Raw genomic sequence first — 118,013 nt, forward strand, 5'->3', positions numbered from 1 at the left:
TCCAGGTGACAGTGTGTCCCGCCTCTGAGCCCCGGCGCGTCCGCCGCTTCAGCACCATGGACAGCCGTCGGGTCGCCGGACTCCCGCAGCGACCTGCCAAGGGGGACACGCGGCTACTCACAGCGACGGAGGTGGGAGCGCAGAGCAGCTGCAAACACCGCGGCAGGTGGCGCAGTCATTCGAGGCTGGAAAACACGTGGGGGGAAAATCCACCCGTGCTGATGTTGCTTTGATGAAGGTATTTACCGCGAAGCGGTGCGGTACCGAAACCGTGCTGTATACAGGGGTAAACGGTTATGAAGCCAATTGTCTACCACTGGAGGTGGTCTTTGGTAAAAGAGTCCGCCAAATAAGGGTTAATAATGATATAGCTGGTAAAGATCGAGGGGACATTAGACTCGTGGACACTTCTCTTGTTATGTCTCATCAGTTCGGGTAAGTAGAGGTATAAAAGGGCTTCACGGACGTACACCTGGCTGGTGCGAGAGGACGTGGGTTCGATCCGGCTCGGTCTGTGTGGAGCTTGCATGTTATCCCCTTGTGGTGCTCTGGTTTCCTCCCATACGCCAAAGACATGCTGTTCAGGTTCACACAGAGAGAATGTGTTCCGCTGACGTATGGATGAGTGACCCAGTGTAAGTAGTGTATCTAGCAGTGTAAGTCACCACGGTGAATAAGGTGTGTGGGCTCATAACACTACGTAGGGCTCATTGGAAGTCGCTTTGGAGAAAAGCGCCAGCTAAATAAATAAATGTAAATGTAAACGCGATGAACGCAGCAGGGCTGAAGCGTGGAAACAGTTAAGGGTGTTACATAACCCAGCCAGGAGCGCCTTAGTCATATTCCCCGTCATACGGAGCGGAGTCACTGCGATGCTGATGCTGCTGATGCTGCTGATGATGCTGATGCTGCTGATGCTGTTCTGGTGACTCCGCCGCTGTCTCTGCTGTCGGCTGCGCGGGGATTCGGACCCTTCCCTCCTCACAGCTTTCCTTTCCATGCTTGTTTGGCTCCAGAAGTGAACAGCACATCGAAGGGCATCTTCCACTGAGGGGAACCCATAGCGAGGACTTCCAAACGGTTCACCTTAAGGCAAGTGTTTTTCTAACCATTTATTTCTTCATAATTGGACAGGTTGCGCGCGGGGATACAGAGCGTAACATAGCAACGGAGACGGACTACAGCTCTAACACTTCCACGCAACCGAGTGGAAACGGATCAGGGATCACGGTCCCCGGGAACACCCTGCTCTGTCTTTCCTCCTCGAGGAAAACAAACATATTTATATGCATTTTTTGGTAATTCCTCTATGACGCCTATTTGATATTTTCGGAAAGTGGCGCAAGCGTATCAATACGACTATTACTAGTAATGCAATATGCATTTGATTTTACACAATTAATATTATTTACTTGCAATATATGCACTGGACACTGTAAACTCGCTCGAGAAGAACAATATTTACAAATTACAGGTTTCAAATGAGAGCTTTAAGGGACCAGGACTGAGCTGTGGAATCAGAAATTAAATATTTTGCTGTACAAAAACGGTATGAAATGAACTGGTCGTAAATGTTTAATATCGCGGTTCGTTGCAAGGAGGTGTGCTAAAATTTAAAATCACTATGAAACGACATATTCCTCAGTTTGGGCTGTGCTTTGTTGTTATTCTTTGGTAGGAAAACACACCCGACTTTCAGCGTTGATCATAAAAGCATTTTATGATGAAGAACATACGGTACAGAATTTACTACATCTGGCTGAGGGTGTGAGGGAATGTAATGAAACTAGTGGATTGCCACGCCTGACAGCTGATGATAAAATAAAGCATAATCTTCCAGCTCGCTTAACATAAAAGAAATGTCACTCTTCTGTCATCATTTTCAAATGAGCAATTCAGGGAGATGCTGCAATTTGGCTGGGTTTCCTTCAAGAGCCATCGCTTGATAAATCAACAAGTGTTTGGGGAGAGGAGAAGGATTTCGGTGGGATTCCTCTAAGGACCGAGAGCAGGTGCTCTGTGCATTGTGCCACATCTGACTGCCGCCACGTCCTGGGCACAGACCAAGGCGCACAAACACAGGCAGGGCAGCCTGCTTGTCCAGGAAGGGTCAGCGCTCTCTGCCATCACGTGATCGCACGTGTCCGGAGGGTGGGGTCGCCGCCCGCTGAGACATGCAAGCTGAAGGCTGGCTGCCCTGAAGCTGAGCTTCCTGCTGCCGTGCCTGGGCTTACATGTCACTGGGGAGATGAACTCCTGCACAGCTCAAACAAATGCCCCAGAGGCACATTTCCTTCGCAGTGTCATCACTGCTGCTCTGGCTGCTACAGCGCAATACACACCTCTTGAAATATCGACTTGGACAAACCAAATAATACCTCTGTGGACACCAATGTCAACAGAAGTAACCGTTGCTGGGAAACGCACAAGCTAACAGCGCAGGCAACTACAGAGTAGCTCGCAGAGTCGTTTTTTTCCTTCGGCTGCATCTGCTGTGATCGAGTGAATTTCACTGTGCTCGTATGATTTTGTGGCTGCGCTTCCCGAAGCACCGTCGCCGTTACTGTACGTGGCGGCAGATACGAGGTGCACCCAGACCATCTCTGTGCACGGTGCAGCGCCCCATTATGAGCCTGGCACGGCGTGTTCCATTGGGTGGCACCGACAAGCCGAGAAGGGGAGTGCCCTTTATTTCCATAACGTGCAGAGAATCGGAGGGAGGCCTCCACGTGCAATTGGCTCAGCCTCTAAGTGCTGGACATGCAGCACTTGTCTCTGTTGCTAGGTCTGTTGCCAAGCACGGTTTGGCAGCTCTCAGAGCTCTGGATGAAAGCTCTCCAAATCAGGTAGCAACAACAAAATCCCTCATGTTGAAATAAAAGTATTCTGGGTGAGGTCGTTTTGTTTTATGTGCTATATATAGACCCTTTCAAGCTGTTTGACGCTGTATTTAAATCTTTGTAATACTAAAAAAAAAAAAAAAAAGGAAAAATGAAAAGGGCATGGTGCCGCTGTTGAAAACGCGAGACGAGGAGAGCTCTGCAGAAATTGCTATTAAAATTCAACATCAAAAAATGGACGTGAGAGGGTGCAGTTGCATTTAGTGCGTCAGGTTTGACAGCTCAAGAAGGCATTTGAAAGAACCCAGTGTAGTGAGATCCAGCTCAGTTCTGTCAAGATTCAAGAGAAATCATGCATTTTATTTCTGCTCATTTTTACTGCGTAAAAAATAATACATATACAATAAACCTGACTCGCTATGAGTTTTAAAGGTGCTGAAATTTCTGATATATTTTATTATGCATTGAGAAGAAAGACTCATTGGTTTGAAATCTAAATCTAAAATAAAACATGCCTGTGTTTAAAGAAGTGGCAAGTGGACTTGATGCTGAGCACAACCCAGACACACTTCTGCCAAAAAGGAAGGTAAGTCTAATTATAGTGGCAGAGAAAAAAACTGATTTTGAAAGGATGAAAATTTGGGGAACTGCCTACACTCCGTTAATTCTTGGGCACTTTGTTGTTCCTCGTGGAAATATGCAAAAATATTTACAATCTTTACAATTTGTACAATTTGTAGTTTGCGTGACACCAAAATACTGGGGTAGAATATTAAAATCAAGCCAACGTTACAGTTACATAATGACTGTTCTTCACACCTATACACTTGCACAGACAGCAGACCAGACATCGGTTGTTTCACACTGATAGTGATACCACCCAAACACTGATCTCCTTCACATATCATAATGGAAATTCAAACTGAAAATTCTGTGCCTTCCTGTCTCTATTCTGGATTTGGCAAAAATCAAGTTCAGATTTACAGAAAGACTGCAGTGAGAGCAGCAACTTTAAGTTCCCCTTGCTCTCCTGAACCTCACATGAACGTGCTTATTATCAGCCAGCTGTGTGTGTGTGAAAGGTGGAAGCTCCAGAGACACAAAGCTTCTTCTAGTTCTTGGCCTCACACACAGTCACAAAGAAGCAAGATTTCCGTCGAGAAGAAACTCTGCTTTTACATCTCATCTGTATTTAAAAAGAAAAGAAAAAAACTGTCGACGTCAGTGGAAATATGTACGAGGCAGCAAGTGCTGAAACATAAAATCCTACCTATTAAAAAATGAAAATAAGCAAGGATAACAAATCGTGCCTTAGCCTCACTTCTACTAGATATTCCAGAATCTGCTATTGGCTATTTTTATGTTCATTATTTAGTTTGTCTTTTCAAGCTTTAGCACAGTATGATGGATGATAATTGCGCAAAACCTATCATCATGTTCTATGAAATATGATGCGACTCGATATATGATTTGATATGGTGCGGTGTGATATGCTGTAACCGGATACACTACGATATACTGCGATATCATGTGTGCGATGTGATTTCGATGCTGTGTGATGTGACACGTGATACCTTGTACGTACAGTATTAGTATAGTGATGTGACACGACGCGACACATGATGGTACGATGACATACAGACATTCGATATGTCGAGACAGATGTTTGATTTGAGAGTAATTATGTTGTGATGGGATCTGATGATACGGGATGTGATTCGATATAACGAGATGCGAGACGCTTTGACGCGTGATGTGACATGATGCGACACGCTCAGCTGTGACACGCGGCTGTGTCACCCGGGCGAGCCGCGCTCGCGCGCCCTGCCACGTGTCCGCGGAGCACAGCGCCGCAGCAGCAGCAGCTCGAGCTCGTGTCTCTGTCCTGGCAGGTTGACAGCGCGAGGCGCCACTCCAGCGGAATGGGGCCGGTCGGAGGGCACGAGGAGCCCGTCACTGCTTCCTCTCCTCGGGACACGGTTTGTCGCCCCTCTCCCCCCCCCCCGGTCTTCACAGCCTGCCTCTCCCAAAGCACTTTTCCCCTATTTTTTGCACTGCCCTCCTTTGATTACATTCTGTATTTTCGTTGTGACGGCGGCGCTGGCAGAAGATTTGAACCCTGAAAGTTAGAAAACGTTCCATTCCGTTTTTTTTTTTTTTTTTTTTCCCCGTTTATTTAGACGTAATGGCGCTGATGTCTGCGGCGTGAGTCGCGCCCATCTGTTACAAGAGAGTGATCATACGTAGGCTAGCCGCGCTTGGCCGTGAGCTGTGCACGCCGCGCGCCGCAGCCTGCTTTTAGGGAGACGTAAAGAAAAGAGGGCTCGAGCTCCAGCACACACACACACACACACACACACACACACACACAGCGCGTGCATTTTCCACCGCGAGCCGTGCGCGCGCCGCCAGCGCCGCCAGCGCCGCCGATGGCCGCGTAACCGTTCTTCTTCCCGTGGTTGTGGGCCGCTTCTCAGGAGGAGGGACGGGCCCGACGCAAGGAGCGCAAGGAGCTCAAGGAGGGCAAGGAGGGCTCCCGCAGCCGCATCCCGCGCCTGGTGCCCCGGCCTCAGAGCCCCGGGCAGCCGGACTCGCAGAGCCCTTCCTCCGAGGAAGAGGAGGCGAGGGATCGCGCGCTCAGCTCGGAGTCGGAGCGCTCCAGGAGAGCCGTGAGCAGCGCCAGCGTGTGTTCAGGTACCGCGTCGTACGTGCGCTCGAACGCTTCCGCACGAGACACATTTAATTATTGTACGGACTACTCTGCGCTGCTGAGCGTATCTGATAAAAGTTGCTTTTTGGCTACATGTGTATCTTTGGGTGTGCTTTCATGTGGGGCACAGGTTGTGCTGCGGCAGCCCCCCCATCCCATGCCATCATCATGCCCATGGCATCAGCTGTACCCCCTTCCACCTAATTCCTCACCCCGTTTGCCAGACTCTTGTTACTTTTTACACCTACAGGCTGGAAAATCGTAGCCAGAGTCATAACTGCAGAAGCACCTTCATGACGGCTGAAGTACATACCACAGTATAAACAGTATTTACATGTCAATACTGTGAGATAGAGTTTGGCTTCTGAGCTCTGATGCTATTTTAATTGTAACTGTACTTACATCTTTCCTCATATCACTTCCAGGCTTTGTATATTTCAGTTTTAGACAACTGGTCCTTTTACTGGAATATTCTCTGCAGTTCTGGAAGCAGTGGGTTGTGTGTCAGCACTGCTATCTTACAAGGTCCCCTTTTTACAGTTTCCAAACCTTTTCCACGGGTTAAATCCCACTCCTGCTGTTGTACCCCGATAAAGGTACTTACCCTGAATTGATACCACAAGAACACCCTACTGTATGAACAGGGAAATCATTGTAAAGTACTCTAACATTCTCTGTTGGCTTGGATGAATTGTTAGATTAGTAATGTTTAATATTAATACTTCATAATGCATTAGCAGTGGTTTTCTGGACACAGGATTTTAAACACCTTTTTCACAAACGTATGGTAAACTTATTCCTTATAATGTTGTATTAGTGCGATCCTCTATAGATTCTGCTAATATCCTCTCACGGCTTTCTTCTGTCCAGATGACACTGGTTGCCCCAGCAGTCAGACGACCTCCCCTTCCAAGACCCCTTCGGGCTCAGAGGGCAGTTCTCTGGGGTCCCCCTCACCCAACAAGCGTAAGGGGAAGGCGAAAAGGGTCCGGGTTAACACGATGGCGGAGCGGAACGCACCCTCAGGAAGGCTGCAGAAAGAGCCGAGGTCCTTTTCAGATCCGAGAGGTTGGGCTCAGTCTTATTCTTGTTTAACTGGAGAACTGGGCATGTGAAGCAGCTACACGCAGCAGTCATTTCTTAACACATGCATGTCCATTTCAAAGTTTCGTAAACAGATTTGTTTTATTCAATACTTATTTCCCTTAGTTGCCTAGAAATCATAGAAGTTAAGGGCTTGTGCCTTAACTGTTTCACATCCAAGTCCCAGGAAGGATTCTGCTGTTGTTCTGGATTTTTACCTGAATTTCTTAAATTTCAGCTGTATAGCATTTGGATGAAATCTCCTGGTAATTAAAATAAATATAATGGTTAAGGGGATAATTATGGAAACAGCCCTAATCAATGAAAAACTGAGAAGTGCAATCACCATTGAAATGTTTTTTAATGAAGCAGCACTTCACTTGTCAATGTAGATGGCATGCCTCTTGTGCGATTAAGTACAGCGTCATCTTTGTTTCACCATGATGAATATCATCTGTTGACAATTCAAGATTGGCACTGGCAGAAATTTTTATTATTTTGCACACTGAACTGCTAAAAGGGCTTTGTAGTTTATCATTAATCTAGAAGACTGGTTTTGAGCTAACTGAAGTCTTGCAGGAAAAAAAGGTGTTAATGAGATGGGGGGGTCCAATTCATGCAATTGTCACAATTTATTTGCTGCACCGGGGGTGTGGTGGTGTGGTGGCATGGTGGCACGGTGGCACGGTGGGTTGGACCTGGTCCTGTTCTCCAGTGGGTCTAGGGTTCAAGTCCCCCTGGGGGTGCCTTGCGAGGGACTGGTATCCTGTCCTGGGTGTGTCCCCTCCCCCTCCGGCCTTACGCCTTGTGTTCCCAGGTTAGGCTCTGGTTCCGTGTGACCCCCATATGAGAGAAGCAGGTCAGAAAGTGTGTGTGTATTTGCTGCATATGGGTGGGTTGTTTTAGTTGTCACATTTTCCAGAGTTGAGAAGTCACTATTTTCACTGTTTACTTTGTGATTCAGCACATGTTCTGAAAGAGCACACTAATATGTTTATTTCCAATGGAAAATGTCACTCTTGTAAGTTTTGCATTAAGTTGTTTACAACTTGTAATTTGAGGAATTTAATTTTGCAATGGCTTGTTAAGGCATTGCTTGGTAAAGAAAAATACACACACACACACACACTTTCAGAACCGCTTGTCCCATACGGGGTCACGGGAACCGGAGCCTACCCGGCAACACAGGGCGTAAGGCCAGAGGGGGAGGGGACACACCCAGGACGGGACGCCAGTCCGTCGCAAGGCCCCCCAAGCGGGACTGGAACCCCAGACCCACCGGAGAGCAGGACTGCGGTCCAACCCACTGCGCCACCGCACCCCTCCTAAAGAAAAATAAAATTATTAAAAAAAAATTATGTGCTGTGTTTTTAATTTTTTTAGCTCTTTGCAATTTTAATTTGACAGCTGGGCTTGTTGCATAACTAAAGAAACACAACTTTATTACAACATAATGAAATTAATTGTTTTCAAAAGGAAACTTAGGCTCCTTGTTTACATCAATGTAAAAAATATCCGCATTATTAGGTTAATATTATGCCAAATTCTTTGGATTATTTATTTTAGGTTGTGTTGGATTTCCATAGCTGTTCTTAAAGACACTAATATTGGATTGAACAGTAGTGTATAGATAGATGATGGCTGATAGAGGTCAAATGGCTTGTATGGTTACCTGAATATATCAGTAATTTTCAGATGACACACTTTCCTAAAAGGGGTCTAACCTGCAGCATTTCTTTCCTTTAAATATCTCCAAGTGAGGAGAGTGACTATAATTTTGTAGGTGTGTCATAGTACTCTAGTTGCCATACGGGAAGATGACCAATTCAAGCTAGAACAGGTGGGGAAAGTTGCCAGGTGACAGGGAAGAGATTTTGTGGGATGTGCAGACTCCTCAGTTTCCGACTCCCCTCTTTTTTCACCCTGCTGCAGGCAGCGAAGCAGCAGACCTCAGTTCCTCCAGTAGTCCTGGCAGCCTCCGAGGATCCTTGACCACCAGCTCCAATGGGAGAAAAGTCTCCTACTCACGCAGGTGCTGTGGGTTCAGGGCTCAGTGATGTAGGGGAAGGGTTTTACTCCATCTCATTGAAACTTTTAGAATACTCTCACCATAATTCTTTGTCTCTGAGGTCATGATGACAATCTGATGTGTTCTTCAGAAAATACTAAGGAAGGCTTTCTAGAAAAGAGGTTCTGCCGCTTGTGAAATGGGTGGGGGGCGATGCCTTGACAGTCCCTTCTGTCAACAGCCGGGGTTCCCACAACCAAGGCAAGGGTGGTCTCTTGGTGCACAAGACTCCATTGGGCGCCAGTTTGGCAAGAGACACAGAGCGAGTCTCCCCTCAGTTCAGGACCTCCCCTCATGGCCGCTCCTCAAATAGTAGCAGCAGCAACAGTAGCCCAACCACCAGGTATGGCATGAATAGTGGGTGTGGCCTTGTAGACTGTGTACAATTATGGCTCCCTGGCCAATATTCTTAGGGTGATCTGTTTTTTTTAAAATGAGCTCTGGATTTGACAGAGGCCATGTTAGTTTCTTCCCAGAAACCCTTGTTTTGTTTAGATCTATTTTTGTGCCTGCTGGTCCATTTAAGATTGCAGTTGATGTATTTCATTGGCCATGTCTACATTAGTGTGTTTGGCTGTCTTTCAGGAGGTCAAACATGGCCCGGTTCTCCTGCAGTGACAACTATGGAGTGAAGGCACCGAACCCGGAGCAGTATCTAACCCCCTTGCAGCAGAAGGAGGTTACCATCAGACACTTGAAAACAAAGCTGAAGGACTCTGAGAGCAGAGTTCAAGAAAGGTGGTTTCTGTTCTGAGACATTCATGGAAATCCTAGAAGCTGGTGTGATTCCGATAGTATGTGCGAGTACTTGTCGGTTGCCAGGCTGTGGTATAACGCAAGCAGTGCACCTGGACCTAGAGTCTTTCTCTTTCTTTCAGGGAGCTGGAGATCGAGGAGCTGAAGGCACAGCTGGAGCGAATGCGGGAGGACTGGATCGAGGAAGAATGCCACCGGGTCGAGGCCCAGCTGGCCCTGAAGGAGGCACGCAAAGAGATCAAGCAACTGCGCGAGGTAGTGGAGACCATGAAGAATAGCCTGACGGAGAAGGATAAGGGTATCCAGAAGTACTTCACGGACATCAACATCCAAAACAGGAAGTTGGAGTCTCTACTGCACAGCATGGAGCTGGCCCAGAGTGACTGCCTTCAGGATGAGTCCACCTTGGATTTCGTGTGCAACTCCCCCACCAGATCCCTGGCCAAGCTGGAGGGTGGACTGGCACTGGAAGATCAGGCAGCTGAGGAAATGGCAGATAGCGGCCTGCTGATTAATGATGAGATGGCCAACCAGACGGACATTTTTGAGAAAGTCCTAATGTCCACTGCCATCATTTCTGCCAAGAACTTGAGGCCAGGGTCAGAAAAGCCCATCCCGTTTCAGGATGAACGCAAGAAAACTCTGCAGCCTTGCGTTGGTGCGCCCCTGGGTCCGCGTCAGGGTAACATGGGTGAGAAGGCTGTCCAGACAGATTCCACCAGCACCTACGATGTGGAAGATCTCTTCTGCCACCTCCTGAAAATGCATGCTGAAGGATTGCTCCCAGATTCTGTCTTTAAGGGAATGAACACCACCCAGCTGCTACACCTGACTGCCAGCGATCCCGTTACTGCTGTCCCGCCGACTCCCGAGAAATCGATGGATTCTGGTTTGTGCTCGGAGCCAGCCGATGCCCCGTGCTCCGAGGGGGAGCCGGACAGCACGGTCACGCCTGAGATTGGCTCACGAGACGAGCGCAACCCCGACTTGATCTGCAGCATCCCGGTGGGGCTTTTGGCCAAGCAGGAGTCCGGCCTGGTGTTGGAAGAGCAAACACCGGGTTTGATGGCAGGGGAGCAAGGCAAGCCGCAGCCTCTACGTCTGGTGAATAAGCACTACTGGAGCAGAAGCTTCCTGGTGGATCTGGTTGCTTTGGCTGCCCCAGCCCTACCCACAGTGGCCTGGCTGTACGCCACGCACCAGAGAAAGGGGGCACCCGTGTACAACATCGGCACTCTGATCCGAGGCTGCTGCATCGTGGGCCTGCACACCCTTCGCCACATCTCCTTGGGGCCGAACACGTAATGGCTCCGCGCGCTTGCACAAACGCAAAGTGATGAGCTCTTCATCAGCGATGTTTTGGTGTTTTTATTCCCCGCCGTCCATTCTCTCCATACCATCCTACCGCTACATAATTTGCACTGCGCACAGTTAGGCGAGATGAAACCCAAACTATTCCTTGTGACTTGCACTCTGGTAGGAAAGATCATAAGGTCTGGATTTATTTTAGTGCGGTTTGTGTGTTAACGAAGAAATCGATAAATATTGTGTTGTTGGCTATTTCCACATTTATAAGCCAAAGCTTGATGTGACTAGTTTTTATTTTTGCTTGTCGGGGCTTGTTCGTATGTTTCTATGGAAGAGTTAACGTACGCGTGACGCCTATCGTATCTGACGTATGTGCAGTACTGTTTAAATGTCTTCACCCATTAAAGCATGATTCTCAGCACTTGTGTTAAACAGATGTATCAGTCTAAGTAGGGTCCACTGCCAATCTCAGCTGCTGCAGCCCACCTGTTGTAGGATCCCACCCATTTACAGGACTGTCAACTCAGTCATGCAGGCTTGACTTCAACCTTCCATTTATTACAATATTAAAAATGGTCCTAAACTATCAGAATAATCCGTTTTTTTAAATAAACTAATCAAACTGTGGGAATGGTTTTTGAAATGTGCTGAGGTGACATGAATATTCATGTGGCCTAATACTGGGCCAAATAAACCTGGCAATAAAAGTAAATGGGTCAGGGTAAAAAAGCAGGACACACACCAGCTCTGTGCAGGGAGGGTGTCGCTCAGACAACTGCACCTCAGTGCTCTTGTGACACTGGAATTTGTTCAGCTGAGAGCCTTTGTCGCAGATGTGAGGAGGCTACGTTGTTCAAAGAGTAAAATGAACACCGCAGTGGCACTTAAAGCACCGCTTCTTAACGTGGGGTCTCCGAGGTATCCGTAAAGTGCAGCTTTGCTTTGAAAACACCAGCTGAACGAAAGTTAAAAATTTTACACTGCTTTTACTATGTAATAAATGTTTGCGAAGGTGATCAAATTTGAGTGCAGTATTTTCTGTGAATTTATTAACATTTTTCCAGGAAGGATCCTTAGCTTTCATCTGATTCCTACAAGGGTTTGTGTGCTAGAAAAGGTTAAGAGCCTCTGACTTATAGGGAAAGACCCAAGTATTTAAATTAAAAGTATATATACATTTTATGAGTTTCATTACTTATTCCACACTGAGTTCCACCGCCATGTTCTCGGTGTACAAACATGGAAAAACTGCATCTTATTGGCAGCAAGGAAGAAACTGCACCCTTTCAGAAGAAACAGCACTCGCATCTGAAATGATTTAATAGTGGATGTAGAAGTCACACTCCATTCTCATTTCATTATATTTGAAATTTCCTTAAACCTAAAATACTAAAGGAAAGCAAACATTTTCCCCACTCTACATCCTAAATAATGATGTTTTGCACATCAAAATGTGACTTAAAATTCCTGCATGCTAATACTGTATATCACTGTCACTAACCCTTCTTTCTAGTTACGTGGCAACATTTCTTACTGGTGGAAAATAAGTTATAACTTTTTATTTTGGCTCCATTAATGGATACGTGACACCAATAAATAACTCCAGATTTATTGCCTTGGCTTCCAACTGCCAGGATGAATGAGGAATGTGCAAAAAAAAAAAAAAAAAAAAATCTTTTAGGACACAAGCATCCAAAACGTGCATTAACTCATACTATGTTAAAGGTAATAAACTTTGCTATTTTACCTTTTACAGCAAAAAAAAAAAAAAAAAAAAAAACAAAGTAAAGAAACAAAAGAAGAAGGCATGACCAAAATAATGCAATTCAAAGCTTCTCCTGTGCCTTCAGATGACTTAAAAGCGCACCACCTATCCAGCATACCCCCCTTTCAAAGTCAACATCCAAACAAGTGAGGTCACAGAAGCAAAACACAGTGCCTTGCAGCTAAAAACTCTTTCAGAGAAATTTACCATTATTAAAGAACGTGGCTGCCGGCCAAGAGCCTTTTTCAACTCCACGGTAATATGGTAATTTCTTAAAAATTAACTTCACTGATGCAGGCGTGCCTTCAATTCCTAGCAGCACGTCTCACAGCTTCCATTTGACTCACGTTTCCATGGCAACATGCACACACTCCTAATGTGCTCAAGTCCACAGGCCTGACCACTTCCTGCTTTGTTTTTCCATAAAAACCCATCTTGACGTTCCACAGTGACTGTAACGGGGGGGGGGGGGGTGAATACTGTGCAGCCCATGTGATCCCTGCACTATTCGAAAAGTATAAATACTTGAGCTGAAATATTTATGGCTTTAACTGCATTTTAAAAGTCCTGCAGAAAACCTCACATAGAAAATACAGTGTTTGGTAGTCGGCGACCTGGTTTAAATATGATCTTAAGCATAAAGCTTTCCCGAAACCCAGATCGCTCCAGCAGGGTTTTAACACAGTCATCTCCTTGGCCAGGACGCAGCCAGGATGTCCGTTTTTACTGATCCTCTACGGGACTCCTGAGAAGTGAAATGTGCACACACAACCATTACCATCATGAGACAAATGAAGAGGAACAAAACAATGTGTAAAAGCACCAAAAATAGAGGAATTAACACAAAAAACGTCTGAAGTGAACGTCAGGGTGGACGCAAGGCAATTCCCTGTGCTCTTTAAGTCCATAAATATGCAGTTTTTATGGGTCCATTTGGGAAAACACTTAGGCTGATTCCTGAAAACGGCAGCAGGAGAAAAACAAGTCCCCTGACACCCTGCTGACGCAGACACCGGCTTCCCACAGGCCTCAGAGACAACACGGTAACCAAGCAATGGCTTTTTAAAAAAAAAAAAAAAAAAAAGTGGCTTTGATGGAGGATGTTGCTCTGCAGAAGATAAGACCTGATGTGGTGGAACCCACTGCGCCCCAATGGGGGTGCTCTGTCTGTCTGTCTGTCTGTGTTAGGAAAGCTTCACTGCGATTTTCTGCTCCTTTTTCACCAGTCTTTGGGCCTCCTTCTCCATCTTCCTCCTCTGTTGTTCCAGGGCCCTCCTTTCCCTCTCCGCCAGCTTCTGCTGCCTGCCCAACAGAAGAACACATGCTGTTCAGACCCTGACGCCGGCCCTAGTCAGCGAAGTGTTTCTTCCGGTGGAACACACACATCGCATTCGCAAGTGCCACTATAGCTATTCTACACACGGATATGGTGACCAGGGTGGTGCGTGTAACAATGAACACAGCACTGATGAGCCCACACACAGTGTAACATGCCCAGTCAGCTGTGCAATCCAGGGATTAAAAAAAAAAAAAATCCACCTATGTAGCACGTGGCCACCCCCCTCTCCCCGATGCCCAGCCTAACCTAAAAGAAAGTCATGAAGACCCTGGCATCAATGCCCTCTTGTCCCAGCGAACCAGTACAGCTGTCCCACCCTTAACCCTCATAGGTCCAAATTAATACTGGCAGCTAGAAAAATAATTACCAAGCGATGCTAATTTCCAACGTCGGCCTGGAAAAGGGTTAAAGTGACACACCAAGTAAAAAAGACCTTTGAAAAACAAAACTGGGCAGACTTTAGTTTTCAGTTCAAATACTTCCAAGTGAATGAGTACACTTGCTGGAAACTAGTTTAGCTTGTTTTTAAACCGGTAATAGGGTTGTAACCCAATACTTCTGCAGCAGGTCCCAGTGATATAGGATACTTGTGGGTTGCTTTGCTTTCAATCTTCTGCCCAGCACATCCCACACAAATATTAGCCAGGATCCCAACGTGCTGTCTGACTTTTTACTTGTACTCTATGTAAAACTGACTAATTGAATGAGCTGGATTCCCACAAGTGTCAGACAGGGAGGTTCACAGTTCACCCTTAGAAAAGGTACCGCTCAGTAGCAAAACCTCTCCACGTCTGTGTGTTTGCGCTGGATGACAGAGGAGAGACAGGTGATGGGTTTGAAGGACAATGGAGACCACACCTGAGCACTTCCTCTGCTTCCCAGGCGGCATCTGACTCGTCCTCCCAGGCGCTCGTCTCCTCCTGCCAAGTGTCCATGTCACCCAGCTCAGCCTGCAGGAGATGGGGACAAGGCACCATATCAATGGTGAAAATACAGGTGGTCCCCGATTTCTGATGGTTTGACTTACGATTTATTCGAGTTTACGGCGATGAGCTGGCGATAGACATTCAGTAGAAATCGTACTTCGAATTTTGATTTTTTCCCAGGCAACTGATATGCGGAGCGATACTCTCTCGAGCGGGGGGCGCAGCGGCGCCGTGGGTTGGACCGGGTCCTACTCTCCGGTGGGTCCGGGGTTGGAGTCCCACTTGGGGTGCCTTGTGACGGACTGGCGTCCCGTCCTGGGTGTGTTCCCTCCCCCTCCAGCCTTTCGCCCTGTGTTGCCGAGTTAGGCTCCGGCTCCCTGCGACCCCGTATGGGACAAGCAGTTCAGACGATATGTGTGTGTGTGTGTGTGTGTGTGTGTACTCTCTCGCGATGCTGGGGAGCAGCGATCCGCATCTCCCAGTCTGTCATGCTGAGGTGTGTATTAGGTGTATTAAATGCATTTTCGACTTACGATATTTTCGACATCTGATGGGTTTTGCGGAACGTAACCCCACCGTAAATTGGGGACCACCTGTACATCTTTATGCACCCATCACTGCATTTATTTTTATACAGCATTTGATTTACTGAAGCTTTAAACCAGTAATACAATGGAGCCTCAAAGCTTCCACGGCCGTTGATACGGCAACAATATTACTATTATTATTATTACTATTATTATTATTTAGCCGACCTTTCGTCCAAGGTGACTTGCAGCGTTAGACAATCAACTTAAAAATTATTTACACCTTTACACAGTAGGGTTTCCTTACTGTATCAAGTACCTTGAGCCGGGATACTACAGCAGGAGCAGAATTTCAACTTGGAACATCAGATGACAAGCCGACGGCCCTAAGCACTTCACCACCCACTGTCCCACAACCAGAAAGAGGTCGACTTCAGTAACGCAGACACATGTACGAGGAGTGCGGCGCACCGATGGCTGGATGAAGGGCATGTCCTGTGTGACTGCCAGCCGGCTCGAGAACCCAGTCTTCCCATCCGTCACAGAGAAACTCAGCGGCTCCCTCTTCTTCAGGACAATCTGCAGGAGGAAGTCATGGCTGGAGTTACGGGCACCGAGGAAGGGCAAACGTGCCTCAGCCCAGGGTTCAAATGTACCTTCTGCGTTTTGAGGATGGTGGGGGCCATATCTTTGAAGTAGTCGGGCTCCTCCTCCGGCACCTCATTAGCCTGGGGGGTCAGAGTGCCGTTGCCACCCTCAATCTTGATGCTGGTTGGGGTGTCATCATCCCAGGAGCTCCACTGCTCAATCTCTGGCTGGGAACAGAGAGACAAACATACAACCTGACTGACTAGTGAATGACCAGTTAAACCACAGAACACTGATGAGACCAGTAGGAGTGTAACCCTTCCTAATCGGTAAAGTATTTGCAATATCATAAACAAGGTTATGATGTATCTGAATCATGTATGTCATGAAAACAGAAAGGCCAAAAAAAAAAAAAAAAACACTCATATATGGGAATGTCGGCAGCGTGCGATCAGAGAGCTAGGCTTAAAAAATACCTGCTGTAGCTGGCCGTAGGACCTGCGACTTGCTAAAAAAGAACAATAGCAGGGAAGAATGCTCTTCGCTCAGCTCAGTATCTCTCATCATTGATTCCACGCAGACACAAACTCCATTCCCAGTGTAATGTCAGATCACCACATGGCACACACTGTGTGTATGTGAATAAATTAACGTGTAGGGTAAACACTGAACAGATGCGCAAGGTGTCGATGCAGGACGAGAGGAGAAGAGGAACAACCAGTTTGTTTTACACTGCATTTATTCATTTAGCGGATGCTTTTCTCCAAAGCGACTTGCAATGTTAAGATATATATTTTTCTTTTTAACAATTATTCACCCATTTATGACGCTGGGTAATTTTACTGGAGCAACTTTAACATAAGTACCTTGCTCAAGGGTACGAGAGCCAGAGGTGAGCTTTGAACCTGCGGCCTTTGGGTCCAAAGGCAGCAGCTGTAAGCACTATGCCACCAGCTGTCTCATATTTAATTCCAACAGAGAGACAAGGCAACACGAATGTAATCTCCGTGAATGAATTTGCGCGTCGAAATAAATACACGTGCAGCGAAATGTGCGAGGATTGACACGCTGCCTTTCCACACCGATCAAGGCAGAGGACCAAAGCAGCTGTCAATCATTCACATTCAATGCCCGTTGTTCATGGCTCCACCGACCTGTTTGGGCACCGAGGAGAAATCCACGGTCGTAGGCAGAGTGATCTGATCGCCGCTGAGCTTCCGTAACCTTCCAGACCTGGTGAAAGAAAACCAGGAATCGAGACAAATAAAGCGAGGCAGATAGTGAAACGCTGCACTTACCGCAAGATGAACGCTGCCATTGCATAATTTAAGACAAAAACACATGAATCCAATAAAGGTTAATCTTAAATAAGAGATGGTCTCATAAAGCTGAAAAACCACAAACGGTGCGGATAACGTAAAGAATTTAAAATAAACAATGGGTGGATTCATTTCCCATAGTACGGCCGATGCGTCTAAAATGACATATTTGTCCATTTCTAACCGGACCTCCCAGGAGGAGCTCCTACCTGCATATTAAGCGTCTGAAGAAGGACAGCAGGGAGGCCAGACATGTACAGATCTTGAAAAGGCGAAACTGGGAGATGGCCATGGTGGGTCATACACCTGTGCAGGGGGAAGTACTGCTGAAGGACCACTTTTGCAATTAAAGTGTCATTTCTTTCTTTAGTTGACACTTTTCTCCAAAATGACACGTTAGAGCATTTTTACAGCAGGGCCATTTTTACCGTATCGGTTCAGGGTAAATACCTTGACCAAAGGCACTACAGCAGGAGTGGGTTTCGAACCTGGGTGTTTTGATCGCAAGCGCAGACGGCTCTAACCACTACTAACCCTGGAGAACAAACCTAAATGTTAATGTTATAATGTGACACCTGTGTCCAAGGGTGACGCTTTCAGTGACATTCGCACTTATATAGCTGGGTGACTTAAACAGTGTCAATTCAAGAAGTACCGCAATCAGAGCACGACGGCAGAAGTGGGATTCGAACGAGCGACCTAGAGGTTACAAGGCGACAACCCTAAACCCTACTGTACCTACAAACATGACAAGTGTCTGATGCGAGACTGCAGTGTAGTCATAGTCTGACAGTGGCAAAGCATGGCCAGTTGGTGGCGTAGTGCTTGAGGACGCAGCAGCCAGTTGTTGTACAACCGAACCGGTACTGTCTGCAGCTCCTACGTCTCCTGTCCTGATCAGCGTTTGCCCTCAATATTTAGCGCTAATGAGAAACGTGCAGTGCAGTGCAGTGACACCTACACTCACTGACCGGAGCGGACAACACAAGACAAGTCGGGCAGGCGGGTGGCGGTGGGTCTCCTTCTCCACGACGAGGCTCGAACTACTAGCAGCGCACGAGCAGCGATGCTCGGGACTGGGGCTCCGCAGCGGGCAACGCACGCCGGCGCAGCGCGCGCACACCGCCACCGAGGCTGTGTTCGGCTACCATCCCCCCCCCAGCGCGTCGCTACGTCTCAGATCACGGGCCGGATCCGCAGCAATACGCGGCTTCCATCTTTCTTCCGACAGCGGCTTCCCCTCCCCCCTTTTCGTTCGTGCCGAAACCGCGGCGGCGTCGCGCGCTGCCGCCACCTGCCGCACGGGAGGGTCACGCGACCGCCGTCGTGGCCGCTCAACGTATGTGACGTCATGCGCTCCGCTTCACGGGTATCGCTTCAATTTACTTAACAAAAAAATTCGCCAACAAATTACGAATTAAACGATTCAGATTTAATCGACAAGCTCTTCTCGCTTGGAAGATATGTCACTGCCATAATTTTTCCAACCATAAAGCTATGAAATAACTCTTATATGCAGGGGAGAATAAATAAGTCAGAGGATCATGGTACTACTATCAGAATGCAAATGGTACCGTTTCTCTAAGAGCCACAAAGATTATTATCACCTATGAACAGCTAATGCCATGGACTTGGACAGTTTCCTTGTCCTGTTTCAGGAATATTATGGCCTTTTAATTCTGTTGTACTTGTGCTGATTCAACTAGAGTCGTTGGATGCAGGATGAAATCAACATCGTTCAAACAGCTGCTGGCTTTGATGGAACTGATCTAAGAGGTAACAGGCAAAGTGTGGAAAAGGTAAGGAAATAAATTGATACTAACAAAACATGACATTTAAGAAGAATCCCATAAATATTGTTGAACACTTTTTGAAATTTCTGTTTAGCTGACAAAAAAATTAGAAGGCATTATTTTGAAACCCAGTTTATTCATCTTTCAGAATTTTTTTTAAATAACATGCATTTTTGATTGACAGGGAATAATAAAGCATACAATCACAATAAAGCAATTAAGTTTATTTTCTAAAGTTATATCTGAAAAAAAAAGCCAGCCCAATTAATAATCATTAGCTCTCCAATAAACTGTACAGACATTAAAATCTGTAAGAATATATTGAAAAAAAATTAAAATAAGTCTTCTGTTCTTATTGTTTTTTAAGAAAAATCTGTTATCTCTTCAACGATTAATCAATGGTAGTTGCACACAGTTATGAGAATTCTTACACTGCATTGTAAGTAAAGAAGTTTAAAAAATATGGAAGTGTAAATAAGAAGAGAGTGCTCGGTGTCACCGCTGTGCTGGAGCTTGTGGTGCTTAGTGATTGGTTCCCTGTGGTGGTGATGTTGGACAGCTGGCTGAGAGCAGTCACTGCTGTAGTCATACTGCTGGAAGTAGTATTGCTAGTATTGGTGCCATTAGCTGTGGGGCTTATTGAGACACTGGCTGCATTCACGGTGAAAGATCTAGACTGAACATTCACTGCATTCAGATTAAAGGCCATTCTCATATTGGTGCCTAAAACAGGAAAAGACAGAAACATTCGGATAGCTGGTTAGCCTTGGTCAAACTGCAGACGCTGCAATAAACTGAAAATAAAACTGTCCACACTCAAAACTGCCATATATGTTATTACCCCCATCCAAATTATAGTAATAATAATAAGATTTATTCATTCATTTAACTGATGATTTTCTTCAGCGCAATTTACAATGTTAGGTTTGTATACTAAGATACAATTATTTAAAGCAGGGTGATTTTTTTTATGCTTGAGCAGTGCAGGCTCAGTAGCATGTTTAGGGGTCCCGTAAATCTAAATCCAAATCTAAATGTAATTCCCTAATCTAAATCCCCGATGCAGTCTGAAATGCTTTTAGGAAATTTAGGAAAAGTATACTGTCAGTCTAAATGTGATGAAATAACCTTAAAAAAGACTGAAGGAAAGTTTTAGGAGAGAGACGACTGAAGCACGTACCAGTGGCATTTATATAAAGGTCAGTGTAGTTAGCCCAACAGCTGTCGAAGGGTATAGTTGTGTTCCCAACAAGTCCTGACATGCTGTTATTGTTGGTGTCTTTCAGTATTGCTGTAAGTGTGAGAGATGTGACTCCGACAGACACACAGCTTCCCTTCAGAGGAGAACAGATGGTAATTAAGACATTGTGGGGCATTACAAGACACAGGTTAACACAGAACATGTTTTTCGTCAGCCTCTGAGTATTTAGTGTTACCACTGTTGTACAAAATTCCTGTACATAGTTTCGTCGGAGGGCAAACTCATGTGATAGTTACTACGTGGAAAGACGCATGGATACAGGAGAGAATGGGACACAAACAACCAACGGAGATGGCTGTTCTCACCTGACCATCAACAGCCATGATACTGGGCTGCTGGACAAGGGGTCCTCCAAACTCGGTTGCCATGGGCTCCACCACAACCACCAACGTGGACACGGTGGACACAATGCTTACACTAGGATCCTGTCTGGTCACTGGTGCATTGACCACCTGACACAATGGGAATTGTCAGCATCCAGCCCAAGTCTTAACATCTTAACATTTCTCCAAACAAAAAGAACAACCATGTAGAACAACAACCAGAGTACTATAGGAGCAAGGATATGGGAGAAATCTAAAATACGCATTACATTTACTAGATGTCTAGCATGTACCAAAGGAAAGCCTTATGCAAAATTCAAAGAAGAGGTGTGCTCATAATCTTACTTCACTCCATTTGGGGTTAGAGGGTGGGGGGGTCGGGAGTGTGATCCCAACTGAGGACACAGTGAACCCAATAGACTGGCTCAGATTGCCAGACACAGCAGATTGGCCCAGATTGTCAGCAATGGCTGACAATGTGCTGAAGTTACTTTCCTCTGTAAAGTCAAAGAGAGATTATTGGTGTGCACTCTGAAGTGGTCAACCAGAATGAACAGCACTGATGAACAACAGGATGTTTAGAATCAGTGTAGCACATCTGGAATGTGCTGAGATACATTTTTGAGGCAAAGGGAACCACTGCCTTCAGAGATTTTTCAGCTGCAACCACTATGCTGTCTGTTTTGCTGGAATGTTGTGAGTAAGTGTGAGTGTTTGAGTGTCTGAGTAGTTGGACAGTGTAGAGACATTGATCTCTTTACCATATGTGCCATTGGTAGCTTGCTGCACAGGGGGATGGGCAATCTGCACCTCCACAGACAGGCCAATTGCCCGCCTCCGCCGTTGTCCTTCTCGTATCACCTTAGTGACCCGGATCATGTTAGCAGGGATCTTCAAGAACAGAGCCAGATTCCTCACTAAGTTGTCTGCAAAGAATTGTTCTGCAGTCATGGCTGGCAGCTGGAAGGCAATGAAGAGCAATGGGGAGGTACGGATTTCCACTGGGGTTGGGCCCCGTACCAGGACATTAAGCATTTTGTAGGTGCTATCAAAGTAGTTGGCTCCATCAGCAGCAGAGTCCAGGTGTGGGAGGAATTGTCCTGGGAAAAGATGAGGAACACGTGATTGGCTGCCTGATTTGTCATCCTCTTTCCTTACAAATGTAATAATGTTAACTCAAAACATTACTGCACATTTGGAAACCGCCTATATACAAACTGCAGAAGTGGTCTTTACCTTCAAAAGAGGGCTCCTGAAGAGTGTAGTCTGTTTTGTCACTGTTCCAAATTGCATTGGTTGGAGCAACCAAACTGTTGTTGACATAAACATCTAAACGTTGAGGGTTGGAATAAAATACAGCAACTCTGACAGCCTGTGGAAAACCAAGTACACTTTGCATATTAAAGCTGAAAAATTATGAAAACTATCTTTGAGTGTTTATGTAAAAATGCGAGTTTTCTTCCACCTTCATAATTTATTTTCACACACTTATGATCTATGGGTGTTAAATAAGACTATGTTAAACTTAAGGTGCTTATAGTTGAGGTAGACATATTGCCCTGACCATAAAACTTCCCATGTGATAGAATAAATGTAACTCTTGACATGGCAGCTGGGGCTGACCTTGGAGTTGTCTGCGTTAAGCAGCATCAGACGTAGCTTTTGAGGGCTGGTGCTGGTGAAGAAGATGTCAAAGGACTTGTTTGTGGCAATGATACTGTGGAATAGCGAGACCCTCCTCTGGCATGTGTACCCTGCACACCAGCCATGGTCCTGGGGACCTTTACCAAGATACAGCATAGGCAGGCAAACTTTAACATAGCTCCACTTCCTGATTAATACAGGTTTCACACAAGATGCCATTTCTGTAAACTAACTAGACGGCAACACATAACCTTTCTACAAGCTATAGAGAACAAGCTTTGTGTTTTTCAACATTTTTATTTTTTTACATATTAAATCTATGTTATTTAAGGTAGTATTTAATAGAACCTCATGATTATGGTTATGATTATAGAAATCTAATGGCTTAACAAATATCCTACACTTTTAACTATCCCAAATCTTTCTGTTTTTCTGCACTGCTCAACATGTGCACACTGCTCAACGTGTGTTGTACATTTTCCTTAACATCTCAAGCATTATGCTGCTCTGCACAGTTCAAGATGACAAAGTAGAATTCTAGTTTCAGTGCAATCGAGCCCCACCATTCAGCAAGTCCACATATCCGTCTCCCAGCAAAGCCACGGGCGACAGGCGTCTGGTCTCTGTGTCCGAGTCTAAGCTCTCAATTACAAGCATCTCATAGTTGAGGTGAAAGCACTTGTAGCTCTGCCAGGCAGCCATGTATGTGCAACTGGAGTCACGGATCACTCCTACAAAGATGGACCAACATGTCAATATAATGTGACTGGTGACCACAAAAAAGACATTCAACTTCAATCCTGGAGCACTGACCTAGTACCTTCTAGCTCTCCCTAAGAACTCAGAAAGGTACTTTTGGAGTTACCGAACGAAAGCCGAGTCAAGTAGTTCACTGCATGGCTGGAACAAAAATTTCCTAACTTTCCTGCATTCCTGTAAATTAATTACCATCGCTCAAAGGCACAAAGCTTCTAGAACAATGATTAAAGGAAAACATACCTTTGTTAGGTGCTATCTGGTTAACGGGGATGCGGCTTCCATTGAGGTACGTCAGCATGACTTTGGGAATCCGGTAGTCACCCAGTCCCCTGCGTTTATCCCCATTCCACTCAAACTCAGACTGTGGCACCACAGCTCCTACGCTGCCCAGGAATGATCCATCCAGATCTTTGAGAAGAGCTTTCTTCTTAGCATCACAGTCCATGTCCACACAGTCTGAAGGATTGACCAGCCTAAGACAGAAATACACCATAATTCAAATATTCTCCCACAGTCAGAAAATGCAGATTATGTTCCTCACAAATGGAACACTGTGGCTCATTCCTTACCTCACATCTGGTCTGTGGATGAACACCTTGGCATCCTCTGTACTGTTTGCTATTGTTATCCTCTCAACATGGACTGGGTGCTGCAGATCCTCATTGTTGGGATCAGTCATGAACATCACACTTATCTGTTTGGGGCAAATGTATCCAAATCCCACAAAGACTGTGTCTAGAAAAAACACACAGAAATTTCACCACCAGAACTTAATAGAGAAACCAGAGGATAACTTTCAGATTGCAGCAGACTCATAGAGAAAAAAACTCTTCAAAAAAGCAGTTAAAAAATAATTATTGTACTGGAGTGGTGGCTCAGCACCTTATAGCATAGAGAACAGAGTGAAAGAGGTAAGGACTCACCAGTCACTGTGAGAAGCCCACTGATTCCATTATAGCTCATTATCCCATTATGAGGCTTCTCAGGTGCATGATTGTGGTCCGATTCAAATGTTGGCCAGCAGATCCCACTCCTTCCACCTGTAAGGTAAACAAGCCACAATACCTCTGCTTTATCAAGACCTTTTAATTAAGAGAGGAAAGAAATATTCCATTATTCATACAGCCGAAAATGAAAATGATCTAAATTATTTTCATTCATTTAGCTGATACTTTTCTGTAAAGCAATTTACAATGTCAAGCCACCAACAGTTATTTACCACATTTATATACCTGGGCATTTTTTTACTGGAGAAATTCAGAGTAAGCACTTTGCTCAAGGATATTACAGCAGGTGGTGGGATTCAAACCTGTGACCTCCAAGTCGAAAAGAGATAGTGCTCACTACTATATTACCTGCTGTCCCTGACTATGATTTTGGTATAGAGAACAGGGTACCGTCAAGAGTTCTGGGGGCTCTGTGTTCGGAACTGAGGCGGATATTAGTATCACTGGATGAGAGCACTTCAGAGCAGTTCAGATTAGGGCTGGTTCCCACAATCAGTGCATCCTATGGACAGAAAGCAAGGATCAGCCTGGGTAATACATACACTATATACCCTTAGCCATTGGTCACACACCCTACAATGACTATGACGGTCTGTTCAAGAGACAGTAGCAGGAATGGTGCTTCTTACCTGAATGTGAACATGTTTGTTTGAGTATAGATGGTACACAGAAGGAGGAGAGTAAATGTAGGAGCTGATTCCCATCCCATTATCTACCAGAGTGATATTAGAGACCTCAACATTCATTGAAACCTGACAAAGGAAAAGACAATTACATTTAACCTTCCTATAAAATGTACCATAAAAATGTACAATTTCTTGTGTAAATACAAATATTCTTTTATAAACAGCTTATTATTCTGTATAATGGTAGTTTTGCATATCACGTGTTAATATTAAGATTCAACAGGCAATACATTTACATTTATTTATTTAGCAGACACTTTTCTCCTAAGTGACTTCCAGTGAACTCTATGTAGTGTTATCAGCCAATTCACTAAGTTGACTTACACTGCTAGATACACTACTTACAATGGGTCACTCATCCATACATCAATACAAGCACATATGCATTCAGTCAACCCTGAACAGCTGATTCCTGACAACACAATTTGTCGTTCACAGCAGTCATTCAACACAACAAAGTAAACACAGAAAAAAAACACTAATGGGAACATTTGATACTATTTTTATTATTCAATATTTTTTTTATGAATAATTAATTTATTGATGCTTTTCTTCAAAACCACTCCCTATGTTTTTCAGTTTTTAGAGCTAGGCAATTTTTACCAGAGACAGTTGATAGTTTCATGCTGAAGGGTAGTAAAGCATGATGTGTGATTTGAACCTATATCCTTCAAATACAAGGCAGCATTTATGCCTCTCATGGCATAATTTCTGTGAGTTATGTTAGATGAGAAAGACTGTTTCTGATTAGCAATTTTGTGGTAAAATTAAGATACAAAAAGGGTTCACATATTTTCAAGTAGCACTGTAACTGATTAACCTCATTATATGATGAATGTGTATTAAAAATTATGTTTTTCATCTGACACCTTTGACAACTTAAACAGAGTTGCCTAGTTTCCTTCCTAATGTTCAAGCCTGAGACATACTGCACCTGGAAATAAACGCCATAGTCAAAACTTCTCCAGATGTAAAATCCTTGAATGAGGGAACAGGTAGCAAGCCCATCCTTGTTCATATACACCCCATACAGTCCTCCATGGGCTTCGTTCGTGTGCCAATGTTCCGCTATATTTAACGTGCCTAAAAATACAACCTGCATGAGTGATTCTCATTGGAATGGCAATCAGATACGCATTTGATTTCTAGAGTTGTGCTTTTGTTTTTTATTTTACTTTATTACAAACATAATTTCAACTAGTAACATGTCTTTCTTCAACAAACTGCTTGATATGAATTAAGTTATCACCTGGACAAGGTTCTCCATTGATGCGGTACCCCACCCTCTCATAACCAGCCACAGTGTTGTCCTGCAGTATCACATTTCTCCCCTCATTCACCTGAACAGAAGGAATTGACAAAAAGACTGAAGTATAAGCATTATTTTAGTGCATGGTGGAGTACAGATAAAAACCACTGACTTAAGTTGTTCTGAACTGACCTCAATGGCAGCATTCCACTGGAAGTTGAATGCTTCCTCTCGGTCCTGATAGGCTCCGGGCCACACAGACAAAGTTACCAGGTTCCTCCGCACTTTGTTATTGTTACCCCACACTCGTATTCCTAACACCAGTGAAAAATACACATTCAGTAGAATCAAGGGTTCATACTTTTTGCTGTTACCATGCTTTTAAAACTCTATAAAGAGCCACTGGTATCTAATTGATCTGCTATTCAGTTATTGTGAAAAAAAGTCACTGTCTTCAGCTTTACCTTCTCCAACAGTAAAATAGATAACATTGTCGTCAATGTTCAGGCCATCCGTCCCAAAAACACCAATAGCAGGAGAGAAGCCTTGATGGAAAGAACATCCTTGGATGCAGGATTCGTTTACAGAGACCTTGGAGAAACAGAACAAAAGGAACGTATTGCTGCATGTTGTCAAGGAAACAGCAATGTGTTCTTTGTTTTCTTTGTAGGGAGTAAGATGATGGTGAGCTGTGGATTCACCTCCCCCAGGTTAAGGAAAGCCAGAGAGTAACGAGGATCACTGGGGTCTGGATAGCCATATTGTCCAGTGTGGTAAAACTCCACATTCCTGATCTGGGCTCTTCCTGAAGACAACCACAAGAAGAAATTGTCTTTCAAGTGGTGGGTTTCCATCAACAGGTTGAGAAATACATCCATGTGAATAGTTTCTCTGTTTTGAAGCCTTAAGTGATCAATTTTGTAATTGTATATGGCAATTTTTGGCTGTGTATGCAGTACACAATACCAGAATAACTGCTTTCATTACTACATCATTGAATTACAAGATCAGCTAAATAAACCGAGGATGATTATTCTGATTATAAACCAGCAAGACTTACCTCTGTAAATGGAGGAGCCAACCAGTACTCGTGCTCCAAAAGACTCCTTGTACCAGTCAGGATAGTCCTCTCCAATGATCTTAATGTTCCTGCTCAGCAGTCCAACATCTCCAGCTAGAGTGTAGCTCTTCTTAGTCCCAGAGACATTAAAGCTTTCCCCTGTTGGTCAGGAAAATGAATATTCAGGAGCCAATGCCACACATTTTAGAATTCCTGAATGAAACAATGGCTTAATAGAGCTATACTCAGTCTGTGGCAGACTGACCACTGTGGGTGTAAGAGAGGGACTGATTCAGTGTCAGGGTCAGGCCAGACGTGGAAACAGCTGTGATCATCCGGGTCTCTGTCTGCCATGGGTCATAGCCAGTGGTTGAGATGACAATTTCATCACCAACCTACAGCAAAAATAGCAGTGACTGGATTTAACAGGATCTTGACCCGGTGCTCTTTTAACTATGTCAGTATGCCTAAAGTTAAAATGCAGTGATCCTCTGAAAAGCAGGCAGTTGTACAATAGTATGTTCTTTAATGGACTGTTTTGCTGAAACAGAAAAGAACTGTGATGAAGGAGATATGAAGGCACTGACCTGCCAGTCAACAGCATCCTGCAAGAATAGGGTATTGGAACCCACTGGGGCAGTGCTGGCCAGCTTAGTGTGGTACACACTGTGGGGCATTCCATAAAGATCCAGAGTCCCAAGCACACCTCAAACACAGAACATGGAGCCATTCTTACAGCCAAATGACATGTTAACTGTCAGTGTGGATGGTGTGGATCAGGCACTTTCCTAAAGTCCATACCTAGCACCTTTGCACCCAGGTTAGGGCCAAAGGTCAGTGGCCACTCTGGAGTGTGGTGATTTCCCCTGAGGATGATGCGCAGTTCTCCTTTAAAGGGGTTGTCTGGCCATCCTGCAATAAGCGTTCCGCCCTACAAGGGATAATGTAGGTGGATAATAGCAGACTCTTACTGATCAAATCAACCCTGGACAATATGGAAATCGTATTACCACAGACCTGAATTAAGATGTAGGTTGCATTCACGACCACACTCCTGTATAGTGCAGCACTGCTCTTTGCAGTAGTGGATGTATCATTCATGGTGTCAGGAATCTCCAGGACCCCCAATACAGTGAGACTGCTCAACGATGGAATGTCAATGTCCATCACCATCCATATGTCTGTGCACACCGACATGCAAGTATGGGTTTATTTAGAGAAAATAATTCTAAACAATTTAATAACACATATTACTGACACATTCACATTTTTATTTATATACATTCATATTTATGTCATTGCCACATTTACATTTATTTATATAACAAGAGACATTTTTTAATCTATGTTGAAATACATTACCTAAAGGAATGATTACATTTGCTCCTTCTATTGGCATTTTGAAGTTATTTTCTGAAGATGAGTTCCAAAAAGACTCGTTGGACCACAGACTGCAATTATACAGCATGAAAATTTCAGTTTTAAATTTTTCAATAAAACAAAAGCATTTCATTGCAATGAAAAACAATCTCTTGCTCTCTTTCAACTGAGTCATGTCCTTTTTGGACCCTGTGATTGTTGGCTGAATTGTCGGAATGAAAAAGTTATCCAGCATCCCGGATAGAGTATACCCGGATAGAGAACTCACACATAATTTACAGGCTTTCGGCTGGGCACTGGTGGCAGGGTAGAGGTAGCTGGAGGGCTTGAAGGGGGAATACAGCCCTTATAGAAGCAGTGATACATCTGGAAGTTGACTGCTATGTCTTTCACCTGCAGATCCACGCTAGAGCTTCTCCAGTTGGGTGCTCCCTTGCCGGACACTGTTGGCAGCACAGAAGTATCAGAGACCTGAGATACCTTAGTATATTGAAGTAGCCTAGAGGTCATTCTCCTGACCAAGAAAGGTGAGGAATTTTTCCCCATGCAGCAAGCAGCTGTGCACTAACTATGGAGGATCATAATACAGCAAGACTCACCCATATAGTAGACTGTCTTTGTGGTCTCATTTAAGTACCAGTCACCATTCTGATTTTTGCTGAAGTTCAGAGGAAGGGTTGAGGCATTTCTGTTATCAACTACTAAGAACCTGTCTGGGATCTGGGTCATGTTGTGATTTATAATGACATAGTCTTCTTCCTGAATGGAAAAGAGCAGAGAAAATTCCATTAAAGATGGAACCATTTGCATTTATTTGTTTTAAAAAAACAAAATGTGATTTTCCTTTATATAGGACAACAGAGTAATTTACCTTAAATCCATAGAATATGGCACTATATGATAGATCAGATATAAACTCCATCCCATTAAAGTACCAGTTGTAACTGTCTGAAGAGGGAAGCAGTGCCATCCAGCCCATAGTGTGAGTTATTAACTTTTTCAGATATGGAACAACGCTGGTGCCTAAACACATAAAGGTTGGTATTATAAAACATTGGGTCATAGAACATTACTTGTGTCTGATTCTGAAAAAAAATTCAAAAATACCAAAATTACCTGACCTATTATTGTTATTATTCTTCACTGATGCCTTTGTCTAAGTGCGGTGTTAGATAACGTCACAATAATTTGTGTATTTAAACATGAGAGTATTTTCACCCAAGCGATTCCGGGCAAATGCATGAATCAAGGGCACGACAGCAGGAGTTTAATATAAACGGAGGACCTTCAGCTTGAAAGAAGACAGTCCAAACCAGTACACTACCCAATGCCTTATCTAAGAAGTATTGAAGTAACAGATTATAATAGCTATTACTCACAAGAAGATATAAGAAAACATAAAGTGCAAAAACATGTCAATTTCTAAAAATCTTAGTCTCTCAAACTGGGCAGCTGCAAAGGTATGGAAAAACAGAATGTTGCTAGGCCAAGTGAAAAATGTGGACACGACAGAAATCAGGACTCTAGAAATGATAATATGGTCCTTGTGTGAATCTAACTGGCAGTCTTACCATGTGAGTTAGTGAGCAGGATGGCCTTAGCGTTCAGCGAGGAAGGCGAAGGGTTGTTACACACAAGACGGTGGAACTTGACAGTGGAGTCACATTCGGACCCTGGGAAGCCCACACTCCATTCGGCCTGCTGTGAGCAGTGTGAGGGGTCCAGGAGAGGGCTCTGTGGCACAACCTTGTGACCTACTTTGCCTGCCAAAAAAATCATCTGCTCAATGAACACCACAAGTATGACTAATTTCCAAATCTATGTGCATAGCCACTAGAGTGTAAAACTGAATATCAGTTGAGTGGTGCTGTGTTCCAAAATATGACTGTATTTCAAATATTTTATTGACATCAGCGCATTCTGAAATCATAAACTTTTAATAGAGTAATAAAAACTACGATGAAAGACAAAGAAATAGAGGTGATTACCTGTAAGAGAGCCATCAATGTCATCCAGTACAACCTCATGCTCCCACCTGAAGGCAGCCTTATTTATACTGCTGTGAAACTGGATGCCAGAGAACCTGGCACTCCAGCCCCCACAGCGGTCTGTACAGGTCCCATCAATGGATGTTACACCAATGGCAGCACAAGTTGGCCGATCAAAGTTCATGAAGGTGGTGGACAGAATGCTCATGCCATCATCCAGTGGTAGGATGACCCCCCTGGATGTGCAGTAGGAAGAACCCAAGCCTAGCTCATCCATGTGGCCCACAATGGTGCTATTCTGGACCAGTGCCCCACCAGTTTCTCCCCAGCCTCTGACAGTCCAGGAGATGATGCGCTTTGACTCAATACCTGCCTTCTCATTGTTGACCATCAGGAAGTTGCTGAAATGAACAGCTCCTACATTCACCCACTCTGCTCCCTTTTCACAGTTCCAAGTCGTTAAGGAGCGGAAGATGGCTGGCTGGGGGATCCAGGAGTAACAATGGCCATCAATCATGGGGAAATACTCCTGGAAGATCCAGAGTCCAAACCAGCCCTGGGAGTGAACTGTATTGTTGAAGAATTCCCCAAGAGGAACCCTTTTCTGGCAGATATTGGGGTCATAAGATGGGCCATCGGGCTGATCATGCATTCGGTACCAGAACCCGAAATGGGTGCCTCCAGCAGCTGCATTGTGGCGGATTATGTTGTTGGGATTGGTGACCCAGTAAGCAGCTGGGGTTACATCATCATTGAGCAAGCTAGTGCTTTGCTTTACAAACACGGCAAGGTTGTACTGCAAGATGTTGCCAGTCTCAATTCCATCTTCAATAAAGAAGGCCCCCCCCATGATGTCATAGATCACATTGTGCTCCACCAGCAGGTTGTGGGTATTGTGGATGGTGACGGCCCGGTTGTAGGTCTGGTGGATGGCACATCCTCGGACATAGGACTTGTACTGTATATTTCCCATCAGGTGCCAGTGGATGGGGTATCTCCCCAGCCTAAACGCCTGGCCAGCATGGAAGACCTCAGGGGTGAAGAAAAAAATTAAAAAGATGATTTATCAATACTGACGTTAAAAATAAATGCAGTATTCTTTAAATTATCCTCTACCAAATTTACCTCAACATATTCAAGTCTGCCAATGGCCAGATTTTCATTTGGTCTTGGTGCATGGAACATAATGCAGCCGCCAAATTGATCACTTCCAATCTCTTCCCCAAATCTGCCCTGGAAACAGGTCTGAGTCGCAAATTCTCCTAGTAAAGGAATGAAACTTTCACTCTAATGAACTTTTCATAACAAATAAAATCACACACAAACACATGTACGCATACATAAATTACCAATATATGAAGTTTTCCATATTACCTGTGTTGAAACCGGCTGGACAGGCCTGTATGGTGTCAGCCCACTCAATGTTGTTGGAGCCTCGGACAACAATGTTCCTGGTGAGCAGGCCCACTTCGGCTCTGCCTTCAAAGATTGTTCCATCTGACAGAGTGACGGTGACACCCAAATGTGTGTATGCCAGGGGCTCTGTGAGGTTCAGGGTCCTCCCATCAGCTGACATTGAGGCTATTGTTTTCACTTCGTTTTCATTCTGGCTGTGCCTAACACGTCAGTGATAAAGTCATTCAGTAATGTGTACAGTAAAATGAAATGCAGATCATTCACTTTTATTGAGAGATAAATGGTAATTTATTATTTCATTTCATATTCAATCCACATTTGAAGTGTTACAATATCACCCATTTATAGAGTGGGACATTTACAGAAGCAATTTGTGTTAACTTCCCATCTCAATAGTACAACAGCAGTGCCTCCTCAGGTATATGAAGCAACAACTTTCAGGTTTTAAACCTATGACATGAATCACCATTCTACCTGTATGTGGCTGATACAGGTACAGATACCTGTGGCCAGTGGAGGCAATGACAATCTGGTCGCCAGGTCTCCACGTCACTGCTTGTCTCAAGGACAGTGTAACAGAGCCAGCTGAGGCTGTTTCATTCAGGTGTGTCCAGGGAACAGGAACAGGAATACCTGGAAAGACAGGTTTGCCTATCAGGTATAGTTGAGGGTGTAATGGTCCTGTAGGACTGACTTGTTCTCTCTTAGTACTTAAGTTTAAAGCAAAATAAATGTCTCTAGGGAAAAAATTTCCACAGTTGCCACGTAGGCCAAGGCACTGTGTATGTAAGGCAAGGTGTCTATAACATTAAGAACACAATGACTCCAGAATGCAAATACTGCATACTGTATCTGTGGTTGCCCTGCAATGGAGGGTTGTCCCATCCAGGGTGTACCCTGCCAAGCCCAACACCCTGTGGTTCTGGGATACCATCTGGACTACCTCAACCGTCCATTAAACCAAACACACACACACATTTTCAGAACCGCTTGTCCCATAGTACTTCTACATGCTGCTCCCAGAACCAGTTATCGATAATGAGAGAGTGGGTGTCACACATCTTTATGATTTTGGAATTAAACGATATTTTTGAAAAAAGTAAACCTCCAGTATTCTTTGACAGTAAAATAATTTTTGTTCACAAAGATATTTCTAAGCAATGTTTGGAACTGAGCAGCCACTTTCTGTCAGCAGTGCACCAGGTAGCCTTCCTGGACATACCGTGCAAGTCCAGCACTCCTTCTCTGATAGCCAGTGTCTTTGTGCCATAGATGGGCAGCTCCTGGGAACGCAGGTGCCCATGCAGCGTAATAATAGCCTTGTGTTGGAATGGTGCCGTTTCTGTCCCCACCTGCAGTTAGGAAAGTCAAATTTTAGAAGGTTGATGAATTCATGGTGAAAACTGCAGGATAGAGGTGTTGTTACATACCTGTAAATGTCCTCCATCTGTTATTAAGATGTTTTCTGCTTGCAACTCGATGTCTGCCTCATCAAACACTAGTGTCCCTCCTGAACACAAAGAAAATTTTGTGGATTAAAAATGATAAATGACAAATTTTAATTACAAAATACAACACTGTACTTCTTGAATATCATGAAAAACTTGTTGATGATGAGATGGATGAGGGCCAGTGAAGCTTAACCAAAGAAGACAAGTGAATATGTACAGAATGACCATACCCTGAATGAGAAGCATCTTAAGCACTGGGGTGCTTGTATCCAGTAGGATTGTCTGACCCTTGGTAATGACCACAAACATGCCTGCTTCTGGTGGAGACAGACCACCCCATGTATACTTGGAGGACCAGACGTCAATGTAGAAGAAATCAGCATTGTCCTGAAAGAGAAGATGAGAAATAGGAGACAGATGGAAAGCTATGGAATTTCAGATAATGGGAGTTACTGGAGATATGCAAGTTGGCATGGGTGTGGCTAGCACTGACCATCTTGGCGATGCCTCTGTTTCCAATGCTGACTTGGACCTTAGTCTGTTGGGGCTGTGTCTGAGTATTGGTGATGCAGATAATGTGGGTGCTGTTCACAAAATTGATGTCACAGATGGACCCCGCAATGGTCACATTCACCTCACTACTGTTTGTGCTGCAGGGAGGAAACATGCAGCTGATCAGTTCCAGCACAGCCTTTATGTGAAAACATTCACTGCCACCTTCCACCCCATTTGTTTTCAGAACACCAGGCACTGCGACCACACATTATTTTCTCATCTTTGTCCATCAGAGGGCGCTCAAATAACAGATTACAAAGAAGGGACTGCAACCTAAAAATCAGACACATAGTAACACCCATAATGGGCCTTTAGAAAGGTGTAATGAAAGCCAGAAAAGACCAGTGGTTAGGGTAATTATAGCTAACACACTAATCTTTGAATTCTGCCTGTTGCTTTGGGTGACACAGGTGACACAGGTGAGACAGACATGGAAAAGAACCTGAATCCAGAGCCGGTGATGGTGAGCTTAGTGCCTCCGGCGGTCCCCCCCCTCCGCGGGGTGACTCCTGTAATCACAGGCGTGAGGGAGGCCATGTAGGTGAAGCCATTAGACACATTCACCTGAGCGTTCCTGTTCAAAACCTCCACGGTGCAGGGCTGCTGTGCCATGCTACCTGTATTGAGGGGATGGATATAAGAGTGTGCTGAGGGATATACCTTTACAATTATTTATTTAGCGGACACTACTCCAAAACAACTTATAGTGTTAAACTACCTCCAGTTATTAACCCATTTAAAAATAGTTTCCAGCAAGTATTCTCAAACTTATGAGTGGTGCTGTACATTACATCTGACAAACCATCTGTGAATTGAGTCCTGTTTTACAGGACCCTCAGGGAATTTTCATGTACATTTTGAAACTTGAATATTCAAAAAATAAACACCAGTCAATAAATAAATCGATAACTCATTGAAAATCTCCATTAAACAGAATGTGAATATGAAAACATGCTAAATTAATTTTGTGTACCAGATGGTGTGGTATATTTACTGAGAAAATGTAACTGAAAACTTATGCCTAAAACAAGGACATTTTACTAATACACCAAAGAGGTCTGGTCACACTAGCTTCAAACTTACTGTTGCTTTGCGGAACTTCACAGTACAGATGTGTGGAGGTTGAACATTGTTTCTTCACCTCACAGTTGTTCCCACAAACCCGCACATGGGAGATGTCAGGGTCAAAGCCAGATCCTTGGACCTCTAAGATGGTACCACCACCAAAGCCTCCTAAACAGCAGCAAAGTAAAAACCAGTGGCTCAGAGTTGAAGATTAACAAGCATGTCTCAGTGAATTTACAACTTGATCACTTAAAAATTGTTAGTGTTACCTTTTTCTGGCACAACGCCTTTTAGCAGGAGCTCATATGTGAAGTGGGCCTGAGATGAGGCATAACCTTTGACCGAGTGGTAGAGCATGATGGGAAATGTTCCTCCTGCATGTTCCCCTGCAGTGCACTGGATCTCTGTGTCAGTGACTGTGGTTACAGGGCATGGTGTGTGATCTATTGTCACAGAAATTTTCTGGGGATCTGTGCCAAATCCTGAACCAGTGATGGTGACCACTGTTCCACCGGGACCTGTTGTCATGAAAAAAACTCATCTCCTGTCTTATACTGCAAATGTTCTACTAAAACTGCTACACAAATTGTTGGTTTATAACCTAGCATGGCCAGTTTGCTACTCCAAAATGTTTACTTCCAAAATAGAATGCCAGATTCGTGCTCAGAACTGCTGGTTTTCTGCAAATATTGTTGGTTCATTTCACCACATAGACAATATATTAATTCAAACTGCTAGATTCCCATTACATGTTTTTTTCTGCTATTTCTTTAGATGAGTCTATCTCCTGCACCTACCTGTTGTGGGGCTGACTGCTATGATTGCTGGAGTGTCTGCCAGGGAGTAGTTGAAGGTTAAGGCTGGATATGCCACAGAGAGGACCTGTATTTGTACAGCCACGCTGCCCTCCCTATGTGCAGATGTTAGGCAATAGACCTTGTCAGGCTCCATCCACTGGATCAAGCAGGCTGCACCACCCACGGTCACGAAGGTACTTCCCCGCATAAAACCATTGCCTGTGATAAGGAGAGGAGTCCCACCCATAGTGCTGCCAGAGGTGGGTGTGAGTACAGCTATGGGGAGGCTTCTCAGGGTGGCATTTCCGGATGCTAGGCCCTTACTCATGATCACTACCATTAGCGCATGGTTGCCAGCAGGCAATGGACCCACTGCTAGGGTGATGTTAGAGTTGGTGACCTCCATGACTTCCAAAACTGTGCCATCTGCAAAGACAGCTACGTCATCAGGTTGACTCCCAAACCCGATGCCAGCGACAATGACTGTGGTGAGGTTTCCACTAATGCTACTTGGGGACACATTATCAATGTGGGGGACCAGCAGGGAGGAAAACTGGTAGTTGCAGTTATCCAGGCAGGAGCTGGAAACACTTCCCGTCAGGACAACAACACTCCCGCGGTGCTCCCAGGACGGAGAGGTGTTGCAGGTGATGGTGGTGTAGTTGATGGACAGGACTGAGCAGGGCACACCCGCCACGTTCACCATCGTGTCTTGGATTGCTGAGAAACCCGACCCTTGGATGACAAGCCGGGTGTGGCCTGTGGTGGCCCCAATGCCTGGCATGACAGAGTCTACCACGGGTAGAACAACGAAGCGTCGGCCAAACTCATTAGCCACAGATGTGATGGCTTTGCCAAAGTTGTTGACTCTCACAGAAATGAGATGGGGGAGACCAATCTCCAAGCCACTGTCAGGAGCCAGTTGGCAATTAATCTCTGTTGTCGTGCTATTGATCACATGGCAGGCCTGTCCACCAATGCTAACCTGTCAGAAACCAAAGATGAGTCACAACATACTAAAATGTTTTCCCTACACCACACAATTAGTTCATAAGACCCTGTCTCAGAAAATTTAATCTATTTTTTAATTACAGGATGGAACCTGTAGATAAATTAATGAAAGAATAGGTAAACAGACAAGTGCTTTAGAATTTTTCAAGAGATTTACAATTATAAAAGGAATTTATTCTTCACCTCATTGGCACAGCTGATGTTACTGAAGCCCACACCTTCTAGGTAGATGATAGTGTGGAAAGTTCCTCTATCTGGTGAAATACGGTAGACAGTAGGAGACAGGCAGTTCAAGAAGCTGAAGGAAAACACATCAGAGGGCTGGGAAGACTCCAAATTCTGGAAGCAGTCAGGAGGTGTTGAGAGACATTCTGACTCTTCTCTGCTGGAGTGCTGTTCACCTGTGATTGCACATAACCCACTTAGAAAAACAGTACAGGAAATTTGAACTAGCTCTAAACACCCAGTGGTACCTGAAGTTCAATACACAATGTCGTGCAACATTTACCTGGCTTGTGATTTGCTTCTATTCCTCCCACAGTAAAATTCAATGGGCTGCTTCTGTCTTGTACTGGTCTAACTTCTACCATTCCCTGTAAAAATCTCTGGAGTCCCACATCAACAAAGCCACTGCTGTAATAGTAGATGCCAGGAACTGTGAAACGATAGCTGAAGAACCCTGTTCAAAAAAAGAAAAATACATTGCATCTGACTACTGTTTAACAAAAGGCTCCTGTGAAATGCATAGGTCATAATTACAAATATTAATTTGTTCATTCCCATTTGGTTTGATCCTAGGTATTTTTCAAAATAAAACAATTTTTTGTGAAGTACATGCCAGCGTATCATACCAGACTGTGTTTTGGTGTCACCGCTGCTGAAGGCCACTCCATCATGGGTGGTGCTGCTGGGACTGGGAACGCTGTAGACCCTATACCCCAACCCTGGGACGAAAGCGGGGGCCTCCCAGCTCCAGGCTACTGTGTCTCCCACCTGGACCATTAGAGAGGAGGGGCTCCACATGTAGCCAACTCCATAATCTCAAAAGAACAAAGCAACACATGCAGGCAGCAAGTCAGCCAGCACATTCCAGTGACTGCAGAATGCACTGTATGGGACAGTAATCAGTAAACCTCAAAGGGACCGCAAAAGATTGCTTGCTACTATTTTTAGAATGCTAGTAATTTCAAGACCTTATGGAAACAGTTTGTGGATTATCATAACATCAGTTCACCATAATTACAAAAATGTTGTCTTTGCCCTTCATGTTTTAGACTAATTGGCACATGCTGAATGACAAGGAAGTGCATACAGTTTCAAGTAAAGCATACCTGGATGAATGCCCAAATTTGTTACAGTGAAAGTCTTCTCGTTTGGCTGAATGACACACTGTACTTGGTTTTCATTGGCAGTAGTGACTTTGCAGTTGGCATCTCCTGTGAATTGTACCAAGGTGACAGTACAAGGTAAATATCCAATTGGAGTTTGTTTTTTTCTCATTTAAATGTTTGCGTCCTGTTGCCCTTACCCACTGTGATCAAGTTGTCTGTGATGCTGGAGCTGAACCCTGATCCAGTGACTGTCACTTTAGTGCCCCCATACAGAGAGCCCTGACTTGGATAGATTCCTGTCACCTGTAGCACATACTCCACAGTGGTGTTCACATTGTTACTGATCAGACAAGTGAAAAAAAAAATTAATTAATATTCTTGATAAAATTAAAAGATTATAAATGACAAAATAATTCTTATAATAATAATTTTTTTTATAACTGTATCATTGAGGATTAGCAATACAGAGATCTTACAAAGATCTTATGGAGATCTTAAATCTTACAAAACTGGTCAGTGACGGAAGTCAGTGTTGGGTCTACCTGTTCTGGGCATAGCCCCATTTCCCCAGCTGGACATGCACAGAGTACAGAGCAGGGGGCAACCGAGGCAGGAGGCAGGTGATGTTGTTGGACGACCAATGTAGTACCCTGCACTCCACCTCCCCAATATGGACCATGTTGTCATTGGCATGGTCTTGAAAGTTGCTGCCCAGAATGGTGAGGGTTTGGTTACCTGTAGTACAGGAGGGAAATAAAACAGTCAGCAATTACTTCATCTGATACCTTTCACTGATCTGATGGTCATTCGGATTTAGTGTGCAGGAGGTAAATAGAAAAAAAAGGATTAAACTTAAAATCTGGGCAAGAACTCTCAAAATAGTTCTGAATGTATTGTCCTCAGTGAGTCAAGAGAAGCTACTCTCGACAATTTGCAAACACATGACAATCAGGAGTCAATTTTAAAGGCGCTTGATCAGAAGTAGCAGGATTCACAAAGAAGAGTTAGGTTTCAGACAGTTGTATATTACATCTCTACCTCTTAATCCAAGCACAGTAAGCTTATCATGAAACAATGAACAACGAAGTAACTACAGGTGGAAAGAATGCAGATCGATAGATGCTGATAAGCATATCACCAAGATATCTATTTTTCTGCACAAGGTGATGTCAGGGCTGAATCAGATAAATGACACACATATTTATGCTTTCTGTTTACATTTGGAAAACTGAGAACCTGTTCAGTGGAAAGTAAACTGAGATCCTCATACCCCAAAAACAAGACACTGACTTGTCAGCTTCCAACCACATCAGTATGATAAGAAATTGTAAGGAATTTAAAAATTTTGTTGCTTGTTTCTGTGCGTACCTATCACATTGGTGATTTTTGGATTCCAGTCAGCGATCAGGGGAATAAGTGTGTCATTGTAGGTGAACGTCAGGTTTAGGGGTACAGTCATCCCATCCATTTGTAATGAAATGGCAAAGGTCCCCAATGTCCCCTGAAATAAGACAAAAAAGGGTTCTTTGAACACCGTTCCAGGACCACCAATGGCCTTGCCCAAAGCTTACCTTGGAACATCTTTTTGAAGACCATACATGCTTACCGGTGGTGTTCTGCACTTTAGCTGGTCTAAACTTGCCACAACGATGGTACACCTCCCAGTGCCAATCAGAACCACAGTGTCATTTCTGAAACCGTATCCAAATACGGTCAGGAGTGTTCCCCCTTTGAAACAAAGGGGAGAAAAGGCCATCAGAACAAGCCAGAGGTAAATCGCAAGGCCATGAGCAATATCACTCCACTTTTCTCTCCTTTTGCCAAGATTTACCTGTTACGCTTCCAACAGCCTGTGAAATGGCAGAAGCTCCCATCTGATTGGTGAAACTAAACACTGTCCCCCCGGCATGCTGAGCAAGGCCCAATGAGGAGAAGCTCAGGGAAATGGGGTAGGTACCTGCACTTGCCTGGCCGATGCTACAGGTCAGTGAGACTCCTAAAATAGTAAACCAAAAATGCTCCTAAACATGTGTGACAGAACATAAATCCTTACTGACACAGCTTGCTGCTCACATTCACTTGTACTTGGCTTCCATGCATTAGTCTATCATGCTGGGGGGTTAACTTACCACTTATCTGGAGGACCATGCATTCTATGTTTCCTACTAGAACTGTGGCATTTTCACTGGCAAAGCCTGTTCCAGTGATGGTGAGGTTGGTGCCAAGTGCATATGAGCCTGAGATAATAAAGTATTATTTTAAAATCTGGCAACTTCTGGTATTGATGCTCTCAGCACTGGAATGTTGAGATAAAATGGAGAGCGTCTGTGTCATTTAACTGTGTTTACCTTGACTAGGGCTGATCCCAGTGATGGTTGGAGTACTGGATGCCTTCCACTCAAATCCGCAGTCCCCGGAACACTTAGATGGGATCCCATTGATAATCACCTGCACCTGAAAGTGAGTCACAGACCTGAGTAAAACTTACATTTGAAGTATACACTTCCCATACATCCCTTCTACTTTATCAGGAGTCTGCTCTGTTACTTTTTGAATCATCAGATCTGGCAATTTATTCTTATCCACCACTGTAATGAACCACTAAATCACATATGCATCCATAAACTATCAATGGCCAATTTATCCTGAACATTTAAACTCTACACAGACTGAGCATGGATCAAACCCACATCCTCTTGCCACCAAGGTGCTGTGAGGCAGCAGCACTACTTCCTGAGCCATTTCTTTAAAAACATATGACAGACAGCTTTACATACTCTAACACACACATAAATATTTATTATTATTGTTTATTGTTTACTCTGCAAGTGATTTTGTGCAAGATAGGTAAACATTTCTAGACAGCATAACCATATACAAAAAATTCTTTAATACTACATCAATTAATGTGGAAAATTACATTTTTGGTCTGCAAGTCTTAAACTACATTGTAAGCTTGTGCTTTATACCTGTGGTTTAGATTCTGGTACCCGCAGAAAGTCTCCAAGGATGTTTGATTTAAAAAGCCCTCCTTTCCTCTGGGAATATGCTACTACTCAAGGATTGACTCCAATGACAGATGAGCTGTTGACCTGAATTAAGAGCACCAACACAGTGACTTTCAGAGGAATTAATTTTATTCTGATTTACTCATCATACCTTCTAAGTGTTATCATCCCCAAACCTATCAATTACTTTAGGAGAAAAAGATGACGCCATACCTGTATAAGTGGCTGACTCCCAGGGTTGGAACGCCACTCTATTGTCCAGGTGTAGCCTTGGCAGCTTCCATATCTGGAGATGGACAGTTGGCCTGCTGCAAGGACTCCTTGCAGGGCATACTGTAGGTCCTCTGCTGTGATGTCCACGGGCAGACCTGGAATAGTCACACAAAGAATGGTGGGTCAGATGATGCACTGTCAACCATACATTAAACCCTGTGTTATGCATCTTCTGAAAACTTTCCATGAGCCAATTGAAAATGTCTTAAATGTGTTCACACATTTTCATTGCTTCAGTTCACTCAATGGTCAAACAAAAGCAACTAGCAGTATGCTAAAAAAGATTATACTGCAGTCTGTACAGTCAGTAATCCAAGCCTCTTTGCTTTGTGCGTTGATATTCCCTCAGTGCAAAATGTTTACCTTTGATGGATGTGCTGTAGATCTCCACGTCAAAGGTGCCGGACAAGGGAGGGCTGGCTTTCTGAAGTCTGGTAATAGTGACGCCTGCTCCTCCGTACCCAAACATGGCAACATCTCCGCTGCTGTTGAAAACCTTCACGCAGGGGCAGAGTAAAATTCAGTGAAAGCTACGCCATTTGCATTCCCCAAGATAGAGCCACCCCTGAAGCAACCAGATAGGCAGTTGGCTGTATAGTGAATTAGACCATGGGCTTGCAATTCAATGGGTATCTGACGATGTTCCAGAAGAGGCGCCTGCTCTTGTACCCTCTGCATAGGTTCTCCTGATGATATCCACAATTTTGACCGTAAACACTTTCTTCTCACCTGGAGGAACTCCATGGCTAACAAGGGAAAATCATGCCCACAGTTGAGGGGGGTGGCGATGATCTCATAACTGACAGTCAAAGCTTCTGCACCCTGATGTTTTAGCACTGAGATACTCTGGAGGAAAAGACCTTGGCCAGCCAGAGCAGGAGGCCTCCTCCTCTGCAAAACCTCTGCAGGGAAACACCACAGAGACAAAGCTATACTGAGCACTGTTATTTTAGACATAAAACACAAACCACTGTGTGCAACAGGTTATGTCAGCTTCTATTCTATATGGCACAACAACAGATAGCTCTGTAGGGTAACAAAAAACCATTGCAATTAAAAATTAATTTAATCTCCATTTGGCCACTGCCTATGTGACAGCATGTGTTTCAGAAACAATCCCCTAAGATCCTAAAAAGTAATGAAACAACTTGAAGCGTTTCTTTACCATTGATATCCAGTGCTATGGCTGCTCTTCCAATGTAAACAACATCCACAAAGAAATCCTGACTGACTGTCTCTCTGTACATGTAGAGATTCAGGAGACTGTGGTCACTTCCTGGATAGGCTGTCTCCAGTGAGCTTAACAAGTCCACGCAGATGTAATTCCAACTGCAACAAAAGAAAACCTTATTTATGAAAAAAATGTTATAACCAGTATTTCTATCATACTTATCAAAAGTGTAGTAAATGACTGTGATATCATGTTTTTATTGAATAAAACAATATATTAAAGTCAAAAGGTAAAAACTTCAGCTTTTTCAGTTTTTTTAATTAAAACCAAATATGGTGCCAAACATAACTACTGGCAAAACTTGCCAGATTTATGTAAGATAACAATGTTACTTACACAATTCCTCCTTTGATGGGAATTGTAAGCATGTATGTTGCACTGTTTGTGTAGCCACTGGTGTCTTTATAAGAAAAATTAAGTCCAATTTCACCTTTCAGCCATCCTTTGTATGCAAAGCAGAGCTGCAGAGAATCAAGATTTAAATATTGTTTTCAAGGATTCAACAATACTATCAATATTAAATAAGCAGCTACTTTTTTTTAAAATGGATACTCGAAACAGCACCATTTATTATTTTCAGTCCAACTCATTCTGTTAGGTTAATCAAATTAATTAATAAAAAGCACTCGTATCTATTTAGGAAAATCATTTGAAATACAGTATTTACTCAATTAAGGGTTTTTGAATTTAGATGTAGTTTATCATTGAAATAATATGAAATAATCCAAGAACAAAAAATGGGTTAGAGCTACAACTTGCTGAAACATGGGGTACTCCATGAACAATTTGAAATCCCCTTTGCATTACTGTTGTTACTGTGACAACACACACATCGTCAGAACCGCCTGTCCCATACGGGGTCGCGGGGAGCCGGAGCCCAGCCCAGCAACACAGGGCGCAAGGCTGGAGGGGAGGGAGACACACCCAGGACGGGACGCCAATCCATCGCAAGGCACCCCAAGCGGGACTTGAACCCCAGACCCACCGGAGAGCAGGATGAGGTCCAACCCACTGCGCCCCCGCACCCCCGTGTTACTGTGACAATGAAGCCTATATTCCAGTAATATTGCTGACATCAAAATTGGTCCTGTGATGATGGATATGTAACATATTGCTGAGGTCAGAGTCAAAATCCTGGGAATCTTATCCTCTGCACATTCCACTGAGCAGTAGCATGGACCCGGAGTCAAACTTACTTTACCTTGCCATATGTCTGAAGCGGAATTGGCCCATAGTCTCCCCCAGAACTCCTCCAGTCAGTGTACTGGAACAAGATGTCAGGACTCTTGAGGGAGTAGCGGCCACAGAAGGCCTCTGAGTCCAACACACGTGTCCCTCTCCCATTGTACCAGTCCTGAAGGAAAGATAACCAGTGTGCTGGCATTCGTCATCCTCAAACAAGTGACAGTCAACGACAGTAGCCTAGTGCCTGAGAACACAGTGCAGTGACACTGGCCCAGTGCTGTGGTGACTTTTGCAAAAAGGGAAATATGAAAAGAGGCCTCTCCCTTAGGTCTAACTACAACTCCAAAGGAAATCATTTGAAAAAAGTTTTGTCTGGCACATCTTAGAATCCAATAATGCTCAAAAGGGGAAATTTATCTCCCCAAATATTATCTGTAACATACCAATAAGGCATTTAACAACATATTTATGCAAAAAAAAAATCTGTTAACAGTTTAAGAAAGCACTGTCATTAAGCTCTGCAAACCAGCTGCCACCCAACTCTTGCTTACCATAGGATTTTGTACTTCATAGTCCCTAAAGTAGATCACTTGGTTGTTCTCCTGGACCTGGAGTTCCCTGGGGCATTCTGCTGCCAACATGCTCTCCAATGCTGCCCGTATCTGTGAAAGGAGATGTTCTTCAAGGTTTTCTAAAGATGAATGAACCAGTTTATATAACTTGGGGGTGGGGGGATGAGAGACAGACCTCTGATTCTGGTGCACCATAGCCAATGGGCTTAGACAGCACACCGCCCCATTGAAGTGTGAAAGTCTCCAAATTGGGCTTTCCTTTGGTGAGCTCAATGACTGTGATGTTGACATCCAGATCAGGAGTCTCATAGCTCAAGGTCTGGAAATCACCTGTGTCCAACAGCAAAGTGTAGTGTTCAGTTCTCTACTTGGTGTAAATATGCTTCAAAAGCTAAAGCATCAGGATATCATTTTATGCACAATTAATGTGTAGTTATTCATTATTATATATGTCTTTTTGCACCAAACAAGTAAACATTTTTCTTGTGTCTGTTTTCTATCCTGCATCAACATTGACTGATTAGGAGGAATCATTTCTAGGAATGTTTGATTACCTCTTTTTGAGTTGAAGGTTATTTTGTACTCTGATCCTTGAACAGTGTCCACTTTGGTTACATGGACCGTGTCTGGTTGTATTGACCACAGGGCATTCAGGGCATTTTGGACACCTTCTGCAGAGGCACTCACAGCAAGACGGGCTATAAAATATGATCCATTAGGACAGCTTCATCCCATGATGAAAATACATTTGTCACACACTAGACTTGTTCTAAGACATTATAGGTACTATATGTATGTAAATAAAAATAGTATTTACATTTATTTAGTATCTACAGCTGCCTAGAAAATTCAGGTAAAGGTCTGTCAAATATTTGGGTAACAGGGAACTGTACTTTTTAATCCTGAAGGTCCTAAAAGAGTATGACCACTCTTGCCTGTTCTCTCTGAGTTGTAGATGAGGCTGTAGTAGGTGTATCCACAGCTGTCTAGTTCAAAACAGGTGCTGATGATGGTAATGCTTTGGACCTCACTGACTGCCTCTCCAGCAGTCCAGTTTTCAAATGTAAGCACCTTGATTTCAAGAGAGAATGAGAAGCATGGCATAGAGAAGAATTATAGGTTAAGGCAATTCTAAATGTGAAGAACATTTTTATGTCTGGTCTTCTAATCCACTGCGATAACAAAAGAATTACACTTCAGTCCTGATTCATGTTTACGTCACTGTCACTGACCTGTCTTTCATTCAAAATATCATAGGAGGCCATGAGAACCTGGACCTCATTAATGGCTTCTGGTGTCTGCTGCGCTGTGAAGTAGCTCTTCTCTTTAAACAAGCCCACAGCTACTGAAGCCACTATTTTGTATTCCTGGAGCAGGACTTCCATATAGTACCTTTGCATACAATACAAAATTACGTTATGACATCTTGTTCTGTAATCACATTGTGCAGCACTGCTGTTTGTTAAGAACGAAGACAGCACTGTCAGCAATGCAATTTTGGTACAGAAATCTTCATTTGAACACTCACGGCACTCCTTTTTCCAAACGCATGGTCTCAGATTTCTGTGTGCTGTATGAGAAGAAACTGCTTGCTACATAATTCATGTAGGCAATCTTCACCTAGTCAAATAAAAAAACAGAAAGATTAAAAAAAAGACAGAAGAGCAACCACATATATTTAATAAATTTAATGAAAAATGCAATAAAACTTGACTCAAACTGGTTTAAAAAATATGCAGCAAAATCCACCTTATCTTTAGGGTTCCCCGTCTTGCTAAAGTACAAAGCATAGCGGTCATCTCCCATGATGTAGAAGGTATAGTTGTCTGTTTCAGGTGGAACTACAAAACCGCTAATGCGGGCCACAAAGTCATCCATCTCCAAAGGCCAGGTGTAGGTCAGTGAGTCCATCCACTGGACAGAGTAGCCTGGTCTGGACTCATTGTAGGTCAGTACATCATCCAGTTGAGCAGGACGGCTGTTATTCCACATCTCCATCTTCAAACCTCTGCCACCTGCCAGCCCATATTGAAAGTGTTTGACATTAATAGAGTGCAATACCACTGTGCAAATAATAAAAAATAAATTTTAGACCTGAAAAAAATGTAAAAGAAATAGACATTTTCAGAATGAAATGCTTTTTGTTTCAAAATACAGTCAGTTCTGCTATAATACATGCTTCAGTTATGCAATTTGGATATAATGTGATGAATAAATAAACATAAGCTTGAACTGTCATTCATTGTCAGCTGACATCCTTATTTCATTTTTTATTCTTATTTAATTTTTTTACCCGTTGTGGTATTAAAATGACCTTGTAATGTGCAAAATTCTACTGTACTTAATATGAAGCTTAGTGTAAGGAACAATGTGTGTGGATATGTGTGTGTATGTGTGTGTTTTTTCATTAAAATTTTTTCATTGTACATGATGCACTTATATATCTGATCTGTATTTTATTCCCACACAGTGGCTGATAGATGCAGCATAAATGCTCCGATAAGTATAAAAGAGACTTCAAAACAATAAATGCATCTGCAACATGGAGTACAACATATTTTTAGGTAAGTATTCTAAGAATGGCAAGCAAAAGATATGAAGATCAAACAATGACATCATGGGATACATTCTTCTGCATCTTTGTACGCATGTTATTCCCCATGTGTCATTTCTGGAATGTCCACTAAAATCGAAAGTTGGAAAAGAACAAAAGCCTAAGGAATGTATCAAGGAATCAAGGCACTGAGAAGGACACTACTCACCAGGAAACACAGTCATGTTGGACTCTCGGTTTCTGGTGCTTCTGCATGTAATTCTGTTGTCAGACAAGCTCAGAATTTCACATTTCAGCCCTGTAAGAACAGAACTGGTCATATGAAAAATTCTTCAAAATAAACATTACTGTGATACCATGATGAGACTACTGTGGTTCTGTGGAGCTGCTTTGCTCTTCTAAAACTGAAATTCCCTTTGAATTATTTTCTTATTAAATGAGGACCATATGATACTTAAAAATTTAAATCTAGAAATATAAATGCAATTTAAAATATGTTCGCTGAGGTTTATATTTGCCTCATAGATGTTGTGTATAATAACAAAGAATATAATTTATACAGTAATAATAAAGCATTTACAGTAACCTGACTAGCTTTATAACAAGCCAGAAGAAATTTAAATGACGGTCACTTAAAGATTTGAACACTGGATATAATAAGTTTTATTCCAGTGTAACAAAATTTTTAATTTGGAAAGGCTGCATCAGTTATACCTCCAAGAAGAACTGTAGCAGGGTAATCAGTTTGGTCAAAGAAATGACCATCAATTGTCAGAATTGTTCCACCCTCCAGGCTTCCCACAGAAGGAGAAACTTTAGTTACCTCTGAAATAAAAGTAAGACAAAAAAAGAGTAACTGAAAATGATAGATTGTGTCTGTTCAGGGTACTTTAAATAAAACAGAATGCTGATAGGAATCTTTACCAGCATAGGTCTGAAACATAGCCAGCTTGTTCAGCGATGACACAATGTAGGTTTGGCGATCTGGTAGACTCCTGTGTCAGGAAAAGGATATGAAGTTTGACAATACGGGCATGCATAAAACATGAAAAGGCATAAAAAGACAGATGACCACCAATGTTAAATACTGCAGCCTTTTGCCCTTGCATTATTTCATTTATCTGTTTGCACTTCAAAATTCTTGGTATACTGCTTTCATCTCCTGTTGCTGCAATTCAGTTCTGTTCTGTTATGAATTAATAGAAATGGAAAAAAGACAAATGTTTAAATAACATACCTTCCAAATTCACTGTCAAGAATGAAACTGAGGTTGTGATGCCCTGAGAAAAAAACAACAGGAATTTTCATTAGTTCCCCTAATGACACAACAGAAGTAAATGCAAAGCAAGAACTAAAATGCTTATACACTGTCAGAAAAGAAACAGGAAGTCAAAATCCTTACCAACATATGTTCCAGTCATTTTGCAAGTTATTGTTCCCCACTCACTGAACTCACTAGACAAATTGAGGCCGTATCTGAACCAAAAAACCGCACATATTGAAGATAAAACATGGAACACAGGTTTAACTTCTGACAATGTATTACATTTGGACTGTGAACTTACAGAGTGTCAGAATTGGGGTAGAGAAGTTCACAAGGCATTCCTCCAGCATAAGACCTAAAATTTACGTTGAGATATTTGAGTTATTACAATATGTGTGCAATGTCTCTAGAAATAAGTATAGAAATTGTATTCTACTCAAAAGTATGATAATTTCCTTATGCATTACCTGAGAACCCTAACATCCAGGCCATTTGAACTTTTGGCTGTATTGCTCCCATACACATTGGTGAAGATGTGACCTTCCATTGTGATCAGGGTCCCTGGGAAATTTCAGTGATATGTTACAGGCTAAAACTAGTCATGATTAGCATGTTTTCTTCATACATGTGTGAAAAACAAAATTATCAAGGAGGAAAAAGCCATGACTGGTAAAACAGTACACACACACACACACACACACACACACACACACACATTTTCAGAACTGCTTGTCCCATACAGGGTTGCAGGGAACCGGAGCCAACCCGGCAACACAGGGCATAAGGCCAGAGGGGGAGGGGACACACCCAGGACGGGACGCCAGTCCGTCGCAAGGCACCCCAAGCAGGACTCGAACCCCAGACCCACGGGAGAGCAGGACTGTGGTCCAACCCACTGCGCCACCGCACCCCCTAAAACAGTACATTTCCCCTCAAATTCCCAGGACTATATTAATAATTTACATTTACTAGTTTAGCTGAATGAATAAACTGTAAAATCTGTACGTGAATGAGTATACCTGGTAACCCAGAAAGTGGGATGAGGCTCCTGATTGTGGGAGTGCGATAGGATCGAGGCTGAAAAATAATTAACAAAAGAAGAAGCCATCAGCTGTAAAATGATTTCTGTTTTGTGTTCACTTTTACAACTTTCATTCATCTAACACCGCTATAACAGCCTGATAGTAAACCTTTCCTGAATAGTAATCTGTAATTGCTGTTCAGTGGTGTTAAAGAGTATTATAACTGATCAGTGCAAATTTCAAATGAAGGAAAAGTCAGTAACTGAAATGACAGTCAATAAAATGAGTCAATATGACTCAAATGAGTCAATAAAACAACTCAGACCCAGAAGGGTAGTTAAAAAGTCCTTTTTATTTAAGATAATCTTTAAGACAGGATAGGATGGGATTTATTCCGGCAGGGAAATTCACATGTATCACCTCTTAAACTGTAATTCTTTTCACACTTTTCTCCCCCCGACATGTTTACGTATGTCAAAAGTCAAAGGATTACACAACCTGCACTTCCGAGCAATGCTGGACAATCTATGCTCTTCTCAGTTTCTCAGCTAGATCAAGTCAGGGCACTTTATCCTGACATATGGGAAAAAGGGAATTCTGGATTGGGTTAAGAGTCTTTATTACTCACATAGAAACTGCACCAGTATGGTTTGTAGTATCCGTAACAGATGTTGTTCTCTGGAATTGGAACCCCGTCGATGCTGACTCGCACCACAAAGTCATCTTCAGGCATGGTGCTGGGGATTAAACATCACAGATTTACAGTCTTTCTATCCAATGAAAAGCACAGGAAAGCCACAAAACCATGTGGGTCATGCATTTCCAAAATGGACAAATATTCTGAAGAGCCATACCGGGTATTGCACGTTATCTGGTTGCTATGAGTCGAGTCCCTCTCAACATCACAGGGAATTGATCTGGTATCCGACACCAGTAGGACACTGTTGCCATATTCCTTACTGTCACCGTTGAGGCTAAATTGGTTTGCATCAGCAAATCCTTGAGAAATGAATAAATTCCACTAAACACAGTTCTAGATAAACTAAAAAATATGTGTTAAAGATATTTCAAAATACATTGTAATTCATTTCTTATTTGGCACCTTCATTCAAACTGCTTAATATTTTACTGGAGCAATTAAGGCTAACTACCTTGTTTAACACTACAGCAAAAGACCCCTGCTGACCTGAGGATTTAAAGCAAGAAGCCACCATTCCCACTGCTTATTCATCAACTGAGCAGCTTCCCAGTTTGTCACAACTAAAATCCCTCTTACCCTCCCCCTGGATTGTGAGTCTAGTTGCTCCATTCAAGCTTCCCACTTTTGGAGTCAACATAGTGACTCTTTGTGCATCTGATGGAAAAAACACATGCATACAGCCTGTTAAGATGTCAGAAATAACAGATCACAACAACTTAAAGGCATCACTGTTGGCTGTAACTCTTGCCTGAACTATGGATGGAAGAAGTTAGGACAGTTCCACACTGCAAGATCTGTCAGGACAGGTGGTCTACGCACCTGAGAAAGTGCAGAGTAAAGCCAGCGCTGACAGCGATAGGCAATGCTGCCACAAGCGGCCCATCGTCTCCCAGTGCGGCAGCCTGGGCTGCAGGCCAGGTGAGGTACTTTAACCACCAAATCTGACAGAGAGGGAATTCAGAGAAAATTGTGAAATACAAACACTGCTTTCACTTCATCCCCCCCTCCAAATTGTAGTTAAATAAATAAAGCAAATTTTAAGTGCAAGTTAAATCACTTCTAACCTAAACACAAGATTTTCTGAAATGTCCATGCAAAAAAAGAATTGCAGTAGCAGAGGCAGTAGTAGGAGTAGTAGTAGTAGTAATAATAAATAACACACTAATACCTTCCCAGTTACATTTCTATACATTTAATAATGAAATTAATACAGTAAATACATCAAATTGCCAAGTAAATAACTGGTCCAATCGTAGCTGACACACACAGCACTCATCGAGAAACTTTGCAAATTAATAAATATGATATTGAAATAAAATGCTGGAAGTGAATCAGCTATGCAACACAATTGTAGTAAATGTGAAATAGAGTACGTAGAAAAATATAATCACGTATAATAATAGGAACATATTTAAAATATAACGAAGGGTACAGACTAGTTAACAATGTGAAACGCACGTACGTACGTCAGAGCGCCTCACGCACAGCACGTTGTAACGGACTTCCTCGCGCACCCGTTTTTGGCGGGAGCTCTCCCGGCGGTGGACCGTCGCGCGCTCCTTTATATAGGAATTCAGTGCGATGCTCGGCACGCGCTTTGCGTGGCAGTTCCCACGCGCCGTGTGTGTGTTCCGCACGAGAGGTGGGAAAATATCTGTCTCTTCAATCTGACAATCACTGTCGTGCCGGACAACAATAAAGCAGGGCGGGCTGACGTCTTTGAACTCCAAATGCTTTTTTTAAAAGCTAGTATCTGCATTGTTCTCATATAATCCCATAGACCATTGTGTTTCACAGTAATTATGGTTTAATGTAATGAGTGTGTCATTCACAAGTCCAACCGTCAAACACACAGTTGGTCTCCTGTGGGAAGTGGCCTACAATGAGACTTGGCATTCAGAATGAAAAGCAAGGTAGACATCACCGTTTACCATGCATGTGGGAAAAGTAATGACAAGAAAAACACTTTCGGAAGGCATACAAGTGCAAGTAAAAAGAATATTTACAGTAACACAATCAGGTTTGTGTATTATAAGTAGGATTGAGTCAATAACTGATATGACCGGGGCAATATGTTTTATTCTGTGCAGTGGACTGATGTCCTGTCCAGAATGTGTTGCCCCCGTCTTAAACTCAACGCTTCCAGGAGAGGCTTCGGTACACCGCGGCAATTGGTTACTAAAATTGGATGGATGAGTTTGTTTTATTATCATATCCTCCTGAGGCACCGCAATAGAAGCTTTTTAAAAGCTTTTTGGACACACTGCAAATTTCACATTTTTAACCCTGCTCTTCCAAATATCATTTCAAATCACAGAATGTCCTCTGTAAGGTACATTTGGACTGAGCATTGTAGCTTGTATGGTTTGGGAAATACACTCAAAGTATGTGTTTTTTTACGGTTGACAAGAATTAATCTCTTAAAAGGTTTTAACAATGTACGCTAAGAAGTATAAGAAGATACTCAGCAATTCTGTAGTTTAGACTGGGCAGCACAAATACAGAAAGTGTATTAGCTTAGAAATATCACTGTGTGTGTACAAATTTTAAAGATTTTTAAAAAATTTTTAGTTTTACAGCCGAAACTAAATCAAAACTACTGTACTCAGCAAGGTCTACAGAATGTTTATATACGGCCCACACTTATTAGAATTTTCTATTTTATGTGTGTTCATATCACCAAATATATATTTGTGGATTTTATAGGTTATTCAATTCTCTTCATTAAACATTGCTTAGTTCTTTCATATCCAATGTAAGAATTCCAATTCCATTGAACCTGTGTGCATGAGAATAATAAAAGTTTAATTTTTTTTTTTCCTGGAATTAATACACATTTGTTTGAGGTATTCTCTGTATGGACATGCAGGGATTGTTTCGTGGTAACATACACAACAAGGTAGACTGGCATACTACACTTAGGTTTTAGGTCAAATGGGAGTGGTTACTGCAGTCTGGGAAGTTCTTTCCAGTGTTACAGCTGCAGCTGTTGTACAGCTTTTATTATAGCGCTTAGACCCAAATAACACTGGAGAAAACTGGCATTTTAAATGATTAGGCAATTATTTAAGAATTACTAATTAGTGAACCTAAACAAAGAAGGCTTATATACCCCACAGATATAGTAACAGCACAACAAAGTAAACAAATATTAAATTTTTTAATCACAGTACAACTTAAGAAGCAATGCTTTTAAAAAAGGGACTAAATCATGATAAATGAAACTGCACATTACATTTCCAGAAATGTTACAGAGCAAACATGTACTTTAATTTTGTTTATAAAAACAGGAATTCGAAAAACACTAAGTTTCATTCACAAGGTCGAATGCTGAGCTAGGAAAGCTCTTATTCTCTGCAGAAGTTCTTTCTTCACACTGTCTGGTACAAGCGCTTAAAAGGGAAAAGGGCAGAGTCAGATGAGTCCTTTTTTTTTTTTAAGCACAATCATACTGATAAATAGCAACAAATAAGCTGTTACATATCAGTAGTTGCAATAAACTATTTGAAATTTCTTTAGAACTGAAAGTTCAATTGGAACTGTGCAGTGGGACATTAAAGGACATTATTAAGGAAACACTAGATATAGGGGAATGTCAATGAGGGTCACTAATGAAAGAAGAAAGTTGTAATAGTGTTATAATGTTGTCATAATAGTTTATTTGTTGCAACAATGATGCTTCAACACAGCCACTGACCATATAAGAGTGATGAACAACCAATACAGGCACTAATATTTTTAAGTTACTTCTGTGAATACCTCTTCCTTTTGGGGTGATTTCAGCAACCAAGTCTTCCACTGTGACGTGCTCCAGGCCCTTCTCCTTGATTACATCTAGAAAAATAACAAAAAAAAGTCTACGAGTTAATATCGGTGGGCAAAACCAACTTGTTTTTGGACGAGACACAATCAGAGTTCATCACAGAGATGAATGTCAAAAACAGGACATCAGACAAACCGGAAAAATCACCTCACTAACAAATTCAAAAATGTTAAGTAAACAAGGAAGTCAATGCGAACCCACAAGGCTGGTGTTAACATGAGAACATATAATTTATATACATCTGTGCAGAAGGCAAGTATGTTCTTAAAGATTAATAGATGTGTTTGTAGCTTTGAGATGTACGTTGCTTTGGAGAAAAGCGTCTGCTAAACGAATAAATGTATATGTAAAGGTAGCTGATGCCTTGACAATGATTGATTCTTCAGGGAAATGTATTCAACAAAAAACAAGTCACAAAAAGAGCACCCACAGGTCTGATTATTTCACCAAAACATGCATTCCTTCACAAAATTCCCTTACCTTTGCAGTGTGCTTTCAACTGGTCCTTCCACCCACATTCAATAAGTTTAGCCCTCAATAACTCTTTCAGCCTTTCAGTCAAGAGAACAAAAAAAGTTAACGTCTCCTAATGTCATGGAGCTAAGACTGTCATCATGCATTATTTTACACAACGTTACTGTGTGTCCACCAATAATTAAAAACGTATTTAAAATTTACTGAAATGTGTTAATATCTATGTAACTAATTCATATTCGAAACTGTATTTGTAAATGAATTGAAAAAATACCAGTCACTGCTTTGTATAAATTCAAGTATAAGCAAGAAATGGTACAGTTAAATACAAGGTACCAGTCAAACTTTTAAGTAAATTTGTCTTGGAAACTAGTTTCCCCTGCAAAAAAAAGCATTCGGTTCACAAGTCTGGTTAAGAAACCAGCCGACGTGTCCTCCCAGTTCTGCAGCAATTCCCAGACATGTAGGATACTCGTGGGCTGCTCTACTTTCACTTTTCTGTCCAGTTCATCCCATCCAAGTGTACTCACACTTTTAGCTGGTACTTTACGATATTGTGTATTTATGGATGCATGTACACTATGACTAGATCATTGGACTAGGAAAATTACTCCCAGGTGAACACAGCTGGAGTAGACATTGGATGAAGCAGTCCGCTTATTGTAAGAACGGTGACGTCGAGGCTCAGAGACCAAACTGCAAACTTTGCTGTTTTCCTATGGCAACAACACTGTGCTTTCGTCTGCAGCGAAAGTAAGATTTTCTTACCGCTCCCGCTCGCCCATCTCAATTAACTTCTGGTTTATCGCAGCCCTCATTTGTAAATCTTTACTCATATTGTTGCTCTGCAAGGGAAAGACAGACAAAAAAAAAAAAAAACCAAGTTGCATATTTATTATATTGTGCAAAGTTCTGATCAAGTGCATACCCCAACAATCTTTACATAAAGTGAGCTGACTGTGGACTTAGAGGCATCAGCAACGCTTATAGATTTATTCTAGTCTTCGAAGAAGATATCACAGACTGAAAAGAGTATGTATCGTTATACCCATAAGTAAGTTAAGGAAACCCACAGGCAAACCCAACATAAACTCTGAAAAGAAGCAATTCAGAGTTGGTAAGCAGTAACTTAAGTTAAGGTAAGCCTTAGGTCAGTGCAGCAGCGCAGTAATTCAATGCAAAACAGGTTAATTTTTTTTTTTTTTTTTTTTAAATGTAAACCTTCATTCATAAAGCAAGTCATACCTATGATAAGTATGGTCTCGAACTTTTTGATTTGAGAAACCAACTCCTCAAATTGATTTACTATATACTACTGCAAATGAAACTGATAAATAAAGCGTTAGTTGAAACCTCACTACAACGCGTGCATGATGATTGGGTCCAGATGCCGGTTAGTTTAAACAGTAAAATGTATTACAACATCATGATTTCTCTAGGCTTAGATGAATTATCGTTGCTGTTTCTTCCGTGAAATTAATTTAAACACTTTTATTCTGGCTGGTGATCACCGGCGTCGTCGCGGCTACGAACCCATTACACAAACACCCAACTGTACTAATGAAAAATACCTTCGCAGTAAAGCTGAATTTGTAACGTTATGTTTCTTCTTAAGACACCAAACAACTTGCGATCTGAAGGAGACAAACAACACTGAGACTTAAAACACCCCTATAAAGTAACGTCTCAATGCGGTTTGAACGACTGAGTTCAAATCAGTTTATCCTCCCCAAACTCTCTGCGTAAAAAAGGAAACGAATTACTTTACCGCTCTAGGATCAGTTTTAACGGTGTGGCGTTTTTCCGTCAGGATACTTTCCGTCGCTCCGCTGAATAAAAGCGTCGTTCTACAACATGACTATGAGAAAGGGTTCCACATAAACTTAAACACTTGTCCCACAAGTATCTTTTCTGGTCAAATTTAAGTCGTCGCAAAAGGATACATTTAATGTCCTCAATAGATATTTTAATAAATTTTTTTAAATTTTAAAAAATGTATCTCCTTTGCGGTACTCAAATGCAGTTCATGGGTTCTTATCTTGACATCACAAAGATTGACGAAGTTATTCAGATACAAACTAATTAATGAATGAATAATACCTCACGACTTTTTACATTTTACTTACTGTATTTTTGAATAAAAAATTCTGAAAAAAAGGGCAAGTTCCTTCTAAAGAACGGAAGTTGATCCTTCGTCAAATGTGTGTCGGAGGGATACAAACAGGAAACACCTTAAGCTATTGATTTTCAAAGGCTGTTCTGTGCAAGACACAAACTGCCCGCGTTCAAAGTAAACATCAGCACTACATTCTCAGCGGTTCGTCAAACATCGATAAAATGGCAGCGGCAAATTATTCTTTGAATGTCAAACGACAGCTACTGGACCCCAATTTTGAAAGTTACAGGCTGTCTTTGGACCCCTTGCCAACTTACACGGTTGAACTAGATGCTGGTGAGTCAACAAAACGAGTTCTACCTTTTTTTTCCTCTAGTGTTCTTTTGCGAAAAAAAATATATTGTTTTTGTTTTGAACACAGCTATCGGTTAGTGCTGTTGCAGTGGTGTTTCAGGGTTGCAGAGAAAGTCTGCAACATCTATCTAAACTTGAAGTAAACGATAAAGTTGAGTACTATGACTCGAAGTTGGATTCTTTCTTCAAAGTTAAAAATGGCAGAAAACCCAAAGTGTAGTTTTTTTTGTACATGCGTTCATCATCATCATCATCATCATCATCATCATGCACTTCACACTGACTGTATGTCTAATAAATAGAAACAAACTAATAACCTGTGTTTACATTTAATGAGGAAGAAAAGGTAGTGAATGAGATGTACTGTGTAGTGATGAATAAATAAAGAATAATTAATTATTAATAAAAAAGGTTAGGGAAATTAACCCTGCACGGTGACACAGCGGTGTGAGAGGATGCGGGTTCCATCCCCGCTCAGTCTGTGTGGAGTTTGCATGTTCTCCTCATGTCTGTGGGTTTCCTCTGGGTGCTCTGGTTTCCTTCCACACTCGAAAGACATACTGTTCAGGTTCACCCATAGTGTGTGAGTGATAGACAGAGTGTGTTCCACTGGTGTATGGATGAGTGACCCAGTGTAAGTAGTGTATCTAGCAGTGTAAGTCACCACGGTGAATAAGGTGTGGGCTGATAACACTACATAGAGTTCATTGGAAGTCGCTTTGGAGAAAAGTGTCTGCTAAGTGAATAAATGTAAATGTAAAACCCACATACTAATGAAACCATGTGCATTATCCCTGTTCTTTTTTTTATACAGTTTATATTTAATATATGTAGGTGACCAGCAGGTAGCATAGTGGTTGGAGAGTTCACCTTGCAGCTATAAAACCCTTGATTGAACTACTAACCCTAAACTGATACATTAAAAACACTGCTGTGAAAGTGGGTACATCTTTGTAAAGTTTCTTATCTAACATTGTAAGTTACCTTGGGCAAAGGCATCAGAAGAATAACAATAATGATACATACCTTGGGAGTAATACAGTATTTTGCTGTTACCAAATGCCAGGAAGTGCCTTCTCTGTTCCACAGGATGGCAGACTTGCATTGCAACCATTGTCAAGACTCACTCATACCTACACAACATAAGGCAACAATAAAGTACGCCAAAGGTATCCTGTGAATCACAGAACTGTGCCCTAAAGGCCGCTGTGGGGTACCCACTTCTTTTCCTTTTAGTACACTCCCGTAGTTTAGAATCAGCCACCACAGAGGAAAGGCAGCAGTGTAAATGTTGTATGTGCTCAGCTGTAATTTTTTTATATTATATTTGTATGTACCACTTTCAGATTAAAAATAAGGAAAACTGGAAAATACCAGGAATTATGTATTCTTGGAAATAGACACTATGAATGTCAGTTATAATGAAGAAGTTCTCCTTAAGTGTAGGATCAGGGGAAAAGAGAAGAAAACAATTTTACTGTGGTATCAGGCTTTTGGTCATTGCAGCCCACTTGGTATCTGCAAATTACAGACCCAGGTGGTGCTCACAGAATGGAAACGTTTGACTGTAAATCTTAATTGGTTTATTTGTTGACCAGATGCTCTTTTCCACACTTACGGAAATGATGAGATGTTTTACTCACAGGTTATTGGTGATGTAATGTGCATAGGCTAATGGCACAGCTTCTGTGAACCAGTGATGATATGAACACACAACCATCTGTTGATAAACACAGTGAACAGTGTTCCTTCCACCTTGCTGCCAGCCATTATGCTACTTAAGTTTGAAATTGTCTATCAAGTTCTCTCCATCACCAGAGGGGGAAAAAAATGTTTTCGGATATATTTCTTAGATTTCGAGGAGGCTGGTCCAAGCCCCACCTGCAAACATGCTATCATTTCAAAATACGGAATGTCCTCTGTTAGGAGCATAAATGAATGGCTGGGCCTCAGGGTTGCATGCAAAGTTTAGTTGGTTTGAGAGCCAATAAGGATGGCATGCTGTGCTTGGCCAAGGGGCAGCCGCATGTATATAACGCTGACCGGTCCCACATGTGTAGAACAATCACAGGTACTAAAATGCTCCTGTGATTTCTTCCTGCTCAGCTGTGGCAGAGGTTAAACTTAAGGACAGCCAGTATACCCTGGACCACGTGCGGGCGTTTGGCATGTACAACTACCTGCACATTGACCCCTGGTACGAAGACAGTGTCTACTTTGTGGACTGCAAGGGCCGGGTGCTGAATCTCACTGTCACGCTGGTAAGCCTCTTAAATGCTCGCCTTCTTTCTCTGACAAACCTGTCCTTTGATGTGAACAGAGAGATGCTCCTGCATGTTGAAAATAGGCTTTTTTATTAAAGAAAGGAATAGTGTTTAGAAGAAAGGTTTATTATTCTTTGGGACTGGCTCTGTGCCGGAGAACGTGTTGAAAAACAACAATGGAGCTAAATGGACCAAATGAAGCTCTTTGATGTGGTAAAGTTCTGAGCAATTTTTGTGAATTTTTTTTGTTAAGATCCTTTTGCATGTAATGATGCTCTTTATTTAAGCCTTAATTATACTATAATGTCAGGGAAATAATATGAGGCTCTTTGAACAGTTTTCCCCCTTGTCACCATCTGTTTTGAACCATATGAACATTATGGTCAAAGCAGCTCTGGACAAATTTGGTTAAATTATTTGAGATTTGGAATTCCTCAGGTAATTTTTTGCCTTGTCAAGGAGCCTCAAAGGTGTCCGTTTTGTTCTCACGTAGTGGTTAAGCGCATGGACTTGCAACCTGAAGTCCAGTGTTGGATGCAGAGATTTATGTAATGTTTGAATCCTGTTTCTTTGGAGATGCAATAATGAAACATGGAGACTTGGTTTTGGAGTGTTTACTGGTGCTTCTAGTTGTATACCTTCTTGTTGACATACACAACACCCCAAAATACAGCAGTCACATCGGTCTTTTTGTATCCCTCATGTTGCTAAGGGGTTAAAGTGCTCATACATACTCAGCATACATCCTCCAGAACCCTGTAACCTACATTCTGGATCTTTTCCCTGCTATGAACCATTGGTTCTGGAACATCTAGAAGAGACACAAATCCATTCAGAATAATGGTATAACTGAATGCTCACAAAGCAAAACAAATAAGATTTAAAATAGAAACTCAGTCCTTTTTATGTGACTGTTCTTTAGCCGATGATGTGATTCTCCCATAAATAAAAAGTCGCATGTATTCACTTCTGATGGGTGGTAGGAAAGTTGCACGTCCAGATGAACGTAGTTGGATGCAGTCAAAACTGTACAACAACATCTAAGGCAGTGTGGGGCGGTGTGACCACCAATAACAGCATCTCTTCGTGAACATGGCTGACTTTAAGATTTTTGTCATGTTTGCTCCAATTTTGAGTTGAATTTTTTTTTAGTCGTAATTATGGCCGCTCCTCTTAAATGACCGATGGCAACGGACCCTTAATTGACGAGCGAGAGTACCGTATCTCCTTGGTAGTCGGACACAACATGCAATGGATATGTTACCTACTCTGGTCTCAGGAAGGACTAGTTGTTGATATATGTTTATATGATTTGAAGTAGTAAAAAAAAAGAAAGAAAATCCCACATTGGTTTCAATATCTCTCTTAGTACTGATGAAGCACTATTTAGTAAGGTAATAGTCCTGTAAAAATGCCTCATTGATACCTCTTGAAGTGTCTTTGAGCCACTTTGGATACATATAAATCAATATATTGTTTTTAAAGAAATGTTTATCTTGGTACTTGGCAGTTGAACAAGGTTGTTACATGAAGCACACACCTTTCTGCACTATCCTGTTCCTGTGCTCAACGAGGTTATTGAAGGTACCAGAATCTGGTGGCAGCATCTCCACAACTTTGCAGGTGCTCTGAGCCGCAGCGTGTTGTCGGGTTTCAGACAGCGTCAGATGTTACCTCATTATGAATCAGAACAAGGCTCTGTCCTGGAATGCACATTCTGGCAGCGAGTGGAGCGGAGATGTGTACCTTTACATACAGAACAGCATTCTCACGTCACCAGTCTGCCCTCTGTCTGCAATGAAACTGTTTCTTTCCAATGACTAATCCGTGCATTGCAATGCATGTCCGGCTGTCCTTGCTCTTCACTGCCCTCCTTGTCTCTGAGTTACCTGGATGAACTGAATTGTCTATGCTTCCTCACGTGGGACACCTGATCCTGTCACTGGTACATATTCCGGGCAGGGGGTGTTGCGGGGGGAGGGGTACACAGAATAAAACAAGCTTACGAGAAACTGTGCGGCACATGTAATTACAGTGATTGCGGATAATTATCACTTGTGCTGCAGCTTTGTGTATGTGATGAAGGAAAGGGGATTGTTAAGTGCGGTGTAACATGTTCCATTTGGATTTAAGATGTCACAGCATAACTGGTTTGGGAAGTATTGTGATAATCGGCATGTCCAGCTCCATGGCAACGAAAGGGCAGCGCACAGATGAAGGTAGGCCCCTGGTCTTAAGAGCATCCATCTTTTTCCTTTGTAATTGGCAATCACTCGCATCTTTTTTCCCTTCTCAGAATGCTTTGAAAGTCACAGCAATATTGGTAGAATGCATTATTCAGGATGCCATGGTGGCACAGCAGGCATCGCTGTTGCCTCACAGCTCCTGGGCTGTGGGTTCAGCCATGGGGTTGAATTTGGTTCAGTCTGTGTGCAATGCACATATTCTCCCTGTCTTAGTGGATGTTTCTTCCGAGGCCTCTGGTTTCCTCCCACAATCTAAAGACAAGCACTTCTGGTGGATTAGTAAATCTATACTGCCCTTAGTGTGAGTATACAGTATGTAAGTGAATGTGTGTAGGTGGCTGCCCTGCAGTGGACTAGCATCCCATCTAGAGTGTTCTCTGCCTTACACCCCATGCTTCCAGCACTGGATAAACAGTTTAGTTTCCACCTGTAGTGACATGAACATTTTTCTGGGAATATGGCTGAATTAAGAGCTTCTTTTTTTTTCCGTAATCATTGAATAATCCAACAAGAGGTAGTCAGGTTTTTTGAGATATTTGTTGATCCTCTCCCCCTCTGAGGTTTGACTGTGTGCTGGGACTCTTGGTTAATGTGCCTATTTCTTTGCTTCTCTGAGCACTGCAGCACAGGGCAATAAAAATAAAAGCCTGAAAATATCTTTGTTCATATTTATTTGCTTCTTGGCCATTAAACTGAGGTTAGCTTGAGCCCAACGAGGTGTGGTGGCTCTAGGTTCCAGCTGCCACTTTGATCACTGTGTGTGCTGTCCTCCAAGGACACAGCCCTAGGGAAACCCAAGGAGGTCTTCCGTTTGCCCATGGACCGCAGCTCCTGTGAGAACCATCTGTGCGCTTCCCTCAGCTTCGCCTCGGCCACCTGGGCTGCTCTTGCGGACGGCACCGGGAAGCTGTACCTCCTCAGGACCAGCAAGAGGGGTGACAGCGCCCACACCAGGTGGGAGGTAGGATTGCAGTCGTCTTTGGCATTTGGATCTGAATCAGTTTCTTTTGAATCTCTGCTGTCACTAGCTACACATTTATAGGACTTTGCAAAACAAACATTTGTCACTGCTGTGGTTAGAAGAAAAAATGATTTAATAACAGCAAAAGGGCATACTTTCTTGTTGTTTGTGAATATCTTATTGAAAACTCATATTTTAACTTTGTGTACGAAAACCTTCAGTAATAAACTCAAAGAGCTCAGCGATAATCTATTTCTAGAGGTGGAACATTACCAATGGTTTAGCCAATATCACACAGCGTTTGCGCATAAATCGGCCTGTTTGACGTGCCTACACATAAACTCCAGGGACAGTACTAATGAAGTAGCGTGTGAGATGGCAACACCCACCTCAAGCCTGTGTTTGTCAGCGTGGCTCCATCTTAAATCACACTTATCCTGCTGTGTCGTTTTCTTCTGCCTGTTTTGTTTCAGTAAGTATAAACTGAGTCTCCCTATAAAATGACAAGTTCACAGCACAAACCCATAGAATGTGCCATGCAAGTGGGGTGTTGCTTGTTAACATATTGTGTGAATTAGGCACCCTGATTCATAAATGTGAAGGTTCAGTGCTGGTTAGTGTTTGCTGACTGCTCGTGTTGCTGCCATCAGTCATTTGACACACATTTGCATTTTAAATCCATACTGGTGGATGTATCGCTACCTTTGCTTGTGCTCTGCATTATTTTTAATGTGTGCCTTGTTTCTAGAATGGATTAGCACCTATTGTTTCAAACTTTCTGTAACTTGAAGATACTTGAAAATAGGCTTTCATGCCAGTTTGCTAGAGTGCACGTTCTCTGAAACTTCATTTCACATTTTGTGCGAAATATTCATTGTAGGTATCTAAGATACCATATTCATATTGGAGATACTTCAGCTTGTTCCCTGTGGCATTTTATTTCATATTGTGTATTGTCATGGTGGAACAGAAGGTACCAGAGTCAGTGTTGTTTATTTGTCATTTGCGCAGTTATACTGGGTACACTGGGCATTGAAATCCTTGTGCCGAGGCTCATGTAGGCATGAACAAATACGTATTTAGATGAGGCTGTACTGATAAGTAAGGCAGCACAAATATCAAGTATAAAAGGGCAGGTACAAATAAATATAAGTACAATAAATAGTAAATAGTGAACATTGAGTACCACTGGTGCCTCACAGATTCTGGGCTTTGGGTTTGGATGTGGAGTTTGGGTTCAGTCTCAGATGAATTGGTGTCTCTAAATTGTGTGTGTGTGTGCGAGTGTGTGTGAGAGAAAGAGATTGCTCTGAGATAGTGTGGCATCTCATCTAGAATATACCCTGCTTTGAACCTCGAACTGTGACACAACACTGAACAAGCAATTATTTGTAATGAATGAATAAATGGAAGGATCAATGGTGTTGTGCTGTTGTCAGAAGGTGTTTGGGATGACAGAAGGACTGTGTGTGTGTGTGTGTGTGTGTGTGTGTGTGTGTGTGTGTGTGGGTGGTGTCGTGTCATGTCACTATCCATCGAGTGTAAGCCATGACGGATCTCTGTCTCCCAGCCGCTCTTCACCAAGGACCTAGGCGAGCCCTTCATCCTCATCCACAGCCTGTCCCACGTGCGTGCAGGCTTCCTCTCCGTGGAACTGCTGTTGCTGCGCATCCAGCAGGACCAGTTGGAGTCCAGGGGGAGCGGCTTCTCTGTGTTCCTTGAGTGGCTCACAGTGACCAGCAGCAGTGAGCAGGGTGAGTGCTTAGAACCTGCAGTCTCAACAGCCACTCAGAGTAGCCAGTAGCCTCTCGCTATGGGCTTTTGTTAAAACATATTACAGCATTTGTTTATTGTGATATATATTGTAAAAAAAGAAATTCTCTCTCACCCTACTGGGTGGTTCCCTCTCCCCAATTTTGGGTTCTCTAGAAGAGGCCTTCAAGTTTGAGGATTCTGCACAGTATCTTTGTTGTTCCTAGTATTGTGCTTTTTTGGACTGAGAGCTCTGGTGTTGTTCCTGGGAGCTGTTAGAGCCACTCTTCTAACTGACACTACCCGGAGGACTCCCACCACAACTGGGATTACTTTGGCTTTCACTTTCCACATCTCTTCTGGTTCCTCCTTCAGCCCCTGGTACTTCTCCAGCTTCTCATACTCCTCCTTGTTGATGTTGCTCTCATTTGGGACCGCTGCATCCATCACCACTGCCATCTTCTCTTTATGCACCACCACGATGTCCAGTTGGTTTGCCAGTACTTGCTTATTGGTCTGAATCTGGAAGTCCCACATTGTTAGTTCAGTCATTCTCAATGGCCTTCTGTGGTGTCTCCCACTTGGACCTTGAAAGTTCCAAGCCATACTCGGTGCAGATGTTCCTGTACACTATCCCAACCACTTGGTTGAGCCATTCAGTGTATTCTGTTCCCACCTGCATCTTGCACCCTGCCACTAGGTGTTGAATTGTCTCCGTGGCCTCTTTGCAGAGTCTGCACCTTGGGTCATGCCTGGTATGGTAGACCCCTTCTTCTATTGATCTGGAGCTTAAAGCCTGCTTCTGTGCTACTATGATCAGTGCTGTCCTTAAGGGCAGCCCTTTCCAGCCACTGGTAGGATTTAGGATCTAAGGAAAGCATACATGTTAATATTTTAGAGCCTAGTATCATGTAGCTGAAACACAGTTATTGCTACATATATCAGCACCCTGTCATTACAGTGATGTAACATTTCTGATTTGCTTTCACATTTATTGAACTTGTTTCTTCTGAACAAGTATTGATCTTGACTAGTCACGTGTACTTTTTAGCTTGGGTATTAACTTCTGACTTTTTTACGAGGGTCAAACCAAAAGTGATGAACATATTAAGTGAGTGATTAAATAAAGTTATCAATATAAAATTACCACATCACTCAGGTCTTTAGTTTTCCACAAGATCACCATCATGACTGATGCATTTTTGCCACTGTTTTAGAAGTTTGAAAACCCCCCTGAGCTAGAAATCTATTCCAGCTGTGCATGAACAGCAGTGAACAAATTTTGTTCTATTCCAGTTAACGCTACCTTAATCCTGTCTATAATATTTTTTTTAAAAAGCACCTTTTTCTTTATTTTAGGAACAAATAAAACTCAGTGGCTGCTTATGTGATTTGGTCCAAAGCCTTATTCTTGTAAAGCATAGTAGTTTGTGGTAAAAGTAGGATCCCATTATTGATCTACATAAGTGCACATACTACCATTGCTTTATTTACAGTGCAGCTCATTAGTACTCCTGTTATTTATAATTCAGATTGAATGAGGGTTATTTCATTAAACATTACAGATTTCCAAAGCTTGTTAAATCTAAGCTTTGTTACCAGGGATAGCTGGTAGTGTAGTGGTTAGTGCTACTGCCTTTGGCTCCGAAGGTTGCAAGTTTGATCCCCACCTCCAACTGTAGTATCTTTGAGCAAGGTATTTACCCTAAATTGCTGCAGTAAAAATTACCCAGCTGTACAAATGGATAAGTAATTGTCTTCTTGTAACTGTAATAATTGTAACCTTAACATTGTAAGTCACTTTGGAGAAAGTGCCAGCTAAATGAGTAAATGTAAATTCCAGAAATCTACATTTCTTTGTGTGGGGGGCGCGGTGGCGCAGTGGCGCAGTGGGTTGGACCGGGTCCTGCTCTCCGGTGGGTCTGGGGTTCGAGTCCCACTTGGGGTGCCTTACGATGGACTGGCGTCCCGTCCTGGGTGTGTCCCCTCTCTCTCTGGCCTTACGCCCTTTGTTGCCGGGTAGGCTCTGGTTCCCCCGCGACCCCATATGGGACGAGCGGTTCTGAAAATGTGTGTGTGTGTGTGTGTGTGTGTGTGTGTACATTTCTTTGTTGATGTGATTTACACCATTAGATTTGCGCTTGTGAGTCATGTCCGAGAGCCCGTTTTACACGTTTGTTAGCTTTTCCCCATATAAGTGAATTTATCTGTCCAGAGAGATGCTTTTATTACGACTCAAAGTGGCTCTTGCTCTTAGTGATGAAAGATTAGCGCGAGTGGCCTTTTTCAGTGTTAGGTGAACAATTTTATTCCTTTCTATATGGTTTCTGACTTTCACACGTGTGAGATACTGTAAACTTTCTCATGTAAAATGCTTCCTTTGACGAGGCCTTTTTGCCGAGCTTGGATGGAATGTGTTGTGAAGAATTGTTTTGCACCACAAACGATATATGCTAGCTGTTTGCCACGCTGACAGTCATACTAAATCAGATACGTGCTCAACCTAAATGACCATTTTTGATAATAAAGTGGTTTTAACTGCTGCTTTGTTGAAAGAAAAAGCTCATCTTGAAGAAAAATCTAATGGGAGGGGGGGAAACATGGAAATGAGAACCATTGATCAGCAATGGGCGCCCCAGCTGGTTGGTCTCCGGGTAGAGGCACAGACTGATAAATGTGTCGGCCCGTGGGTGTGTTTGCCTGGACGGCTCTTGAAAAAGCCATTTACTGCTGTGTGGGTGCCAGCAGAGATCAGAGACCGAGAGCACACTGTCCAGTAGGGCTTGATATTTCTCCCTGAGTTTCAAATGACTGCACAAGACATCCATCACCACACCACACCAAGACACGCGCCATTTTTTTTCTTGTCTGATTCACTTACCAAAGTCACAGATGTGCAACCAAGAGTGTCTTTTTCGTTTTAAACTTAACACACGACTGATATAAAACTGGTCTCAGTCAAACTGTCCCCCCATTTATCTGGTCAGGGAGTTTAATTTGTCTAGATAGGCAACATTGCTGAAGTAAAACTGGTTTCACTAGAGATGTTCTCCTCTATATATACTTACCGTGGCTTATGTTCTTCCTTTCCCTCCTTATAGTGGTTCTTTGATATGATACATGTGGATATCATATGATATGATATGCTTAATCCTTTGTAAAATGAGTTAACATAGGCTCATCTTAATACATTTCCTAATTCTACTTTTTATTTGCTTAGCAGTGTACCCTGCTGAATGCCATCTCGATGTTCCGGTCCATTATCCACCACAGCTTCCCTATTTCTTTTTCTTTTTCCAAAAATTGTTTTTAAATAGGTTTTGTAGTATTTTGTTTATATCCCAGTTTGTGTTCAAATATTTTTTTCAGAACTATGGGATGTTTAATGACTACTTGACTATTTAACATGCATCAGTAGTTACATATAGAGCTTCACTGTCATGTAAATTGCAACACTGAACGATGTTTTTCGTTTTGATCACAACGGTTTCAGGTTTACAAATTTGCTGTTAAATCCATGAATATGAGGGCAGGCTTCTAGGACATGAACATTTTCTCTCTAATCTCAAGGATGCTGTCCTTTAGCATGGAACATAATAAAGTAAAGATGAAATGATTAATTAAAGAGCAGTATGCAGAGCCCTTGGGATGAGCTTGAAAGGGTTATGAGCAAGGCAGCCATTTGAAGGACACGGCATCACTTTAATACTGAAAAGTTTGAAATCCCTTTTTCTTTTTCCCTTTTTGCTTCTTCGAACCATACGTTGCACTGTGAATGAAACCCTACTTTGCTGACTGTGACTGTTTTTCCATCACTCTTTTTCCACCTGCACCTTTGTTGGACTCAGGTCCAGAGAGGAAGTATGAGGTGACAAAAAGCCGGGTGTTGCGAGGTGGCTCGGTTCCCCACTACGCTGCTGTGGAGCCTCAGGGCCGTGGACTTATGGTAGCTTCGGAAAAGCCCTTCCAGTTCACACACGTGGACGGTGAGCCACTGCAGGACCCGGGGCCAGAGGCCATGGAGGTGGAGGAAAAAGCAGGTGAGTTCCAGGGAACCAGGTCGGTTATTAAAGTTATTAAACTCTCTCCTGCCTGCAGGCCCTTGTTTTCTGTAATATTCATGTGTAACCTCCTGACACTCAGCAAACAAAGGTTCCTGGATTTATTTCTAAGCAGTTTCCCAAGGCTCACCCCCAAACATGTGATACCATTTAAACTATAGAATGGTCCTCTGTCAGTTGTTTTAGGACTCAACATTGTAGCATGTGCAGTTTGAGATTAAAATGTCTTCTACATGTCTCATCTTTTTATGTCTACCACAGTGGACATAAATGAATGACTGGGTTTCAGTAGCTTAACATGTAACTTAAATCATCATCATCCATGCCTTCCACCCCTCCTGGGGCATAGGCCCCCAACAACGGCTCTCCAGGCATCTCTGTAACTTAAATAACTGAAATAATTTTCCATATTCAGAGTACATCTTTTCTAACATTGTTTTAAGCAGTTGTGAAGATGGGGCTCGTATAAAATCACACAAATTTAAAGGATTCGGGAGTTGTTTAGACTCATAGCTCAGTCCTGTTTTAAAACATCAACACGCACAGACCCAAGATGAGAAGTTTGGACTGCCAAAAGCAGATTGTGTTTTCCCTCTGGAGTGTGTCGTGTTTTGCCATGTGGCCTGATTTTAGGGACAATTCTAATAAATCTATAAATCGGGGGGCTTCACACCTTCTGTTATGTTCTCTTTGGTTAGGTCTACCACTTTATACTTGAAGCCCCAGGTTTGAAACCCAAATTCTGCTGTAGTAATCTTGATCACGGTACTTACCCTGAATTACTATAGTAAAAAAATACCAGCTGTATAAATGGGTGAATAATTGTTACTACCTTATCTTCATAGGTCACGTAGCATAAATAAATCTAAACATAAGGGTCAAGCCTTTTATTTTAGAGAGGAACCTTCAGGGAGGTGAAAGGCTTGTTTTTCATCTGATTACTGGAGCAGCGTGAGTGCTTTATAAATTATGTCAATATGAATTGTGCTTTTTATAAACCTTGGCTTATCAAATTCTCCATGCAAGCTGGGCCTTTGTGAAATCTCCAGTTAAATTTGTCTGATCCCCCCCCATTACAACCCAAGGCTTGTTATGCCATATAAACAATAACTTCTCCATGGAACACAAGGACAAAGATAAAAATGGGAGGTTGTTTAAATAAATATAACCTGCAGATCACATACAGTATTTGTATGGTCATCTTCATTTTGGTCTTTACAGGTAATTCTAAAATATATGAACCTAGCATTATTATTATTATTATTTCAAGTATTTAATCATTTAATTTTCATACTAGGAAATTAATTATTGCTGCTGCAATTAATGCTATTGCTATGTTAAAAAAATAGCTTTTTTTCTCATTTATATTTTACTGTGAGGAAATTGAAAGCTGTTTTTATCAGATACTGTTGAATTCTGGTTGAGATTCTTCTAGTTAGAAACATTCAACACCTTAATCTCAGCAGTGATGCTTGAGAGCACTTTCTAGGACTGTTGGCTCTTAATAAAGGTGACAAAATCCTTTTTGGTTTTAGTATGAGGCTTATCCTGGCATTTGCCCTTGGCTTAAAAAAAATTAATGTTTACCGTGTTGTTCCTTCACCTTCTTCAGTTGTAGGTTTTGTAATAAATTCACATCCTTTTACTTTTTTCCTGCCATGTTTGTCTGAGTTTGTTGTTTTTTGACATTTAAAATGGGTGCTGAGCATGTGGGAAGAGATTAGTATTTTGCAATATTGAAATTCAGAAAATGTAAGATGAAGTGAGCACAGAATTTTTTAGTTTTCAGGAAATGACAACATAGCATGTCTTTTTATAGCTTTTTTGTTTAAATGAAACTGCCTGTGCTGGTCCAAATATGATATTTTTTTATTGGTTTCTATTCTTGTGACATTTTGCTTTGTAGTTGGACTGAATAGACCTCTGCAAGGTTGTTAAGGTTAGTCAGTATTGCAGTATTTTCCTTTTTTTCCTCTTGTGTTCACTTTATTTATTCATATATTCAAAACAGCAGTGTGTGTGCATCAGTGTGTTTCTGTTTGAATTTAATGTCTTATCACTGCCTTTGTAAGCTCTGGTCCACTTGACAGTGAGGGGTCTGCATTGATTCCAAGTGTTTCTCCATTTTAATGTTGTACTCATTCATTAGGCCCACTACTTTTGACCACCAGGAAGCTGGAGCTGTTTTATAGTAATGTACTTGTTGTAACCATAGAAACACCAGTAAAGAAAATCCGAATGGAGGACCTCAAATAAAATGATGCCGGATCAGGAAGAGCACTGACATTGCTCGTCTTGGCAGCTGTTTGTTTATGTATCAAGAAATATCAAACTTACTACACAGTATAAAGTGTAATAAGGCTTCAGGAAAACCACAGCAGGAATCTAATTTCATAAAGCTACAACAGCCTTCGAAGTTCAGGCTTTATAGAGAAGTAATGGATAAATTCAGTGCAGTTTATTTACTTTGTGGACATATTGATAATAATCCACAGTTGAGATTTATTCATTGGTTTCATACTGTTCACATAAGAATATGCCCCGTGGAAAGTTTTAAATATCTTTTGGACGTCATGAGTTTTACCATTTCACGTTATGAGTGGGTTAAATAAATTCAGGACTAAATATGAGAAAAATCTTAAACATATAAAGAGGGTTAAAGAAAGTCCTGGAAAACTAGTAAGTCATATGATTATTATTATTTTTTTTATTTTACTTATTTGTTTCATCTTCATTAGAAAAATCAAAATCTAGTTAATATATTTAAGCTTTGACACTCAGGTTGATATCGTATGCAGAAGTATCTGTAGATTGTTTATCCTGGGTCTAGCACATGACACTTGAACTGAAAGCCTCAGACTGCACTGCCCTACCTTAGTGGCATTAGACGCACGCTGAAGTTTGAAACAGACGGACGATCGGCTGCCATCCGATTGTCCCAGACCAGGGCTGGGACAGTAGAACATGGCACGCACACCTGGTGACAGAGCAGATCTGTTTGAGGTTGAAAGCAGCCCGAAAGATGTGACCCGCTGTTTAATACTGACAATAAATTGTCGCCTTTTCATTCCTGATCAGTTGAAAGAATGACAGCTCGCTGCAAACGCCTTCCAGCAATTTTCAAAAGTGACAAGAAAAGCAAAAGTGCGGAATGGAGCTTTTTTAAGGAGTGATTTGCTTAATAAAACATCAATTAAGTCTGGTTTCATGTTCTATTCAGGAGGCAGGTGATCCATTGGGTCGTAGGTGGTGCCGGTCATCCATTCCATAGTCTGTTTTTGTTTCGTTTTTGATTTGTGACGAGCCCTGAGTGATGGAGTGCTGACTGTTTGCTGAAGGACACTCCTCAGTTATACATCCTTCTTCCACTGCTCATTTGTCCACTTCCATATACACCCACTCAGAATATGGAACATATAGTAATATAATACTCCCTGTATGTATATGTGTATATACATATGATTATATAGTACTTTTTTTCCTGTTTGTTCGTGTTTTTCCACGACCACAGCATGGGATTTGTAAGCAGGTGGTATAATAAATATCCAATTCCTTGCCAAGCTGGAGTGCATTACAGGAAATGTTGGATGTTTTTTCCTTGTCCCCCACGTGGCCTTTTTTGTTTCGTACGATGCTAAGAGAAGAAAAGGCTTTATATAGGCTGTCAAGAAGCAGAATGCTTCACTGAGTCGTATGGAGATGAGGAACCTGACGACGAAGGGAAAGCATCCACCTGTTTTTAGCCTTCTTGTTTGGGCACTGGCAGAGTGAGCTGCGCATTGCGCCTCCCCATCACAACCCCCCTCGTTCTTCAGCCCTCGTGCGAGCTTGAGCCATTGGCCAGTACGCGGATGCGGATTTTGTTTTCGTTTAGAAAAGGATGCGTTTCCCATATGAATATGCCAGGCATTAGTGCCCTAGTTTATGAATGGTATGAGAATTGTGTTGGTATGATTCTCAAGAGAGGGAATGATAGTGGGGGGAGGAGGAGTAGGATCATAGATGCTTCTCAGTCCACAGCAGCCCTGATACACTCAAACTGAAAGGCACGGTGTCCTAAACAAACACTGCGTCACGCACACTCTCACACTGCTCACTTGCTCCATCTCACAAAACATATGCAAATACACACAGAAAGAGGCACATCTACACAGGCATGTTCATGGAGATACATCCACACACAGTACATCCCTTTGTTTATGCGTCAGTCCAGTGCTTCAGGTTTTTAATGAGCGTGTCAGAGTGCCCCATCTGTGCCCCCAGTGCCCCATGTGTTACACGGAACACAGGGATTTGCTTCCTTAGATAGGGGACAGGAGCAGGTGACTGGGAGCGCGGTGGCCCCCAAGGCACTCAGCGCCATATCAGGTCATTCCTTCGCACACACCGAGACGCACAAGTCCAGTCTGCTTACTAGAACGGAGGGTGGAGTAATATGGGGGTTTTCATGTGACTTTGGCTTCATTAACTTCATCATCCTATAAAGCAATTTGAAATGATTTCAAACAAACTCTATTTCATGTGTGGCTTATGGAAACTTTCATCAGTCAACATTGAATTGCTGTCAGTTCTCAGCCTGCTGTGTACCTTAATCGGCTTAAATATAGCTGGCGCCTGTCCAATGCAATTTAAAATGCGGAACTACTTTCAGTTATTTTATCTGCTGCTAATTGTTATAGTTACTAAAGCAATTTTTGCAAGTTGGCTTAACTCTTGTCACTGAATTGGGACCTGGTCAAGAATTCTGCTGCAGCCTTGTCCAAAATCAACTTCTAAACTTTTACTGGAAAAATGAATTGGGCAACGGGTGGCATAGTTGTTAGAGCCGTTGCCTTGGAGTTTGGAGGTTGAGATGGCCTTGGTCAAGGTATTTTACTTGAATTGGTACAGTAAGAATATCATGCTGTTTATATGAACAACTACTTGTAAAATTGATCATGTAACATTGTGAGTCACCTTGGACAAAGACATCAGCTAAGTAAATATACATAACTGGAAAAATGTTTCTGATGTTACGTTTATTCTTCGTCAAGGCTCCGGACCACATTAGCTACTGATCACCTGTTGAACACTGACTGCATTCAGTTCAGACACCTAGTGTCACAAACAAAAATAAGCCAGTGTTAAATAGCTAGATTATGCACAAACTAATTACAGTACCAGTGACATTTAGTGCAACAGAGCTGAATATATGACATGAAAATATGCCTGGCTGTTGAAAAAGTTTTTTCCACGATTTCGGAAACAGGTTCAATCAATGAAGTAAGACATATTTGGACACTTCTGGCACTGCTTGAGATCCAGCAACAGTATTTTGTGACATTTCCATAAAGCCACGTTAATTGCTCTAAAAGACATGTGCTGATAGGAAGAAACTAAACTGAGTCGAGAAGTAACAACGATACATTTGGTCTTCAGTATTTTAATTAGTTGTAGCCTGTAATCTTTACTTTATACAAATGCCAGAAATGTTCAGAAGGAAATTTTTAATTGTCTGTTAGGGTATTTTCGTGTAATTATGTCTTTTATAGTGTGACTTTTTTTTTTTTAAATCCCTTTTTAAATTCTGTAACGGACTCAAGAATAGCTGGCCTTTTGGATGGCCTGAATAGTCTTTAATTTGCCTTCTTTGTGTGTTTAAAAGAGAGAATCAGCAAAAACTGCTTAGGATCATGTGTGGAAATGTTACTGGAGATAATGATTACTGTTGGACATTCTGTGGTGATGTTTGCTTTTGAGAAACATCTGTTTTGTCCTGGAAGTGTTATTCCTCTTATCAGTGAAAATAATGCATTTATAAACTACGTATATCCTGTGTGCATGCAAGTGATGGAGATTGTGTTCCTTTCAGATCCCATCTATTTTTGGCAGCAGACAGCAGAAGACATCACAGTGTCCATACGTCTGCCTGAAGGGACAACCAAAGACGGGGTCATGTTCCAGCTGTCTGCCGACCACATAATGGTCGGGGTGCAAAACTACAGCCCCCTCATAGAGGGGCAGCTGCACTCACTGGTGGACCCGGAGGCCAGCACATGGATCCTCAAGGACAATAAGAGGTGAGTAGTGTCAGAAGTGCAACATTTATTTGGATGCTGATTTCTGGCAGATACCGTCCTGAAGGTACCCAGTGGTCTCTTCATAGAACGGCCCTCTGTTAAAACAAACAGTGGGCAGCTGGGTTCGCTAGGTGGTGTGATGAGAAAGTAAGGGAACTTTAAAGCCGATGCCTCCTCCTGGTGCCCGAAGTCACTTTTGGAAAGTGGCAGGTGAGGCTGTCTTGGCTTGTGAAGATGTGTTCCAATTCACACAGTTTCCCAGCACAGATTTGCTTCTGCATCTCGGCAGGATTTCCAGATGACCCTCACTCCACAGAATGGGACATGTGCAAGCCAGTGCCACAAATAGAGCTCAGCAGGAAACTCGTGTCAGCTTGTGAGAGTGTGTCTTTGTGCATATGACGGAGTCTCTGTGTGTGACAGACATCAGGCCGCTGGATGTTCTTGTCCTCCAAACCCCTCTTACATCTCCATTTGCAATGTAGATGGTGCTGTGTGTCATGTGATGCACCAGCAAGAAGCTTTCATCTGTGCTCTTTCTGTTTGCCTCAGTATGGCCACTGGGACCCCTTTCCTGTTTCCTTACGACTAGATCATGCCCCTCTTTCACACCCAAGTTCGCCACTCGTTCATACTCAGCTGCCCTCCAGAACGGCCTGTTTAGAAGATTAAACCCCATGGTGTTACGCTCACTGTTTTTGGGAGCACTTCAGCTGGGCTGGCTCCAGCTCCTTGACTTAGTTAAAAGCTCCAGTTGCCTCTTTTAATCTTCCTCAAGTGTTTGTGCTCGTTCCTTGCTGCGGTTGACGAGAAATAATGAATCAATATTTCTAATAACAGAGGAGGGGTTTTTTCCCCGTCCTTATTTCTGTAAAATATTCAGGCTCCGGCTGACATACGAGAGCTCTTTTAGGCTCTGTCGAGCCAATGTCCAATTAGTTTGATTCATGTGGACGTCACATAATGCTCAAAGAAACGCGACTTGAGGATTGTTGATGCAGAGGACAGTGGAAAGAAAATCAAAAGTGCCACAAAGAAGATGCTTTCTATGTATTTTTTCCTCTCATGCTGTATTTCACTGCGTGGTTTGTGGTTTTACGGACAAAGTGGATGTAACTTCACAGCTTGTATTTGTTTGCTTTATATATCGATAGCCTATTTTCTCACATCCAACAAATGGTAATTATTTCAGGTGTTTTCCTGTGGTGATAAATGCACTTCAGCTGCTTTTAAACACAATCCTTGTCAATTATGTTCTGAATGGGTTTTCTCCATAAAAGTTTTGAACCTTTGTAAGGTGAAGTTTGGTCTTGAGGATTCTTACCAGAGTTGATATAACTTGCAGACTGCAAAATATCCTGCAAATTTGTGTGTTGTATGGATGTACAGGATTCTTCTGAACGGTCACGATCAATGGAATGCCAGCAAATGCAGCCTAAGGCTCTAGTGTGTAGTAATAGGTGTGCAGGAGAGGGGGGTGCATGAAAAAGAAAAAAAGAAAAAAAAACTCTTCCTGTGTTCTTCCCCAGCCTAGAAATTTCTTTGCAGAAAAGGAACAAGGGGGCCATGTGGCCGGAACTGGTCCCTGGTGACCGGAGGGGGGAGATGCTGGTGAGCGAGGAGCAGGCCGCTCTTCTCCACGAGAGACTGAACCACCTGACAGCAGAGGACCTGGTGAGCTATGTTTTCTTCACACAACTACCTATGAACCCCCTACCAGCCTTAACTTAGCAAGAAAGTAAATGTAGGAGAGAAGGTAATGATGCTTATACGCACTGCATACAACTGGTAGGAATTCTAGCATTGTTTCTGCATAGTTTTTTCACTGAGGATTTTGGTTGCCCAGTGTCTTTTCAGATTACTTTTTCATGCAATTTTAACCTCAGAGTGATTCCACTGGATTCATTTATTTCCATCTTTATGACAGTTAAGGGTGTTCAGAGCCCAACTCATTTTGAACTTCTAGACTTAATAGAAGGGAAGCCAATGTTTACATTTATTTATTTAGCAGACACTTTTGTCCAAAGCGACTTTCAATGGATACTATGTAGTATTACCAGCCCACACACCTTTGTCAGCACAACAAGGTGACTTACACTGCTAGATACACTACTTGCACTGGGTCACTCATCTATACATCAGTGGAACACACTCTGTCCATCACTCACACACACTATGGGTGAACCTGAACAACATGTCTTTGGACTGCGGGAGGAAACCAGAGCACCCAGAGGAAACCCACAGACATGAGGAGAACATGCAAACTCCACACAGACTGAGCAGGGATCGAGCCCACGTTCTCTCGCACCGCCCAGGTGCTGTGAAACAGCAGCGCTACTCGCTGTGCCACCGTGCCACCCAGTGTTGTTGTTGTTTCAGCAGAGCTGCCTCTCTCCAAATTCTGGAAAATACATTTTAATTATTACTTGATTTACACCATGTCAGGTCACTTCCAGTCCAGTTAATTTCTACTTTCAAGCAATTCACAGTTGAGAAACGGGAAAATCCTCATACCCAGCAGTCCTTCAGGACCAGTGTTGTCCTTCACATCCATATGAATTCAGGACAGTATATTATCAAGATGATTTTGATGCAGTTCACTTATTATGGTATTCCGCTATTAGAATCCCAATCCAGAGAAGGAAAAACCACCCTGCAATTCCCAAGAGCTGGAAGAATGCGATATATTCCCCGAGGACAGCTCCAGCCTGACGCGGTTTGATGGGACCACGCTGAAGCCCACCCATGTGGTGAGGATTTTTAACAGACATGGAATTGGATGGGTATCATCAGCTGATTGTCTGCAGGAACATTGGACCTTTTTGGGATTTTCTGTTTTCTTTACTTTTATTATTGCATTTATTTATTTAATTATCTAGCCCTAATCTTTTTCCAAGACCGCATATAATGTTTGCTTTCTATACTATCTACTTTTGATGATTTACCCATTTATACAACTGTAAAATATTGAGTATATCAATTACTGTAAGTACCTTGATCAAGGTTACTACAGTAGGGTTTGAACCCAAGTCTTTTGAGTCATATAAACCTCTCATACTTACATACTGTATATACATAATTAACGACTAATATTTTTTTTAACTGTTAATGGTTTAGATGAATTGCTTTGGCTTTTAATGAAAATTAGTGTCAAAAATGTCAGATAGTCTTGTTTCTTGGTTTAGTTCTTGCTTTGAAAGCTTTTCTGGCAATTGTTTGCTTTGTGCTACATTAGTGTATTTTCTTGTTGTGGCCTTCCTGTTATTGTATTGAATTTTTTTACGTTACAAATTTGCAAGCTCCAGCAAAGCAAAATGGTGTCTCCAAGATCCTGGTGAGAAGAGACTTGAATCCACTGCATTGCACAAAGCAGTACTGTATGCTTATCAATGCCCAACTAAGCTGTTACTCTGAGCATCCAGATAAATGACCCCTAAGCAATCGATAACAAATACATAAGAACAGCTGCGAACCCAGTGACACTGAAGGGTACTGCTGCTGGGAAAATGGTGTGCACTCAGTAAACAAGTACATAAGCCTTGGAAAAAAATATGGTTCAGCAGAAGCTGAAACAGCTGATAAGCAGAAAATGTTTCATTGCATTCAGGTTTTTTCAATATTGTGCCAAACTGATAAGTGAGGTTCATAACTTCCATTGATATATGGCTCAGTCCATCCTAAAGGCAAACGGCTGCTTTGAAAGGTTTTACAAGTGATCATAGAGGCTAAAGGCCTCCTCAGACACCTCCTCTCTGATTCAATCTACCCCATACCCTGGGGGAAAGAATGTATACCTGGCTCAACTGGAGACACAGCCATTCCCTGTGTTGAGGTGGAATGAGATGAAGATAAGCTGCAAAACATTAGTAGTTTTGTCAATTACAGCATAATTTCCTTGAGCCTCAGTAATTGCTTGAAATAATTATATTACACCTTCTCTGGATCTGCACCGCTTTTCCCTGCAGGGCTGAAATAATCCTGCTGTTCTTAAAGCTTCCGCTGCTGTTGTCAGGCAAGCCCAGACCCTGTAAGAGAACGTCTTGACAATGGGGGGCATCAGTAACTACATTGAGTCAAATGGCTCTTTGGAGAAAGAGGAGTAACAGAGCAGCATCTGGGCTGCCAGGCCTGCTGAGCTGAGCTAATCTAAGCCAAATCTTCGTGCATGTGTTGACCATCACACCTGAATGTCGTGGGAACATAACTTGCAAATGGCTTATTCTGCATAGACAGACCACAGGAAGCTATTCCTAAAGGCTCTAAAACCCACTCAGTTCTAGGAGGTGAGAAACAGGAGCTTTAATTTGAGAGCGTTTTGGGGTATTTCACTTCTGCTGTCTAACTATTATGTTACGTTACTTCATTTAGCAGATGCTTTTCCCCAAAGCAACTTCCAGTGAACACTATGTAGTGTTATCAGCCCACACCTCATTCGTCAAGGTGACTTACGCTGCTGTATACAGTACTGACAATGGGTCACTCATCCATACATCAGTGAACACACTTTCTCTCTGTCACTCACACACTATGGGAGAACCTGAACAGCATGTCTTTGGACTGTTGGAGGAAACCTACGCAGTCACGGGGAGAACATGCAAACTCCACACAGACCGAGCAGGGATCAAACCCTCATCCTCTTACACCACCCAGGTGCTGTGAGATAACAGCGCTGCTATGCGGTATTACTAATTAGCAGCTATTGAGTCCTTTTGGTTATCTGTGTTGCGTAGGAGTCGATAGTACACGGTATACAAAGGGTTCTTCCCAACACAACAGTCAGAGAAAGTGTGAGTGCGTTGTTCTCGTACTGCTTTTCTGTTAAGGGGAGTTTTTTTTTTTTTACTGGTTTTCACAGAACATTGGGGTCAGATGCAATTCGTGATCATGCAAGGAAGACCAGACGTGTTGCTGATGGCTGCAATGACCATAAATCTGAAACCTGTATGTGTCCTAGATACTTTTTAATGATTTTTGCTTTCCGAAAAATGGCAGCAGTCCTGCATCATTAATGACCATCCCTTTAACAACCACCATTACAGCACTCCTTAAACACTTGGTGAAGACTCACTGAGGATGTTTTTTCACACGCTGAAAGTCCAGGAGTGCAAGATGTCATTAATTTGGAAGACTCTTGACAGGTATACACGAGTAATTCACATACCTGGAACAGCAGGACTTCCGCTGATATTGCACTGCTGCTGTAAAGAGTATGATTTATCGCCTCCTGGTTTTAAACAAGTACTAGTTGTGATCATTATTTATGCTCTCTGTAGCATTTAAACCTTCAGCCTCTCCGCATTAATCCCAGCGAGCAGAGGGAGCAACTCGGGGAGGCATTTAAAATAATGAGGCGGCCGTGTTAAGGGCAGCCATTTAAAAAGTGTCCCTTGATTAACTGGCTTGTTCCCGGAGGAACCGCTGCAAAAAAGGCTTTGAACCCTTCGGATGTGGTAGCCAGACATGGGTGATGTTCCACCCCAATAATAACACAGTGGCTGCGCCAATTAGACTGCGCCAATCATGTGGACATTATACTCACTGTGGCACATGCTGAAGTGGAGAATGTATAAATCTACTTTATAATGCGGTAGCACAGCAGAAGATTAATCTTTCTCAAAGATTATTTAGTTTGTGGGTTATTATGGAGTAGTAGTGCAGTAGGTAGTACTGGTCCCTCACAGCTCCTGGGCTGTGTGATCAGACGCGGGTTTGAATCCAGCTCAGTGTGGAGTTTGCATGTTCTCCCCTGGTTTGTGCTGGTTTCCTTCCAGGGTCCAATCATGTTGTATTTCAAGTAGACTGGTGACTCTAAATTGTCCTTGTATGGTGTGTGTGTGAGTGAGTGAATGAGTATGCATGTACCTGGTCTAACACCCTATAATTCCAGGATAGGATCCAATCCACCGTGACCCTGCATTGGACAGATGGTTATTAATAATTAAATGTAAAGCCCTGACACACAGATCCACATCCCATCTTGCAAGACTGGTGGTGCTGAACACTGTTTGTCTTGCCTTGGCTGAGACCAACAATAGTAGTGGTCCTCCAGGATGGCAAGGTCACTGTCCACCAAATAGGGTAAAAATCTGTGTAAATGTTTTCTGAATTAAAAGACAGCCAGTTATCTCAGAATTGCTGCAAGCACACAACTCTGTTGACTCAGCGGTTGTAACCTAGCTCTTCCCAGAAATTGTCTTGTCATATGTTAATAAAAAGGCATTTTCTCCATTTTTGAAATGTCAAGTTAGTCACAATATAGTCACATAAAAGCAGTTGCTTGAGGTTTATGGTATGTTAGTGACAAATTGAGAGCTCTTAAATGTGTCAATTTAGGCAGATGAGGGTATAAGTAGTGAGGTGTGGGACAGAATGCTCAGTGTGTCATCACAGATATAGAAGAGTCAGAGGGTGGAATGAGGTGGCCTGAATGTTGTGTTTTGTCCCTGCGAAGGCGTACAGTGGTTTGCCAGGCGATCATTGCTGCACTAATGAGTATTGGGCCATGTGTCTGTCAGCAAAGCCGAACACTTGTGTGGTTGGATGCGGGACTGGTTGCGGGATTGAACGCGGCTTTCTACACGCTGTCACGTTTATTTTTGCTGAAATACCAATGCTGAGAATGGGCCAGAACTGCTTTGTTTGCGGTGTGTGGTTTTATGTTCCAGGCATACCTGACCATTGGAGTTTGGAAGGCAATGTCAGGTTTTGGTGACCAGATTCAGAATACAACATTTAATTGAATTTAAATTGACATACTCTGTGTTTGCTTTTCTTGATCAGTTTTTTTTTAATTAAGCAATTTATTATGAATACGTTTTGATATTTTATCTGTTTTTGTTATAATTAAGAACTCCATAATATCGAAGACCGGCGACAGAGTGGTGACTCTGCTCTGCTGTTCTCCCTTCTCAGTTCTCTTTTGACTTTTTCGCAGTCTTTAATAAACTCCGAAAGGTTATCAGAGTGACTCAGATGTCACCTCATAATTGTAAGTGAAATGACTGGCATAATCAGGATCATTTGCGCTCTAATGGAGTTATTGCTTTATCAGGCTTCAGCTCTTTCTGTGTTTGCAAAAGCTGCGGACGGAAAACTTATTCAGAGTCTGTGTGCGCGTTTGCGTGTGTTCGTGTGTGCGTGCGCGCGCCACGTATGTCAGCGCTGTTTATCCTAAGTGAAGAGCGTTCTTCTTTCTGTCAAATTAAGAGAAAATCATGTTTCTTACACCTAATAGACTTTTTTTAGGAGTTTACGCTCCTCGATTTTCAGTTAATATGGACCAGTGAATATTGCTGTTTAGTTCTTTTCATATCCAGGAGATTGTCTCTTGAAAGGCTTCTTCCTCCGCTCTGCTGGGACAGGTGAACCTTGGCAGCCACCAGTACCTCTTCACGGTGGCCATCGACCCCTCGGAGATGCCCTGCTTCTGCCTGCGCCATGACGTGGACGCCCTGCTGTGGCAACCACACCCCGAGCAGCCCGACCACATGTGGGAGCACATTGCCACCTTCAATGCTCTCGGTAAGCAGGGCATGACCGCAGCAGTCTTTCCACCGTGTGCTGTGGATTGCTGGGTAACAACGAGTTAATGGTTTTAGAGGCATGTTTTTCAGTTCCTTTTCTGGAGATGTAGCGTAATTTGGAAGAATTCTTTCCGTAAGCCCCCAGAATTGGTTTTTTTGTATGCTGCACCCAACCCCTCTGCTGTTGGATAGAACAGGTGTCTGTTCTAATTCTCTGCAAGCACCATCATTAGGCCATTTTCATTAGTGAAATGCATCCTGATTCTTTTGCCAAGATCCTCTGCTGCCAGGTACATATGTAGCCTCAAACGGACATACAAGCATTTTTACTGAAGTCTTCCTGCCCTCCATCATCTAGTAATGATTATTTCTCATAGTTGTCACTCAGTCTTGAATGACACTCATACTCATGTTTTATAGATGTTAAAAGGACAAGTGTAAAATTTCCCATCTGGCCCAATGTGTAAGGCAGAACAAGTGGCTGTTTTAGTGTTGCTTTGTTTTTCGTTTGGAAACCGTAATTTATCTGTTTACCTCTGTAGTCCATATGCACATTTACATTTATTTATTTAGCAGACGCTTTTCTCCAAAGCGACTTCCAATGAACTCTATGCAGTGTTATCAGACCACACGCCATATTCACCAAAGTGACTTACACTGTTAGATACACTACTAACGGTGTATAATCATAGTTTCCACACCACATATACAGGGTTGCACTTTGGCAGTCGAGTATGCACAGCATTTTGTCATCATGTTGTTTTAGCAAATCTAGTGAATCATTAATAGATTTTCACCATTTGTGCAAATGTTTGTGTCATTTTTTCCATTCCTATAGATATGCTGACACTATTCCCACATTGACTGGAAATTTGTGTGGGACACTGAATTTAGTTATTCACAATACAGTGTTTTAAATTTTATATTATCTTGAAATATAAACTCTGGTTAGATTCTTTATCTGTTAGTATATTTGCAACTCAAATGAGGGATTTATAATACAGCTGGAATGGACTTACAAATTGTCATCCCTGCAACTGTATCTGTCGTGAAATAAGTGTACCTATCTTTGCAATGTTTAATAACACTACTAATAACTTTATTATTAATGGTTTTATAACCATTTAAGTTAGTGGTCCATAACCAGAAAATCTCATTTGTAACAGATGTAAACCTGTTATTTATGTACGTTTGGATGAGAATTTTCTTTAATTTTATTAACCATAATAACATTTATACAAAAGCGTTGGGAAATGAATTTTGCTCAGTTCAGTCTTCCATCCTCTGTATACTGTGCCTGTTTTTATTTTTCTTAAATGTTCAGTTTAAATCACAAGAGTTTACCTTCACTGCTGTAAAAGTAAAGATCTGTCTAATGTAAGGCAGACCTGTTTAATAGTAATTTGTGAAAGAACTATGTTTCTAGATAATAAAACAGTTTAACTGATGTTAAGCTCTTTAATAAGTAATCAGAAAAGGTTGCTCTTTTTCAGTAATTTCATAGAAAACATCACTCATTCAGAGCCATATGTTTTTCTATTCTGGCACTAGATACATTTTCATTGAATCTTGACTAGCGACTGTAACTATTGTATTGATTTTCCTTCATTTTTAGGCTACGTTCAGGCCTCGAAGCGTGACAAAAAGTTCTCCACCTGTGCACCAAACTTCTCCTATGCAGCCCTGGGCGAGTGTCTGCGCCGGGTGTTCATATACAGGCAGCCGTTGCCCATGGACACCGTGCTTTTCAATCGCAAGCAGGGCAAGCAGGTGGGACAGGTTGCCAAGCAACAAGTCGCCAGCCTGGATTCAAACGACAGCGTTCTTGGCTTCCGAGCCACCAACGAAAGGCTCTTCGTTTTAACCTCGAACCACCTGTTTGTGCTGAAGGTTAATAATTAGTTTCAAATACGGCTCATAAATTGACAGCATGTGATGTACGAATACCTCTTCTCCCATTGAACTGTGCAGATAAAGGCCTTTTTCACAGGTGCAGTTGTGTTTCCTTTATTGTGCAGACTGTTCGTGGTAAGTGTAAAAGAATCGTTCTCCGTTGGCTGGAATTTTTCATCTATAAGACACATACTTTTCCTGATTTCTTCCAAAACGTGCTTGTTTCCGATGCGTCTGTTATCAACATAGCAGCCAAACCCATTGTACTATAATTTTGCTCTCAGGAAATACAAATTTAGAATGTATTTAAGGATGAATGGAATGTAGTGCACATGCTCAGTCATCACCTAACTGTAGGCTTCATCCGTCTAACGTGTGGCTGTTCCTTTCGCCACAAAATGTGATTTTTTTTTTTTATTTTTTATTTTTAATATGAACAAAATTCCAAAGGTTTGTTACATTCTGCTATTTATCATGATGAGATATACATTGAAGAGCTACATAATGGGCTTGAGTACGTTATGTTGTTTAACATTAACAATGAGGCATTTAACTTACTGGTCTTATAACTGAAATTTACCCTGGGAAAAATGCATTTTTACAGTGTTATTTTAACAGATGTTAATAATGTATCAGTTACATAAAAGTCATGTAAACTTTTGTCTTAGCATCCTTCGGGGTACAAGATTAAGGATCAGTGTGTACGTTTTATCTAATTATGTGGTGACCAAATTAATGAGTGGAGAAAAAAGAAGCGATAAGTCTTGCCTGATGTGTTTTCTCTTGAACACTGAGCTGCAGCAGCACAGTGGGGAGTGAGTATTGATCTAAAAGCTTTTTTTTCCCTTTTTTTTTTTTTCCCCTCTTGTTTGCATTTGGTTTGCTTCATGGATGTTCCCTTATTTGCTGTGCTTTGTTCAATTCCTGGATCAGAATATTATAGTTTTTTTTTTCTGTTTTTCTGTACTTTCTCAGTTGGATGGGAATAGAGGAAGAATAATGAAGAGAGCGGAAATGCATTAATAACAACCGTTAATGGCCTCAGATTCATTTTCCGTCTCCCCGGGCCCTCAGAGAAAGGGAGCCAGCCCCACATCCTGGTAGTGCTGTGTTCTCTGTGGCATTTCACACTCTCAGGCAGTACAAAGGAAGATGTATTACACAGCCCACACATACACAGACTCCATACAGGCTACGAGTATTCACTGCATTCACTAAAATTATTTGAGAGTTCTGTGACATTCATGTGTTTGAGGGTTTAGTCCTGATTGTAGTCACCTGAATGCTTGCAAAAAATAAAGAAGCCGAAAGAATATATGTCTGTTTTTCAAGTGTTGAAGAGCAAATGTCACATTAACATAGTGTTGTTGTACTTCTCCTGGGGAAGTGACATGAAAGCAGTGAAGTAACTAAAGCAACCTAAGAGTCCAGGAAGACCCCTCCCCTCATCCCATCCCCAGCTTGGTCTTGGTTGTATATCATGAAATTTGATATAACTGCAATAATGTTGCTTTATGTCAAACTCTTCATATAGGTAACAAAAGCATATGTTGCGTGTAACACTTCTGGGCACATCTGAAATGTTCATCTATTCCAGACTCTTTTAATCCAGGCTGTCTTTAAGTTACTTACTGTTACGGAGTCTTTGTTCTTCACAGTAATTTTCTACTGAAAGTAATTGGTAATTACATTACTGGTTGTGTATCAAAGTATTTTCTTCTTTTTCATATTTAATTATTGGGACACATCCATGTCTGTATCAGTAGGACATGCTGCCAATGTTCCTGGAGGGTGGTTTGTTGTGAAAGTTCATGACTTTTCCCCACAGAAGGTTAAAAGAAAACAATTAGTTGATTCATATTTATTCACCACTTTCTCCAAAGCAACTTACAATGTTAATATACCTAAACTTATTTACCCATGTATACGGCTGGGTAGTTTTACTGGAGCAATTTCAGGTAAGTACCTTGCTCAAGGGTCCTACAGCTGGATGGTGAGTGTGAATGTGCAACCTTTGGGTTGAAAGACAACACCTCTAACCACTATGCTACCAGCTTTCCCATTCATATTCAGGTTCATATGTTATCTCACCTTGCTTTCGTTTTGAAGGGGAATTTTAAAAAAAGGGATATGAATCCATTTGAGGTATTTTTCCCCCCAATATATTTGTTTTCATCCTTTTCACTTATATTTCCATTTTTTATTTAGCAGATGTTTTTCTCCAAAGTGACATGCAACTCAGGGTAAATAAAAAAGCGCATTTTGCAAAAAAAGTATAGAACTTTTAAAACAGACAAGCAATTGTCAAAGCACAGTCAGTTTGTCCAATACTACTGTATCTACCAGTGAAAGCTGTTTATAAATATGAGCAAGATAAGAAATGCAAAGTGATCATGGCGGGTGATGTAATATATGGAGCAATCAGGTAAGTAGGAAAGAGGTGGGTCTGAAAAAATAGATGTTGAAACCCTTCTTGATTGTTGAAAGGGATTCAGCAGTTCTGAAGGAGAGAGAGTGCTCATTCCACTACGTTGATGTCAAAACAGAGAACCTTCAGGGCTTTCGTTTTTTTGGACCAGTCAGATGTATTTGGGTGCAGATCTTTAGAACATCTTGTAGGCTGTAACAAGAGTCTCGAACTTAACATGGCCTACTACACGAAACCAATACAGAGAGACAAGGAGAGGGGATATGGTTTTGCAGACATTTCACTCCCACAGTTTTTTCACCTTAACTATTGAAAGCCTTATCATGCTCTTCAATAAGGAAATCTTCATGGTGCACCAAGGAATTAACAGTTTTGTTAGTTTTATTTTTGGCTGGTGAAATTAAAGTTGGAGTTTAGATGTGTTAATTTGTCTGTGTTCTGAATAAAGGTTGTGGCCCATGATGATGGGATCTGTCTGGCTTTAGACCTGACTTGGTTCAGCCTGTTTCTCCCTGTTTGCTTATCTAACCCTGTCCTTGTAGAGACACCCTTGCTGGTCCAACGCCTGTCACCAGGTCCAGCCCAGAAACCAGAGGGCTTAAAAGCAAAAAGAACTAATTTCTCAAGGTGTGATTTAATTTCTTCTCAATGGTGTGTCCTAAACCTCATCTGATATTTCCAGTTTGTCTCCCAAAACTCAAGTTCAGCCTTGGTTAATCTGACCAATCTGCTGTTGATCTTCCTGCAGAAGGAACATGCTGCTTGACAGAAGAAACCTATCAAGCTGCTACCCTCTCTCATAACAAAGAGGAAAGAGAAAAAGATTATAACCATTATCAGTGATCATAAAGTGATTATGTGCTTTTTCACTACGGCCTGTCCTTTGGTACAGTATCACGTTTTCTTCCATGCATAATCCCTATTGAAAGTCCAGGAGCTGCTGGAGATTTACCGTTGTTACAATGGTAGTAATTACGAGTCGAGCCCTCTCTGCTTCTTGTTCTAACATTGCAATCCAACCTGATCAGCTTTTCCTCCCCATTATCCATTGAACAGGGTGTCATGTGCTGTGTGACATTTGCTATGTGTGCTTAATGAAGCCTGGAAAATACGGATTCTCTTTATCGCAGCAATTTCCATTAACAGACCCTTAGTCCTTTTTTTGTGGTTTGGAGGGAATCTGATCCAGTGCGTGCATTTTGCTGCCCCGATGTTTAAAATTATAAACAGCGTCTGGAACCTATTCCCCAAATTATTCAACTTTTTATTATATTAAAAATAGAATGATCCCTGTCTCATGAGACTTTGTGAAGATCTGACAAAAGTCCCTGTTGGATGAAAATGTGATTATAAAACATTGGTTCCAAAAACTCTAATTATTTAAGAGAACTTGAATATGGTGCAGGCTCTAATTTTCATTCTGTATTCAGTGATTAGTCATGCGCATATGTTTTACAGAAGATTATTTTCGGTTTTTTTTCTCTACAGCCTCTCCTAATGTTTAGTCCTGTGCTTAAAAGCAGGTGCTCAAAAGGATGCATAACAGCTCATCACAGTGGGAGCCCGTGTCCCAGGGCAGCGGCAGCCTGTGTGGTAAATGGGAGGCAGGAAGGGGGGGGACAACACATTTTGCTTATTTGAATTGTTGATACAGTAAGAATACCCTGCTGAATACATGGCTAAATCATTATAAAGTTAACATTGTAAGTCATCTTCGACCGAGGTGTCAGATAAAACATAATAATGATGATAAACACATGTGAGCTTAAGCCGGATCACATAGACTTGTAGATTTTGATTTTGTGTCCCTGTTGCCTAAGGACATTGTTCACTAATTTTCAGTAATGATATGTATTCCCCTGGTAGTCTCTAGCAGGGTGTTAATGAACCAGATGATAATCAGCGGAGGTACTACATTTACTCTTCTGTCCGCGTGAGAAAAAACACACACCAGTCTGCAGGCAGAACAAGTGGCCTGATCAGTACTCTGTCTGCTGGTTAGATAACTGACTCCAAAACTGGCAAAAGCAAATGTTCAATGGCTGGCTTTCACATGGCACTGGATTGGATTTAAAATTCCGAAACCTTATAAGCGGTCTGAAAAGTTTGCGTTCCTTCCTTTAGAAGGTAATATTTTTTTGTAATAAGTAAACGCAAGCAAAACTGGTGTATGCTCTGAACATGAGTGGATTCCAGATGCGAGATTTCCGTGTTCCCACACGGTCTGAGGTTCCGGTAAATGACCGTGGACGCCAGATGGAATAGCGAGTAGAACCGTCACCCTGCAGTCGAATGACCCAGTTTCGAATTCCCAGTCCTGCTGCGGTACCCCTCAGCAAGATCCTTACCTTTAATTACTCCGGTAAAAGTTACCCTGCTGTGTAAGTGGGTAAATAACGACAAGTAGCTCAGTATAAAAACTTCGTGTTGTAAGTTGGTCTGTAGAAAAGCAAGAGATAAATTAAAAAATTGAATGGAATGTAATTTCATGTTGTCCTTCAGAAAAGACGGCAAAAGTGTTTACCTGGACCAGTCTTGTCTTGCAGTTGCAAGGTCCCGGGTTTGAATTCCTGCTTTAGCTGTAGTACCCACGAAGGGGTAGGGGAAGGTCCTCGTGCTGAAGTGCTCTGCTTAGAATCGCAATGTTCTATAAATGGGTAAATCAGCATAAAGACGTTTACTATACAATCACTGTACGCTGCCTTGGACAAGCTGCTAAATCAATTTTTTTTTTACTTTGTTTTAAACCATGTAAAATGGCTCCTTGAATTTTTTTGTAAATTAAATTAAAAATCATGTCCCCTTTCAGATGGTACAGTGTTCAAATGTTCTTTGATATTATAGGTTAACGCTGGATATGAATCTGCTCTGTAGCGGAGATGCACACAAATCACAAGGTACGCCAGAGTGACCCCGAACCTGGAGGTCTCAGCTGACAGTAGAGGGCTGGACAGCAATAAAAACCGTGTTTAGCCTTATGAAAAAGACAAGGTGTATAATTAATCACGGAGAGAGAAATTAGGTTCAGGCCCCCAAACTCATGTGGGTGGAGAAGGTTCTCTTCAGCTGAAGTGGCTGCAGGACAATAACTCATGAAGGTCTGCGAGGGACACTTTTAAAGGCAGATTCATCCTGGCAGTTTCCGGCACCAAGGTTGCCCCTGTATATTTTCCCCCCCGAGCTCCTTTTAAATCGTGATCTTCCGCTCGCCAGGCAACATTTCACAAAATGCCAGGCTCTCCGCTGGCTCCGGAAAGCCGTGCCGTGTCTTTTAAACGGTGGTTTTCGGCAGATTACGCAAGCTGCGCAGAATCTGTTCCGGTGCAGTCAGCCCTCCTGGTTCATTCAAACAAAGAACATCTCGAGCTTCTGGCTGAGTGTTTGATGACACCGCGAGGCTCGAGATGGACTGGGGTGGCAGGACTGACGTTGCAAGCGAGGACCCGGACAGGGGAACTGTCCAGCAGCATGTGACAACCGCACATGGGGCCCGTTCTTAGTAGGTTTTGCTCATTTGCTCATATGACCAAGTTGCCCACTTTATTTTTGGAAAATATCACGCGGACGTGAAGTTCCTCTTCCAAAGATCTCCCGTTTGTCCGTTTGCTGATTTTCTGGACGGTAATGTAAGGATTACAAAGAAAGTTCCTCTGAACAGCTGACAGTATTGTTAGCCAGCCGCTAGTGTATCTGACAAGCTGGCCGACTGCAAGGTATTATTAGAGAACCGTTGCTGGTTTAATCTGTCTTTGTCTGAGCGGCAGAAAAAATGAAAAATACGCGTTTGTCCTCCAGCAATCAGCTGGAAAGCACTGGCGAGGAGCTAACAGGATGGCAGCTCTTCATTATGTTGGCTTGTCTTGACAGATTTACATTGTTCGGCAGCATATGGCAGACATTCAATCAACTGCCCCGGAGTTTTGGATGATTTTTCGGTTATGATGGGAAAAACATTGATTCTTGACATACTTTTAAGACTTTTTTTTATAAACAATAGGAATAAACCATTAGTTTTGTATTGTTTTAGTGCCTCGCAACGTCTGGGCTGTGGGTTTGGATGTTGGTTCCATCTCCATTCAGTGTGTACATCAGTCTCATGAACTCTGAATAAAACCAGATGAGAGAATTTTCTGTTACACTAATGAAAATCCTGAATATTTTTGCTTACTGTGGAGGCAGTCATGATGACTTATCAAAAGTTTTGCTGTCGTCATCTTAGGCACTTTAAAGTCTTTATGAATGATTAATCATTTTATTTTAACTTCTTTAAGTTTTTTCAAAATCCACTTATGCTAATGATACCCCATGGTGTTTAAGGTATCAAAAACAAGGGATCAGCTCATCTTGTCTTCATCTGTGATCTTAACTTCTTGACGAGACATTATGGAAGAATTTAACTTTATTTAAATTTTCCCTCTGACTACAATAAGCACTCGAACAAATATGCAAGTAATGAGAAACATTTCTGGACACCATAATTTTGCTCAATTTTTTTTTATTGTTCGTAGTCGACTGATTTTATACAGTATTTGTGCATTCTTTCACATTTTTAACAATCCTGTAATTTTAGGTTGCTGTTAAAAAAAACTTGTTTGAGAAAGCTATGCATTTTATTACACATAATTTATAGATAATTTGAACCTGAATGCATTATGGTATTGATATTTTAGTGAAAAGATGTGATTATATACTTATACTTTATTCATGTTTATCCCTAAAATATAAAGGGCCATAGTATGTTTTTGAAAGTAGTTTTCAAGACTAGTAGTTTGTTTAAGACTAAGTAATTGAAATGACCACGGACATTTATGATAGTTTCATCCTTTGCGGGGTTTGCATGTTCTCCCTGTGTTTTTATGGGTTTCCTCCTACAGTCCAAAAACATTTTAGCTGCATTTCCCCCTAAAGTTTGCATGATTTTGTATATCTGTGTGTGTGTGTGCGCACGTGCCTTCCCTGACTCCTTTGAATGAGTCCAGAAAGACTGGGACATGGTAAAAGCTCATTAGACTTCGAATGGCCATTGTGTATTGCTGCCTACAATTCAACTCTTACATTAAATGTTATCGTTCTAATATTTTACTGTCATTTGCTTGTATCCTATCACAATTTCTGGCAAATTTAATGCACCCAATAAATAGTTTCCATTCCAGACATCGCAATTAAACTATTTACTGATTTGTTCCACCTTGATTTCTTAAACAATAATCTTAGCCATGAATTTAGTTTAAATTAAATTAAAAGTGGCCCTTTGGAAAATTTAAGTATAGCTCATTATCTGCATTGCACCAGAAACACAGGATTAGTTTACCGACTTGCGTAATAAGTAGCCAAGTATAATCTTAGGACCGTGTCTGTCGGTGCGATTGACGGTTGCGGTGTAGCTGGAGGTTGGGTCCTCGCAGGACTTTCTCGCACGCTGCTAGACCCCACGGACCTCCGCTTGCTCTTGGTTCAGCCCACCCTCCCTCCAGGCAGACCCTTCGTCAAAGGAGACATGGCATGTGTGTCTGTTGTCCCTCAGTCTATCTGACATGGCATGGAATTTTAAGGCAATTGCTTGTAGTTTTCACATTTAATTAATGCCATCTGAGGCAGCAGAACCACCTTGAAGAGAAGAGGAGAGGTAATGGCCGTTTTTCGCAAAATTATTATTCAGTCCAGCGGTCTACCAATTAAGCCAAAGGCTCCTCGGGACTTGGGGGAAAATTAGTTTCCATTTGAGAAATGGGCTTAGAATCTGTATTAGTCTGGCTAGTACTGCTGACTGTGTGAGACTTTTTGACAGGGTCATCACCTCATTATGGTTTTGATCTCAGAAAAGCACAAACTTCTAACGGTATCGTGGAGCACCTCATTCTATGTTTGAAACTGACGGATGCAGTGGGTGGTGTCACTCCTGCTGGATTATTTTTTTTTTTTTTTTTTTAACGTGATATATATATATGTGCCCATTTCTGTGACAGGCTGGAATTCTACCCAGGGTGCACCCTGACTCGTGCCCTATGCTTCTGGGATGGGCTCCTCACCACTGTGACTCTGTGTTAGGACAGTAATTTTCTGAAAACATTGGTAATATTTTTTTTAAGCCATGAAGTGTGATATAAACACACCCTATAACACTGAGCATAATTTCCAGAATTATTAACAATCATTAATTAAAATAGTAATCTAAGCAGCAGAACACCAGAAACATTAAAAAAAAAAAAATAGTCTGAGAAAATGCTGCACTGTTACATGGATGGACAAAAAATAGCTTGTAATTTTAGTGTCGCTACAAAAAGTACAAATGAACACATTGTTAAAGACAGCAAACATTGTTCCTTTCAAATGTAGAATTGCCACATCAAACAACACAATAAATCTGGCCCTCAGTGTAGAAATTCATCATATTTAAATAATTCAAATATGGTCATTAATTCCAAACTGATGCAAAACACAATGAACACTGTAAATGTAAAAAAATTCTGAAAATGACTGCAGACGTTATATAACCACATTTTCAACAGTTCCACAAACGTGTCCAATGGAACATCCACAGGCATCCTTTATTCTGCCAAATTGTAATTTAAAAATATGAAGCATTTTACAGACTAAACCCAGTCATGCTCTTAGATGATACTTATGTCATACCAAGAAATCATTCATCAGTGGTCGCCTTCAAAGATCCCCTTCGTTTACGTTATTGAAACAAACAATTTGTGTGTCTTCTCTCTTCCGTTCTGTTGGGTGTGCCAAGAAGACAAAGATGCCAACGAAATCTCTTCGGTGGCAAAATTTCACGGTATCAGCGTGTCAGAAAATAGCTTTTCATTTCATGCTGACCTCCAGAAAGGCCTGTAATCCCTTTCCCAATTTCCTCCTCTTTTTCCTTGTAAAATAAATACATAAATACGTCGGGCATTCTTTTGCTCTGCTAGAACATCCGTGCACATTGTCCATCACAGAGTGGCTCCTAGATCCCCTTTTTCTGCACTCAGCAATGACTTTATACAAGTAAGCCCTGCTCTGCCTTGCTCCAGCACTCTACTGTAGTGCTCTGCTGGTGCTCACACTGTGCAAAACGCACTGTTGGAACCTACAGCATAACATTATAAACTCTCAGTTACAGTTTGTACAAATTCCACAACCACAGAACACAGGTCAAGCTAACATCGATTTAATATCTGCAAAAACATCCTCCTTCAAACGAAAATAAAATCGTTCAGCGTCGTATTTCGTTAGTAACACTTCTTGAAGTGTATAAGTCAAGGGTCTATTAATCATCCACATTACAAACATTTCACCAGACTGACTAATGTTTCCTACAGATAATCATATTTCCAGAGCACACGCTTGATTTTCTTGCAAATGAAACCCAAATTGCTATATTATTTTGCGTTCATTAGGCCATTTAGAAATTTCCTGTTCATCCTTTTACTCACTTATGACCTATGAAAATGTAAATGCGGAATCTTCGGGCTCTAAGTAATTTTTCATGTAAAGTATCACTGTACCCTTCTATCAATAGAAATCCTGGTTGCACAAAACTAATTATGGAAATGATGACTAATAGCAACAATGTTATTCATGAGGATGTAAGAACCATGCTTCCTTTTGATTCTTGATGTCTTATTCCTCTTCTGCCCCTCACCTCTGTCCAGAACAGAACAAAGCCATTGAGGTTGGGCAGATGGAACCACCAGGTCAACACACATTGTAGTTTAAAACTTTCTTATGCAGTTGAATTGGTTACTCATCAGTGGCTCGGTAAATCTCCTGCTGCACACAAGGAGATCAGGCGTGAGAGGTCACGGAATGATCTTTCGTGCTCAGCGGAGGAATATACACCTGTTGTTACACCATGTGATATTTACACTTGAATTGGATTTGACATCCTTTGAAAGAGTTTGAAACTGTCACCCAGTCAACCTCTTCGGCTCTGTTTAAAATTCAGCATGGATGGCTTTATCATGAGTCCATAGAGACAGTAGCATCTGTGGGAGCATCTGTGGAAATCAGCCCTCAGAAGATACTCCCTGGTTTTCCTCCCAGGGTGATCCGTATCCAGTTGTTCATCTCCACTGTTTGAGCTCCACTGTTACAAGGTCTCCAGTGCACCCAGTTCACAATCTGTCCAGCCCAGGTGCTGTCATGGAGAAGTGATACAATTTCCTTGATTTTAATCAAAATGAGTAATTTTCTCTGAATCTAACAATGACATCTGATTTTCAGATTTTTTTTTTTTTTTTTAACTGCTCCCAAACAAAATGATGCAGAGATATACATGACTTTTGCAAACTTTAAAAATACAGCATATGACTGAACATAATAATGTTTCATCACTAAGGATCAGTTTTAGGAATCACTTTTAGAACAATGAACACCACTTCAGCTGGACTGGTTGATCATAAGTTCAAGCCAAAATTCAGATATAAACTGTAGCATGTGCCTTTTTGTGCTTCTTCGCTTACACAGAAAATTGTCCACTTTTGACCACAAAACTATTTCACTGCTGTAGAATAAATGTAATAAATGTATGCGTAATGGAAATGTAAATCAAAACTCCTTGCCCCTTCACCCCTGCTTGGTAGTGTTATAAAATCAATAGACTACAACCAGTACTGCTAGCAAAAGCGTCTTTTTAAGACGGAAACCGTTGTTGGAACTTCCCGTGCATCTCCTCAAAAAATTAGCCTAACAAGAAGTTGATCTAGCATTTTATGAAAGTCTTCAGACATCCTGAGAAACAAAACGATGTTTAAGCATTATTTCACACCTAAGAGGCAATGCCTGTTTCGCAGAGATTATTAGTATTCAGCACTCCCACCGCAACAACCGCACACATCAGAAGCCCTGGTGTTCCTGGGACTCCTTTCTTCCTGGGTTGAGTCCATCCTCCCCCACCCTGTACTGGAGCTATGCTGTGCTGAAGGTGACCTTGGCGGGCAGACAGGTGCTGTCATATGGCAGGCCCTTACTATGCTGCAGGAACTCCTCGGTGGCCGTCAGGTCATCCATCTCAGTGGTGAGGTGCTCGGGGCTCTCGCCATTGGAAGTGTCCCTGATGGCGCTGTATGTGAGGGCCACGCTGTACGTGGCCGGCTTCTCGGAGCGCTTCGGTCGGCAGCCGCATAGCTTCTTGAAGGCGGCACGGAATTTCTGCGACATGGCGTTGTAGATGATGGGATTGATGGCACTGTTCAGGTAGATGCAGCTGCGGCAGAACAGGAGGAACCAGTTGTCAAGGTAGGCCTTCTCCAGGAGGGAGTTCACCACCACCAGGGTACGATAGGGCATCCAGAGCAGGGCGAAAAGGATCACCACCACCGCCAACATCTTTGTCACCTGCCAGACAGAGAGACACTACTGCTGTAAAAACAGACCTTCTGGAAGGAAGTGATGGAGTGGATCTGTATTTGGATGTCTGGAGAACAGCTGAAGCATATACCTTAAATGAGCTCAATGAAACTAATTATAAATTAAATTAAATTATATGGCTTTGTGTGATAAATCTGTAAATTATGTACATAAATGCTATGCAAATAACACATTTCACTGACCAATAGGAGGAAAAGGTACATGTTATTAAATACAGAACCGGTCAGCTGCACCCACAGCTTGAGCGCCTTTAAATGAAAACCTCTTATTAATACCCCTATCATCTTAATATTTGCATGGCTGCACACTCTCTTAGAAACATAATAAGTCGACCTCTTTGGAGATCATGGTGTGGATTCAGAAGGAGCCTCATCCACTGTGTCTTGTGTGTTTCCCCTACACCCAGGTCAAACTTATTCGACAGGCACAACCAAGCAGCGTCTTGAACTATTAAGAAAATCCATCCATCCTCATTAATTGAGCAGTTCAAGGTCGAGATGGTTTAGAGCCTATCGTGGAAGCATTGGGCATGAGACAGGGTACACCCTAAATGGGATGCCTCTTCATTGCAGGGCAGTCACACGCGCTCATTCATACACACACATACACATACACTACAGGCATTATAAAGTTACCAATCCCCCTGAAACACATCTTTGGCCTGTGGGCGGAAAACCTCCATAAGTGAACAGAACACGCAAACTCCGCAACGACCGAGCCGGACTTGAACCTACAGCCCGGAAACTGGGAGGCACCAGCTGCAGCTTCTGTCCCACCGTGCTGCTGCCCACTATCATCAAAGTAGTCTGTGAAATCGGGAAGTTCTGTTTATTTATGAGAGTAGCAGATGTTCTTCAAAACGTTATTTGTTTACAGTTTCCACAGAATTAAGCCCCTCCTGGTGGTGAGACCCAACTGTTAGTCCAGGCTACGGCTCTGTCCAGACTGGACTGCGACACTCTGTTACCTGGAAGGCCTCCCTCCATCGAATTCGTGAGCGCTCCAACAAATACGGACATGCGACGCATGTGTGGTGTTCTTAGAATTCCTTAGTCACGGTTATGTTGTCCACCTTGTGCTTTTCTTTACCGGAACGCCATTGGCTTTTTGGGGACGGAACAGTGCTCGGTATGGTAAGTCACTCTCTCCCAATACTATGCTCAGTGAACTCAGTCACTTTGTATATGTGCTCTTGGGTGCAGGGAGCTGAAAGAAACTGTCATATTAAAATATAGGTAATTTAGTAAAATGCCATCAAATAACTTGCAAAGAAGACGTAGTTAAGCAAATTTGGTGATGACGGAGCACAGGCGGTGCAAACACTGTGTGGAACCCAGATCAGATGACCGGTGAGGACACGATACATACTGCACACACACGTGTCCCCGCTATACGGTCCGTTTTTACACTGAAAGGACATGTAGCGGGCGACGGATAGCGGGGACCGTTATTAACGATCGACCCCCCCCGCGCCTTCATACTGTCGAGGGAAAAAAAGAGGCACGTGCATCTCAAGTCCTTTTACATGTAATGCGCTATTAATTTATTTACTTTGTCTGCAGGAGAAACGTCCCCGCCCGTGTGTCTCTCCAGTTTTAAAAGGTGAATGAATGATGCGCGCTCATCGGCGCAACTTAACTTAAGACTTAAGTGAGCGCCCAGGCTTTCTCCGTCGTCGGCCAGCCAGGTGATGATGGAGCGATGAGCAGGTGATCAGCACACCAGCTGCCAGGTCACAGGTGATGATGGAGCCGAGCGGCTGCCCTGCCCTGCCCTGCCCTGCCTACGCGACCTACCTGTCTGCGCGACGCCGCCGTGGTGCTCGAGGTGCGACTCGAGTTCTTGCAGCTCCGCGGCACCGTCTTCGCGCCCTGCTTGCCGTCTGCCGCGGGCAGGGGGTTCAGGAACAGGATCCTGGCGATGAGCCCGTAGAGCACGGTGGCCAGCACCAGAGGCACCACGAAGAAGATGCCGAAGTCCAGGAAGTAGATGGGCAGGTAGAGGTTCCTGGATACCTTGTAGGCGCACATGACCACGGTGGCATCCTCGTAGGCAACCTGGTGCGTGTCGGACAGGTAGAACCACATGACGCAGTAGAGCGAGGTGAGGAGCCACACGGCCAGGATGATCTTCTTGGCCCGGGAGAGGGTGCACAGGAACTGGGCTTTGATCGGGTGGCAGATGGCGATGTACCTCTCCACGGTGAAGGCGGTGATGGAGCAGGAGGACGCGTTGATGCCCAGGTACTGCAGGTACGTGATGCAGAGGCAGCCCGCGTATCCGTACACCCAGGAGCCGCACACGCTCTCGGTGATGTTGGGCAGCCCCGCCGCCGTGAGCACCATGAGGTCCGCCGCCGCCAGGCTCACGAGGTAGCAGTTGGTGGGGGTCCGCATGTGCTTGGTGGTGAGCACCACGAGCACCACCATCACGTTGCCCACGATGCCCACGGCGCAGATGACGGACACGAGCAGCGCGCTCACCACTTTGTACTGGATGCTGTGCTGGGTCCAGTTACCCAGGGTCCGATTTTCTGGGTCCAGAGTGACGTTCTCCATCGCAGAGCGCCCGTTGCCCCCGTTAGCCGCTCCTTCGATCGCTTAAGACCGTGCAAAAATGAAGAAATCATTTGTTAAAAAGTGAACCACGGGGTGGTACAGTCAGTGCCGTCGCATTAAGTGACTCCTCATAGAAGCACAGAAAGTACTTTTTTCCTCCACTGCCAAATCTGAATCGTTTCCACATTCATACAAATCAAGGGAAGTAGCTGAATTTTTACAAAAAGAAAGGATTTTTTTCACATCACATTTTAAGCTAGAAGTGCACTTTTGCTGCTGGGAAAGTGAATTATTTCTCCTTGTCACTTACATTCAGAGCAGCATCCTTCACAGGGGTGCCAGTAGTAATGTCATTCTTCTTGCCACCTTTGAGCGTCGGAGGAAGAAGTCTTCCAGTTCCTTTTTGACCTACAAATACTGATGAGGGTGCGCTGGTTTTGAAGCAGCAGTGCAGTGGTGTGTGCTCCCCATGGTGCTCAGACACAGTGCAGCGCGCAGTGACAGGGACCTGGGCTCTCCTCCTGGATCTCCTCCTAATGATGCTCTGTGCGCAAAACCAAGTGGCTCCCCGCCCACAGAGGCAAGGCAGCCACCAGGAGATCTGCAGAACGCTGCTGTTAAGTAGAAAAATAACGCAGCACATGTAAACATTATGAGAGAAAAGAAATAAAAGGAAACTCATTGCACAAGATCACGCTGAACCAAAGGCTGTTTGGCATATACCATGCGGTGCAGGACAGTGCCAGTCTATTCAGAGAGGCACTAGTAATTGTGTCAGTGTTTCCACCAGTAATTAAGAACACTGGAAATTATGACGTCTGGACAGTCAAACAATAAATGAAGGCATAATTTGATCATTTTACCCAATATATTAATATAACAGTGGTTTCGAAGTGACGGCCGTCTTGATAAAATAAAGCTAATTCTGTTTGTTTCTTAACAGGACAGGAGCAGATTTTGAATCATCTGATAGTATGGCCATAATGCATATGCCACTGGTCACAATGCGCAGATAAATATAATGAAATTGATAAATTGTTGGAACCCATGGTGGTGGTACACGAGGACAGGTTGTCCAGCTAACCACTGATTGCAGTACTACTGTGTTTGTCTTAATACAACTTAAAATCATCATTTAGTGTTAATGTATTCTGAGAAGAATGCAGGTCTTAAGATTTGCACTGTCTGAGGCTTGTTTTGGCTTGCACTGTGCACATAGAGAACATATCACGTCCATCTGACAGAAAGTGCCGTTTGATTAATGAAATCTCTTTATAAACACATAATAGTATCCTTCAGCAATACGTTGAAAAGCCTTGGTGATATTGATTTAATAAACTACAATGCATAAAAATGTGGTAAGAAAAAAAAAAAATACAGTCAACAATATACACCCAGATATTAAAAGTGATATAGTGAGATATTAAAAGAAAGAGAAGATCTGCACAGGATAATTTCCAAATTTTGAGAAGAGCACGCTGTAAATTCTCCGTATTTTTTGTTATAAAAAAGATAAGTTTACTTTCTGTTTCATCTTGGTTTGACTTTGATATATATGTTCTTGCTGGAAGGAGTTGATGATGTTTTTCCATGTGAAAATTTTTACTCTGTAGGCATGGTGATTTGAAGTTGAGCATCATATTTTGCTACCTACTGAATGTTCAGCTGACACATCTTCAACTAGTTATACCATTTAATTATCATAATGACAGTACTGTCATTATGAAATGTAATATTGTAGTTATATCGGAAAGTAGGCTTATGTTATTTGCTGCAATTTCATCTGATTAAAAAAAAAATAAATAAACCACCTTGTCAAGTATTGGAGGGGTGGATTGATGGATAGATGGGAACTCCCCCACCCATGTTGCGCCTAGTAAATCTATATCTTACTGCCTTTTCCAGCCTTTATTAGGAATATTGGGAACTGATGACATGAGATATAAAATCAAAAAGAATATTGAGAAGTATTTAAAACTCAATAGCTATTTCAAATGTTTACAATGGACATTTTTTATTCACTAGATGTATAATATACTGAAAGTTGGCCGTAAGTACTAGATAGAAGATTGTGTACATTTTAAAAATTTAATTTACTAAAGCGCTTCATTCTAGTTTATGGACATGTTTACATCATGAACCCACTTTTCTGTAATAGACAAGCATATTGGTTAGAGCCTCTGCCTTTGGACTCAAGCTGCAGGTTCAAATCCCACCTCATGCTGTAGTACCCTTGAGCAAGATGCCTGAACACCCTTTTGGAGAAAAATGTCTGAGAAACACATAAATACATTATTTAGGTTTTGTGTATTTGTCAACTGTGGCTTATTGTTCAAACCATTGGCTTTACTGTCTTACAAAGAAGTACAACGAGTGCTATGATTGATAGTGGATTAAGAACAAAAGAGATGTATGCATGATTCAACAGGCATGAACTCATTGAAACAAGATGTACATGCTTCATCTGTGGCCCAAAACTGTCAAAACTGAATGACCAGCATTTCGTTTCCTGATAGTATGAATTCATTTCTTTGCAATGTAACTCACTCAAGTGGAGAACCATACCTCTGACAGTTGAGATACTCCGTTGCCATCCTTCAGATGTTCAGATACTTCTCTTATTACGGTGATGTTTGTGCAAAAGAAAGTCCGCTCTATTGATGATTTTCACTATTTGGTGCAGTGGGAGCTCGTGGACATACAGCATGTAGTGCAGCATCATCGGAGCTCTCGAAACATACAGAAAACAGCCGACAGCTTTTGTTGCATATCCAAAACTTCCAGAAATTTCACCTAGTTACATAGCTGTGTGTGTTACTAGAGATCCTGCATCCTGTCCTACCTGATTCAAGATTCAAACCAACAATGCTATGACCTGAGCTACATGTTATCTTTAAATTGGTGTGCGCTCCATATATGTTTTCTCCTTAAACCCACACAAACACACACACACACTGACAGAAACCGCTTGTCTTGAGCGGGGTCGCAGCAAGCCGGAGCCTAACCTGGCAACACAGGGCAAAAGGCTGCAGGGGGAGGGGACACACCCAGGATGGGACGCCAGTCCATTGCAAGGCACCCCAAGCGGGACTCGAACCCCAGACCCACCAGAGAGCAGGCACCGCCTGCACCACCGCACCCCCTTCTCCTTAAACCCATAACCTTAAAAATTTCGAGCCAATGCCTTTAACATAATATTCAGCGTTTCCTATCGACTTAAATAGCTTACTTCTACTAAAGAAAAATTCCTTTCCATTCAGAACCAGGAAAACAAATAATGAAGACAAATCATTAAAAATACTGTAATTATAGTAATTTAAAGGGTCAGTAGCAATCCTTGTAGTAAGGCATATTTATTTATATATTTAGTAGTGTATTCATTTGGCTGTTGCTATTCTGCAGAGAAACTTGCAGTGTTCACTTTGTGCATTTACAATGATTTACCCCTTAATAGAGCAGGGTCATTTTTACTGGGGCTATTCAGGGTAAATACACTGCTGGAGAGTACTCTAGCAGGAACAGGAGTTAGAACCCGGGTCCTTCGAGTGCAAGGTGGCAGCTCTAACCGCTACACCACCTGCTACCCCATTTTCTGTGTTTTGAGGGCCACTATAAGCTTTCGGGGCATTTTAGAGCAGGGATGCCTGCCTTGGGTCTCGAGAGCTGCGGGCTGTGCTGGGCCTTATTCAGGCAGCCGTCATCGTACGTGTTGTGTTCTTTACCTCGGCTTTCCTCGCCCACCCGGAGCAGGAGGAGATTTCTGGTACTATGTATTCTGTTCAGTTTGTGGACCCAGTGCTGCGCTGCTGCAGCTGTCAAAAACCAGAGCTGGACCAAACATCTGGAGGCTGTTGAGCTGAAGAGAAGCTGAAATACATGACAGCTGGCAGATGAAGTTCCTAAGACCTCAATACAATGTAAAAATGAGAAAACTGACTAGGCTAAGATAAAACTAATTAAAATGACTGATTGCATTCCCAAAAAACTCATTCAGTTCCATTATGAGCCACACACCCTATATTTTCATAGTGCTTACTGTCTGTACATCTGTCTTGACTGAAGAGCATCTCGCTGCAATGTTTTCCCAGCTATCATCGAACCCTTGCGTATAAGCCAGTGGAACTGTAATACGATGAAAAAAAAAAAAGTTGCAGCGAAACTGGACGCCATAAAGCACGTATGAGGAAATGACTTCAGAATTTTTGCTCGTTTTTCAACATAAAAATTAATGTTTGCCCAGTTTGCTCTAACTTTTCTGTACAAATAGATGTGCTCTTTTTAAATGTTTATTGATCATTGTGTGTAAAGAAATTGTTCTGCACCTTATTCGTTTATGTCCACACAATTTTTCAGACAAAAGGTACTGTCTTCAAAAGCTCAGTTAAGGTCAGTGAGGCGTGTGAGCACAACCTGTGACCAAGAAGTTGCGCAGCTGATTCTTGCGAAACTGATCACGCGATGTGAAACTTTTACCTTGAGTTACAATGTTCTGATATCTCCTTGTACTTCCATGCTGCTTGGCATGGGCAAGTGATCTTGGCAGATCCTCTGTACATATAATTCTTTTTGGACCAGGCTTGTTACCTCATTTGCACCAACATGCTGGTGGTGAGATGCATCCCTCCCCCTCAACAACTGTGAGGATGGCATTCGTTGGCCAACAGGAACTGAGTGGCATTCATTGTGATCTCTTGAGACTTTATATATTTTCTTCATTTAAACTACTCAGGGAGCAGCTAGAAGTCTATGTTAAGAGGCAGGTGCTGCTTAGCAACCTTCCATATTATCTTTCTGTTTTGCACCTTGATTATGGTACCAATCGGCTAAGCCTCGCATGGCAAGGTTCATCGATTTTCCCAGATGACCTCGCACACAATATGATGGTCCCCACATTACGGGGCGGTTATTAAAAAGTTGTACGTGTAAGTCCTCGTTTTTTTTTTCCTTCTCATCAAACATGCACTGCTATCTACTCCAGTTGTATAAACTGGTTTGAGCAGCACAACTGCCCCTTATCAACCTTTATGGAAGTAATATATATGTTTGCCCACTAAAAAGAGAAAATATTGTATAGCATTTCTATTGCGGTCAACTTGTAATGTGTTGCCGGTGGAACGATGACGTGTCACTTGTTAATGTTCAATGTAACATGGGCCAAGACAAAGCTTATTATATCAAGCTTGTTGTGAAAGAAAGCGCTTAAAGTAGTGCAGCTTTTGGAACCTGACAGCAAACATCACCTGCCGGCTCGTTTCTCAGCGCTCCGCTTCTCTAACCCACCGACAGCCCTTATTTATATTTATTTACCGAGGTGGTGTTCTCGTCCTAAATAGCCCACACACTCGCCAGCTGTTACATAATCCACATATAAACCAGTCAATTTATAGGACCTGCATTTAGAAATGTGCTGCACTAAGTAACATTTGCTTCGATTTTTAAAGCCAAATATTTACCAAAGCCAGAAATGTTCGGGAAACGGCTCAAGGGAGTGACAGCAACACGCCTTGGAGGACTGTAGCCGTCAGCCCACTTACTGTTTACGAGTCTAATGCTTGACAAAAACTATGTAAATGTCTTCTGCTAAGCAAACAAGAAACTAATCATTGTCATCACCGGCCACAGTTAACCCTCCTTAAAAACAACCAGTCGGAGCTGCCCGCCCTGCCCCTTTTCAGACAGGAAAAAAATGTTCCCTCTTCTCATTTACTGTTCCTAGAGGTGTATGTCAAAAAAAATGTTAAGACACACTCATGGTACTGCTGCTGTAGTTCCATTTATTCCTTTCCTTAATTAAAGAATTCACGATGTATATTTTACCAGCTCCCTCACACACAACAGTGAGGCAACAGTAACGTAGCAGGATTCTGAGTCCAGCCACTTTACTCAAGAACTGCTCTGATTGCTCTGTCAAACCCTATAAAATCCAGGACTCTTAGTGATCCAAAAAAACAATCACTGTTATATACAGCAATCCTTCCACTTGACATCAACATTCAGAGGAATATCTGAACTCACCCAGCCCACTCCTCAGGTGCATGTCTGGAGATCTCTATATTTTTTTTTTAACCAGACTTTTTACAGTACAGAACACACATGAATTCAGCAACAAGGTACTGAACACACCCCCAGTGCTCTTGCTCCGCACTCGCCTGACAGCTTCATAAAGTTTATGTGGATTTTTTTGGAAGCACGTTCATCCTGCTAATGTTGTGTTCTACCTCATCACAAAGACTTTGTGTTACCTTGAGAGGTGGGGACTTTGCAGGTCTTTGGAGTAAAGTAAATTCACTCTGATGTTTGTGGAACCACCCTGAGATGGTGTGTGCTCTGTGACATGGCGCATTATCCTGCTGGAGGTATTCATTTGGAGAAGGCTAGTCTGGCCACAAAGGGATGAACCTGATCAGCAGCAATGTTGTGGTTTTTTGTGGCATTCCGTTCTCAGCTGGTACTAAAAACCCAACATATCCAACGAATTTTTTCCCCCACACCATTACACCACCACCACCAGCCTGTACTGTTGACAGCAGACTGGATGAATCCATAGATTGATTCTTTTTATGTCAATTTCTGACTTTGGCATCTAGATATCACAAAAGATACTGGGTTTTAAAAGAGCAAGAAATGTTCTTCAACTCTTCAGTCATCCAGTTGCCTTTCTTTATTTATTTATTTATTTATTTTTGACTGCAAGTTCACTGAAACATCTTGCTCTTCTGAACTCGTACGAAGTATAAGACCCAGCATGCTTTTCTGCATTTGTAGCCCATCCATTTCAAGGTTTGTCAAACTAAACATTCTCAGATACCCTTCTGTATGCCAGCATTGCACGAAGCCATTATTTCCTCACTTGTGTCATGTTAGCTTGCTTAAGTCTTGCCATTGTCCTGTTCTCCTGTAACCTCTCTCTCTCTCTCTCATCTACAGGACTGCTACTGACTACATTTTTATTTGTCAATCACACAATTCTCTGGAGACTCTTGACACTATATTCTTGTTTCTGAGATGCTGGAACCAATGCCGCTATGACCAATGATAACACCATGTTCAAAGTCACTGGGTCACTTATTTTGTTCATTCAAAGTGTAACTGCTCCCCTCCATCATGTCTGTCTGTTTTATATACTGATCCTCAGCTGTGTGGCCGTGTGTTTTATGTGTCAGGTACTGTATACCTATTAAAGTGGCTTGTAAGTGTACCTGGAAACACATGTACATAGGGCCAGCAGAGAGAGTGGTGCTTAGAGACATACCCTCACAATTCAAGGTCCTTGGTTTGAATCCGGGGGTGCGGTGGCACAGTGGGTTGGACCACAGTCCTGCTCTCCGGTGGGTCTGGGGTTCAAGTCCTGCTTGGGGCGCCTTGCGGCGGACTGGCGTCCCGTCCTGGGTGTGTCCCCTCCCCCTCCGGCCTTACGCCCTGTGTTCCCCGCGACCCCGTATGGGACAAGCGGTTCTGAAAATGTGTGTGTGTGTGTGTGTGTGTGTGTGTGTGTGTGTGTGTGTGTGTGTGTGTGTGGTTTGAATCCCCATTGTGCTGTAGTGTGCTTGGTGAAGGTACTTACCCTGAATTTATTCGGTAAGAATAGTGAGTGGTACAAATGAGTAAATCAGTGTAAAGATATTTGTCTAATGGCATAAGTCATCTTGAAGGAAGATACAAAAGAAAGGTTATTAATAACATCGAGTTTCCACAAGAGACTGAAAAGGCCGGTAATTTACTGCCTTCTTCGTGATGCACAATGATTTTATTCCACTCAACACAGCACAGTAACACAGAGCAAAGTAACATTTTCCTGTAGTTTCGTTGCTTCACTGAAAAGTGTAATTCGTCATACTTTGTCAGTTTTCTGCTTCTAGGGATTTGTTGGCTCACAAACGAATGCGTGCAAAGTTTTTAAAGTGTGCTTCTGCCCCCTAGTGGGAATGTCTTACACTGCATTTCCTGTCTAACATGAATCATGCATCACTTTTACAGTTTAAACATTGAATCTCTCAATGAAACGTCCTGTTTTACACTCTGACACTAACTCATGTACAACTTGAATGCTATGCGACTTCTATACAACTACATGTATATAATTAGAAATTATATACTGTATGTATAGTTGCAAATTATGTACTACATGTATAATTACAAATTATATACTATATGTGCATAATCTGTAATTATTTTTATACATTTATACAAATATAAATGTAAAGACTTTCAGAAGACTTTGTGTCTCTTGGTCTTCACAGCGGGAAATAAATTTAATGAAAATCATTTACTTAATATTTATATTTTTCAATTCACAGAATTGTTTTGTGTTGATGCCGGGTATGCAGCCATAAGATTAACAGTCGACATTAGAACAGCGGCACACAGCGAGAGGCCACTCCCTCGACGACCAGTGTCGCGACTATCGCGATCGACCGCCGCGACTGTCGCGACTGCGGTCAACTATCGCGACCACTGTTGCGACTATCGCGACACTTTGCGCGATGGTCGCGACAGTTGATCGCGATAGCACAACGCACGCGCGCTCGCTTACTTTGAAGTTGCTCCCGCTCAAACGAAAAAAAAAGAAAACTCGTAGAAGGCAGAGACAAAAATCTCTGAGGAATAAACTTGCTATTTCTTGAATACAAGCTTCCTTACATAGGCGGTGTTTCAGCAGAAATCCATCTAATTTTTTTTTTTTTTTTTTTTTTTTCCCGCAGAAATGAAGCTGTGATAAACCTTAGTGGAAACACACTTATTGGAAACAGTTGCGACTCGGAACTTGATACTGAAGCCAACATTTCTGTCTTGTTTTTATCATCTCGAAAAGAAGCTTCAGGTTTTCTCCTTTTTTTAGAGAAAACAAGACAGAAAAAACAAGTATCCCTATGTCATCTGCATAATATTATTAATTAAATTTATTATTAATAACATGTCATTCATATATATTTAATAAAGTTATAGAATGTTAAACTATACAATAAGTTATAACTATATATAATACAATATTCTATAAATAGATACATATTTTTAATAGAGCCTCCCTCTTTCAGTTCAGTTTCAGCAACACACTGACCCAACAAATATTATTCACATAGTCCCAACACAACTGGATTAAGTAACCCTAGATGGATTGTACACAATGAAATTAAGTTGAGACAAAATGCAAAAGAATTGTGCTGCATTAACTAATTTTAATTAAGTAAATTGAACAAGCAGTAAAAATCATGTTGAGTGAACACCGCCTGTTAGAAGTCTAAATAGATCGGAACATTTTATTGCGGCGTGATCATATCACTTTTTGATGACTGTGTTGAGTTTCACTTGGACGTTATGCAATATAATTATGTTCTCATCTCAAACATACATGTATTAAGTTGATTGTAAATGTATTGTTTTAGTATTTTCAGTAGAGCTACTTTCCATTTTTTTCAGTGTAATCTCTGCCTTAGATGGGTTCTTTTTAAAAGAAGCAAAAGCATTCTTGGCCTCAAGTCAAGATTTTAAATATTTTCCAAATGAAAAAGCTCCATTACATTTATAGCTGTGGCCGTAGTCATTATGTGCGGCGAGTACTGAGGAATACTAATACACACACACTCCCAAATGGAGTGTGTTTCTCCTCCTGTACATACTTGAGCTGATGGGCGGACACCACTCATGTCAGCACATAATTGATGGTGTTGTTTGTTTCTGAATAAAGGGATTTTCATGGAAATAAGCCCCTCCATATCCCAGTGGATTTTTAAGGATGGAAGGACCAAAGTGCAAACAGTAGTCATCACTGAGAGAGCAGTATTTTCCATTAGAAGACTCACTTCTTTCTAATGTTTTAATATGTTCTCGTTTGTCATATACAGCGAACCTGGCATTGCTTTTGATTTACTCGCCCATGTCCTCAAGGACGAACGACTTTAGGACCCGTGACTCATATCCAGGCATAAAAATAAGTTGTCTTTTTCTGTCAGTCAAGGAGCTTTTGTACAGAAAATACAATATTAGTCACTCCGTGAACAATGCTGCACAGTACATTCGCGATATAACATTCTGAGCTGTCGGTGTTAGGCTACTGAGTTATTATTGTAAATCATAACAACACTTCAATTAGAGTCATTTAAAAAAAAATCAATTGGAAACCATGTGGTGATGCATTTCTTTCTCTTTTTTTTATTGATTCACTTCACTCATGTAGCTGATGCTTTTCTCCAAAGTGACTTACAATGTTATTTTCATATCCTAAGTTACTTATAATTACTTACCAATACGTGCAACAGAGTACATTTCTTCTTACAACTGTTATTATTATAATTTTTTCTGAAATTTTTTGAGCCCATTAAATTCAGAGTTAGAATATTAACGTGACTTGAATTCGCAGGGTCTGCATCATCCGAATGAACGGAAAGTGTTTTTACGTGATCCGCTTAGGTGTGTTTATGTGATAAAAAGAGGAGACCCAGAATCGGATGTCACTCGTTTTGCAGACTCAGTTAGAAGCGCTACTACACTTCGCAGGCAGACAGCCTGGCCTACTTGCTTTTTTTGCACCGCGCAACACCCTCGTCACAATGTCTTACAGTCATGCTGCACAGTTTTCCAAAGGCGCTCAGGCGAATGCGGATGGCAGCTCCAGGAGCAGCGGAGAAGTTGGATGCTGTTGTTGCCATGGGGAACTCAACAAAGACTGTCTCTAGGTAGTCAAATGTCATCTACCTGAGAACCAAAGATTTATACTAGCCACTAAATACTTGCAAATGATGCCCAGTAGACTTATAGTCTTTTTTCTTAATTATTGTTGTTTTAGGGGGTGCGGTGGCGCAGTGGGTTGGACCACAGTCCTGCTCTCCGGTGGGTCTGGGGTTCGAGTCCCGCTTGGGGTGCCTTGCGACGGACTGGCGTCCCGTCCTGGGTGTGTCCCCTCCCCCTCCGGCCTTACGCCCTGTGTTGCCAGGTTGACTCCGGTTCCCCGTGACCCCGTATGGGACAAGCGGTTCTGAAAATGTGAAATGTGTGTTGTTTTAAATCTTTTTTTGCTGCATATTTGTGATTCCAGGCTCTGTATTCAGGCTTAGTGTTTAACACAGTCCAGTTTTGTCACATTTGGTAGAAATTTTCTGTTAGCTGTCTTGGAAATTTCAGCAAAAGTTTTTTTTTTTTTTTTTTTTTTGAAAATGAATGAAAGTGGCTACTTTAGAAAGAAGGATCCAGTGGCAGCAGGGTGATTTTTTTCTTGAGTCGTTTTCTTGTAAACCTTTAAAAAGTACATAAAATATAGAAAGTGTTCTAAAATGTACTTACATTTTATTCTGTAACTGCTAAATATTTTTGTACTTCTGTCTTTATGGAGATGAGAATTTCTATTTCATATTTTCTTCCTTGGATTTTCAGTTAATGTGGGTTTATTCCAAGGTTGACATGCTTTGTGTGTCTGATGGTTAATTGTTTTTTTCATTTATTTATTCTTTAAGATCCTGGTTCAATTATAATAGTATAATATAATTCATTAGTGTTCTGCATACTAACAATTACTAATATAGCTTCTCTTTGTTGTAATTTGTCACATCTGAAACAACAGACCAATTTCCTTAAAACCATTTCAAACAAGCTTTAAAATGTGATTATCGTGCCTTAAGACAACCAGTTCTGAACCGGAGCCTTGACAGAAACAGGAATAAAATCAGGAATAAATCATTTCACTGGCTCAACTAAATCGGGTGCTAGTGAGAAAGCACATGTTTTTTACTAAATTTCATTTGTATTTTTTTTAAATAGAGGGGAATGTAGAGAAAATGAATTCAGGTGTGCTCCCATACACTTCACTTTATTCCTGCATGTGTTTGCCCCAAACACGCCTTGGGCAACATATACCTGGATAGAGTGATGCTGCTGTGATTTGCATAAATCTGTGTTAGAAGCTTGGTACCATGTTTCTGATGACATTTTTGTATGCAGCAGGTGGTGTAGTGGTGAGAGCAACAGCCTTACAATGCAAGAATGTATGTTTGGATCCTGGTCTCAGATTTCATTCTTGCCATTACTTGGCCACCTGTGAAAAACAGATAAATACTAAGGCTGAGGGCAGAGCTGTCCAACTTTGTGTACGTCCTTTAGTGTGTGTCGTCGCACCGCAGAGGCGTCCTGGGCTAACCTTGCGTTTGGTACAGGACTGCTGGGAGCTGTGCAGCTATTCTTAGCCATGCTCTTGTTTCACCACGTTTTGGTCTGCGCAAATGTTGTTGGCTAAGTGTCATTCTCTCTACTTTGTGTCACAAGCGGATAATGGCCAGCACACGGTAATTATTTTGTGTTTAGGAGCGCTTGATACTTTGAAACTGATGGAAAACAGTGAAGCGCGTGGGAGAAAACAGTTTGCCGCAATTAAAGACTTTACAGCGAGAAATTTCTCTTTTTTTAGGACCGACTTTTGTTCACAAATAGCCTTGTATCCATAATAGTGTTAATAATACATATGCTATATACACATCCAGCTGCAGTGAAAAGTGAGTACAGGTGGGCAACCTGGGCAACACCTGTATGGGGCAAATGAGACAGGAGTGGAAGCAAAGCAGGCTGCTTTCAGAATTTTCCCTGACACTGTAAACGCATGCCAATACATATCAATATTGACCACCTATGAAGGTAGTGGACACATTCTGGAAAAAACCACATAAAGATGAACTTTTTAGTTACTAAGTCACAGTGACAAGGGCAGCGAAACAGGTGAGCTCTGTTAAATGGAATTAATACTACTGTTGATAGCAGAATGTGTCACTTATACAAGACGTCTCTCTGTCAGTGTTCTTAACTGCAGGTGCCTAAAAAATTAAATAATTTTGCAGTTGCAAAATCTGCAGTTATTTAATGTGGCAGGAGGAATGGTGTCAAGAAGCCTGGCAGCATACATGTCAAACATGGAAGAACTGCCGCAGAAACAAGGACTATAAGCGGAGTTAACGTTTCTACTGTGACGTGCAAGGTGGATTTTCACGGGAAGGTTTTGTGTGGCGGCAGCAGGTGGCGCAATGATTAAAGCCCTTGCCTTGCAATTAAAACACGCAGGTTGGCGTACCCTTGATCAAGGCACCTACCCTGAATTTTCTATGCCAAATCCTGCATAAACAGGAAATTCATCGAAAACTCACATTATAAGTTGCTTTGGAGAACAGAGACACCTAAATCAATAAATAATAATCAGCATAATTTTGAAAAGAATGGGAGCAGGTGGATGTGGATCACCGTGGGACACGCATCGTGCCCTTGTAGTGACTTGCCCGCAAGGAGGTCGTGACCTGGCACCAACATCTTCTTCTCCGTCGGCGTCTTCCGCAGTGGGTGGTGCAAGGGTCTGTTTAATTAAACCTCTTCTTTGCAGGTTGTTTGGCTCTTTACGGTCACAATTCCCATTGCAAGACCCGCTTCCTGTTTCCTCACCCCAGCACAACCCCCTTTTGCCAGAAATGTTATAAACAGCCCTAGGCTGGCTGTCCGCCTCCGTAGTTTTTACGATTCAGAGGTCTTCATCACCTCGCGTAATAGGAGTGAGCAGCTGCACCGACAGCACTCCATCCCCGGTGGAAATAAACACTCCGCTTGTGTTGCAGCAGCAGGGAAGTGATGGGCTGTGCTTTAATGATGACCCGTGGCAGCCTCCATTAGGGCCTCGCATCCTTTAATCATGCGGAGCACCCAGCGGCATCACTGTTACTCCCAGGTTTTGTGTAAATGAACAACACTGACTTTCACGTTGTTCTTGGAGGGCCCTGCCAGCAGGTAGCGCAGTAGTTGATTAGGTCATTAAACAACTGGAAGGTTTTTGGTTCAAATCCTACTGTCATGCACCTCATGTACAACACCCACCCCTGCCTCTCATCAAGGAGGCCCGGTATAAAGGAACCGGGACTCCACACCTGCTTGCAGAACCTCGCTTTGAGCGACCGCAACGCCCGTGTGCTTCGTGTTCTTGACTCTCTTCTCTTCCTTTTTTCCTGGAATCCGACCCTCGCTGTGTATCTCCAGCACGTCCCTCGTCTCATCCATCGAAACTATGTCTGCGCATCACCCGGCCCACGCCTATCCCCAACCACAGTTTTTGCCTGCCCGTTTGGATTTGTTTGTAATAAAAGCACCTGCGATTGGGTCCAACTCTACAACTCTCCCGCTTCCCTTCTTCCGGCATGACACCTACTCCAACTGTAGTATCCTCGGTCAAGGTACTTACCCGAATTGCTACAGTAAGAATACTTGGCTGTGTAAATGGGTAAATCATTTTAAATTTTACTTTCGGATGTTGCATCTCCCCCAGACAAAGGCACTTGCTAAAAAATGGTGAAAAATAATTCTTGCATTCCGAACCTCTACAAGACAAAAAAAATCCATTTCAGTGGCATTACAGGAGTTCAGTTGCATATTTTGCCTGGATTTTTCGTTCTTAATTATTAAATAATTGTATTATTAAATAATTGACCTAAGGAAAGGTCAGTCTACAGCTCATCTATTCAGATCTTGTGTATTCAATGTTGCTAACGTAATACATAGCAACTGGAACAAAGGGAGTCTGATGGGATATTCACTAAATTCATTCAGATGGTCTTGTTCATGACAATTCAAAAGAAATTCATTTTTATTCATCCCTTGATCATTCATGGAAGCATTCGTCAGAAGCCATTTTTTTACTGATGTTTAATCCTGATCACGTCTTAAAGTTATAAAATATATATATACATATCAGGAAATATGGTCAAAAAGTCCATGTAAATCTTTCATGTGGGGCAGCAGGTGGCATACTGGTTATGGTCACTGTCTTGCAATCTTAAAGTTCTTGGTTTCAATCCTACTGTGGTACCCTTGAGCAAGGGACTTAACGTGAACGGATGCAGTCCAAATAGCCTGGAGTGTCTATGGATAAATGATTGGACGTTGCAAGAAATACATACAAATTTGGCATATAAATGTAATGAAGGCATATTAATCGTAATGAAGGGAAATTGACTACATTTCCCATGATTCCTTCAGCGCGCTCCCTCGCTCGTTCGCGGTCAATAGCCGCTCCGAAGTGCAGCGAATGCGCTCCGTAGAGCGGGACTCCTCCGAGCCCCACTGGGAGGCGGCGCGAGCCCTGCGTGGGAGGGACACGCCGAAGCTCCGCGCGCACCGACCCACGGAGCGCCGGCGGGGATGCAGGAGCGCCGAATCAGAGGGAAACGGTAGGCAGCGGCTCCGCGTGTCGGGGTTCGAGCGCGAGACCCAGTCCGTGACGTGTCATTAAGATGTCATTGTGAGCTTGTCGGTAAGAATAGTCGCGTGGAGGTTTTTATTATTTTAATCAATTGTGGGCTTGAGCTCTACACGCTGTGGGGGGGTGTGTTATTTCATTTTCTCACACCTGGATTCCATAAAGTCATTTATAGTAACATTTCGATACTTTTTTATTCCCCTTTCGCCCTACAACAACTAAAATCATGGACCGGCGTGTTCGTACAGTACGAGAGAGAGATTTATTTCTAAAGATTTTTTGTTCAGTTGCAATTAATTTGAATTTTTTCCGCTTTAATGCGGAACAATTTTAAATCGACTTGACTGTTTTTAAAAGTGTTTCGGGATAACGCTGATTGATCATTTCGAAGTTGATAGAGCAGATTAACAACATAATAATTTATGCATGATTTAATTTACACATCAAGTATGTTACGTAAGATAATTGTTTGTGATACGAAATATTATAGCCTCTTTACGAAGGAGCATTTTCCTTGAGACATTTTCGTTCTGTCCTTCACTCAGGGAGCCGCTACCTCCAGATTTGACAATAATAGTTGTCAGTTGAAACAAGCCTGCTGCTGTGCGATCGGATCGTATTTCTATTATGGGATGTATCGTAACTCTTTCAGTGCGTGGTGTGTCGGCAGGGCTGCGGGGATCCATGCGCTGACTGCTGCTGCTGGCGAGTAAAACTAAAGCAGGAATAGAGCGCTGCGAACATGTCCGATGTGGAGCTGCTGCTCATCGAGCAGTCCGACCCTCCGGACGCCTTCCGTTGGATCGCGGACCCCCCGCGCGGACCCCGCTCCCGCAGCTCCTGCGACTTTCGCGTGGACGTGGATCCGAGCAGGACCTCGGAACGCGGGGGCGAGTGCGGTTCAGCACCCAGGACAGCGCCCCCCGCAGTCGCCCTCTCCGACGGTGACCTCTGCGGGGTCTGCGACGCGGACCTGCTGGAGACCTCCTTCAGCCACTCGCACGAAAACGAGGAGAACGCGCACCACTGGTCCGCTCTTGAGGAGCGCGCGGAGGAGGGGCTGCGCGAGCCCTCGCCCTTCTCCGACGACGAGCTCGCCCCGGAGGCCTCGGCGGCGGGCGGCTCCACGGACTACGGCTTCGTGGGCGCCGTCACCTTTCTGGTGACGGGCGTGGCGCTCGTGGCCGTCTCGTACGCGGTGCCGCGCGACGCGCGCGTGGCGCCGGACGCCGGCGACGGCTTGTCCGCGCGCGAGATGGAGCACCTGGAGCGCGAGAGGGCGCGGATCGGCGCGCACCTGGACAGGTGCGTGATCGCGGGGCTCTGCCTGCTCACGCTGGGCGGCGTGGTGCTGTCCACGCTGCTCATGGTCTCCATGTGGAAGGGCGAGATGTACCGGCGCAGAGCCTTCGCCTACTCCAAACACTCGGCCAAACTGTACGGATCCATCGGCTTCAGGGTGGGGTCGAGTCCCCCTGCGGCCTCCCCGCACCCGTCCGAGGACGAGGAGGATGGAGACGTCTTGAACTGACCCAGCGGCCATGCGGGTCCACGATGTCCACGGTGCGAGAGGGGGGGAGGGGGCCGAATGTCCCCCAACCTCGCCACCCTACCCCACCCAAAATTTGTGCAAAACTCCACTGAGTGCCAGTGCCAATATTTTCGCAATATTTTTGTACGCCTCCTGCCTGGAGGAAGCAACATTTGTGCAGAACAGCTTTCGAGAAAGCGCCCCCACCCTTATCCACTGACCCTGTTCGCTCGTGTCCTTATGGCGACTTAGAACTAAACTGGACTTTGAACTGCGGCGTTTTGTAAGTTCTCAGCCTTCTTGAAGTTCTTATCAAAGTGTGAAATTGTACAGCTTTCCACTAGCCACACTTTTTCCTCGTCGTGACCGTGTTACTGGTTTTGCATGAAGGCTAAATAAATGTGAGCAACCGTTTCCCAAGGAGCGCAATTTACATGCAAATTCCGAGCTAAGTTTCTCATTCTTTTAATTGAAAGCCTTTCTGTCGAATAAATATTTTCTATCTGTCCTTGATTACTGTGCTTTTACTATGAATTACTTTTAAATCCATTCATTTGTGGCCAGTCCCTGCCTTCACTATACCAGATATTGACTGATATTGACTTTTAGAGCAGTATTGGTGTTTATAATTGATATTCATTCTTTCAGTTCTGACCCTTTCTCTAAGGCTGTACGTATTCCATTCCATTCCGTTCCTGGTCAGTGCCTTTCCAGGAGAGGTGCATGTTTGCAGTGTACCTTTTATTTGCATTCTGCACTTCAAGACCTATACTTGCTTACATAGATTTTTAGCGTTTTTTTTTTTCTTTCTTTTTTCTTTGTTTGTTTGTTTTAACGTTCATTCATCTGTCGCCACGTCTCCGGGGCCTTGCACTGGTCAAGGTTGTTTCCCGAACTCAAGGGCAACTGGACTCGAACAACCTTGCAATGATGCAGGTTATTTATGGCTTAATTTTGTAGTGTGTTATGTATCCTTTCATGAACCAGCCATTCATTTTTGTCTGCCATAGAGGACATATACATTTTGAAATATACCTGCCAAGCTTTTCATGCTACAGTGCTGAGTCCTAATGCACCTTACAGAGGATTCTATGCTTGTAAAAGATGTAACATCCTTTGGGGGGTGGGGCTTGGAGAACTTCCTAGAAATCCTAGAAATGACCCCAAAACCCTTTTTTTTCACTGGCTCAAGAGGATGTGATGGAGGGGGAAAACATTCTCCTGCTTGCGAACCGTGCACCGCACTACATCATTCACTCTGTTGACCTTCGAAATGGAGCACAGAAGCAGCCTGTGTCTGAAAGATTTTATTACCCATTCGCTCGGAATTGTGCGGTTACCCTGGTATCTTACACTTACCCTAACATTCAGGCTAAGGAGGAGGTGTGAAGTCTGCAGTGGCTTGGGTTTCCCTTGGTAACAAAGCATTACGAGTGGACTCGTGGCGATCACCTGTCCCCACGGTGGTATCGCTCTACGGTAATCAAACAATAATAGGATGTAGATGAATACAGATTGAATGCTGTGTTCATTTCACACATGGCTAAAGCACAAAGTCGGTGATGCAAAAGTGGCCTTTGAACAAGGAAACAATGTACCAGTGCTCTGCATGGCAAAGATGACGTGCAGGAAATCTCCAGAACACCCCCCCCCCCACCTCCGTCATCCTGCTAGATGAGGGCCACTCAGAGTAATAGGTCCGTGCTGCTGGCAGGAGGAAATGGAATTGATGTCGTATGGGGGTCAATAGCGGGGGGCCCGCGGGACGAGGCGGCACACAAACACAGCCCGCGGCTTTGCCTCCTGGGAGCGGGTGTGTGCCGCAGAGCGTGACAGCAACAGACCCTGCACAGCTGCGATGGCAGAAGAAAGAGAAAACAGCTCCAAAACTCGGAATCCGGTCACGTTAACATACAGGATGTCAGTCAAGACAGCAGTTTGAAATATTTGTTTGACATGAAATTTATCACAATCCCCCCATGTTCTGCAAATACGCTTTTTATCTGGGATTGTATTCTGTTGTCTTGTAAATAATTTGTAGTCCATGCCTACCTATGATGAATTCATGTAATTTTTAATAGGGTTTTTCTGAAAATAGCTCTTGTTGCTGTTGGTTTGTTGCATAGCAACGATAGCGGAAAGATAATACACTTTAAGGCTAAAGAGTGAGCGGAGTGGAAAGAGTTCTTAAACAGGGGAACAGGGCTGCTCATAAAGTATTTCTGTAACCCAGATAATGCACAGTAACAAGTGGATATTAAAAATGAAGAGGTCTCTCATTTTTCGTGTACGCTTTTGCAAGTATTGTGCTTTAAATGCACTTTTTTTTTTACTCTGAGTTGCATGTTGCTTTGCAGGAAAGCATCTGCTAGGAGAATAAATGTACACGTAAAGATATAATCCTGTTTCATGAATGATTTACCTGGTTTTAAAGTGATGTAAACTGCTCGCATTGCACGCTGGGAGGATTTTAAGGTAGGGTTTCGAGAGCTGCTCACGCACGCAGTGCATCGAGGCGCTGGATGACCCCATCGAGAAGCAGCGGCTTTGACATTTTGCCCGGTTAGGTGTCTAATAGCTCGCCCGTCAATCCGAATGCGAGAAGCGCTCACATGCCCGTGTGTCAAAACGCCGAAAAGTCAGAGCGCCGTATCGATTGTACCGAACCGATCGATTAATTATTAAAGCCCGCAGATATCTTCTCACTGGAGAGTGTATAAATAACGCATCGAGGAAAATGGGCGAGGAATGAGACGATGACACTTTCTGCTTTTCCCGGTCGAGCGGCAAATATTCTCAGCCTCGTGCGCTGTTTGCCGCCGCGCGGAAAGTGTGCCGAGAGGAGCCGGGGCACTAAGTCTGCCGTCGCGATGAGCCGTCTACGGCGTATACCGTGCGCGTCTCCCAGCGGTCCCTCTGTCACAATCCAGCCCCGCTGAGGCTCTGTGCACCATAACCATAGAAACAAGATCACCCAGTTGCTAGGAGAAAGTGCTGTGTGGTGAGACTTTTTTTTTTCCCACAAAGCCTTCAAAGTGATGAGTAACATCACAATGGAAGGGATCTCGCAGGCCTTTGATGCCACCCAGCTCCGGCTCCTCGGCTGGCGAGGCGCGCCGTTCCCGGTTAATCCCCCTTGTACGGCCCTAGCGTGGCGCTGCCCGCCTGCCTCCCTCCCTGCCTGCGGGGCCCGTGTGGGGACAGGGAGCTCGCTTTCACAGCGTTCCCGCGGGAGAACGTCAGCCGCATCCGCTGGAGGACGCGCGGTCGGCTTTCGTCTTCACATTTGGTCAACGGACGGCGCAATTCAGCGAGAAACCACTCGCCAACACAATAGTGGTGTTCCCTCAAAAATGATGGCTTGAGTTCATGAACATTCAGTATATTTTACCATAACTTAAAATGACTTTTTATACTTCACAATAGTTCACTGTCGCCAGTTCGTGACAAACACAAGTAAGCTGCATTTTTTTTATGTCTTTTCTAGAAAACTCTTCAACCTTTGCAACACAGTCTTAGCCTGAATAGATCCTGTAGAAAAACGCAGTTATACACACGTCCTTTCTGAACTGCTTGTCCCATTCG

The 118,013-nt window shown here is 42.6% G+C and overlaps 7 protein-coding genes across 9 annotated transcripts; 3 read left to right on the forward strand and 4 right to left on the reverse strand.

Moving 5' to 3' along the window:
• Positions 1-942: 942 nt before the first annotated feature.
• Positions 943-11,800, forward strand: LOC108933298 (syntabulin-like). Of its 2 annotated transcripts, none has more exons than XM_029248067.1 (8): positions 943-1,092; positions 4,733-4,819; positions 5,318-5,534; positions 6,421-6,618; positions 8,566-8,665; positions 8,883-9,044; positions 9,287-9,439; positions 9,580-11,800. In XM_029248067.1, exons 2-8 carry the CDS (start codon positions 4,763-4,765, stop codon positions 10,760-10,762), a joined length of 2,070 nt encoding a protein of 689 aa, XP_029103900.1. In that variant the 5' UTR covers positions 943-1,092; positions 4,733-4,762; the 3' UTR covers positions 10,763-11,800. The 2 variants fall into 2 exon arrangements, with proteins under 2 accessions (XP_029103900.1, XP_029103899.1); XM_029248066.1 differs by lacking the exon at positions 943-1,092 and adding an exon at positions 4,339-4,417 and having other exon boundaries at positions 9,580-11,799.
• A 1,195-nt stretch (positions 11,801-12,995) lies between these two features.
• On the reverse strand, positions 12,996-18,470 carry LOC108933351 (receptor-binding cancer antigen expressed on SiSo cells-like). 2 transcript variants are annotated; one of them, XM_018750325.2, is made up of 7 exons: positions 18,201-18,470; positions 17,439-17,535; positions 17,065-17,143; positions 15,979-16,137; positions 15,794-15,901; positions 14,728-14,819; positions 12,996-13,832 (listed from the first exon to the last, which is right to left on the reverse strand). In XM_018750325.2, exons 2-7 carry the CDS (start codon positions 17,519-17,521, stop codon positions 13,715-13,717), a joined length of 639 nt encoding a protein of 212 aa, XP_018605841.1. In that variant the 5' UTR covers positions 17,522-17,535; positions 18,201-18,470; the 3' UTR covers positions 12,996-13,714. The 2 variants fall into 2 exon arrangements, with proteins under 2 accessions (XP_018605841.1, XP_018605840.1); XM_018750324.2 differs by having other exon boundaries at positions 18,191-18,470.
• A 944-nt stretch (positions 18,471-19,414) lies between these two features.
• pkhd1l1.1 (PKHD1 like 1, tandem duplicate 1) lies at positions 19,415-50,697 on the reverse strand. Its single transcript, XM_018750247.2, is given in 76 exon segments — positions 19,415-19,745; positions 20,203-20,356; positions 20,589-20,735; positions 20,952-21,103; positions 21,368-21,706; positions 21,843-21,978; positions 22,230-22,387; positions 22,814-22,981; positions 23,250-23,482; positions 23,579-23,744; positions 23,933-24,049; positions 24,407-24,518; positions 24,646-24,768; positions 25,637-25,785; positions 25,952-26,042; positions 26,144-26,265; positions 26,416-26,542; positions 26,653-26,756; positions 27,012-27,170; positions 27,277-27,406; positions 27,599-27,717; positions 27,813-27,942; positions 28,029-28,192; positions 28,374-28,462; positions 28,660-28,834; positions 28,991-29,150; positions 29,263-29,414; positions 29,963-30,154; positions 30,380-31,409; positions 31,505-31,641; positions 31,754-31,995; positions 32,299-32,428; positions 33,018-33,147; positions 33,226-33,305; positions 33,477-33,633; positions 33,740-33,896; positions 34,244-34,418; positions 34,885-35,034; positions 35,136-35,384; positions 35,664-36,648; positions 36,858-37,075; positions 37,183-37,353; positions 37,526-37,714; positions 38,006-38,110; positions 38,203-38,345; positions 38,548-38,740; positions 39,374-39,506; positions 39,612-39,733; positions 39,837-40,001; positions 40,135-40,242; positions 40,354-40,459; positions 40,975-41,097; positions 41,227-41,381; positions 41,650-41,782; positions 42,016-42,188; positions 42,452-42,615; positions 43,714-43,871; positions 44,254-44,364; positions 44,450-44,604; positions 44,829-44,945; positions 45,210-45,345; positions 45,507-45,666; positions 45,803-45,894; positions 46,024-46,289; positions 47,037-47,126; positions 47,543-47,653; positions 47,753-47,823; positions 48,066-48,108; positions 48,231-48,304; positions 48,394-48,447; positions 48,560-48,653; positions 49,112-49,169; positions 49,743-49,851; positions 49,969-50,113; positions 50,391-50,468; positions 50,634-50,697. Coding segments are annotated over 76 exon segments (12,573 nt in total). The 3' UTR covers positions 19,415-19,449.
• A 2,312-nt stretch (positions 50,698-53,009) lies between these two features.
• On the reverse strand, positions 53,010-55,840 carry LOC108933366 (transcription and mRNA export factor ENY2). Its single transcript, XM_018750342.1, has 5 exons — positions 55,683-55,840; positions 54,880-54,956; positions 54,118-54,188; positions 53,574-53,648; positions 53,010-53,206 (listed from the first exon to the last, which is right to left on the reverse strand). Exons 2-5 carry the CDS (start codon positions 54,945-54,947, stop codon positions 53,130-53,132), a joined length of 291 nt encoding a protein of 96 aa, XP_018605858.1. The 5' UTR covers positions 54,948-54,956; positions 55,683-55,840; the 3' UTR covers positions 53,010-53,129.
• Positions 55,841-56,329: 489 nt separating this feature from the next.
• Positions 56,330-84,653, forward strand: nudcd1 (NudC domain containing 1). Its single transcript, XM_018750239.2, has 10 exons — positions 56,330-56,563; positions 58,688-58,842; positions 61,867-62,052; positions 63,623-63,806; positions 67,653-67,844; positions 73,717-73,924; positions 75,454-75,598; positions 76,549-76,674; positions 81,286-81,445; positions 83,063-84,653. The coding sequence occupies exons 1-10, from the start codon at positions 56,449-56,451 to the stop codon at positions 83,347-83,349; spliced, it is 1,758 nt and encodes a 585-aa protein (XP_018605755.2). The 5' UTR covers positions 56,330-56,448; the 3' UTR covers positions 83,350-84,653.
• Positions 84,654-94,666: 10,013 nt separating this feature from the next.
• On the reverse strand, positions 94,667-97,689 carry trhrb (thyrotropin-releasing hormone receptor b). Its single transcript, XM_018750246.2, has 2 exons — positions 96,925-97,689; positions 94,667-95,095 (listed from the first exon to the last, which is right to left on the reverse strand). Exons 1-2 carry the CDS (start codon positions 97,684-97,686, stop codon positions 94,667-94,669), a joined length of 1,191 nt encoding a protein of 396 aa, XP_018605762.2. The 5' UTR covers positions 97,687-97,689.
• Positions 97,690-113,822: 16,133 nt separating this feature from the next.
• On the forward strand, positions 113,823-114,848 carry LOC114909411 (transmembrane protein 74; the record flags this gene model as incomplete). Its single annotated transcript, XM_029248501.1, has 1 exon — positions 113,823-114,848. A coding segment is annotated over one exon (606 nt), but the record flags the coding sequence as incomplete, so codon positions are not given.
• Positions 114,849-118,013: the final 3,165 nt, after the last annotated feature.

Source organism: Scleropages formosus, chromosome 23 (assembly GCF_900964775.1).
Source record: "Scleropages formosus chromosome 23, fSclFor1.1, whole genome shotgun sequence".
Lineage (NCBI taxonomy): Eukaryota > Metazoa > Chordata > Actinopteri > Osteoglossiformes > Osteoglossidae > Scleropages > Scleropages formosus.

Coding starts and splice junctions, on each gene's coding strand:
- LOC108933366 (XM_018750342.1), bottom strand. CDS start 54,947: ATGAGTAAAGATTTACAAATGAGGGCTGCGATAAACCAGAAGTTAATT. Junction 54,189..54,879: donor GAGATGGGCGAGCGGGAGCG/GTAAGAAAATCT, acceptor CTTGACTGAAAG/GCTGAAAGAGTTATTGAGGG. Junction 53,207..53,573: donor AATCACCCCAAAAGGAAGAG/GTATTCACAGAA, acceptor TTCCCTTTTAAG/CGCTTGTACCAGACAGTGTG.
- trhrb (XM_018750246.2), bottom strand. CDS start 97,686: ATGGAGAACGTCACTCTGGACCCAGAAAATCGGACCCTGGGTAACTGG. Junction 95,096..96,924: donor CGGCGGCGTCGCGCAGACAG/GTAGGTCGCGTA, acceptor TCTGTCTGGCAG/GTGACAAAGATGTTGGCGGT.
- LOC108933298 (XM_029248067.1), top strand. CDS start 4,763: ATGGGGCCGGTCGGAGGGCACGAGGAGCCCGTCACTGCTTCCTCTCCT. Junction 6,619..8,565: donor GTCCTTTTCAGATCCGAGAG/GTTGGGCTCAGT, acceptor ACCCTGCTGCAG/GCAGCGAAGCAGCAGACCTC. Junction 9,440..9,579: donor GAGAGCAGAGTTCAAGAAAG/GTGGTTTCTGTT, acceptor TCTTTCTTTCAG/GGAGCTGGAGATCGAGGAGC.
- LOC108933351 (XM_018750325.2), bottom strand. CDS start 17,521: ATGGCCATCTCCCAGTTTCGCCTTTTCAAGATCTGTACATGTCTGGCC. Junction 16,138..17,064: donor TCTCCTCGGTGCCCAAACAG/GTCGGTGGAGCC, acceptor CTCTGTTCCCAG/CCAGAGATTGAGCAGTGGAG. Junction 15,902..15,978: donor CCATCCTCAAAACGCAGAAG/GTACATTTGAAC, acceptor TTCCTCCTGCAG/ATTGTCCTGAAGAAGAGGGA.
- nudcd1 (XM_018750239.2), top strand. CDS start 56,449: ATGGCAGCGGCAAATTATTCTTTGAATGTCAAACGACAGCTACTGGAC. Junction 58,843..61,866: donor TGAATCTCACTGTCACGCTG/GTAAGCCTCTTA, acceptor CTGTCCTCCAAG/GACACAGCCCTAGGGAAACC. Junction 81,446..83,062: donor TGCCACCTTCAATGCTCTCG/GTAAGCAGGGCA, acceptor CTTCATTTTTAG/GCTACGTTCAGGCCTCGAAG.